We start from the raw sequence: 126,163 nt of genomic DNA on the forward strand, positions 1-126,163 counted from the left end.
GTACCTCCTACAACGTGACAGCACAGTACCAGATGGGGGTCCAGAGAAAGAGGAAACTAGAGTCATGCAGATGGTTCCTCATATTCCCACTAACTCGACACTGTATATTTTGAATTTAATTTTTCTAATTTAACATGTGCATAAAGTACCTTAAGTGTGGCGATTTTACCTTTTTTAAACTTCCAGAAAGACGGTGAATTTTTCCACTGCTTTGTGTCTTGGATTTCCTTTTGTGTACAACATCTGTTTAAAATCTTTGACCTTTGGAAGATGATGTTGTATATTTAGGGCAGCTCCTCAGATCTGAGGATGAATTGCTGCTGTCAGGACTGGCGGGGCTGGAAACATCCTAAGCCCATATGGACACTGTGTTGGGAACCGTTGAGAGCTTTACAGATCTACTCCACTTTAACTGCCACAAACTCCTGTGCAAGCTGACAGATATTATTCCCTCTGCTGTCTAGAGACTCATCTTTAGCTAAGGTGCCAGGCAGTGTCCGGAGGATTTTACCTGTATTACTGCATTTAAATCTCCCCAGAATGTTCAAGCTTGCCTGCTGTTATCAGCTCCATTTTGCAGATGGGGAAACAAAGGCATAGATTTGTTAAGTCTCTGTCTTGATCCCACTCTAGTTGGCGGTGGTGGACTCAAGCCCAGGTCTCTCTGGTTCCTTACCTCAAGCTCTTTCCCACTCTGCTCACCTGCCTCCAGAAGGGGAAAATGAGGCTCAAAGTGGTGAGGTACAGGGCCAGAGTCCTTCTGGAACATATTGCCTCAGCACTGTTCAGTGTGTGCCTCTTCCTAACGAGAGCTCCTTTTAAGGAGACACCACTTTTTAGTGAAATGGAATATGAATTATTTCCCATAGATAGTTTTAAATAAATGACAGTTTTCTTGAGTTATAAAATTCACGTACAATACCATTCACACACTCCAAGTATACAGTTTAGTGGTTTTCAGTATATTCACAGAGTTGTGTGACTGTCCTTTGGATGAGTTTTAAAATGTAATCATTCCAGTTTCTATGTGTGTTGATGACATCTGTCTGCCCTCTGATCACACCTGTTCTCTTTGCTGCCTTCTGCCTGACTTTCCTTGTTCTCCTCCATGTATTAAGGCCTTAGGATGTGCCAGGCTTCAGGCTGAGACTTTTTAAAAAAAACATTTGGAGGTGACATCAGCAACATGGTGGAGTGAGCTGTTCCCTTAATCGCTCCCCCTTCGAACCATGGCTAAATGGACATTCATTGATCAGTGGAGGATACCTACACAGCACAACAGGATGCCTGAGAGACTCCTGCAGCTATACATCTGAAGGTGGATGGGCTACCCTCAGGGAGGTCATGGAGATGGGTTAGCACTCTTTGGCACCCCAGCAGCCCTGTGTATGCATGCGATGGCTCTTCCTACTGGAGCACCCATAGTACCACTGTGGCCTCAAGGGTGGGAGCATGCTTTGGCATGACTGCAGGAACAGGTGACAGCAATCCTGAGCCCCCGTGTGATCGCCTTCCCATTTGGTGTGAGAGTCCACAGTGCCGCCACAGTCCCAGGGAGTGGCCCAGGCTCAGACTGTGGGGACCTCCCGCCCACCAAGCACGTTGGCCCATGTGACCTAGGAAGAGGCGGTGGCTGGTCTGCATGCCTGGGTGAATGACTTCCTGGATGCCGCAAATGCCCATAGTATGGCTGAGGCCCCAAAGGTGGGAATGCATCTCGGTGGGGCCATGGGAGCAGGAGGCAGGAGCCCTGAGCCCCCATGTGATCACTTTCCCACACAGTGGGAGACCTCACAGTGCCTCTGTGGTCCCAAGGAGTGGCCCACGCTCAGACCGCTAGGGGGAAGCCCCGCCCACCAAGCACAGCAGCTGGAGTCACCTTAAGTAGAGGCAGTGGCAGATCTACACACCCAGGTGAATGATTTCTTGGTTGTCTCGAATGCCCATAGTACTGCTACAACCCCAAAGTTAGGAGCATACTTCAGCGGGACTGTGGGAGCAGGTGGTGGCAGACCTGTGCCCCTGTGTGATTGCTTTCCCATCTGGCGGGGGTGCTCACAATGCCACTGCAATCCCAAGGAGTGGCCCAGGCTCAGATAGGCAGAGCTGCCCAGGATCATGCCAGGCTCAGAATATAAAGCTCCTGCCCCCACCCCCCATTGGTGGTGGGTAGGATCTTCAACCAGATACTACCTTTATGCAAAGACACAAATCCACCCCATCAAATAGTATGAAGAGGTATATTAGTACTTTAGACCAGAATGAAAAAGACAAGCACCCAGGAATCAATCCTGAAGGCACAGAAATTTACAATCTAAATGACAGGGAATTCAAAATAGCTATCATAAAAAGCCTCAATGAGTTACAGGAAAACTCAGAAAGATAGTTCAATGAAAGTAGGAATAAAATTAACAAACAGAGGGAATTCATCATGAAAGAGAGTGAAACTATACAGACAAACTAATCAGAAATGTTGGAGATGAAAAACACAATGAATGAGAAAAAGAATAATCTAGAGTCCTTAAATAACAGAACTGATATTATGGAGGACAGAATTAACAATTTCGAGGACAGAAATATAGAAATGCTTCAGATGGAGGAGGAGAGAGAACTAAGATGAAAAAGAAATGAAAAATTCTCTGAGAAATATCCACTCAATTAGGAAATGCAACATAATGATTATGGTAATCCAGAGGAAGAAAGGAGCAGGGAGCTTGTTCAAAGAAAAAATAGCTGAGAAATTCCCAAACCTGGGGAAGGCTGTAATTATAAATAAATGAAGCCAATAGAACTTCTAATTACATCAATACAAAAAGACATTCTCCAAGGGACACATTAGTAAAACTGGCAAAAGTCAATGACAAAGAAAAATATTAAGGGCACCAAGGCAGAAGAGAATAATCTACAAAGGAACCCTATCAGGCTTTCAGGGAACTTCTCAGCAGAAACCCTACAGGCTAGGAGAGAGTTGAATGATATATTCAAAATACTGAAAGACAAAAATTTTCAGCCAAGAATACCCTATCCAGTGAAACTATCCTTCAGATACAATGAGGAAGTAAAAATTTTCCTAGATAAACAAGAGCTGAGGGAGTTCATTGCCACAAGACCCCCTCCCCACAAGAAATGATCAAGAATGCCCTCACACCTGAAACAAAAAGGAAAAGGTTTAGAAAGCCTTGAGGAAGGAGATAAATAGAGAGACAAAATTAGACACTTGCAGCTGTCTATCAGATCAGGCTAGCAAACATCAGTTGTAACATTAAAGACAAAAAGAAAGAAAGCATCAAAAATAATTTAAAAACTCTTCATTTTAAACACAGGCTCACAACACAAAACAGTATAATTTGTGACGATAGTAACTTAGACAGAGAAGAGGAAATGGAAGGAAGCTGCTTAGGCTAGTGGAGATAAGAAGCTATCAAAAAATGGACTATCTCGTCTATGAGATCATTTATACAAACCTCACAGTAACCACTAAACAAAAAATCAGAACAAAGACACAAATGATAAATAAGAGAAAGCTGAGGAAGCCATCATGGAAAATCACCAAACTGAAATGGCAGTCAGAAAGACACAGGAAGAGACACAAGAGAAATACAGAACAACTGGAAAACAAGAGATAAAATGGCAGTACTAAGCTCTCATATATCAATAATGACTCTGAATGTAAATGGATCGAATTCTCCAATCGAAAGACACAGAGTTACTGGATGGATTAAAAAACAGGACCCAACAATACGCTGCCTACAGGAAACATATCTCAGCTCTAAAGGCAAACATAGGCTCACAGTGAAGGGATGGAAGACAATACTCCAAGCAAATTGCAAGCAAAAAAGGCAGGTGTTGCCATATTTATATCAGACAAAGTAGAATTCAAGATAAAAAAGGCAATGAGAGACAAAGAGGGGCAGTATATAATGACACAAGGGACATTCCACCAAGAGGGCATAACAGTTATGAATACATATGCACTTAACACAGGAACACCAAGGTACGTAAAGCAACTATTAACAAACCTAAAGGAAGAAATTAACAGCAACACAATAATAGTAGGTGAACCTCAAAAAACCTGCTTACGTAAATGCATATGTCATCCAGACAGAAAGTCAACAAGGAAATAGTGGAATTGAGAAAAAACTAGACCAGAAGGACCCGACAGATATATATAGAACATTCCATCCAAAAACAGAAGAATATACATTCTTCTCCAGTGCACACGGAATATCCTCAAAGATAGACCATATGTTGGGAAACAAGGTAAACCTCAATAAAGTTAAGAAGATTGAAATCATGTCAAACATCTTTTCTCAACATAATGCAATGAAACTAGAAATCAACTACAAGAAAGCTCAGAAAGTCACACATGTGGAGACTAAACAATATGCTACTGAACAACGAATGGATCAATGAAGAAATCAAGGAGTAATAAAAAAATATCTGGAGACAAATGAAAATGAAAATACATCATACTAACTCTTATGGAACGCCACAAATGTGGTTCTAAGAGGGAAATTCATAGCAATACAGGTCCACCTCAACAAATAAGAAAAATATCAACTAAGTAATTTTCAACTACACCTCACAGAACTAGAAAAAGAAGAACAAACAAAGCCCAAAGTCAGAAGAAGGAAGGAAATAATAAAAATTAGAGCAGAAATAAATGAAATAGAAACCCAAAAATCAGTACAAAGGATCAATGACACTAAGAGCTGGTTCTTTGTGAAGATAAACAAAATTGACAAACTCTTAGCCAGACTCACTAAGAAAAAAAGAGAGAAGGCTCAAATAAATAAAATGAGAATTGAAAGAGGAGAAACTACAATGGATACTACAGACATACAAAAGGATTATAAGAGAATTTTATGAAAAACTATATGACAACAAATTGGATAATCTAGAAGAAATGGATAAATTCTTAGACTCATACAACCTCCCAAAACTGAACCAAGAAGAAATGGAGAATCTGAATAGACCAATCACAAGTAAAGAGATTGAAACAAATATCAAAAATCTTCCCCAAAATAAAAATCAAGGACCAGGTGTCTTCTCTGGAAGATTCTACCAAACATTCAAATAAGGTTTAATACCTATCCTTCTCACACTATTCCAAAAAACTGAGGAAGATGGAATGCTTCCTAACTCATTCTGTGAGGCTCACATCAACCTGATACCATAACCAGACAAGGACAACAGAAAGAAGAAAAATTACAGGCCAATATCGCTGGTGAATATAGATGCAAAAATCATTATCAAAATATTGGCAAACTGAATACAGCAATATATTAAAAGGATCATACACCATGATCAAGTGGGATTTATACCAGGGATGCAGGGATGGTTCAAAATCTGAGAATCAATCATTGTGATACACCACAATAACAAAATGTGGAATAAAAATTGCATGATAATCACATAGAAGCGGAAAAAGTATTTGACAAGATCCAACATCCATTTATGATAAAAACTCTTAAGAAAATGGGTATAGAAGGAAAGTACTTCAACATAATAAAGGCTATATATGACAAACCCACAGCCAACATCATTCTCAGTGGTGAAAATTGAAAGCCAACCCTCTGAGAACAGGAACAAGACAAGGGTGCCCAGTCTCGCCACTCTTATTCAACATAGTACTGGCGCTTTTGGCCAGAGCAATCAGGCAAGAAAAAGAAATAAAAAGTATGCAAATTGGAAAGGAAGAAGTGAAACTCTTGCTGTTTGCAGAAGACATGATTCTATACATAAAAAAACCCTGAAGAATCCATCAGAAAACTGTTAGAAATAATCAACAACTACAGCAAAGTTTCAGAGTACAAAATCATCTTACAGCAATCAGTTGCATTTCTATGCTATAGTAATGAACTATGAGAAAGAGAACTCAAAAATTCAATCCCATTTACAATCACCACAAAAGAAATAAAATATCTAGGAATAAATTTAACCACTGAGGTGAAAGACACATATACTGAAAACTATAAGACATTATTGAAAGAAATAGAGCTGACATACAGAAATTGAAAGATATTTCCATACACATGGATTGGAACAATAAACATAGTTAACATGCCCATATTGCCAATCTACAGATTCAGTGCAATCCCAATCAGAATCCCAATGACATTCTTCACAGAAATAGAACAAAGAATCCTAAAATTTATATGGAACAACAAAAGACCCTAAATAGCCAAAGCAATCCTGAGGAAAAAAACAAAGCTGGAGGCATCACAATCCCCAACTCCAAATTTACTACAAAGCTGTAGTAATCAAAACAGCATGGTACTGCCACAAAAATCGACACACAGATCAATGGCATGGAATTGACAGCCTGGAAATAAAACCACACATCTATGGACAGCTAATCTTCAACAAAGGAGCCAAGAATATACAAAGGAGAAAGGAAAATCTCTTTTAAAAATGGTGCTGGGAAAACTGGGCAGCCACATGCAAAAGAATGGAAGACCATTATCTTGCACCCTATACAAAAATTAACTCAAAATGGATGAAAGACTTGAATGTAAGACATGAATCCATAAAACTCCTAGAAGAAAATACAGGCAGTACACTCTTTGACATCGGTCTTAGCAACATCATTGCAAATACCATGTCTACTGAGAAATGGGAAGCAAATGGACTACATCAGACTAAAAAGCTTCTGCAAGGCAAAGGAAAACAAGAACAAGACGAAAGGACAACCCATCAACTGGGAGAAAATATTTGCAAGTCATATACCTGACAAGGGGTTAACCTCCAAAATATATAAAGAACTCATACAACTCAACAACAAAAAAACAAACAACTCAATCGAAAAATGAAGAGGATATGAATAGACATTTCTCCAAAGAAGATATACAGATGGCCAATAGGCATGTGAAAAGATGTTCAACATTTCTAATCTTTAGGGAAACACAAATTAAACTACAAAGACATATTACCTTACACCTGTCAGAATGGCTAAAATTACCAAGACATAAAATAACAAATGTTGGAGAGGATGTGGAGAAAAGGGAACTCTCTTGCACTGCTGGTGGGAATGCAAACTGGTGCAGTCACTTATGGAAAACAGTATGGAAATTTCTCAAAAAATTAAGAATAGAAATACCATACAATATAGCTATCCCACTATAGGGTGTTTATCCAAAGAACTTGAAATCAACAATTCAAAGAGACTTATGCACCCCTATGTTCATTGCCGTATTATTCACAATAGCCAAGACGTGGAAGCAACCCAAGTCTCCACCAACTGATGTGGTATATATATATGACGGAATACCCCTCCGCAATAAAAAAAGACAAAATTGTCCCATTTGTAACAACATGGATGGACCTTGAGGGTATTATGTTAAGCGAAATAAGCCAGACAGAGAAAGACAAACTGCACATGATTTCACTCATATGTGGAAGATAAACAAACACATGGACAAAGAGAACAGATTAGTGGTTACCAGAGGAAAAGGGGGTTGTGGGATGGGCGAAAGGGGTAAAGGGGCACATATATATGGTGACGGATGAAATTTAGACTACTGGTGGTGAGTATGATGCAGTCTATACAGAAACTGATGAATAATAATGTACACCTGAAATTTCACAATGTTGTAAACCATTATGACCTCGATAAAATAATTAAAAAGAGAAAAATAGATTTCGTAACTATGTATGGTGACACATGTTAACTAGACTTATTGTGGTGATCGTTTTGCTATATATACAACTACCAAATCATTACATTGTACACCTGAAACTAGGATCATGTTCTATGTCAACTATATCTTAATAAGAAAAAGAACATATGATGTTCTCTGACACATACAGGCCTCAATACATATTCACAATTACTCTTCTGCAAAGTTGATTCAGTTCCTAAATTCTAATTTTCAAAGATGGAAGAAAGCAGAGGAAGAGATTAAGGAAAGAGGTAATGAAGAAGAAGGAACAGCAAACAAACTCGTCGGACCACACATCATGGTGTGGCATGAAGAGCGCTGAGAAGGGTCACCAAGCTCAGGCATGAGTGTGAGCTCGCCGTGTGCTGGCTGTGTGACCACGAGCAACCCACGTTCCCTCTATAAGCCTGCGTTTCCTACACCTCTTTTACGAGTTCTATATTTCTGGGAAAAAGAGCAAAGTGGAAGAAGACGGTGGTGAAACTCCAGGACAAAGAGACTGTCCGAAAGTCTATGAAACCGGCTCGATAACACTTATCATGCTTAATTGCTCGATCTTGGTCTTGCCATAATTGGGTTCTTTAGATTTCATTCCATTGCTTGATTTGCTATGCTCATGGAAATTTTCTGAACACCTGTGCTCTTGGCAGAGGGTGCCCTCCATCAGTGATGAAGTTACCAGTGCCTTTCAAAGCCTGGTGCCAGCCAAGGCTAATGGCAAAATAAATGTTGTTGTCTAATCTTTCTGCCAGGCCAGTAGAGCACCACGAGATTATGTGGCTTCCCTGCTGGCAGCCACGGGTCAGCCCTAGCTGATGATCAGTCCTCATGGAGAACAGGTGTCCCTGGAGTCAATACTCCACTTTCCCTCCCCAGAGGTCCTCTGGGTACAGGTAGAATGGCTTCTCTGAGTCCCCCTGGGATGGAGACTGTGGCCCTCATGAAATGTCCACCTCATACTCTAACCGATGGACAGAAACCAGGTGGACGTGTGTGAGAACAGAGCTTGGCCCAGGACAACAGCCTCCCAAGACCAGAGCCTTCTGTGACCCAGCTTCTAGTCCCTCCCATGTCACTACATAGTGATGTCAACCTTAGCTGATCATTTAACTTTTCTGGGCTGTGTCAATGGGGATAATGGAGGAATAATAATTTTTAAAGAGATCACATATCGCAAAGCACTCAGAAGAGCATGAAGAGACACAGAAATGCAAACCTTGAGTGTGGATGGAGCTTACAGAGAAGCAGAGCAATGATGTCAACTCCCTCCTTCTCCCTCCTTCTCCCAGAGCAAGGATGTGAGGCCATTCCCTGGCCTGAGCAGAAAGCTACCTTGCAAGGCATGGAAATGGCCCTGGAGAAGAGCAGGAGGCATCCAGGTGGGTCTTAGTGGAGTTTTCCAGAAGTTTCTAGCCCTATATTAACATTACTACTGCTAGTGACAAAATAACACAAATGAAGCAACTTAAAACAGCTCGCATGTGTCATCTCAGAGTTTTTGTGGGTCAGGAGTCCAGTCTGGTTGGGTCCTCTGTTTCAGGACCTTTCACAAGGCTGCAGTCAAGGTGTCAGGCAGGGATGTGGTCTCATCTGAGGCTCAATTGGAGAAGGGTCTGCTTCCAAGCTCACACAGTTGTTGTTGGCAGGATTCAGTTCCTTGCAGATTGTCAGAATGGGGGCCTCAGTTCCTTACTGGCTATTGGCTGGAGACCACCCTCTTTCCTTGTCATTTGGGCCTCTCCATGGGGTAGCTTGCTTCATCAGAGCCAGCAAGAGAGAAAGTCTAAACAAAGGGTCTGCTGGCAACACAGAAGAGACAATCTCATGTAATGTAATCACAAAAGTGACATCTCATCTGCTTTGCCATGTCCTCTTGGTTAGAAGCAAATCACCAGTCCTGCACGTGCAAGGGGAGGAGATTACAAGGGGCATAGATATCAGGAGGCATGGATAATTGAGGGCCATCGTAGCGTCCGCCTTAAGCCTGCACTGGGTGCCACCAAGCATGTCAGCCTCCCTCAGTGTGTTAAAATCTCTAACGTGGGAAGACAGTTATCTTCACCAATCCAAGAGCTTCCCATTAGTGTGATCCAAAGACCCATTCAAGTGGCAAGAAAAGAGACCTCCTCATCTGCTCTTTCTTGAGCCGACCGCAAATTGCTTGATGACATGGCCTGTTTCCATCTTGCTCATGGATGTACTCCCAGCAACTAGAACATGCCCACTACCCAACAGATAGCAGGTGCCTAATAAAAACGTGTTGAATGAATATGCACATGGGTCCTGCAGTTACTGCCTGAGGACTGGTCCTTCTGCCTCCCAAATACATTTCTGCTCTGTTCGAAACATCTACCTGGGTCCCACAGGCAAGCTGTAGTCCCCAAATCGATGCCCATCCTTGGGATCCAAGCCCTGCAAGTCAGATCCAGGATGCACTGGGGAGTCTGGACTCTATCTACCCCTCATAGACGGACTCTCCTCACCACACCCTCACCCCCAGAATGACATCAAAGAGCATCTCTGGAGGGCCCAGCACCCAGGGATTCTGAAAAATGTTCACAGTTCTCACTCAGCTCCTTGGCGCTTCACTTCAACCTGCAAACTTCATCACTCCCACCACTCAACATGGAGGAGAAAAAGAGACCAATGACAGATTTTACTCCTGGTTCCAGAGGACCGAAAAGGAAGCAGGGGTGATGAGTGGGTTATTCTTTTTGTTTTCATTTCCTTTAATAGTATCAGAACATTTCATGTGAAATGAATCCAATGTGTCCCATCCAAGGTGCCTCCATAGGCAGAGCATAGAATCTAATTTCCCTTCAACCCCCCGTGTGGCCGTCACTGGCTGAGCCTGTCACCTGCTGTACAGTCAGGGGCATCAGGTCTCTGGTCATAGAGTGAAATTTCCATTCTCAAGTGGACAATCTAGAGATAGAATATTTCAACAACCCCAAAAAGTTCCTCTGAACCCCTTTGTAGTCAGTCTCTCCTGGCCTCAGACCTGTTTACCAATCTCACTATTTTGCCTTTTCCAGAATGCCGTACAATTTTACAACTGTCGCCTTTTGAGTCTGGCCTCCTTCACTCAGCATAACCTGTGAGATTCGTCCACAGCTCATGTGTGTCCACTACTCAGTGCTCCTCCACCCTGTGGCTGCACCACCAGTTGTTTATCCGGGACAAGCTGAAGGACATTCGAGTTGTTTCAAGATGTTGGGCAATTATGAAAAAAGCTGTTATAAACATCCGCGCACAGGTCTTTGTGGGGACACATGATTTCATTTCTTTTCAGTAAACACCCAGGAGGCGGATGGCTGAATCAAACAGTAAGTGCATGTTTACTTTGTAAGAAACTGCTAAATTGTTTTCCAAAGTGGCTGTGCCATCTTGGATTCCCACCTGCAATGTAGGAAAATTCCAGGTGCTCAGGAGCCTTGTCAGCACCTGGTGTTGACAGTTGTTTTCATTTTAGCCGCTCTGAGTGTGTGGCTGGTTAACACTCCATATTTAATCTTCATACAATCCTATGAAATTGGTTGTGCTCTTATCCCCATTTCACAGAAAAGGATACTGAGTCTTAGAGAGGCTGGACCACCAGACCTGAGTCTTACAGCCATTCAGAGGCAGGGCTGGGGTTCAAACCCAGACCCTGGAGCCAGGGTTCTTCATAAGCTTCTTCCACAGCCCCTGGTAAACCTAGTGAGTGAGTAGGGGAGAAGGCACGGGGAGGAACAGAGACCTGGAATCAAGCCTCTGCTCCGCCACTTCTTACCTGAGTCGCCTCAGGCAAGTGGCACAACATCTCTGTGACTCAGTTTCCTCATTCGTAAAAAGGGGACAATAACATTACATACCATGATGAGCTAAGAGGCAGAGGTCAGTAAATCTAAGCTGTCTCCCACAACTGCCAAGAAAGAGAAACACACAAAGGATGTTACCCTGTGTTAGTTACCAGAATGCCTGGCAAATGGCAAAAACAGCTCATTATGGAATCGTGACCCTACTCTGAGCCACATTCCCAAGCTACTCTTAACTAAGCCAGTCTTATGTGGGATTAATTAAAACACTGTGTTGAACACTTCCATGCACCATAAAATTCATTGAGGGAGATGAAAGATGAATAAAACACACGTCATGTTCTTCACTTTCTTTCCCCACATCTCAATCCTTAGGGTTCCCTGACTCACTCTGTACCCCACAACCACACTTTATTTCCAAGTTGAATATTATGCACTAAAGACTTAGTCCTTCTTTATTCCTATGAAAAATTATCATGAATGGTTTCAGATAGACAGAACATATATATAAGATATAAAGAATAATGATGAGCCCCATGGACCCATGCCCAGCCTAAGACACTTATGACATTTGAAGATCCTGATGACCCTCGTGCATATGCCCCTCATTGCCTCCCACCAAGTGGTAGCCTTGAGCCAGGGGTCTCCATCTGGTGCTCCCAGAACTTAAGCAGGCATTTTTAGGACCCTCAGCTCCTCCATGGAAGAGTAGAGATCACCCCGAATGTGAGAGTGTAGATCAAGGAGAAATGCTCAAGGAGGAGGAAAAGAGAGAAGAGAGGAAGCAGGCAACAAAAGATGTGGACGTGGAAAATACAAGGTGAAGATACAGATTTGAGGCACAAAGATGCCTTAATGGGTCAGTTTGAAATACAAATATGCTTTGTACTAACCACCACTGGTCCTGAACTTGATCTGCTCTGTTCAGCCCTCCAGGATGACCCAGTGAACAGGGGGAAATTTGGAGCTTTTATGGAATCTCTGTCTTCTGATGCTGGAAAAACCAGGAGTGGCCCAGAGAATCTGATTCTAGAAGAGGACCCACAGATAGGGCTGACTACCTCTTGGTGACATCCTTCCCACATATCCCCCTCCTCCACAATTCCTCAATCAGTTTTCACTCCCCTTTGTCCACTAAGTAAACCCCGTAAAGTTGAGAATCCAACGGATTTGTAAGCATCTTCTTTTGAGAGGACAACATATCAAAGTCATTCACCAACTAGTATGAGTTTGCCCAGATTGCTTTGCTCTGTTGCTGCTGATTCAGCCAAGTCTTAAGCATGGAGCACCTGGGAGAGTCAGACCCAGGTGGGATCTGAAAGGTGGAGGCTTCCAGCAACCTGAGAGCGTGGGAGAGGAGCAGTAGGAAGAGAAGGGGTACAGAAAGTGAGGGGCACAGATTCCATTGACAAACCGGCCTCTTTCAGGTTGGCTTCCTCCAGGACAGGAAGGCATCATTCTTCCACTAGCTTCACTCCTTCCTCTTCCTCTGTACTGCACGCACCACTGTCCCAAGACTCGGCCCAATTTCCATGAGCACAATATTATTCATGAGCATAATTAGGCCTTTAGGCTAATTAGACACTCTACAACCTCACATAATGACATTTCTGTGGGGAAATGTGTGCTGAGTCCCAAACCACTGACCTTCGAGTGTGCTTTGGGTTAGCCGCTACAGTAACATGGCCCATCGCTAAGTGGGGAGCGGCTCTCCAAGACCCCAGCCATCTGCCCCACCAGGACAAATTGGGATACGCTGAGCTCCTTTGACACCTGTTCAATGTTGAGTTCAATTTTGTCAGAATACTCATCTTGTCAAGTTCTCATACAGGCCCTTTTCATTGTTTGGGAAATAAGCCATCACTCCATGGCTCACTCTCTGCAGGTCCATCCTAACCATGGGATGTGGTTGCAATGGAAGCAGCTCAACTGGAAACTTCTCAGAACATGGCGCAGGGGCGGGGACGATCTTATCGGGAACTCTTCTGTTTGGGGTTAGGATAACAGGTGACGTTTGGAGGCTGATAAGGCCGGTTCCCGAGGACTTGTGCTGTGTATAAGGAGCAGCTCCTGCCTGCTGCTGTTCGCCTTGCACCCATCTTCCCCTCTCTGGAGACTTGGGGCCCAGGAAGAACCATGAAGTGGCTGCTGCTGCTCAGCTTGGTGGCGCTCTCTGAGTGCCTTATCTACAAGTGAGTGTGGGGGACACGGGGCACGGAGAACAGCTTCCGAGGGGCTGCTTCCCTTTACGATGACACTGTCACACTGTCTTTCTTTCCACCCTTGTTTTTCTTCTTCTCTTCTGCCTTCATACAACTCCTCGCTCTCTTCCACCATCTTGAATCTCCTTTCTTCTCTCTCTGTCCTTCTGGGGAGGCATTACTGCAGGCGTGATTCATAGCTCAGGCCCTCAAGTCCAGCCTGGGTTTGGGTGCCAGCACCATCATTGTTTGGGTTAATTTGGGCAACCAGTGAACCTCTTTGCAGTAGTGTAGAAAAAATGGGAGGATCTCCCCTCTTGACTTCCTTCCTTCTTCCTCTCTTGGAGAAGCTTCCTTTACCTCAGGGCCTTCTATAACACCCATGAGCACACTCCTTCCCTAATTACAATTCCTCCTCCAAACCATCCCACTTGCAAATGCTCTGCCACAGGGTTCCACTTGTCAGAAAGAAGTCCTGGAGGAAGAACCTGATCGAGCATGGCCTGCTGGAGAAGACGCATCCCCGCAATCTAGCAAGGAAGTACTTCCCCAAGGAGGCCGCCACCTTGGCACATGTTGAGTCCATGGAGAACTACTATGATGTGAGTGCATGGGCAGAAGAGGTGGGGCGTAGGTGGCACTGAGGACTTTGCCTAGAAGAGAGAGGGGTTCCAGTGTTCTTGGAGGATGGATCAGGGCTCTGAGCCCCCAGGCAGTACCCAGAGGTCTGCTTTCTGGATGTCACAGGCACAGGGAAAGCAGGAAAACTCACATTCAGACATGTTGATTTCATTGATTGATTGACTGATTGATTGATTTACTCATTCATTCATTCAGTGTTTATGTATGCAGAGCACCTCCTTATGTGCCAGGCACTGTTTTGGGCCCCAGGGGAAGCATCAAGGAAGAAAACCAGGCATAGCCCCTGCCCTCACGGGTCTCCCTGTCTAGTAGGGAGAGACAGACAATCATCATTGAGCCTCACCATCCATGAAACGTACAGCCAGGCTGAGGGGTACACAGCAAAGGTGACACTGTGAGGGAGTGGTAGGTGGCGGGCAGGGATGTCTCCCCTGGGCATTGAAGGAGAAGTTGGGGTCCAAGAGGACAGGAGAGAGTCCCAGACAGCAGGAAGACTTGTGCCAGACCCTGGGACAGCAGGGAGCAGAGTGCATTTGAGGAACGGAGGCAAGTGTTCCGGGAGAGCAGAGAGGAGGGAGGGAGGTACAGAAACCTGAGGGATGGGTGGGTGGAGTCAGACCAGAGTCTCTGAGGAGGGTCTGCATCCTCAATGCCACTGAGTCATCTTAACTAGGGGGTTTGACATGACCAGTGTGGAATCTCAGGAAGATCTCTCATTGTTCTATTTGGGACCCAATGGCAATGCCCTGCCCTTCTGTAGATATTGTGTGTCCCTGTGTGAGTGGCACAGGGTCAACGGTAGGAAGCAATGTTGTCTGTCGTTAAGAGCTTAGCCTATGAAATCTAGCAGACCAGTTGTAACTCTGGGCTCTAAACCTTCTGAGCCGTGTGACCTTGGGCAAGTCATTTAAATTCTCTGAGTGAGCCTCAGTTTCCTCGTCTTTCAAACAGAACCACGAATATCTACCACCAGAGGGTTGTTGTGAGTAATTAATGAAGTAAAGTTTTCTTGGGAGGAATAGCACAAGGAGTGGCTCTTGGTAACAGCGTGGTAAATTTTGCTGATTTAATCATGTAAAAAATATTTCTGAAGCATCTACTATGTGCCAGAGGCTCTGTGCCAGGAGCTGAGGAAACAATGTTGAAGAAGGAAATTTCCTGTTGCTTCTATTCTAGAGGACAAGGCAAATGAGTGACAAATAATTAAGTATGGAAGAAAATGTCAGTAATGGCAAGTGATGCAAAGAAAAACTGATTAATTAGAATAACTGGAAGAGGAGGAATGGGGGAAGGGAAAATGCAGATGAAGTTGTCAGGGAGGGCCTCTTGGTGGAGGGGACATTTGAGTAGAGTTCTGAATGATTGCGGAGAGGGAGCCAACCAAGGAAAGGTCCAGAATGAACATTTTCCTACCACAAGGAATAGCAGGCACAATGGCCCCGGGATGGGAATGAGCTTCTTGGCATCAAGGATATCCAGATCAGCATGGCTAGAACAGCAGAAAAGGGAGACAGGGCTGCCACTAAGAATAAAAATCCTGACAATGCCCTTTCTCGAAACCCACTGTACACACCTCGATTTAGGAACAAGATCTCTCCAGAGGGTTCCATCTTTAAATGACTTTTTATCTCCTGATTGATAATTGACTGAACAAGCATTTAAACATTTACTGTGCTGGGTGCTATAAGATTCCACTCTGTCCTGGGAGATGGTGTGTCCTCTACGATGGGAAGACTAAGACATTCAAGACAAGAGCTGAAGAGGGGACAGCAGATTGTCATTAGGTGTTAATGGTGCTTAGAAGAGAACAGTCAGAGACTACCAGGGATGCAATCAGGGAAGACTTCAAGGCAGAGGGGAGGCCAGGCTGGGCCTTGAAGGAAGGATGCGTTGGACAGGGAGACAAAGGCAAGGAGAGCAGTGAGGGCAGGTGAGCTGAGGAGAAGCCCCAGGGGAGGCTGTCCTCCCTGGGGAGCCCCAGGATGGGGAGTGACCTGTGCTGTCCCCGCCCCGCAGGAGGAGTACTTTGGCACCATCAGCATCGGAACCCCCGCTCAGGATTTCACCGTCATCTTTGACACCGGCTCCTCCAACCTGTGGGTGCCCTCCACCTACTGCTCCAGTCTTGCCTGCTGTGAGTGCCTGGGGCTTCCCGGGGCCCCCAGCACCCACTGACCTGGCAGCCCTGAAGGCACAGCGTCTTCCAATAGGTCTGATTTCAAGCTGCTGGAGTCCCTCAGGGATTCTCTCAAGAGGCACTTCCTGAGTACCCACTATGTGCCCAGCACTGGGCTTAGGGGTCCTCGGGATAGAGGGGCTAATCACGCAGGATACCTGCGTCCAACAGGTTCAGTCCAATGGCAGAGAGCAGCTCTCCTGAATAACCAGGTCCAGGGGAGCAGAGGGTGCCCAAAGTGAGCCGGGGGTAAAGGGCTACAGGAGAGCCAGCTGAGACACAAGCCTCACATGAGAAAGTGACTCAAAATCATGACTGAGATGAGTGATCATCGCACTTTTAAAAACAATCAGTCGGTTTGCTAACGACAGATACTTTGTCATTGGGAGTCATGGACAGTGTTTCAATTTCCTTTCTCTTCTAGATTTTTAACCTGACTTTTAATTCGGGGGAGGAGCCCATGGAATCCTCCCCTTCATCACTTCAGCTGTAACATTGTAACACAGTGACTGTGACATTGTAGCTCTAACATGGGCTGTACACAGGGCGCTGTGATGGTTCTCATCTCCATGGGCAGCCGTGGGCCTGCTCTGCTCCGTGCTTGCCTGGTGGGTCCTCAGGAGGACCGTGGGGTTGGCTGGGGACCTTCCACCAGGTAGATGGTCCCAATTGGTCTACACAGACAGGAATGGAACCTGGGAATGCTTGGGCTCCAAAGTCTGGTGCAAAGGTCACATTTCTCCTCTGAAGTCCCACCCAGAACCAAGGCAGCCCACCCCAGAAAGACATCCCCAGCCATGATTCTCCCTCAGCTTTCGGAGGTTGACGATGTTACTTCTTGTTCTTGCAGCTAACCACAACCAGTTCAACCCTGATGACTCCTCCACCTATGAGGCCACCAGTGAGTCTGTCTCCATCGAATATGGGACTGGCAGCATGACAGGCATCCTCGGATATGACACTGTCAAGGTGATCACCTGCTGGCTCACCACCACATCCTGCCCAGCACTAGGGACAGCTTCTGGGGACCGTGGGGGCCATAGTGCACCCCCCAGAATCAGTTCATTCAAGCCATACAGGTCTCAGTGATCCTCAAAGTAACCTGATTGGGGGTGGGGGATGTGGAAGTGGCAGAGATGTGACAGACATTTCTAGGTGGGGCAGTAGTGGGTGAGGGGGTGGGAGGCCTGGAGCCAACAGCCAACCTCAGCCCCACCCGAGCTGAATGCTGTGGAGTCAGGAGAAGGTAGGAAAAGCCTTAGTTTTCTTTTAGCAGCTCCTCCCCTTTCTTCTCCCTCCACCTGCAGGCTCCCCCAGTCATAAAAGCCCCACAGCACCCCCACCCTTCCAGGGCTGGCAGGGGTCAAGGGCTCTGATTTGCCTGGGGTCTGCTTTGCATCTGATCATCAGAAACAAGAACACACTGTGCCCATCTGTTCTGCAGCCAATTCTCACACAAAGTCGCAAACTGTGGCCACCTGGTGATCAGCCACAATGATTACTTTCAGCAGAATAACAAGCATTCCCACAGATGATCCGTCTCCCCTCCTTCCAACCTGACTCCCTGGAAGCCAAGTGGAAGGAGGGGTGGAAATGAACCAGGGACGCTCTTGGTACAGGGCTGGTGCCCCGCAGGGCTCAGTCAACACAAGCTGATGGTGAACATCTCGGTTCCCCCACTCAGGTTGGAGGCATCGACGACACCAACCAGATCTTTGGCCTGAGTGAGACAGAGCCCGGCGACTTCTTCTACTATGCTCCTTTTGATGGCATCCTGGGTCTTGGCTACCCCAGCATCTCCTCCTCCGATGCCACACCTGTCTTTGACAACATATGGGACCAGGGGCTGGTTTCCGAAGACCTCTTCTCTGTCTACCTGAGCTCGTAAGTCGGCTGGGGATGTCACGGTTACCTGGCCCAGCAGAGGACTGTCTGGGGCTGGGTAGGGTAGAGAGTGTCTTGGTCAGCAAGGGATTTGGAAGGTCAATGTCTAAGGCTTGAGAGGTATAGCTTTGGAGAGAACAGTGCCAAGTATCTCTCTGATGAACCATGTTCATGCATCTTATTTTACCAGTGTGAGTCGTTGTCTCCTTGACTTACACAACTCAAATGTCATTAGCCGTTTGCTCTACAGCACCATCCCCTCATTGTTGGCTCCAAAAGACCACCATTTAGAATGAATCTCCTTAAACCAGTGCTGAATATTCCACAGCAATGAAAAGAAGATTTGATCAGAACTTGTATCTTAAGCAATGAAACTTTTCAATGATGAATGCAACTTTCTGTCATTTGTTAACAAAATCTAGGTTCAGTTGTGACTATGAGTCAATTCTAAGAAGGAATAAAGATAAACCAAGTGTTGGTTTTGGATGAGTCGAGGATCATGCAGGAATATTGGAGGGTGTCATCAGTTTTCCCGAGACACTCAACTTTCCTCTGACGCTCTCATCCTTCTCTTTTGAAGGCATTTGTCATTGTTGATGTTTTTCTTCAGTTGTTCACTGTTCTGCTATAATCTCAGTGTGTTGCCTTATACTGTCAAGGTTTACAGGAAAGGTGGTGTATGAACTATTATATCTGCGGCCTGTTCTTTGATGATTAATTTCTTATCATCACCACATTTGCTTCCCTATCTAACCCTAAATGGCACTCATTCAGAAAGTGAATATTCTGGTAACCGAGAGGAAACTTACAACAGGAGTAATTTACAACAGGAGGGCCCTTTTATCCTCTTGGTCACTTAATATTCAGGTAGGCTCCTAAACATCATCTGCCTTTATGGGTACTTAGATATTCCATGGGGGTGTCTTATCTCTCCAATAGCTCAGGGTTTCTCAATCTCAGCAGTAGGGATGTATTGAACAATTGAACAATTCCTTGCTCTTGGGGGAGGTCCTGTGTATCGTATGATGTTTAGCAGCCTCCCTAGCATCTACCTACCATACAGCAATGGCATTCCCTACTACCCAATCATGACAATCAAAACTGTTCCCAGACATTGGCAAATGTCCCCTGGGGGCAAAACTGCCTCTGGCTGAGAACCAGAGAACTATACTGTCAAGTGCTTACGAGCAAACACTGTCAAGCCTTCACTTCTACTGAGGTCTCCACACCATGAGAGAGAAGATGTGATGAAAATAACACACTGGAACCAGAAAGACCTGGGTTCTAATGCTGGTTCTGGCACTCCCTGGCTGTGTGACCTTGGACTAGTCCCTCACTTATCTGGGTCTGAGTTTCCTCAATGTAAAGAAGAAATAATAATCATAGTTATCAGTGTATGGGCCTTGGTGTGAGGATGAAAAGAAAGCGTGTCTGGCAAACACTCTGTGCAGCTCCTGGTGCTGGTAAGAGCCCAACCAAGGGCAGCTCTAGGATGCACACAGCAGGTGTTCAGTTGAATGAGTGAATTCCTGTCGTTTCCCCCCACTTTTCTTAGGGATGACGAGAGTGGCAGTGTGGTGATATTTGGTGGCATCGATTCTTCTTACTACACTGGAAGCCTGCACTGGGTGCCTGTTACTGAGGAGGGTTACTGGCAGATCACCTTGGACAGGTGAGGTCGCCGTGGATGGGCACTGTCCTGGCAAAGGCCCCAGATATCATTTCTTTCTAGACTCAGAGTTAACTAAGTTTTCCAGAATCCCCCTGGAATAGTCAGCACAGGGAAATGGACCACAAGAGGGGAAGCTGGGAGTTGGCCAAGACAGAGAGACCCTGAGAAAGCTACCTCCTGGATGAGGAGGGCTGTTGGGACCTCAGATGGTCTGCAAGGATGAGACAGCCACTTTCCTTCCGGTCCAGGAGACAGGACACCAGCATCCCCAGGGAAAAGGGGATGATCCACCTGTCCAGACGTCTTGACATTTAGTGGACCTGTGAACCGTCATAGGCTCCTCCCACTCTGGGAAACATGCCACTTTCAGTCTAGGGACAGGGCTAAGGGTTGAGAAGTTGTCACAGCCCTTTCCTTCCCACCGTCCCCTTCTGGGCCTGCCCTTCTCCATGCGGCCTCATTCCCCCGCTGTTCCTCTCACGCCCAGTTGCTAGGGTGACTCCCGGTTTGCCCAGGAGTGAGCACTTTCCCGGGACTCAAGACTTTCAGTACCAAAACTAGGACTGTCCTGGGCAAACAAGGACTCTAGGTCCCCTCAGTCTGCCTCAGCCCTGCTAAAACTTCATCAGTTCCTCCCACGCCCGCCTCTGCACCTCTTGTCTCCATTGCTCCTTGCATGCCTTCCCCTCTGCCTGAGATGTCCTCCTCCTGCTCTTCACCTCCTTGGCAACCTCTGACTGTCTGCTTCCCTGTGAAGCTTTCCCTGGTTACTCCCTGCCACCATCAGTCTCACCCTGGATTGTGTTTCCGTTTCCCTGTCCTGTGCCCTGTTCATGCGGCTCATCCTTGATCATAACTTATGTTTCCAGCTAGACTGCATGCTCCCTGCAGCCAGAAACTCTGTGGCTGCCTCGTTTGGCATCACATCTCCCATGCCTAGCACAGAGCAGGCAGTCAGTAAAGACTTGTTGAGTAATGAATGCATGAATGAACGAGTGCGTGAAGGAGAGAAGTATATATTTTATGTATTGGCCAATGGATGAGGAAGAGGGACCCTCCAGGGTCACTTGGCTCCCCCTTGGGGAGATGTACCCACTGGGGACTCAGGGGACGCTTACTTGCATCTCGCCCCCAGCATCACCATCAACGGAGAGACCATCGCTTGCAGCGGGAGCTGCCAGGCCATTGTTGACACTGGCACCTCTCTGCTGGCTGGCCCAACCTCTTCCATTGACAATATCCAGAGCTACATTGGAGCCAGCGCGGACTCCTCCAGCGAGGTGGGTCCAGCCTTGACTGCCCCATCTAGACCCAGGTGGTGGGGCTGCCATGCAGAAGGAATGCAATTCCTCCTAACCCTTGCTCTTTCCAGGAGGTGATCAGCTGCTCATCCATCGACAGCCTGCCCGACATCGTCTTCACCCTCAATGGCGTCGAGTTCCCTCTGCCTGCCAGTGCCTACATCCTAGAGGTAAGGGGGCTCTGGGCCTCCCACCCAGATGTGCCTCCATAGAATGTGGCCACATACTCCCCCTTTGCCCAAGGGAAAGTGCACCTCCACAAGCTGAAGCTGCCATCTGCTCTGGACAGCCACCAGAGAAAAAGAATCCATTCACAGCAAATGCATGAGACAGAACTTGGATGCAGCACCCCCAAGGGACAAGGGAAGCAAATACTGATGGCGTGAAAAGAGGATTACTACCTGGACCCCTGAGCCAAGCTCCGGGTCTCAATTACTAATCCATTGATTCTGAGCCAGCTGCATCCTCTCTCAGCCTCAGTTTCCTCCTCTGAGAGCCACAGCTTTCCCTAGGTTCAGAGTGGGGTTAGGGTAGTCACGTGATATTGACCACATCAAAGCCACAAAGGGTTGCCAGATGGCAATCCTAACTTTTGTAGGGTCAGGGCTTATGATGCTCCCACTGTCTCTACCAAGGAACAATTCTTTAGTCACATGACCCACAGGTAAACTCCTTGCCTTCTATTATAATGCCAGGTGGAAAACTCGTTTTGCCCAGTGGTTGCATGTTATTCAAAGGAAGTAATGATGCCCAGGCTGCTCCCCCAGCAATGCCCATTAATTAGTACCAGATCAGGCCTGAACTACACGTGTAGGGGCAAAACTCATCAAGAGATACTAATGTGCAGCCAAGGTTGTGGGCCAGTGACCCAGTGAATGAAAAGAACTGACAGCTTGCCACTGGAAGGGATCAGAATAATCAGAAAAGCCTGGGTCACCGGGGCTTCCAAAATCCTCCTGGCAGCTGAGTTCCCCTAAACCCCTTAGCTCCATTGCTGACGTCAGGGGTTGTGCGTCTGTGAGAAGCACTGGAGAATGTCTAGTGATCCCTGGAAACCCAGAGTGCAGTGAACAGCTGACACAGGCAGACCTCAGGCTACAAAGAGCCGAGTCCCCGGGCTCCAGCCAGGAAGCGCCTCCTTTCATGTCCCTCACAGTGGGCTGTGGTGCTTGATGCTGATCCCCCAGCACCTGTCACAGCTGAGTCTGTGTCCCATTTCTGGTTTTATCTTCCTTTTCTACAGGAGGACGCGACCTGCATCAGCGGCTTTGAGGGCATGGACCTCGACACCAGCTCTGGAGAACTCTGGATCCTGGGTGACGTCTTCATCCGCCAGTACTACACCGTTTTCGACAGAGCCAACAACCAGGTTGGCCTGGCTTCTGTGGCCTAAGCCTGAGTCTTTCCGGCCACTTCCCAGGAAGATCTGGTCTCAGTCGTGTGCCCTCTCTAGATGTTCATAATTCTCCTGATTGTTCTTCCTCTGGGATCCTGGAGGTGGGATCTTGGCCCCCTTCCCCCTCATATCAATCACGTAGAATAAAAGCATAACCTTCTGCAAAATGTTTTGTGGAGTTGCTTCTCTTTGTCCATATTTATCCTTCACATCACTGGGATCAGAACACCAGGGCCGAGGTGGGGGCAGAAATGACCCCTTGGACAGCACCAAACACGGGGACAGTGGCAGCACTCACTTCCTAATAGAGCCAGGAAGACAAATGGGCCTCAGCAGGTCTGGCTGGGAGCATCACATGAAGACGTGTGGACCACAAATGTCTGGCCCATTGCCCCCTCATAGAACCAGGCCCCTAAGTTCTTGGCTGAGGGAGGCAACTTCTCATTTCCCCCAAAGCCAATAAGAGATCAGGAGAAAAGGAAAGAGATCAGGGGAGGCCTCCTCCGGTGGTCACATTCCTAAGTAGGTCTGGCAGACAGTAACGTCTTTAAGACACAGGCCAGAGAGGTGACAGAAGCTGACACCCCAAAATCTCCCCAGCTGCTCTCCGTGATTAGCTGGTCGGCCCAGACTAACACCTGAGACCCCCTGAACACTCTAGTGCAAGACACTGAACTGACCTGTTTCCCCATCAGTAATTAAAGAGGATGGTTCTCCAGGTCCCTGAGCATTGTGACATTGGGAGAGAAGCAGCTGAGCATGCCCAGTAGCAAACAGGAACTATTTAGAGCAGCGTTTCTCAGAGTGACGTTGGCAGCAAAATGTTTAATGGAAAGTAGAGTTTCAAACTAAGCATGGAACATGCTGCATTCCAGCCCCTTCTTCAAGGTTCACAAGGCACCTTTCCCAATCAAAGGCTCTGACAAGTCTTGTCACAAATGGCTATGTTTCACTTTATGTCAGCTTAGCTGGATCCCAGTTCCTCATGTGCTGGTAAACCTATTACAGTCCTGTGCTCCTGGGCACCCACAGTGGGAAAATTCCCATAGCTCCTGCCTCTGCCCACAGCTGGATTCCAGACAGCCCTCTGGAGACACTGGCCTCAGGGCTGCAGCCGGGACCCCCTGCTGAGAGGGAGTGACTTTGGGGCACTCAGAACAAGATGGCTTTGGAAAGTCTTGTGACATCATCCCCCAATTTGTCATTTATCACTCTCAAATATGAGATGTTGGGCTCTAGGAAGGAGTGTGGTGAGCTCCACCAGCCCATGCCCCAGGCCCCCCAATGTCACTCGTGTTCCCTCTAGCGCATGTTCCCCAGCTGAACAATCTTTTTGAAAGATAATTTGATCACGTCCCTCCTGTGCTTAAAACCTTTCATTAATGCCTTCCAATTGCACTTGGAATAAGACAATAAATCTTTGGTGTGGCTTCCCAGCCCTGCGTGCTTTTTTTCCCTACCTACCTTCCCTGCCTCACCTTGATCCCTCTTAGCCTGAGCTCCCACCATACTGGCCTTCTTCCACCTCCTCAAATACACAATGTTCTCCACCTCCAGACATTTGCACACACTGTTCCCTTTGGGTTGCTGTTCCCTTTGTCTTGACTCACTAGGGCCTAGCATCCTGCAGATCTCAGCTTGTGTTTCTTCCCTGTGAAGCCTTCCCTGACCACCCTCTCACAGAGCCCTCCTTCCTTTCCTTTATGGCACTTGGCACATCGGTAATCATGCATTCATGGGAGCACTTGTTTTGGATCCACTAGGGCCAGGACTGTGATCATTGAACTGTTGAAGCTCCGGCAGCAAGAGCAGAGCCTGGCACGTAGCAGAGGCACAATAAATATTTGTTGACTGAGTGATGAATTCAAGATGACTTATTAAAAGGAAACCACTAGGACAAGATGAGACAGTGGATCTGATTTGATGGAGGTCTTGCTTAAGACCTCGAACCTCCACCGACATTCCGTCCCAGTCTTATTTGGTCCTGGGACAAACAGGTGGACTTCTCAGGGTTCTGGGGAGGAATTTCATGGTGTCCTGACTCCTTTGCTGGGTTTGTGTTTCTGACATGTCCCGAGCGTCTCCCGTGACCCAGGCTGCGTGCGAGGCCCCGGGCATGCAGACATATCTTCAGCAACCCTCCCTGTCCTCCTGGTCCTGGTCACACCCTTCCTCCCTCCCTCTTCTCAGCCCCCGCAGCTGCAGCTCAGCCTCACCCTCCCAGCCCCTCTTCTGCTCCCTCACCCTGGGTTCCTGGATCCAGACAGAATCTAAAATGGCTCCCCACTCAACAGATCATTTGAACTGGAAAACCCTGTGCTGACATATCCAATCTGACACTTCCCGCTTTGCTCCACAAGGTAAGATGGATTCTCGTTCCTCCTCTATGGTCTCACGCCTCCTCTCTGTTCATCTTTCTCCACTTCCTCAGGGCCTCAGGGGTCCAAGCTCAGCTGATCCATCCATTCCATTCACACTTGTCTGGGAGTGTTATTTTCATCTCACAGTTCTCTGCTCCTCTCATGTCTAGAACCCATACCCTTCCAGAATGCAGTTTCTTGCGTATTGCTGGTGGAAGCGTATATTGGTACGACCCCTAAAGAGCACCATTTGGCAATATTCATCAAAATAGGAAATACGTTTTTTACCCAATAACCCACCTCTGGGAATTTCTCTTAAAGATACACTTGCATACGTGTTCAAAATGATGTAAATACGAGGTTATTTTTGTAGCATCTATTATAAGAGCAAGATTTGAAAAGACCCAAATGTCCATCCACAGGGCATAGTCAAACAGCTTACGGCATGTGCATGCGAGGAGTTGCTATGTAGCTCTAAAAGGGAAAAATTGAGTATGCTCACAAGGTGTTTGAGATGGAAAGATCTTGAGAAGAGATTGTTAGGTGAAAAAAACAAAAAAGCAGGTGACAGGATCCACCCCTGATGGCCTAGTGCTTAAAGTTTGGTGCTGTCACCACCTCGGTGCCCAGGTTCACTTACCAGTCAGTGAACCATATCACTTCTCTGTCAGTCACCCTTGGTGTGGTGGGGCCTCACATAGAAGTACTAGAATGAATAACAACCAGGATATATAACTATGTACTGGGGCTTTGAGGAGGAAAACAAAACAAAAACAGATGACAATAAGGCCTATTCTATGCTATCTTCAAATTATAGAAAGCAAATAAGATGTGCTTGCATGTATATAAAGGAGCTGAGGAAGGCTGCACAGGAAACAGAGACTGTAGAAAAGAGAAGCGGCACAGGATAGGTGTGGGGTGGGGGAGATGTCTCACTGAATACAATTTTACATATGTTTAATTCTAATGATGTGGATGGATCTACTACACATTCAAAATAAGTTGATGAAAGGTACTTTAAACCACTGAACGTTTATGCTAATTAGAAGTCTACTGTGGTTTGTCTTCAGGCCTGTTCTTCTAATAACTTCCCAAATCAGGCCTCTTGAACCAGGTCTGCTGGTTAGGCCCTGGGGGAACTTCTCAGGTCCAGTGAAACTGACATGGTGGAACAGTCTTCTGCACACTCTCCCCATCCTCCTCTGCTTCTCAGAACCCTGAATGTGGAACCCTAGGTGAGGTAAATGCAGTGTGTATTCACTCAAGAAAAGACACCCCCCTTCCCTCTTGTTGGAGCCCAGGCTGCTGAGAATCAGACCAGCTCACTTCATTTGTGAAAAGCACTATGCACCCATCTGGGGTCTCAAAGGTGGTCCTCCAGCCTCCAGAAGCCAGCCAGCCCTGGGCAGATGCCATGCACACTGCGGCTTATTGTGGGCAGAACGTGTTCTTTCCAAGTTGGATTCCACAGGGACCTCCCAACCTGACACGAGAACACAGCCTGCCCACAAGGGGAAGGAAGATGCCTCCGAACCCCCCAGGGGTCCTGAGAAGGGGCTGTGTTGACCACAGTGTGAGGCAGGGAGAGCCCTGGTCCAGGCAGGAGGTCCTCTGTAGACGGCACCCACACCTCTTCCCCTGGGCCTTCTTGTGCCAGGGAGCCAGGAGCCAGGACCCAGGCTTGATCCTCGGGTTAGGACCAGCTGGACGTGCTGGAGAGCCAACAACCCAGGAGCAAGAGATGGACAAGGGTGGCATCCTCAGGCCCTTGGAGGGAGAATTCTGAGATGTGTGCTACATAATCTCCCAGAGGGTCCACAGAAGGACTGGGTGCCGATTGCCCCTAGCAGTGACTCGATCTTCAATGCACCTGATTGGTTTTCTTCCCTTCTCTGTCTCACTCCTCCCTCCCTCATCGTGCTCCCAGGGACCACCTCCCAGGTCAGTGACACTCCCCCAGATACTTCCCTCTCGGTCTTCTCCTGGAGGAGCTCAAACTAAGGTAGGGCGGCCGTAGCACCCCACCATAAATTGCCGCCGTCAACTGTCTCTCAGAAACTCCAACAGAAGCACCCTACTACGTGAGATATGAAGGAAAAAAGTCCAAACTGGGAGTCAGAAGAATGAGGCTCACCTCGCACCTCAGCGCTCATAATCTGTGCAGCATTAGGACACTCTCCTAACCTCTCTGGGCCTCTGAGTTCTCAGCAGTGAAGGGGAGGGGCGGGTCCCAGAGAAGCCAGTTTTTATACATGGACCAACTTGGGGAAAATATTTACAGCTGTCCTCCCATCCTCCCCTCCTCGGCTTTCTTTAACGTTCACAATAAATGCCATTTACTTGAGTTGTATGGAGAGCAGGAACTAGTATTAAAACTTGGTTGCATCCTTTACTGCATAGAGGGATAGCGATGAGAAAAACTGGCACTGACTTTTAGCCACTGCTGTGTTGACAGCTGGCTTGTTGAGAAGTTGCAACGTGGAGGCGGCCAGTGTTCCACACGTTCATCCTGAAATTAGGTTGCAGGTGGCATCATGAGGCTGGGCGGGCTGCACAGGGTCACAGGCACAGACCACCGAGACTGATGGAGGCATTACCACATGTCATCGTCACAACTCCATGAGGTAGGACCATCACGATCCCATTATACAGATGAGGGAGTGGAGACCGAAGGTCCCACAGCTCGTCACAGCTGAGTAGGGCTCAAACCTGGGGTTCACGGCACCCCGGACCTCGCACTTCACCACCACTCCCCTTTGTGTCCTACTGGACAAAGTGGTCTCCAAGTCCTTTGCATCTCTATGGTCTTTGGCTTTCATGCTCCTTGCTCAAAATTCATTATGGCTGCCCCTCACTCTGATTAGGACCCCATTACTACACTAACGTCTGGGCCGGATACCCCAGATGGCCTTCGTAGCCGGTAACCACCGCAGCCACTTCACCCTGGGATATGAGGTGAACAGCAGGTCAGAGAAGAGCCAAGTGGAGAGTAGCTTGGGCAAATATGAGTGTGGTCTGTGCAGTGGGGGCTGCAGAATAAACTGGGTTCCAGTGGTAGCAAGTTGCTGACCTGGTGACAGCATAGCTCTCTGTCTCCCATCCCCATCTCAATTCCCCCATTAATGACAGCACTGTCCTCTTTCCACGTATTATGTAAACTGGGCTGCACCACCCAGATCCCCCTTCAGGACTGACAAAATTATTTCCCAGCTGCTGGAATGTTGTTGGCTGACAGCTCTCGGCCACCAGCCCTGTGGGAGATCAAGATTTGACCGTCCTAAAATCTATCTCTTTACCTTGATTGTTTTCTCTGAGGGACATTTGACCTCCCCCACTAACTGCCTAAAGAATTTGACATGGTGGCTCCTTCCTGGAACAGATCTATCATGATGGCTGTAAAGATAATGTAGGATAAATGTTACAATAGGAAAGGCGCCAACAAGCCTATCTTAGCAGAAGTTCTGTCTCTCTGGCCACATTCTCTGGACGGCCCTGCGAGGAGTTGCCAGACAATCATTTACATTTATAAGGGAAATCTCCATTTGTAAAGGTATCTCCCTCTCTGTTTTGGGAAGGCAGGGGATGGCCTCATTTCTAGAGGCTTATCAATGTGGAAGGTGAGGTCTTAAATGTGCATAATAACCTTACTCTTGTTTACTGTGCTTTAGTGATAATCTCCTGTAACTGACACCCCCACCCCCCACATCCTACTTGTCTTTGGTTGGACATAGTATTTAAGAAGAGAATTTCTGCTATTGTGTTGAGAAACGCAGTGTCCCTGCTTTCTCCCATGTATACATGTTATTAAACTTGGTATTATTTTCTCCTGCTAACCTGTCTTGTTAAGTACTTGGCCAGCCATAAGAACCTTAAGGAAAAGGGCAGAGGGAGATTCTCCCTCTTCCCCCGACAGCCCTCAGAAGGAATGGCCTTGGCTGATTGGAGCTGCCTTGCCCAAGGTCATGCCCCTTATCTGGTGCGGCCCAGATAGAATGACTGGTCAACATAGGGGCAGAAAGTCCTGTACCCTTGGCTCAACTCAGGACAACTCTGAGGGGCCATCCCAGCCTTCAGAGGCGGTCGGCTGAAGCCTTGGGACTGCAGGGCAGCCCAAGTTCTCCCTTCTGCTTCCCTCCCTCTGGCCCACAGGTGCCAATGCTGAGCACAGGCCCTAAGAAGCTTCCTGCCTGCTGTTTCATCTCAGTGGTTCCCTCGCCAGGAACTCAACCTGCAAAGCCCTCTCCGTGGGCATTTTCCTTTCTCACTTTGAAGTCCCCCAGTGTCAAAGGCCACCAGCTGCTTACAGAAGACCCCTCCCCACCCAGTCAGTGCAGGCTTTGCTCCCAAGCTGTGGGTTCAGGTGGGGCGCTAGTTTACCCCCTGTGGGCTCAGAGTGAAGTTCTCCTGCCTTTACAAAAACGTGAAGTGAGTGAGCAGGCAGCCTGGGGGACTGAGACAGCCTTTATCCAGGAAACATCAGGGAAGGACACGTGATGGTTGGTGGCACAATCCCGGTGGGATCCCAGGGCATTTCTGCTCTCCTCCTCCAGAGCAGGAGCTCAGCAGCCCAATGTTTCCCAAGAGACAAGCTGGCCGCACACTCCAGGGAGGATGCTGCCCATGGAGACTGCATTTGCTCCATTCTCACAGCACATTCCAAATGTTTCTTGGGAAGAAGGCTATGCCCGGTCCTGGGGATTTTCCAAATCCACCCCATCTATGCCCTCTGGGAGTGAGCCTTGGGCATCAGCAGCCTCACTGTTCCCCAGAGCCTCTCCGCAAGCTCCCAAGGCCACTGGCAGAGTTTCCTCTGTACAACGTCTCTTGGGCACATCCCTGAAGTGGAGGCCTGCTTACCCAGTGGACTCCTCCTCCCTTGAAGTCCGTGTTGTGGGCTGCTGGGATCTGCCAGGGCTGCAGAGAGTCTGGAGGTGGTGGCAGAGAGTCCGTGAGGCCTGAGGAGTGTGATGGGGGCCTCTGAAGGGCTGGAGCCCATCCTAGAAAGGGCTGAAGCTTCAGTCAGAATGGAGAAAGGCAGAGAAGGCTGTGTGGAGGCTGTGTGGGCCCTGAAGGCTGAGGATGTGGGCTGTGGAGTGACAGGCAGTGGCCCAGGAGCCCAGGGAGAAGCTGGAAGTAGAGTGGAGGCTCCTGGAGGGATCGAAGACTCTGGGGAGGGCCGAGGAGTCTGGGAGAACACGCGCTCCCCTGGGAACTTGCCCCTGGGCCCCAAAGGGAGTGAGGGTGATGCTTGGGCTCCCAAGCGGCTCATGGATAAAGTCTCTGTGGTAGGCAGGTTCGTTCTTAAGAGGAGCTGGACGAGATGGAATACTAGCTTCCACGGCAAGGCTGCTGGGGGCCCTGGGCAGGACCTACAGTTGACGGGGGCCTCAGTGTCTCCACTGGGGCTCGGAGCTGCTTTGCTGAACTCCACGTCTCCATGAGGGGAGAGTCCTGCCTTTCTTCCAGGGAATCTAGAGAGAGGTAGGGGAACAAGACGCACGGTGGTTCCCCTGATGGCTCAGGCAGCTCTGAGATGAGTTGCCCTGGGGACGTGGAACTAAGCATGAAGCAGTTTAAAAAGTCTTCCCTGGGCTAGAAGAAGAGAACAAAAGCTTTGAGATAAGCTTTGTTAACTGCAGCTGTGCATATTCAGCATAATCCACTGTTGTTTAAAACAAACCAGTTCTTTCTACCCCTCTTTCATATACGAGCGAGCTGTCTTTCCCAGGAAGTCAGGGTCCAAACGTTAAGATTCAGTCTCACAAGACTAAACACCGGCTGAAGATAAATCCTAACCAGAAAAGTCCAGACAGCCAAGGGAATAGAAATTGTCTCAAGGCCAAACACTGGCTGGTGGGAAGGTGCCAACCAGGGAGGCCATGTGCTCCCCGACCCCTACCTAAAACCCCAGCAGATGTTCCCCCTCCCCTCCCTAAAACCCAAGTACATGCTCTCCCTCCCTAACCTACAACCCCAGGTAAAAACCCCTGTCTTTTACCCTTCAGGGAGGTGGGTCTGCGTTCTAACTCCCATCACCTCATCTGGCCGTCTTTCAATAACAGTAATCCTCTTTTCTGGCCACAAGCCTATGTTTCAAGTTTTTTCTTTATTGGCCCTACTATGCGGTGGGTAAATGAACCTGTATTTGGGATCGGTAACGATTTGGCAAGCCAGTCAGGAGGCCCTCTGCCCGCGGCTCTGTGGCCTCGGGTCAGCTGGAATGTCCTGGGAAGCAGTGCAGCAGCTGCCTAGGTGATTTGCCTTAGGGACTGTCCCCAGTACTTTCCGTCTGACCCTGCACCACTGACCCTAGTCGCACTTTTCTTGCGGCAAGGAAACAGGCTCTAGATTTGTTTATTTGTTTGTTTTGGCTTCTGGTTTGGAATGGACGTCCTTTTGGTGAGTTTCCTTGTAAAAACTGACCAAATCCTATTTTTCCTTTCTTTCTTTGCCTCTGTTTCAGGGGTTTTGTTCCAGGTTGCTGGAGTTTGCTCAGGAGGGCTCTGACTTTGTTGAAAGGACTAGAGATCTCACTCAGAGAGGACTAACTCTGAGCTCCATCTGTCTTGATACGTGTGTGTGTGTGTGTGTGTGTGTGTGTGTATGTGAATGTGTAGTTTACTTGCCTCTGTTTCAGGGGTTTTGTTCTAGGTCACCAGAGTTTTTTTGGGGGAACCCTGACTTGTTGAAAGCTTGGTTCCATCTGTTTTGACACTTGTGCGGATATGTGTGAATGTATACAATGTGTGTGTGTATAAGCAGTGTCATAATGGGAAACTTGATTTTGATTCCCAGTGGCAGCCCTCTGAGTTGTGTATTGCCAAATTGGGATGTTTTCAGTTATAAATCTATGAAAAAGAAAAAGATGTAACAATCAAATTTGGGGTCTCAGCTTCCTCTCATGGTCTTATAGATGCTAATGGAAACAAGTTAACAGAAGAATAAAAAAAGCTATGAAAAAAATAAAGGTACTCTTCTCAACAAGGTGGAAAATTTTAAATGTTTTTTCTTTTTTTAAAAAAATAAGGCAAATAAGACAGTGGAGTAAATAAGACAAATATCAAATTGGGGAAAATAAAGAAGAATTGAAAACTGAAGTGTCACAGGACTCACCCCAGCATGATGGAAATCTTTAGCTAGTTATTAAAAAGAAAAATAGGGTAAATGGAATGGGTATGAATGTGGTTAAATCAAAGGTTTTAATAAAACATTGCCTAAGGTTCGATGGGCTAAAAAGACCCCCTTTTGACTCCCCAACATTAAAGAACCTCAGACATGTGCATTGTATTCACCCCAGTTTAAAAAAATTTTTTTAAGCCAAAAAGTAGAAAACCACAATGAGAAACCTGACCAACAATAGTTTGGGTAACAGTTAGGCTGCTAAAGTTGACGAAATTATAAAGATTAAAATGTTTGAGCTAATATTATGTGAAGAGGTCATGTCAACTTTTCCTGAAGGTTTTTTTGGAAATGGATGTTATCTTTGGCTGGGAATGCTTTCTCTACACAATATTATAAGAGCAAGACTTAACGATGGAGTCCTAATGGAAGCTATGATTAGAGGTATAAAATTTGATAAAATTTTGTAAAAAATTGCTATATTTAAATGGGCTTTATGTAAAATGATTGCATCTCTTTTGTCTGATTGTGTTATAGATTATGTCATGGGATAAACATTGTGTCCCACTGGGAATGTTTCCCCGCCTGATATTGTAAAAGCATATAAATCCACCCTTCAAGCAATGTTAACTAAACATGATAAACGAGAACTCACTTTACAATGGCCAATATGGAACAATTTCAGTTTACCCAAACTGGTGTATTTGCATATGCAATTGGAAAAAGCCAGCTATAAAATTAAACAACCAATGGGAAGCCTATTTGAATCTTTTGAGGCTTCTAAATCAAATCAGGAATACCTTACTGCCTCTTTAAAAGAAAATAACTAAACATACAGCAGCCAAAGCCAATTCTGCTGCTCCTCTCCCCTCTCTTGCTGAGCTTCCCCACTTCAATTCCCCTGAAATTCCTGGTCTAAAATTAAGCAAGTGAAAAAAAAGTAAATTTTCGAGATAATTTGAAATTGCAATGGCCATTCTTGGGAACTTCTGTTTCAAGTCCACCTTAGAGTCACCCTTAAAAGAGAGGACTCAAAACAGCTCATTATGGAATGCAGTCTTTGAGTAATATGCAGAAACTTTTAAAAGACGAAATGATTTCAAAAACAGCTCGAAAAACGATCCTTACAGCAAAAAGAAAGGAATCCTTAATAAAAGTCTTTAGCCATCTGAACAGGTCACAATTTGGATCCAGCATTCTTTTGCATTTTGTGCCTGAGACATGGTTAAACTTTTGAAGATCTCTGTTTGTGTCCCTCTATATGTAAGTCTTTCTCTATATATTTGTCTGCCTCCAGATGATAAATTTTCTAAAGGATCTCTGTTTAATTGGCTTAAAGTCAGTGCTTATAAATTATTTCTAAATGTAACAGAAACTAACCCAGATGTCTTTCAAGTTAACATGATATAAAATGATCTTTGGTAAGTGAAAGCTTGTTTAAGTTTGCTGGTTTGATTAAGATAAATATGTTTTCAGAGTTATCAACATTGGATATGGTACAAGCATGTTATCTCTGTTACAAAATTTGTCAGCAAAAGTTAATAACTTAAAATAATAGCTGATTTTTTCTGACATCTCATGAGGGTTTGGTGGGCAATCAGAATAAAATTATTAGGAACAAGTAAACTAAATAGATGTGAAAAGGAAGAAAGTTTTGTGGGAAATTTTTAACAATAATTATGTGTTATAGTGTATGTACTTAAAACAATTCAAGATGATAGCTAACTGCTTTAAAGTCACATGAAGTTTTTGAAAGTAATCTAAACATAATTGTTGAGAACAAACAATCTGGATAAATGAAAATAGGTAAGAGTTTTGGGGTGCTCCAATTATGTTTTATGGCATATAGGCTTGAAAATTAGCTTCCAAAATCTTTTTGATGACTTAAAACTTTAGAGTTTTGCTAAATTAAATGATAAAAATATTATTGAGTATCTACATCATTTGTGCATAGGATAAAATATTAGCAATTGATTACTAAACATAGATTTGTCTGTCTTTGGTTTCTTATCTCAAAGAAACTGAAAGATGTTTAGGTTTATTAATAAACATGTTTTGTGCATGCTAAGGAATTTTCTCTGAGAAAGCATATATTTCTAGAAATTCTGTATACAAAGAAAGTAAAATGTATGTTTTCAGTAAAGAAGGGATATAAAATAGAGATATTTTTGTTTGTTTTGTTAAGAAAGATAAATTTGTCCTAACGTACTAGCAAAGAAAAAAAGGAAAGGAGGCATGGGACAAATTTGGAATGTAAAAAGTAATTGACAGAAGGTTTGTGGAAGTAAAACCCTGAGGAGTTTTGTGCATTGTCAAGTCGGCTGAGATTAAAATGAATGAGTTTCAATATCAAAAGTAAGCTTGTGCAAAATTAGAATTTGGCTTTTTCTCTTAAAAAGATAATTCTCTTGAACTTTTGGTCTGCTCTTGATAAAGAGGTTATAAAAGGTTTTCCTTTGAGTAATTCTATTTAAAAGACAGAAAATCTATATTTTGTTAAAATAATTTCCTATGTTCAAAACGACTGAAATCTCTCTACTAAGGTGTTTTAGACCATTTTAACTTTCTGATTGCCTTTGACATCTTCTGTTGTCACCTTGCTTGAATGGATAACTAAACATTCTTTCCTATTTGACCAAGTGTTTTAAAACTTTTTGATATTTTTGACAAACGTCTCCCCAAATAAAAGTCTTTCTTTTGACTTAAAAAGAAAACTTTGAAATTTTCAAATTAGCCTTGAGACTTCTCGAAGAATTTGTTCTCTCTTTCTGTAAAGTGGAAGTTATTAAATGAATTAGACTTATTTGGTATGTTAAATTACATGGAAGCATTATCAAATAACTGATAATAAGCCTACCTAGGTTATGTTTTATAGTTAAATATTATTAGTAAAAGTGTTTAAAAAAATATATAACATTCCAAAAATTCTGATCTGTCCTGGTTGTCAGTCATAGTTCTAGTTATTATCTCAAAGTGCTGTATGTTACAGAAATAGCCAAGTGTCTTTGTCAATTACCATTTTTGAATATTTTGTTATTTGCAGACAGTTGTTTTACTCTGCTGTTTTTGCAAAGGTTTCATCTTCAAAGAGATTCCTGGAAAGGACTCTGATGCTTGCTCTAGAGTGCAGGTTTCTGAGAAACTTTCATATTATGAAACTGAGCTGGGTAAAAAATTACAGAACTATAATGAAGAAACTGAGGACCTCACTAAACTGCTATCAGAAGATCAAGAGTTGATATCATGGGACTGAATAAATTAATGAGCATGATTATAATTTTTATGACTTTGTTTCAAATATTGCTGATTTTTTAATGTTTTGTTTTCAAAGATTCAGGGAAACATTTTCCTCTTAAGAAACTATGACTTATAGAAATTTGTAAGCAAAACTGAAGCATTTATCCTTTTCTCCCTATCTGATCCCTCCAGAATTTAAATCTCTTGTTGAGTAAGTGTTCCTACTTTCATGGCAATATAGTTCTTTACACAATTTCAATAAGAATATGTTCTTCTTACAACAGGACACAACTGGAAACATTGGTTATATTACCAAGGCTTTGACTGGAATGTCATATTTGAGAGAAACATAACCTAAACTCAGATATGACCAGACAGCTTTGAGAGGCAAAGATTGGACTTTATGGAATAAAGCCACTTGGAAATATTGGCCTGGTACCTTGCTTACAGGGTTCCCAGCAACCTTACCAGGTGCTTCAAGAAGGTCACTTCCCTGGCAGGTGCAAGAACCCCAGGATATTTTGGGAACCTCAAGTGAAGAGAGGAATTCACCCAAATCAGTAGGTATTGCAGGCAGAGTCTGGTGACAAGTCCTTGGTTTGACTTTCTTGGCCTTGAGAGGCTTTAAAGTTCAATCTGAGATTCCTGATAAGAATTTCTGGCAAAGCAGATTTAGAAGAGCCTATGTGATCAATTACTATTCTTGCAGTACTTATGTAAACAATTGGGCCAAGTTTTTTTTTTTAACACTAGACTTATTTTGCAAAGCAAAGAGTGTTAATTTGGCTATCTTTGGTAAAAATGAGGGAGATTTTAGAGAGAAAAATTATGTTTCAATAGAGACTATGATACACATTTGTGGATGTTGGACTCTGCTTCTGTTAATTGTCTTTGAGGTCTTTGTTTTTTATCTGGAAACTGGACTGGATCCTGGATTCTTGTTTCCTCAAATATCTGGTACCCATGTGCAAATTAACCTTAATTAACCAAATTAATCAATTTTTTTCTGTCCTTTTCATTTGGAATCATTGAGAACTAAAACCATCCTTTTTCCTAAAGCCCTGCAAACTGAAGCTGGACAGCTTGATGTAAACCTAAGTGAGGGCAACATGATAGCCCATGTTTGGACAATCTTCGTGCCTGTTGCTGTGTAAGCCAGTTAAAAGGTTCACCTGAATGCCTGATGACATCATTGGAGACATTTTAAACTGCAACTGATGCTTCAACCCTGATTTCTAGAGATCTTTCTGACTGGCCATTCCCCTGAGCTCAGAAATTGGTTTATAATTTTCTCCAACCACTAACCTTGTTTTTCTTTTTGTTTCTCTAGAAATGCTTCTTAATAAATATCTGGTTACCTGCTTACACAACGTAGGCCTAACTTTGGGAGACCCTTTCTATGTTCTAGAGATGATCCAAAAGCCCTGGAGGGAACTTGAACTAAGGAACTAGGCACTGTCAGATGTTTCTCTGCACCATCTTTGTCATAGAGACTGGGTCCTATTGAAATCCTGGACTTCATCCCTGCTGGATGGGCCCATACAAGAAACGCCATGGGGAATATGAACCATACCATAGAAAAACATCACAACTGGAATCACCCAAACCTTGGGTGACTTCCTACTCTAGACACTCACTTCTCTGAAGGGCCAAGTGAATCCCTGACAGACTGCAAGCTGCTGTTCAGAAAATGGCCTTCTAAATACAAGTAATAAATGACTCCCAGGTTCTTACCTTATTTGTTGGAATATAGAAAACAGGCTACTTGGCTACATCAGATTCACAGGCCTCTTTTCCTAGATTCCCCAAGGATTGAGTTCAAGAATGGAGGGGATACTAAAATTTGGGCTGTCTATTTTGCTAATATGCATAGTCATCTATGTAATTATAAAATGTGAACTTACGTGTTGTTCCAAAGCCATTGATCAGAGTACTAAAATATTAGTCATGCAAAGCATCTCTCTCTCCCCCTACTTGGTACCCCAAAATGTTGTAAAATAGAGGCAAAACAGTTTTATTCCTCTGATCCTGATCTTTGCCCATTTACAGCAGGAAGTAGCTAGAGTGGTCTTTCCCCCCCACTCTCCAAGATTGAGGAATGATCATAAGACAGCGGGGATTGAAACTGAGCATGAAAAGAGGTTAATAAATCTTCCCTGGGCTAGAAGAAGAGAGTAAAAACTTTGAGATGAGCTTTGCTAACTGCAGCTGTGCATATCCACCATAATCAACTGTTGTTTAAAACTAACCAGGTCTTTCTGTCCCTCCTTAGTATATGAGTGAGCTGTCTTTCCCAGGATATCAAGATCCAGACATCAAGATTCAGCCTCAAAGGCCAAATGCAGGCTGAAGATGAAAACTAACCAGAAAAGTCCAGACAGTCAAGGAAAAGAAATTCAGTCTTCAAGGCCAAACACAGGCTGGTGGGAAGGTGCCAGCCAGCATGTCCACATGCTCCCCCTCCCTTACCTAATACCCCAGTACATGCTCTCCCTCACAACCTTTAAAACCCCTTGCATCCCATCTTTCAGGGAGATGGGACAAATTTGAGAGCTCTCATCCCCCGGCTGAGGTCACTTGAAATAAAAACTCTTTCCTTGCCATAAGCCTGATGTTCCAGTTTTTATTTGGCCCCTCTTGTGTGGCTGGTGAAGAACCTGAGTATGTTGGCCCCTCTTGTGGGGCTGGTGAAGAACCTGAGTATGTGTCTGGTAATGTTATGAGAAATAGTTCCAATGTAATGTTAAGAGAAAAGAAGAGAACACGAAACAGCTTGATCCCAGGGTTGCTAAGCCCACGGAAGACGGTACAGCACACTGACCAGAAGTGCACATCCTGGGCTTTTCTACTGGGTTAAAATCCAAGCTCTGACACGCGCCAGTCATGTGACCTTGGGCAAGTTCATCTCTGGATGTCAGTTTTCTATTCTGTTATTTGGGATAAGAATAGTTCCTCTCTCACTAATCATCAAGGAAATGCAAATCAAAACCACAATGAGCTATCACCTCACACCTGTTAAGATGGCCACTATCAAAAACACAAAAGATAACAAGTGTTGGCAAAGACGTGGAGCCCTGTACCATGCTGGTGAGAATGCAAACCGCTGCAGCCACTGTGGAAAACAGTATGGAGGTTTCTTAAAAAATTGAAAATAGGATTACCGTAGGACCCAGCAATCCCACTTCTGGGTATTTATCCAAAAGGATTAAAATTAGGATCTTGAAGAGACATCTGTATGGTCACGTTCATTACAGCAATGCTCATAACAGCCTAAAGGTAGAAGCAACCTAAATGCCCATGAATGGGTGAATGGATAAAGAAAATGTGGCATATCCATGCAAAGAAATGATAGTCACCCTTAAAAATGAAGGAAATTCTGCCCTTTGTGACAACACGGATGAATCTGAGGACATTACCTTAAGTGAATTGTCAGTCACAGAAGAATGAATACTGTATGATTTCACCTATATGAGGCATCTAAATTGTCACACTTATACAAGCAGAGAGTGGAATGGTGCTGGCCGGGGCTAGGAGGAGGGGAAACAGGGAGTTGCTGTTCAACAGGCATGAAATTTCAGTAATGAAAGATGAATAAATTCTAGAGATCTGCTGTACAGCATGGTGCCTATCATTAGCAATACCGTAGTGTGCATTTAAAACTTTGTTAAGAGCGTAGATCTCATGTTAAATGTTCTTACTACAATAAAAAATTAATTAATAAAAAGTAAAAGAATAGTCCCTTCTAGTTGGGGAGAAGGGCAGGAATGGGAATGGGGGTTGACTGTTAATGTGTATGGGGTTTCCTCAGGGGTTATTGAAAATTTTCTAAAATTAAATCATGATGATGACTATATGAATCCATAAATATACAAAAAATACTAAACTATTCACCTTAAATGGTAGAATTTATGATATGTGAAATATATCTCAATCAGGCTGTACAAATAATAACTAAAATAATAACAGGAAAGAACAATCCCTACCTTCTAGGTCTATAGTGAGGATTACGTGAATTAATCTAAAGGAAACTTTTAGGACAGTGCCTGTCACATAGTAGCATGAGCTATGACTATTTCACACATACACCAGGAAAAGACCAGAAGCATCTAACAGTGGTTATGTCCAGGAGGCAGCACGGCGGGCAATTTTTCCTATTATCTTACGCTTTCCTTAGTTTTTTCAGTGGTGGCTCTTACGATGGGGGGAAAGCTAAGCATAATTCTATAAAAGACAGAGGCTTTCAATAGAGAGAGGACCTTATCTTTGCTCAGGTTGCCTGCTGGAGAAAATCCATTCCCATAGAGAAAGCCACCCCTGGCAGAAGGAGAAGGGCTGACACCTAGTGGTCAAGGTGGGTATTACACACACACTCCACAAGGCCTTACTCCTGGTGCTCCTGGTCACTCATTCTATCTATTTAAAAGGTTATTTAGCAGCATGAAACCACTGTCACATCAACTCTACTGTCTTTAGAGTGGCTGACCCCACTTTGATAAATAGACTATATATAGATATGTTTTCGCTATAAATTATTTATTAGCTATAATTATTTTCCTGGGAAATCTATTTATACTAGTGAAAGTTGGAAACCATGCTAGTTTCTAATAGCAAGGAAATTATCACCGAGAAGGAGTATGCTCCTGGCTTTTAAAGTGGTGAGTGTGGACTCTGTCTGTACTAAGAAAAGTGAAGCCTGGTTTGTGGGTGCCAAGCACGCACGCGCCCCCCCCCTCGCCTCCCTCAGGTCTATACTTAAACAAGTCCTCTCCAGGTGAGCCTTCTGTGGCCCCTCTATCTAAATGTCAACCCTCACCGACGCTCCCTGTCCTCTTCCTTGCTTTCACTCCCCTCCAGCATCACATTCACACATTACGTAATTTATTTATTTATCTTGCGATTATCTGTCTCTTTCCCCGGGATGGAAACTCATGAGGGCAGTGATTTGGGTCTGTTCGTGTTCCTTGATGGATTCCCAGTGCTAAAATAGGGCCTGGGAGGACATCATAGATGCTCAATAAAAAATTGGGGGATGTTTGGGGCCGGCCTCGCGGAGTAGCCATTAAGTGCGTGCACTCCGCTGCTAGCTGTCCGGGTTCGGATCCTGGCGTGCACCGACACACCGCTTGTCAGGCCGTGCTGTGGTGGCATCCCACATAAAGTGGAGGAAGATGGGCATGGATGTTATCTCAGGGCCAATCTTCCTCAGCAAAAAGAGGAGGATTGGTATGGATGTTAGCTCAGGGCTGATCTTCCTCACACACGCACAAAAAATTGTGGGATGTTATCTGAAATTAATGTTAAGAAAACACCATGTCATCAGTTCATGCTGAGTACAGCTCTGCAAAATCAAGAAGTGTGAACATTGCTGACTGTCTGAGTCAGCTCGAGCTGCCATAATAAATAACGCAGACTGGGTGGCTTCAACCACAGAAATTTATTTCCTCACAGTTCTGGCGGCTGGAAACCTGAGATCAAGGTGTCAGCAGGGTTGGTTTCTTCTGAGGCCTCTCTCCTTTGCCTGTACATGGCTGCCTTCTCTCTATGTCTTCACATGGTCTCTGCGCATCTGTGCCCCAATCTCTTCTTATAAGAACACTGATCACATTGAATGTAATGTGTAATGATCTCATTTAACTTTAATCATCTCTTTAAGGCTCTATGTCAAAATACAGTCACATTCAGATGTACTTGAGTTAGGAGTTCAAAAGATGAATTTGGGAGGAACACAAATCATCCCATTCCACCAATAAACACCAAGAATGTTGGGATGTGTCAAAAGAATACAGGAGTCACCTTAAAGGGATTCACATGGCCAAAATCCAGGAAAATTTAGGCATGAAAATAATGATAATAATGGATTATCACTCATTGACTAAAACAAGAATCTATGAGTCCAAACTGATCAATAAATACAAACAACTAAATAAATCCATAGAATGAAAAGAAAGCTCTTCTTCACCATAGATGTTAATTAAAAAATATAGAAGAAATGATAGAGTTAGAAAATTAGCACTCTAAAGCCATCGTTTCATTAATAGATTCAGGTACAAATCTTCAATGGATGTTTAAACTTTGAGTGAAAATTTGATAGGGAGCAAGTCATTTAGATAATCTCAAAATATCTTCCCGTAGAATACCTTATAATCACAACACAGTCACTGCCATGGAGAATCTGGCAGCAGACACCACCTTAACCAAGTAATCAAAGACCACATCACCACTAACAGGACAAACCAACACCACGTGCCTCCTGATATGATGCACCGAGAAGGAAATAGCATCACTTCCGTGATGTTCCTGCTGACAAACACACAACCTGAATCTAACCATAAGAAAACATGAAACAAACCCCAATCAAGGGACATTCTGCACAGCTGGCCTGCACACCTCACAGCTGTCAATGTCATGAGCAACAAAGGGACCGGAAGGGACTGGAAGAGACCAGGCGGCCAAAACTAATGTGCCATCCTGGATCGAATCCTGGATGAGAAAAAACATCACTAAAAGGGACAATCTTATGACAACTGGTGAAATTTGGCTATACACCATGTATTAGATAATAGTATTGTGCCAATGTTAACTTTCCTGGATGTGATCTTTGTACTGTGGTCATGGAAGCCAACGTCTTCGTTCTTGCAGACACACATGAAAGATTTAGGAGTAAAGGGTCATGATGTCTGCAACTGACTCAAATTATTCAACCAAAATAATAACTGTGTGTGTGTGTGTGTGAGTGTGTGTGGGGAGAGAGTGAATATGGTAAAATGTCAATAATGGGTGAATCTGAGTGAAGTGTATGTAGGAGTTTGTTGCACTATTCTTGCCATTTTTCTGTAGATTTGAAATACTTTCAAAATAAAAAGTTAAAAAAATTTTAAATGGTTTCATGCCAACAAAAAGATAAAGGGATTATTCCTTGAAGAAAATGCTTACATTAAGAAGGGGAATTTATGAGTGATTTCATTTCTTGTAGTGCTGTCACAGGCCTCTGATGATAAACTAGGTCCCATTTCTTTCCTCCCCACAACAGAAGTGAGGAGAGAAGGACCCTACATTTTGCTGTTGCTTATGAAAGACCTGTTTTATTCTGTCAATGACCCAGTGATGCTGGCCCTGATATCAGTTCCCCTATGTTAAACCCAGCATATATGAGGTTAAAACCAAAATCAAGCATCCCCTTTCCCTGCTTCTCTAAGTTGCATTCACATGTAAATATTGGGGTTTTAAACCTTTATATCTCTGACCTTCACAAGGCAAAAAGAAGTTATAAATTGTTAAAATCCCAGGTGGCCTCACCTGAGTGTACACTGAAGTTTTGCCTAGTGATGGGTCTTTTGAAGTTTTATTACAGGGAATCTGATATCCAGAGAATATCAAGAAGCTGAAGCTTCCCAAACCTCAACTCCTTGGCTTCCTGGTGCCAGAATCCACCATCTACCACAGAGGCAGACAACCAAGGACACCCACCTGCAGATTCCCTTATCTTGCTATCTCCCTCCCTGCAAGCAGCCTCACAAGGCCAAATGCAGGCTGGCGGGAAAGCACCGACCAGCAAGGACCACAGCTTCCCCTCCCTACAAGCAGCCACATTCCTCGCAACATTTAAAACACCTTCCCTACCATCTTTCAGGGAGATTGGATGAATTTGAGGGCTAATTCTCGTCTCCTGGCTGATGTCACCCAAAATAAAAACCCTTTCCTAGCCATAAGCCTGGCATTCCAGTTTTTATTTGGCCCCTCTTGTGTGGCGGGTAAAGAACATGTGTGTGTCCGGTAACAATTTGGCGAGCCAGCCAAGAGGCTCTTTGCCTGTGGCTCTGTGGCCCTGGCCAACTGGGATTTCCTGGGAAACAGTCCAGCAGCTGCCTAGGTGATTTGCCCTAGGGACTGTCCCCAGTACTTTCCATCTGACCCAGCACCACTGACCCCAGGCGCATTTTCTTATGGCAAGGAAACAGGCTCTAGATTTGTTTGTTTTTGCTTCTGGTGAGTCAACGGACTCAATCTGGAGTAGGGTAAGTCACCTAGGGTGCACACCAAAAGCTCCCTTCCCCTCCATCTGGGGTCCTGTCTCTTTGAGAGGCAGGGCCATCTGGTTAATAAAGCACCCTACCAGAATGGGAATAATTGTAGGACTTTTACCCGGAATCTGTTGGGTGCACCCATCTGCTCTGTTTGGGATCCCGTCTGGCTGTCTGTTCTGTATGTTTGTAATTCTGAAAGGTGGGGAACTCCATCTGTCCCCAGGAAAAGCCCTCTGGGCCACATCTTGGCTAAACGGGCTATATTCAGCTATGAGCTCATGCCTAAGAAGAAGATGGTTTTCTTTTGTAACACCACATGGCCACAATAGACTCCTGAGTCTTCAGATTCCAGAGGGAAAAAAATGACCAAACAGTGGATCCTTAAGTTGGAAAAGTTTTAGAGAGCTCTCATCATAAACTGCCGTTTTATTGGTACCTATGAAAATACTGAATTAAAGGAAAATACAATGACTAGTCTTAAAAGCTTAATTAAACTGGGGTTTCAGCTTCCTTTCACAGTCTTACAGATGCTAATAAAGGCATTGAGTTAACAGAGGAGTGAAGGGAAGCTGGGAGAGAGAAAAGAGACTCCTCTCAATGAGGTGGAAATTTTTAGGGGAGTTAAAAAATAATAAGAAGGTAAATAAGACAGTGGATTAAATCAGAAAAATATTAAAGGGACAAAAACAAAGAAAACTCAGAAAGGGAGGAGTCACAGGTCTCATCTCAGCAAGATGGAAATCTTTAACTAGTTATTAAAAAGAAAAATGGGATGAATGGAAAAGATATGAATGAAGTTAAAACAAAGGTTTTAATAAAACACTGCCTAAGATTGGATGGGCTAAAGGCACCCTCTATGGCCCCCCCACATTAAAGGACCTCAGACAGGCCTGTTCTATTCACCCCAGTTTGAAAAATTTAAAAAGTCAGAAGGCAGAAATCACAATAAGAAACCTGACCAACAATTGTTTGGGGCAACAGTTAGGCTGCTCAGGTTGATAAGAGTATAAAGATTAAAGTGTTTAAGCCAATATTATATGAAGAGGTTACGTCAACTTTGCCTGAATGGTTTTTTTGGAAACAGATGTTATGTCTGGCTGGGAATGCTTCCCCTACACAGTATTGTAATAATGAAACTTGTTAATGGAATTCTAAAATAGTTGTAAGTGGAGGTATAAAGTTGATACAATTGAGATAAAGTTTTGTAAAAATTAGTTATTTAAATGGGATTTATGTAAAATCATTACATCTCTTCTGCCTGATTGTGTTATAGATCGTATTGTGGGGATAAACATCTGCATCTCACTGGGGAAAAGGAACGTTTCCCTGCTTGATATTTTAAGAACATATAAATCTACCCTTCAGGCAATGTTAATTGAACATACTAAAGGAGAGCTCACTTTAAAATGGCCAAAACAGGGCAATTTTAGTTTACCCAAACTGGTGTATTTACATATGCAATTGGAAAAAACCAGCTACAAAGTTAACCAACCAATGGGGACCCTATTTTAATTTTTTGAGGCTTCTAAATGAAATCAGGAATACTTTACTGCCTCTTTAAAAGAAAATAATTAAATAATTAAACATGGCAGCAACCGAGGCCAAATCTGCTGCTCCTCTCCCTTCTCCTGCTGAGCTTCCCCCCTTCAACTCCCCCAAATTCCTGATCTAAAATTAAGCAAGTGAAAATAAGTCAACTTTTAAGATAATTTGGAATTGTTATGGCCATTCTGGGAAACCTATGTTTCAGATGAGTCCACCTTGAGGTCAGCATGGAAAGAAAAGATTCAAAACCTCTCATAATGCAGTGCAGTCTTTGATGGATATGCAGAAACTTCTAAAATACAAAGTTATCTAGCATGATGTAAAATGATCATTGGTATATGAGAGCCTGTTTAAGTTTGCTGGTTTGATTTAAAATAAATATGTTTTCAAAGTTATCAACGTTGGATCTGATACAGACATGTTATCTCTGTTACAAAATTTGTCAGCAAAAGTAACAACAGAATAATAACTGTTTCTGTCTGATGTCTCATCAGGGTTTTGTAGACAATCTAAATATAATTATTGGGAACAAGTAAACTAATTAGGTGTGAAAAGGATGAAAGGTTTTGGGGGAACCTTTTAGCAATAATTGTGTGTTATGGTGTATGTAGTTAAAACAACTTAAGATGATGACTAACTGCTTTAATGGCACATGAAATTTTTAATCTAACCATAATTATTAAAAAAATAATTTTGATAAAAATGGATAAGAGTTTTTAGTTTCAATAATTATGTTTTACGGTATATATACTTAAAAAATAGCTTCCAAAATCTTTTTGGTAACTTAAAACGTGAGAGTTTTGCTAAGTTAAGGTAAATGATAAAAATTTATTGAGTATCTGGGTCATTTCCACACATGATAAAATATTAAAAATTGATTACTATGCATAGATTTGTCTGCCATTGGCTTCTTATTACAAAAAAAAAAAAACGCAAGGTGTTTTAGGTCTATTGGTAAACATGTCTTGTGTTTTGTTAAAAGATTGTACTATAAAGTAACATGTTTCTAAAATTTTATAAAGTGTTTATAAATTTGTCAAGCCACAAAATGCTAATGTAAAAGACACTTCATAATTGCTTTCTTACTTAGTTTTTACTTAAAAATTAAGGTTTCTAAGGGTTAAAAATTCTAATAAGTGATTAAAGTTACTAAAAATTAAGGAAAATTCAAGGAAAATAAAATGTATGATTTCAGTAAAAAAGGTATAAGGAATGGAAATATTTTTGTTTGTTTTGTTAAGAAAGATAAATTTGTCCTAAAGTATTAGGGGAAAAGAAGACATGGGACAAATTCTAAATGTAAAAATAAGTTATAAAATGTTTGTGGAAGTAAAATGCTGAGAAAATTTGTACGTGGTCGAGTTGGCTAAAGCAAGCTGGCGGAAAATTAGAATTTGGCTTTTTCTCTCATAAATGTAATCTTCTTAAACTTTTAGTCTACTCTTTATATAGAGGTTAAAAAGGTGTTCCTTTGAGTAAGTCTAACTAAAAGGCAGAAAAATCTATGTATTGTTAAAATAATTTCTTATATTCTAAAGGACTGAAATCTGCCTATTAGGTTTTTATTATTTTTTTTGACTGTTTTAACTCTCTGTTTGCATTTGACTGTTTCTGTTGTCACCTTGATTAAATGGATAACTAGGCATTGTTTCGTATTTGACCAAGCGTTTTGAAACCTTTTGATATTTTTAATGAACTTCTGCCAAAAATAAAGTCTTTCTTTTGACTTAAAAAGGAACTTTAATGTCCAATCAGCCCTGAGACTTCTCAAAAAATTTGTTCTTTTTCTATAAAGAGGAAGATATTGAACTAATTAGACTTATTTGGTATGTTAAATTACATGGGAAATGTTGTCAAATAAAAGATAATAAGCCTTCCTAGGTTATATTATGTGGGTAAATGTTATTAATATAAGTGTTCTGAAAATTATACAACATTCCTGAAATTCTGATCTCTCCTGGTTGTCAGTCATAATACTAGTTATTATCTCAAAGTGTTGTATGTTTCAGAAATAGCCAAATTTCTTTGTCAATTGCCATTTGTAAGTCTTTTACTGTTTGCAGACAGTTGTTTCATTCTGATGTTTTGGCAAATATTTTTAATCCTCAGAGAAATTCATGGAAAGGACAATGACTCTCTAGAATACACTTTTCTGATAAACTCTCAGATCATAAAACTGAACTAGGTAAGAAATTACAGAATTATAACTGAGAAACTGATGACTTCGTGAAACTGCTAACAGAGGATTAAGATCAAGAATCAATTGCATGGGAGTGAATGAATTGATGAGGATAATTATAATTTATATGAATTTTTATTTGAAATGTTGCTGATTTTTTAATGTTTTGTTTTTTTTCAGGTTTAAGGAAAACTTTTCTGCTTCTCTCTCAAGCTACCTATGACTGACAACAATTTGGTAAATTATACCTTTGTAAGCAGAATTGAAACAGTTATCTTTTTCTCTCTACCTGATCCCTCCAGAATTTGGAAACTCTTAGTAAGTAAATACTCTTATTTCATGGCAATATAGTTATTGGCATAAGCTCAATAAGAATCTGTTCTTCTTATAGCAGGACACAGTTGGAAACATTGGTTATATTACCAAAGCTTTGACTGGAATATCATATGTGAGAAAAATACACATAGAGTCAGACATGACCAGACAGCTTTTGAGAGACAAGATTGGACTCTATGGAATAAAGCCACTTGTAAATATTAGCCTGTACCTTATTTATAGCATTCTAAACAGCAACCTTACTGGATAAGTAAGGAAAGTCACTTATCTGGCAGGTGCATGGAACCTCAATATTTTGGGGAACCTCAAAAGAAGAGAGGAACTCACCCAAATCAGTAGGTATTGCAGGCAAAGTTTGATGACAAAATCCTTGGCTTGGCTTTCTTGGCCTTGAGAGGCCTTTAAAGTCCAATCTGAGATGCCTTACAAAAACTTCCAGCAAAGCAGGTTTAAAAGAGCCTATATGATCAGTTGCTATTCTTGCTGTACTTATGTAAATAATTGGGCCAACTTTATTAAAACTAGACTTATTTTGTAAACTGACGGGTCTTAATATGGCTGTCTTTGGTCAAAATGAGGGAGATTTTAGAGAGAAAAATTATGTTTCACTAGAAACTATAACACACATTTGTGGATATTGGATTCTGGTTCTGTTAATTATCTTCGAAGTTTTTGTTTTCTGTCTGTAAACTGGTCTGCATCCTGAATTCTTCTAGTCTCCTGAAATATCTGGCTATAAATCTCCAAACTAATGTTTTCCATTTTTTTCCATCATTTTCATTTGGAATCATTGAAAACTAGTATTACACTTTTTCCTGAAGCCTTGCAAATTGAAGCTGGAATCTTGATATAAACTTAAAAAAGATTCATGCCTCTTGCTGTGTAGGACACTCAGAAAGATACCTGAACACCTGATGGCACCATCAAAGGTGTTTCAAACTGCAAAAGATGCTTTGACCCTGACTTCAAGAAATCTTCTTGATTCGCTACCCGCTGGGCTCAGAAACTGGTTTATAACTTGCTCCAACCATTAACCTTGTTTTTTCTTTTTGTTTCTCTAGAAATCCTTCTTATTAAATACTTGGTGCTTGCTTACACAACATAGGCCTAACTTTGGTAACCCACCTATACCATCACCTTACTAAGAGACTGGTTCAATGAAATGGAACAACCAATGCCTCTTATCAGCAGGTATTCCCCAGAGGTACCAGGCCCAGACTGGTTTTCAGAACTGTTTTCTTGGATTCCCCAAGGGATTAAATCTATTTTTCAGGGACTGTTAAAATTTGGGTTGTCTATACCTCTTATCCTTCTGGTCAGATACTTAATGTGCCTTTAGATGTTGTTCCAAAACTGTTGAACAAGGTACAAAAGATCTAATAATACAAAATGTCAACCTGAAGCTGGGAAAAATAATATTTCCAAATAAGTGCAAAATAATTTCATTCCTCTAACCCAGATCTATGTCCCGATTCAGCAGGAAGGAGCTAGATCAGTCATTGCCCCAAATCCCTAAGATTGATGAATGAACATAAAACAGGGGGGAATTGATGCCAGCCCTGATATCAGTTCCCCTACGTTAAACCCGACATATATAGAATTAAAACCAAAAGCACTCATCCCCTTTCCCCGATTCTGTAAGTTGCATTCATATGTAAATATTGGGTTTTTAAACCTTTGTATCCCTGAACTTCACAAGGCAAATAGAAGTTACAAATTGTTAAAAGCCCAGGTGGCCTCACACTGGGCTTACACTGAAGTTTTGGCTAGTGATAGGTCTTTTGAAATATTATTACAGGGCAACTGATATCCAGAGAATATCAAGCAGCTGAAGCTACCCAAACCTCAACTCCTTGGCTTCCTGGCACTAGAATCCACCCTCTGACATTGAGGCAGACAACCAAGGACACCCACCTGCTGATTCCCTTATCTCGCCATCTCCCTCCCTGCAAGCAGCCTCACAAGGCCAAACGCAGGCTGGCGGGAAAGCACCGACCAGCAAGGCCACAGGCTCTCCCTCCCTACAAGCAGCCACATTCCTCGCAACCTTTAAAACACCTCGTGTTCCACTTTTCAGGGAGATGAAATGAATTTGAGGGCTCATTCTCATCTCCTGGCTGATGTCACCCGAAATAAAAATGTTTTCCTTGCCATAAGCTTGGTGTTCCAGGTTTTATTTGGCCCCTCTTCTGTGGGTGGGTAAAGAACCTGGGTATGTATCCGGTAACACCTACATGTTAGCTATTATTGCTGGGTTTTTGAAATCAGGATATTGAGGCTCACAGAAAGATCACTCAAGGCACTGTCACCTAGGCAGGTGTTGAACCCAGGTCTGACTCCCATTTATCTGCTCTTCTCATCATTTTTACTTACGGAGTTCTCTGTGCTCTGGGCCAGGCTGGGGTAGGTGCTGGAGTGAAAGGATGAGTAAGACTCTGTCCCTGTCCTGGCCTCACTGTCCACCATGGGTAGTCAGGCTCCATCTGCTTGGTGCTAGTGCACAAGACAGCCTCAGGACAGCCGAGGAAGGATGGTGCTGAGACCTGAAGGTAGAAGGAGCTACCAGGGGGCTCCCTACTTCCTTGGCCCTCCAGATTCCTTCTTGGGGATCTGCCTGCTTGGAGCCCAGGCGGCTGACCACAGGCCTCTGCCTGCAAGCTGGGGTGGGTCTATGAAGCCCAAGCAGGGATCAGAAGGTGGGGAGGATCAGAAGGCAGGAGAGCGTGGAGCACTCTCTCCCTGCTCTGCCTGCTCTCAGCTGCAGCATCCCTCTGCCTTAGTCCTTGCCTCTTGCCAGGCTCTGCTAGTGCCGCCCCCTCCCCTGACCCTTCTACTTCCCACTGCTGCTGGCTCCCGTGCCTCAACATCCCGTTCGGGGTTCTTGACCATGCCCACCCCTCTGTACACAGCCCCTCCACTAAGTCTCTCCAATCAAACATCTAGGAGGCCACCTGTTTCCTACAAGAACTCTGATCAATACACCATGTGATGAGGGAGAAGCGTATTCCAAGGGACCAGCGGGTGCCCAGGCTGAGAGGCAAGGGAGGGCCTGGCCCACTGGGAGAATTCAAATGGCCTGGGGTGGCCAGAGGACAGGAAAGCAACCTGTTTGAGCCTGAGTGGCAGCTCTCAACATTGAAATTGGGAACTGGGACACCTCCCTCCCTCTGCCCATCATCACTGGTAAAGGCCTGCCTGCGGCCTTACCTGAGTCAGCCACTGGTACAGACTGGGCCAAAGGGGCAGGCCAGAGCACCATCCCCCATAACACAGGCCCAACTCCTGCTGAAAACAGAAGTTGCCACTGGTGTGGCCTCTCCTCCAGCAGCGTGATTTCAGAGCCTCCAACCATGCTCAGAACCCTCTACCTATCCTAACGACCTAAAGCTCATTCCAGAAGGTCAGCAAGGGGTGCTTAATGTTCAACCATTCGTTCAGCACCCACCCTGTGCCAAATTCAGGTCCCTGTAACAATGCGATTCCCCCTGGGAAGTGGGAACACAGTCCTGGGCTGATTTCAACTTCTAATCCAAATATCATTAAAGCAGCTCAAAGGCCTCCTCCTCCAGGACAGCCTCCCAGATGTCCCCTGGAAGTGAACTCCTTTTTCGAAATGACCCATAGCACTTTGTCTCTTCTCAGTGTCCTGCTCTGGTTAACTATTTGCTATCATTTTCTTCCTTATATTATGTTGATTTTAGTACGGGTCTGATTCCTCAAGCTCAGATGTGGACCCACCGAGGAAAAAATTCACGACTGATGTGTCTCCATTGAGCCTACTGCCTGGCATGTGGAATGAGTGAATGAATGAAGGAATGAGGAGATGAATGAGGCAAAGGCTTCATGAGGGGTCTGGGCACTCAGAAACTCAGCCAAGGTGGGTGATGTAAGGCAGCAAGTCAGGCATGAGAAGATGGCAAGGCTTCCGCTTGGATTTGTGGCCTCGCCCCCACCCCAGGCGTGGAGACCCTGAAGCTGCTGCTGTGGGCCCTCTGGGCAGGGAGGGCTGGGTGCCCCAGCTGCTGCGAGAATGGCTTTGTCCACCTGGAGCAGGGGCTCCAGGACCAGGGTTTAAAGTACCCTCTGGCCACACTCAGAGCTCTCTCCACTCTGACCAAACGTGATAAATTCGTGAGTCAGAAGCCTGGTCCCAGGTCACCGCCAGAAGGCACAGGACCTGGATGAAATCAGATTGGATCAGGAAAGGCATAGAGGATCAGGTCCAGAGTTGAGCTCAGCAGGAAGTAATGTGGTGTTAGAGATACGGAGGACAAAGGAGCTGGGCTCCCGTGGGACTGGACCCATTAGCAGCAGGACCTTGGGCTCTGTCCCCAAGAGGGGTTCACTCCAGGCCACCAGCTCCAGTAGGTTTGTGTTGCAGCCCCAGGCGGGTGCAGCTCAGGGGAGGCGCCGTGAGGAGGAGAAGGGGGCTGTGAGGGGCAGAGGGGGCCTTCTGAGAATCTCCTTGTCCCTGCTATGGGGCTTCAGGCCAATTCCTTGGTTACACTCCAGTTCCCGGGAATTTTCCATACCCTGGTAAATGTCTCCATCCTCCACCAGCCCTCTCCCAGGTTTCAAACACATCCTTGTCTGCTTCCAGTTAACCCCCACTCTGCCCAGTTCTGAATTGCTGCCTCCCCCAAACCCTCCTCTTGCATTTTACCCAAAGCAGGTGTCAGAGCCCTTTCTGAGGCTGACCAACCTGGTCACGGGAGGTAGGAGTTGAGGCTCCCTTCCCAGGCATCCACATGAGCACATTCCTGCCCCAGGAATCTCTCTCTCCTGACTGTCCTCGAGAGCTTGGACGACAGTGCCTAGTGCCCTCCCTGCTCAAGGGCCCACAGGCTTGGGGTTATCAGTGTCCAGGATGGTTCTTACTCCTCATGCTCCTTGCTCCTGAGCTGAGTGGGCTCGTGATCTCCCACGGGCAACTCATTCTTTCATTGATCCACTTACTTAACTTGTATGGAATGTCTGTTCTGCATCAGCTACCAGATAGCATCCCAGGTTCTGTTTACATACCTCCCATGGAACACACCTCACTACACGATGATCCCACTCTCTTTGCTAAAGCAGTGCTTCTTCTCCTGACTGGGCCCCAGGGATGGGCCTTGGGAGCTCTGGAATTGTGTGTGTGTCTGTGTGTGTGTCTTCTTGGGAAGGGGGTCCTCAGCTTTCACCATATTTTAAGAGGCAATAAATGTGTTCAAGCGGGGACTCAGGATCCAGACAGCCTGGGTTTGAACCACAGCCTTTCCCCGTGCCTGCTGTATAAGCCTAAACAAGCTACTGAACCTCTCTGCAGCCCATCAGCGAATCATGAACAAGAGGAGCACCTGCCCCACAGGGTTGTGGAAATGAGATTAATTCACATGCACACTTGCCTTTGTACACGTTAGCCATCATCACGCTCACGGCCATCGACGCCTTCCCGACATTGGCCCCCATCTGCCTCCTTGTGCTAGGGCTGACGTAGTGGGGCTTCCTGCCCTGAGTGGCAGCTGGCCCTGGTGACCTGCCAGTGTGGAAGGAGCTTCATTAAGACTATGCTAGGACAAGCAGTCTCTCTCGCACATGCCACGTGCCAGCCTTCGGAGGTCTGGAAGCCAGACCCCATTAGACATTCACTTTCCTTAGTGGAGAAGGAGGAGCCAGAGCCAGAATGAAGGGACTACATACCCCCCCTTTATTTTTTTGATAATGAATAATAACAAACCTGTAAAAATATGCTTAAAGCATAAACATACTATTTAACACATTATTGTAAAATACACAAGCATCCCCACCCAGGCCAAGAAATAGAACCTCTGGCCCCTAGAAGCCTCTCACACGTCTCCTTTCAAGAGAACTTTCACCTTTGTTTCTCCCAGCAATCTCTCAGGCCCAGCAGGACAGGCTCGGTCAGCTCGTGACCCTCTGAACGGAGGAGGAATTAAGGACGCTGGCTTTGCCTCTCGTTGCAGTGCACTCTAGGCAAGCTGCTAAACCTCTCTGAGCTTCAGTTTGCTGGCTATAAATCTGTAAACTGGTGCCATATAGTCCTGTATCTATCTCATGGAGAAAGACCATGTGGGAACCTGGCATGATACATGTAGGTGCTCAACACCTGCAGGCAATTACTGTTATTAATTTGGGGGGGACAGCTGCAGAGGAGCGATTTTCTAGGGGAGATTTCTAGGTCTCTCACCTATGCTCCTCAAAACTCGAAAACTGCAAAGGAGATGGACACACAGCGGATCAGGGCTAGAAGATCATCCATGTCAGGGGTTTTTAAAACTGTGTTCCTTCAGTTCCCAGGACATCCATAAAATGTCTTGTGGGTCTGGTGGGTCTTCATCCTCTCTGCTGCCTGAGCACCTGAGCCATTCACATTTTTCCATAATGGCTTCGCAAGCAAGTAATATTTTATGCAAAGACATTTTGCTCCTGAAAAAATTAAATTACTGAGGTAAAACTCCTACAAATTGTAAGAAAAGAGAACGTAGTTATTTTTAATGAGCAAAAGACTTGAGCAGGCACTTCCTAAAAGAAGACATACGAATGACCAATAAGCATGTGAAAAGGTGCTCAACGTTATTATTCACCAGGAAATGCAAATGAAAACTCCAAGAGGATATGTTCTTCCACCCCTTAGAATGACTAAAATTATAACAACTGCAATATCAAGTGTTGATGAGGTTGTGGAGCAACTGGAACTCTCATACGCTGCTGGTGGGAGCACAAAATGATACAACGATGTTGGAAAACTCTTTATCAGTCTCTGCTAAAGCTGAACTTATGCCGACCCTATGACCCAGCAATTACACTCTGGGTCAGTACCCAACAGAAATGCACACACATGTTCACCAAATGGCATGAACTGGAATGTTCATCACAGTACTGTTCTTCTGAACTTCACACTGCAAGCTTTGCAAATGCCCATTGACCAGAGAAGAGATAAATAAAATGCATATTTACACAATGGAATAATATACAGCAATGAAAATAACCAATGTGCAACTCCCCACAACACCAAGGTCAATCCCACAAACACAGTTTTGAGCCAAGATGCTAGACACAGAAGTAGGCTTGTTATATGGTGCCGTTTATGTAAAGCACTAAAACAGACCCAACTAATCTTTGCTGTTGGAGCATGGTAGTGGCACAAAAACAGACAGACACATCAATGGAACAGAATCGAGAGCCCAGAAATAAACCCATGCATCTGTGGACAGCTAGTTTTCAACAAGGGAGCCAAGAACATACAATGGAGAAAGGAAAGTCTCTTCAATAAATGATATTGGGAAAACTGGACAGCCATAGACAAAAAAAATTAAAGTAGACCATTATCTTACATCATACACAAAAATTAACTCAAAACGGATTAAAGACTTGAATGTAAGACCTGCAACCATGAAACTTCTAGAAGAAAACATAGGCAGTAATCTCATCGACATCAGTCTTTGCAACATATTTTCAAGTACCATGTCTGACCAGGCAAGGGAAACAGTAGAAAAAATAAGCAAATGCGACTACATCAAAGTAAAAAGCTTCTGCACAGCAAAGGAAACCCTCAGCAAAACGAAAAGACAACCTAACAATAGGGAGGAGCTATTTGAAAACCATACATCTGATAAGGGGTTAATCCCCAAAATATATAAAGAACTCATACTTCTCAACATCATAAAAACTAACAACCTAATGAAAAAATGAGCTAAATACTGGAACAGACATTTCTCCCAAAAAGATATACAGATGGCTACCAGGCACGTGAGAAGATGTTCAACATCATTAAGTATCAGGGAAATGCAAATCAAAACTATGAGATATCACCTCACGCCCGTCAGAATGGCTATAATTAACAAGACAGGAAACAACAAGTGTTGGAGAGGACGTGGAGAGAGAGAACTCTCATACACTGCTGGTGGGAGTGCAAACTGGCACAGCCACTATGGAAAACAGTATGGAGATGCCTCAAAAATGAAGAATAGAACTACCATATGATCCAGCCATTCCACTGCTGGGTATTTATCCAAAGAACATGAAAACACGCATGCATAAAGATACATGCACCCCTATGTTCATTGCAGCATTATTCACAATAGCCAAGACTTGGAAGCATCCCAAGTGCCCATCAAGGGACAAATGGATAATGAAGATGTGGTATGTATACAAAATGGAATACTACTCAGCCATAAGAAACAGTGAAATCCAGCCATTTGTGACAACACGGATGGACCTTGAGGCTATTATGCTAAGCGAAATAAGTCAGAGGGAGAAGGTCAAATACCGTACCATCTCACTCATAAGTAGAAGATAAAAACAACAACAAACAAACATAGAGACAGAGATTGGATTGGTGGTTACCAGAGGGGAAGGGGGAGGGAGGAGGGCGGAACAGATGATTGGCACATGTGTGTGGTGATGGATTGTAATTAGCCTTTGGCTGGTGAACATGATGTAATCTATGCAGAAATAGAAGTATAATGATCTACATCTGAAATTTATACAATGTTATAAACCAACATTACTGCAATAAAAAGAAAACTTTGCTGTTTGAAGTTAGAGCAGTGATTATGCTTTGTTTTAGGGGGCATGGTTCATGACTGGAAGGAAGCCTGAGGGAGTTTGGGGGATCTTGTAATGTTCTATTTTTTGATCTGGGTAGTGGTTACATGGATATGTTCAGTTTGTGAAAATTCATCAGGCTACTCCCTATGACATGCACCTTTCTGTGTGCGTATTATATTTCAAGAAAAGTTTAAAAACTGATGTTGACTTCTAAGAAATAACTTGGAAAATACATGAACACTGAATTTTTCTTCTTAATGTGAGTTGCAAAACAATTTGTACTGTACCGTATGGCCCCATATTGCTAAGTAAATAAATATATTCATTCACAACATTAATGGTAGATTATTCTGGGTAGTAGGTTTGAGGCATTTTAAAATCTTTATTCACCTATAAATAATCTACAATGAACATGCATTATTTGTATGCTTGGGCCAAAAAATGGTTACTATAAATTTAATTTTTAAAAACTGTGTCCATCTCTGGAGAAACTGCAGGTTTGGACCTGGGAGTGGAAACGTGATCTCTGTGTTGTTGGAAGACTGGCCTGGGGTGAGACTTGATTGAATGCTCTTAGGGGACCAGCCGTCCCAAGCGTTATAAGATAACACTTATCGTGTTGAAGTGTTCTATCTTGGTCTTCCCATGATTGGGTTCTTTAGGTATCATTCCATTGCTTGATTTGATATGTTCATGGAACATTTCTGAACACCTGTGCTCTTGGTAGAGGCTGCCCTGCATCAGTGATGCAGTTCCCAGTGCCCCTCAAAGCCTGGTGCCAGGGCTAATGGCAAAGTAAACAGTGTTGTCTAATCTTTTTGCCAGGCTCGTCCAGCACAATGAGATTACATGGCTTCCCTGCTGGCGGCCACAGGTCAGCCCTGGCTGACGATCAGTCCTCATGGAGAACACCTGGCCCTGGAGTCAGGACTCCACTTTCCCTCACAGAGGTCCTCTGGGGACAGGTAGAATGGCTTCTCTGAGTCCCCCTGGGATGGAGACTGCAGCCATCATGAAATGCCCACCTCACACTCTAACCAACGGACAGAAACCAGGTGGACATGTGTGAGAGGAGAGCCTGGACCGGGACAAGAGCCTCCCAAGACCAGGGCCTTCTGTGGCCCAGCTTCTAGTCCCTCCCATGTCACTAGGTTGTCATGTGAACCGGAGCTGATCACTTAACTCTTCTGAACGGTGTCAACGAGACAATGCAGGGATAATACATTTTTAAGAGATCATGTATCTCAAAGCACTCAGAAGAGCATGAAGAGCCATGGAAATTCCTTGTCATGTGGATGGAGTTTGCAGAGAAGCAGAGCAATGATGTCAACTCCACCCTTCTCAGATCACTCACATGGCCTGAGCAGAGAGCCACCGCACAGAGCATGGAAATGGCCCTGGTGAAGAGCAGGAGGCATCCAGGGGGATCTTAGTGCAGTTTTCTAGAAGTTTCTAGCCCTATATTAGTTTACTACTGCAGATGACAAAATAACAGAATTTAGCAACTTAAAACAACTCACATGTGTCATCTCAGAGATTTGTGGGTCAGGAGTCCAGTCTAGCTGGGTCCTCTGTTTCAGGACCTCTCACAAGGCTGCAGTCAAGGAGTCAGGCAGGGATATGGTCTCATCTGAGGGTCAACTGGAGAAGAGTCCGCTTCCAAGCTCACATGATTGTTGCCAGGATTCAGTTCCCTGCAGATTGTCAGACTGGGGGCCTCAGTTCCTCACTGGCTATTGGCCGGAGGCACCCTCTTTCCTTGCCATGTGGGCCTCTCCATGGGGTAGCTTGCTGCATCAGAACCAGCAAGAGAGAAATTTTACACAGAGTGTCTGCTGGCAACACAGAAGTGACAATCTCACGTAATGTAATAACCAAAGTGACATCCCATCTGCTTTGCCATGTCCTCTTGGTTAGAAGCAAGTCACAGGTTCTGCACAGATTCAAGCAGGGGGAGATTACAAGGGGAATGGATATCAGGAGGAAAGAATAATTGGGGGCCATCGTAGAGTCTCCTATAAGCCTGGACTGGGTGCCACCAAGCATGGCAGCCTCCCCCAGTGTGTTAAAATCTCTAATGTGGGAAGTCAATTACCTTCACCAATCCAAGAGATTCCCATTAGTGTGATCTAAAGAAACATCTGAGAGGGAAGGAGAGAGGCCTCCCCCTCTGCCCTCTCTTGAGCTGACCACAAACTCTTTGAAGACATGACCTGTTTCTGTCTTGCTCATGGATGTACTGCCAGCAAGTAGAACATGCCCACTACTGAGCAGATAGCAAGTGCATCATAAAAATGCATTGAATGAGTGTGCAAATGGGTCCTGCAGGTTACTGCTTGAGGAGTCTTCCTTCTGCTTCCCGAACATATTTCTGCTCTGTTCAAAAGTCCTATGTGGGTCCAACAGACAAGCTGTGCCCCCAAAATCAATGCCCATCCTTGGGCTCCAAACCCTGCAAGCCAGCTCCAGGATGCTTGGGGAGCCTGGACACTATCTACTTCTCCTAGATGGACTCTACCTCACCCCACCCTCGCCCCCAGGATGACATCAGAGACCATGTCTGGAGGGTCCAGCAGCCAGGGGTTCTGAGAAATGTTCACAATCCTCACTCTGCTCCTCGGAGCATCACTTCAGCCTGCCTACTTCATCACTCCCAACACTCAGTCAAGGAGAAAAGGAGACCAGTGACAGATTTTACTCCTGGTTCCAGAGGACCAAAATGGAAGCAGGGATGATGAGTGGGTTGTTCTTTTCTTTTTCATTTCCTTTAATGGTATTAGAACATTTCATGTGAAACAAAATGTCCCCTCCAAGGTGCCTCCACGGAGAGAACCTAGAATCCAATTTCCCTTCACCCCCCCGTGTGGCCGTCACTGGCCGAGCCCGTCACCTGCTGCACAGTCAGGGGCTTCAGGTCTCTGGTCATAGAGTGAAATTTCCCTTCTCAAGTGGACAATCTAGAGATAGAATATGGCCATCACCCCGAAAAGTTCCCCTGAATCCCTTTGTTGTCAGTCTCTTCCCCCGGCCTCTGACCTGTTTTCCATTCTCATTGTTTTGCGTTTTCCAGAAAGCCATATAAATAGAATCTTACAAATGTCGCCTTTTGAGTCTGGCCTCCTTCACTCAGCATAACCTGTGAGATTCGTCCACAACTCATGTGTGTCCACTACTCAGAGCTCCTCCATGCTGTGGCTGCACCACCAGTTGTTTATCCGGGACAAGCTGAAGGACATTTGAGTTGTTTCAAGTTTTTGGGTAATTATGAAAAAAAGCTCTCATAAACATTCGTGCACAGGTCGTTGTGGGGACACGTTTTTCATTTCTTTTTTTTTTATTGATGTTTTAATAGTTTTTAACATTGTGAAATTTTGGGTGGTACATTTTTGTTTGCCCATCACCAGATATATGATTCCTCTCACCCCTTGTGCCCACCACCCACCCCCCTTGCCCCTGGTAACCACAATACAGTTTTCTCTGTCCATGTGTTGGTTTATATTCCACATATGAGTGAGATCATACAGTGTTTGTCTTTCTCTTTCTGGCTTATTTCACTTAACATAATATGCTCCAGGCCCATCCATGTTGTTGCAAATGGGACGATTTTGTTTTTTTTATGGCTGAGTAGTATTCCATTGTATATATATACCACATTTTCTTAATCCAGTCATCAGTCGAGGGACACTTAGGTTGCTTCCACTTCTTGGCTATGGTGAATAATGCTGCAATGAACATAGAGGTGCATAAGCCTCTTTGGATTGTTGATTTCAGGTTCACTGGATAGATTTCCAGAAGTGGGATGGCTGGGTCATAGGGCATCTCTATTTTTAATTCTTTGAGGAATCTCCATACCATTTTCCATAGAGGCTGCACCAGTTTGCATTCCCACCAGCTGTGTATGAGGGTTCCTGTTTCTCCACGTCCTCTCCAACACTTGTTGTTTTTTGTCTTGGTGATTATAGCCATTCTAATGGGCGTGAGGTGATATCTTAGTGTTGTTTTGATTTGCATTTCCCTGATGATTAGTGATGTTGAACATCTTTTCATGTGCCTATTGGCCATCTGTATATCTTCTTTGGAGAAGTGTCTGTTCATTTCCTCTTCCCATTTTTTGATCTGGTTGTGTGTTTTTTTGTTGTTCAGTTGTGTGAGTTCTTTATATATTATGGAGATCAACCCCTTGTCAGATGTATGTTTTGCAAATATTCTCTCCCGGCTGGTGGGTTGTCTGTTCATCTTGAGTCTGGTTTTGTTTGTCTTATAGAAGCTCTTTAATCTGATAAAGTCCCACTTGTTTATTTTTTCTTTAGTTTCCCTAGTCTGGGTAGGCATGTCATCCGAAAAGATTCCTTTATGACCAATGTCAAATAGTGTGTTGTCTACATTTTCTTCTATGAGTTTTATAGTTTCAGGTCTCACCTTCAGGTCTTTGATCCATTTTGAGTTACATTTTGTGAATGGCGATAGCACGTGGTCCGCTTTCGTTCTTTTGCATATGGCTGTGCAGTTTTCCCAACACCATTTATTGAAGAGACTTTCCTTTCTCCATTGCATGTTCTTAGCACCTTTGTTGAAAATTAGCTGTCCGTAGATGTGTGGTTTTATTTCTGGTCTTTCAATTCTGTTCCATTGATCTGTGTGTCTGTTTTTGTACCAGTACCATGCTGTTTTGATTACTATTGCTTTGTAGTATGTTTTGAAGCCAGGGATTGTGATGCCTCCTGCTTTGTTCTTTTTTCTTAGGATTGCTTTAGCTATTTGGGGTCTTTTGTTGCCCCATATAAATTTTAGTATTCTTTTTTCTATTTCTGTGAAGAATGTCGTTGGGATTCTGATTGGGATTGCATTGAATCTGTAGATTGCTTTAGGTAATACAGACATTTTAACTATGTTCATTCTTCCAATCCACATGCATGGGATATCTTTCCATTTCTTTATGTCATCATCGATTTCTTTCAATAATGTCTTGTAGTTCTCATTATATAGGTCATTCACTCCCTGGTAAGATTTATTCCTAGGTATTTTATTCTTTTTGATGCAATTGTAAATGGTATTATCTTTTTGAGCTCTCTTTCTGTTTGTTCATTATTAGCATACAGAGATGCAAATGATTTTTGTAGATTGATTTTGTACCCTGCAACTTTGCTGTAGTTGTTGATTATTTCTAATAGTTTTCCAACGGATTCTTTAGGGTTTTCTATATATAAAATCATGTCATCTGCAAATAGTGAGAGTTTCACTTCTTCGTTCCCTATTTGGATTCCTTTTATTCCTTTTTCTTGCCTAATTGCTCTGGCCCAAACCTCCAGTACTATGTTGAACAGGAGTGGTGAGAGTGGGCAGCCCTGCCTCGTTCCTGTTCTCAGAGGAATGGCTTTCAGTCTTTCCTCGTTGAGTATGATGTTGGCTGTGGGTTTGTCATAAATAGCCTTTATTATGTTGAGGTACTTTCCTTCTATTCCCATTTTGTTGAGAGTTTTTATCATAAATGGATGTTGTATCTTGTCAAATGCCTTCTCTGTGTCTATTGAGATGATCATGTGGTTTTTATTCTTTGTTTTGTTGATGTGGTGTATCACATTGATTGATTTATGGATGTTGAACCATCCCTGCCTCCCTGGTATAAATCCCACTTGATCATGGTGTATGATCTTTTTAATGTATTGTTGTATTCGGTTTGCCAATATTTTGTTGAGGATTTTTGCATCAATGTTCATCAGCGATATTGGCCTGTAAATTTCTTTCTTTGTATTGTCTTTGTCTGGCTTTCGTATCAGGGTGATGTTGGCCTCGTAGAATGATTTAGGAAGTGTTCCATCTTCCTTTATTTTTTAGAATAGTTTGAGAAGGATGGGTATTAAATCTTCTTTGAATGTTTGGTAAAATTCACTGGAGAAGCCATCTGGTCCTGTACTTTTTTTGGGGGGAGGTTTTTGATTACTATTTCAATCTCTTGTGATTGGTCTATTCAGATTCTCCATTTCTTCTTGGTTCAGTTTTGGGAGGTTGTATGAGTCTAAGAATTTATCCATTTCTTCTAGATTGTCCAATTTGTTGGCATATAATTTCTCATAGTATTCTCTTATAATCCTCTGTATTTCCATGGTATCCGTTGTAATTTCTCCTCTTTCATTTCTAATTTTATTTACTTGAGCTTTTTCTCTTTTTTTCTTAGTAAGCCTTGCTAAGGGTTTGTCGATTTTGTTTATCTTCTCATAGAACCAACTCTTTTTTTCATTAATCCTTTCTACTGTTTTTTTGGTCTCAATTTCATTTATTTCTGCTCTGATTTTTATTATTTCTCTCCATCTGCTGACTTTGGGCTTTGTTTGTTCTTCTTTTTCTAGTTCTGTTAGGTGTAATTTAAGGTTGCTTACTTGGGCTTTTTCTTGTTTGTTAAGGTGGGCTTGTATCGCTATGAGTTTCCCTCTCAGGACCACTTTTGCTGCATCCCATATGGTTTGGTATGGCATATTTTCATTTTCATTTGTTTCCAGATAGTTTTTGATTTCTCCTTTAATTTCATCAATGATCCATTGGTTGTTCAGTAGCATGTTGTTTAATCTCCACATTTTTGTCACTTTCCCAGTTTTTTTTTCATGAGTCACTTCCAGTTTCACAGCATTATGGTCTGAAAAGATGCTTGTTATGATTTCAATCTTCTTAAATTTATTGAGGCTTGCTTTGTTTCCCAACATATGATCTATCCTTCAGAATGTTCCATGTGCGCTTGAGAAGAATGTGTAGTCAGCTGTTTTTGGATGGAGTGCTCTGTATATGTCTACTAGGTCCATCTTGTCCAGTTTTTCATTTAAGTCTACTATTTCTTTATTGACTTTTTGTCTGGATGATCTATCCATTGCTGTAAGTGGGGTATTAAGATCCCCTACTATTATTGTGTTGTTGTTAATGTCTCCTTTTAGGTTTGTTAATAGTTGCTTTACGTACATTGGTGCTCCTATGTTGGGTGCATATATATTTATAAGTGATATGTCTTCTTGGTTGAGTGTCCCTTTTATCATTATATATTTCCCTCCTTTGTCTTTCTTAACCCGTTTTATCTTGACGTCTACTTTGTCTGATATGAGTATGGCAACACCTGCTTTCTTTTGTTTGCCATTAGCTTGGAGTATTGTCTTCCATCTTTTCACTCTGAGCCTGTGCTTGTCTTTAGTGCTGAGATGTGTTTCCTGGAGGCAGCATATTGTCGGGTCTTGCTTTTTAATCCATGCTGCCACTCTGTATCTTTTGATTGGAGAGTTCAATCCATTTACATTTAGGGTAATTATTGATACACGAGGGCTTAATGTTGCTGTTTTGTCACTTATTTTCTGGTTCTTTTGCGTTTCTGTTGTTTCTTGTCCCATTTGTTTTGGACTGCCAATTCAGTTTGGTTGTTCTGTCTTATGACTCTTCTAGTTTTCTCTTTGTTTATCATATGTGGTTTTGTTTTGATTTTTTGTTTAGTGGTTACCTTGAGGTTTGGGTAATAAATCTTGTGTATGAGATACTCCATTATCTGATGGCCTCCTATTTCCTTATACTAAGTCAATTCAATCACTTTCCTCTTCCCCTTCTAAGTCGTTCTTGTTATACCTTATTCTATCTTGTGTTGTGGCTGTGTGTTTACAGTGATGAGGTTAAATTTATTTTTGGTGAATTCCTTCCTTTGATCTTTGATTTTAGTATTTAAGTGGCTGCGAACCTATTCCGGTAAAGATCTGCTATTTTTCTGAGTCTATCTACCTATTTTTCTCCTTGCTCCAAGCTTTGTATTCCCTTTCTCTTCTTTTTTTCAGACCTGAGGGCCTTCTTGAGTATTTCTTGTAGTGGGGTCTCGTGGCCATGAACTCCCTTAGCTTTTGTTTATCTGGGAGAGTTACTATTTCTCCATCATATTTGAAGGATATTTTTGCTGGATAGAGTATTCTTGGCTGAAAGTTTTTGTCTTTTAGTATTTTGAATATATCATTCCAGTCTCTTGTAGCCTGTAAAGTTTCTGTTGAGAAATCCACTGAGAGCCTGATGGGAGTTCCTTTGTAGATTATTTTTTGTTTTTGTCTAGCTGCCCTTAATATTTTTTCTTTGTTATTGACTCTGGCTAGCCTTACCACTAGGTGTCGTGGTGAGGGCCTTTGCCTGTTGATATATTTAGGTGACCTGTTGGCTTTGCTTACTGGTATTTCCTGCTCCTTCCCCAGATTTGGGAAATTTTCAGCTATTATTTCCTTGAATAGGCTCTCTGTTCCTCTTTCCCTCTCTTTTCCCTCAGAAATACCTATAATTCTTATGCTACATTTCCTAATAGAGTCAGATATTTCTCGGAGACTTTCTTCATTTCTTTTTAGTCTTAGTTCTCTCTCCTCTTCCATCTGGCGCATATCTGTATTCCTATCCTCTAAAATGCTAATTCTTTCCTCCATATTGTCAGCTCTGTTCTTTAAAGATTCTAGATTCTCCTTTATCTCCTCCATTGTGTTCTTCATCTCCATCAGCACTGATTGGTTTTTCTTTATGATTTCAATCTCTTTTGTGAAGAAACTCCTAATCTCATTGAATTGTTTGTCTGTGTTGTCTCGTATTTCGTTGAGTGTTTTTACGATAACTATTTTGAAATCTCTGTCATTTAGATTATGGATTTCTGTGTCTCAGGGTTGGTTTCTGGGTGCTTGTCATTTTCTTTCTGGTCTGGTGATTTCATGTATCTTTGCATTGTGGTTCCTGTGTTGGCTTTGTTTTTCCGCATCCTGGAAATCTCTGGTTGCAATTTCCACCCCCTGCCACTGTGTGGTGGTAAAGGGCTGTGTAATCTAAGCCCTCTGCGCTCAGCCGCAGTTTTTCCGCTGCGATCCACGGGTCAGATCGCTTGGTCTGGTCTAGTTGGCTGAGCTGCAGGGTCCGGTTTGCAGGGAGCGGGGGGCTCTCTCTTTTGCCCTCTGGGTCCCTGGCCTGGGTGGCTTCTTGTTCGCCCCTCGTTACCCGCTCTCTGGTGTGCTCAGATGTTGATGGTAGCCCTGTGGCTCTTCTGAGTTCTCTGTGTGGGAGTTTCCCACTGGCTGAGAGAGCCCGAAGAGCTACAGTTTCCCCACAGAGGGCCGCCCCTCCTCCCTCTCTGGGAGCCACGCAGACCGGGATCACTGATCTGATGGGGAGGGAGAGGAGTTCTCCTTACCTCTCCCCACTTCTTCCGGGGGCGCAGGACGTTCCACTCTCAGATGTGCGGCAGTGTGGATCTCTCCAATCTAGCTTTTCGCTGTCTGGGATTCCATTGTTGGTCTGTGACTGTTCCTTTTGTTGTATCTTATCTGGGCAAGAGTTCACGGGAAAGCTCACTCCGCCATGATGCTGACGTCACTAGTTTTTCATTTCTTTTGAGTAAACACCCAGGAAGGGGATGGCTGAGTCAAACAGTAAGTGCATGTTCACTTTGTAGGAAACTGCTAAACTCTTTTGTTCCCAAGTGGCTGTGCCATCTTGCATTCCCACCTGCAACGTAGGAAAATTACATGTGCTCAGCATCCTCATCAGCATTTGGTGTTGACAGCTGTTTTCATTTTAGCCACTCTGAGTGTGTGGCTGGTTAACACGCTATATTTAATCCTCAAACAATCCTATGAAATTGGTGGTGCTCTTATCCCCATTTCACAGGTAAGGATACTGAGTCTTAGAGAGGCTGGATCACCAGCCCTGGGTCTTACAGCCATTCAGAGGCAGGGCTGGGATTCAAACCCAGACCCTGGAGCCAGGGGTCTTCATAAGCTTCTTCCTCAGCCCCTGTAAACCCCAGTCTGTGAGTAGGGGAGAAGGCACGGGGAGGAACAGAGACCTGGATTCAAGCCTCTGCTCAGCCACTTCTTACCTGAGTCACCACAGACAAGTGGCACAATGTCTCTGTGACTCAGTTTCCTCATTCGTAAAATGGGGATAATAACATTACATACCATGATGAGCTAAGACTCAGAGGTCAGTAAGTCTAAGCTGTGTCCCACAACGTCCAAAGAAGAGAAACAGACAAACGATGTTACTGTAAGTTACCACATTGGTTGGCAAATGGCAAAAACAGCTCATTATGGAATCGTGACCCTCCTCTGAGCCACATTCCCAAGCTGCTGTTAACTAAGCCAGCCCTACATGGGATTAATTAAAACACTCTGTTGAACACTTCCATGCACCATATAATTCCTTGAGGGAGATGAAAGATGAATAAAACACATGTCATGTTCTTCACGGTTCATACCCCACATCTCAATCCTGAGGGTTCCTTGACTCACCCCATACCCCCAACCACACTTCCCTTCATTTCCAAGTTGAAAATTACACACTAAAGACTCGGTCCTTCTTTCTTTACAAGAAAAATTATTATGAATGGTTTCAGATATGCAGAACATATACATACAGTATACAGAATAATGAGCCCCACGAATCAACGCCCAGCATAAGACAGTAATGACCTTTGAAGACCCTGATGACCCACCCCCCAGTATGCCCCTCCTTCCCCCAACCCAGTGGTAGCCTTGAGCCAGGGGTCTCCATCTGGTACTCCCAGGACTTAAGCAGGCATTTTCAGGACCGTCAGCTGCTCCATAGAAGAGCTGAAATCACCCCAAAGGTGAGAGTGTAGATCAAGGAAAAAGGCTCAAGGCAGGGGGGAAAGACAGAGAGGAGAGCAAGAGTCACCAAAAGATGTGAACGTGGAAAATACAGGGCAAGGATCCACGTTTAGGGCATAAAGATGTCTTAACGGGTGAGTTTGAAATGCAAATGTGCTTCATAGTAACCACTACTGGTTCTGAACTTGATCCATTCTGCCGACCCCTCCAGGATGACCCAGAGCACTGGGGGAAATTTGGAGCTTTTATGGAATCTGTGTCTTCCGATGCAGGAAAAACCAGGGGTGGCCCAGGGAATCTGATTTCGGAATAGGACCCACAGACAGGGCCGACTACCTCTTGGTGACATCCCTCCCACATATCCCCCTCCTCCACAATTCCTGAGTCAGTTTTAACTCCACTTTGTCCAATAAATAAACCCTATAAAGTCGAGAATCCAATGGATTGGTAAGCATCTTATTTTAAAGAAGGCAACTGTTCTAAGTCATTCACCCCCTAGTATGAATTTGCCCAGATTGCTTTGCTCCACTGCAGCTGATTCAGGCAAGTCTTAAGCATGGAGCAGCTGGCAGAGTCAGACCCAGGTGAGATATGAAAGGTGGAGGCTTCCAGCAACCTGAGAGCGTGGGAGAGGAGAAGTAGGAAGAGAAGGGGTGCAGAAAGTGAGGGGCATGGACTTCATAGGAAAACCCGGCCTCTTTCAAGTTTGCTTCCTCCAAGAAAGGAAGGCGTCATTCTTCCACTTGCTTCGCCCCCTCCTCTTCCTCTGTACTGTATACACCACTGTCCCAAGACTCGGCCAAGTTTCCCTGATAACAATATTATGCAAGAGCATAATTAGGCCTGGAGGCTAGTTAGACAACCGACAACCTCACATAATGACATTTCTGTGGGGAAATGTGTGCTGAGTCCCAAACCACTGACCTACGAGTGTGCTTTGGGTTAGCCGCTACAGGAACATGGCCCATTGCTAAGTGGGGAGCGGCTCTCCAAGACCCCAGCCACCTGTCCCACAGGGAAAAATTGGGATACACTGAAATCCTTTGACAGCTGTTCAATGTTAAGTTCAATTTTGTCAAAATACTCATCTTGTCAAGTTCTCCCGCAGGCCCCTTTCATTCTTTGGGAAAGAAGCCACCACTCCATGGCTCACTCTCTGCAGGTCCATCCTAACCATGGGATGTGGTTGCAGTGGAAGCTGCTCAACTGGAAACTTCTCAGAACATGGCGCAGGGGCGGGGGCAATCTTATCGGGAACTCTTCTGTTTGGGGTCAGGATAACGGGTGACGTTTGGAGGCTGATAAGGCCGGTTCCCGAGGACTTGTGCTGTATATAAGGAGCAGCTCCTGCCTGCTGCTGTTCGCCTTGCACCCATCTTCCCCTCTCTGGAGACTTGGGGCCCAGGAAGAAGCATGAAGTGGCTGCTGCTGCTCAGCTTGGTGGCGCTCTCTGAGTGCCTTATCTACAAGTGAGTGTGGGGGACACGGGGCACGGAGAACAGCTTCCGAGGGGCTGCGTCCCTTCACTGTCACACTGTCGCACTGTCTTTCTTCCCTTATATTTGCGTCTTCCCTTCTGCCTTCATACAACTCCTTGCTCTCTTCCACTGTGTTGAATCTCCTTTCTTGTCTCTCTCTCTGCCCTTTTGGAGAGGCGGAACTGAGGACATGCTTAACAGCCCAGGACCTCAGGTCCAGCCTGGGTTTGGGTCCAGCTCCATCACTGTTTGGGCGACTTTGGGCAACCACTGAATCTCTTTGCAGTAGTGTAGAAAAATGGGAGCATCTCCCCTCTTGACTTCCTTCCTTCTTCTTCTCTTGGAGAAGCTTCCTTTGCCTCAGGGGCTTCCATAGCACCCCATGCGCAGACTCCTTCCCTAATTACACTTCCTCCTCCAAACCATCCCATTTGCAAATGCTCTGCCACAGGGTTCCGCTTGTCAGAAAGAAGTCCTGGAGGAAGAAGCTGGTTGAGCATGGCCTGCTGGAGGAGTTCCTGAAGACGCATCCCCGCAACCCAGCCAGCAAGTACCTCCCCAAGGAGGATGCCACCTTGGCATACACCCAGTCCCTGGAGAACTACTTGGATGTGAGTGCATGGGCAGGTTGGGGGGAGGCGGCAACGAGGACTCGGCCCAGAGGAGAGAGGGGGTCCAGTGTTCTTGGAGGATGGACCAGGGCTCTGAGCCCCCAGGCAGTAATGCAGGGGTCTGCTCCCTGCATCTCACAGGCACAGGGAAGGCAGGAAAACTCACATTCAGACATGTTGATTTCATTCATTTCTTCATTGATTCATTCATTCATTCCAGTGTTCATGTATGCATAGCACCTCCTTATGTGCCAGGCACGGTGCTGGGCCTGGGGGAAGCAGCTGGGAAGAAAATCAGGCACAGCCCCTGCCCTCATGGGGCTCACTGTCTAGTAGGGAGAGACAGACAATCATCATTGAGCCTCACAATCCATGAAAAGTACAGCCAGGCCAAAGGCTACGCAGTGAAGGCGACACTGTGAGGGGGTGGCAGGTGGCAGGCAGGGACGCCTCCCCAGGGCAATGAAGGAGAGGAGGGGGTCCTGGACAGGAGAGAGTCCCAGAGAACAGGACAGCTTGTGCCAGACCCTGGGACAGCAGGGAGCAGCGTGCATTTGAGGAAAGGAGGACCGTGTTCTGGGAGAGGAGAGATGGAGGGAGGGAGGAGCAGAGAGAGGCCTGAGGTGGGGATGGCTGGAGCCAGAGCAGAGTCTCTGAGGAGGGTCTGCATCCTCATTGCGACTGAGTCATCTTAACCAGGGGGGTTGACATGATCAGTGTGGAGTCTCAGGAAGATCTCTCACTGTTCTATTTGGGACCCAATGGCAACGCCCTGCCCTTCAGTAGATATTGTGTGTCCCTGTGTGAATGGCACAGGGTCAACAGTAGGAAGCAATGTTGTCTGTCGTTAAGAGCTTAGCCTATGAAATTTACCAGACCAGGTGTAAATCTGAGTTCCACTCCTTCCGAGCCATGTGACCTCGGGCAAGTCATTTAAATTCTCTGAGTGAGCCTCAATTTCCTCGTCTTTCAAAGAGAACCACGAATATCTACCACCAGAGGGTTGCTGTGAGTAGTTAATGCAATAAAGTTTTCTTGGGAAGAAGAGCAGAGGGAGCAGCTCTTGGTAAGAGCTTGGTAAAGTTAGCCCATTTATTCACTTAACAAATATTTATGAAGCATCTACTATGTGCCAGACGCTCTGTGCAAGGAGCTGAGGAAGCAATGATGAAGAAGCACAGATCCTGGAGCTTCTATTAGAGAGAAGAAGGCAAATAAGAGACAAATAAACAAGTATGCATGACAATGTCACATAATGAGATGTGAGGCAAAGGAAAATTGATTAATTAGAGTAACGGGAAGAGGAGGAATGGGGGAAGGGCAAATTTAGATGAAGTGGTCAGGGAGGGCCTCTTGGTGGAGGTGATGTTTGACTAGAGCTCCGAATGACTGAGGAGAAGGTGCCAGCCAAGGAAAGATCCAGAATTAACATTTTCCTAGCACAAAGAATAGCAAGTGGAAAGGCCCTGGGATGGGAATGAGCTTGTCGGCATCAAAGAATATCCAGACCAGTGTGGCTAGAACAGCTGAAAAGGGAGACAGGGCTGCCACTAAGAACAAAAATCCTGACAACGTCCTTTCTCAAAACCTTCGGTATACACCTCGCTTTAGGAACAAGTTATCTCCAGAAGTTTCCATCTTTAGGTGACTTCTTTATCTCCAGATCGATAATTTACTGAATGAGCATATAAGCACTACTCTGCTGGGTGCTATAAGTTTCCTTCCAGTCCTCTGAGACGGTGTGTTCTCTAGGATGGCAAGACTGAGACATTCAAGAGGGGACCGTGGATTGTGATTAGGTGTTAATGGTGCTTAGAAGAGAACAGTCAGAGGCTACCAGGGATGCAATCAGGGAGGACTTCAAGTAGGAGAGGAGGCCAGGCTGCACCTTGAAGGACGGAAGCATTGGACAGGGAGAGAAAGACAAGTAGAGCAGTGATGGGAGGTGAGCTGAGGAGAAGCCCCAGGGGAGGCCCTGCTCCCTGGGAGCCCCAGGATGGGGAGTGACCTGTGTCATCCCCATCCCGCAGGAGGAGTACTTTGGCACCATCGGCATCGGAACCCCCGCTCAGGAGTTCACCGTCATCTTTGACACCGGCTCCTCCAACCTGTGGGTGCCCTCCACCTACTGCCACAGTCTTGCCTGCTGTGAGTGCCTGGTGCTGCCCGGGGCCCCCAGCACACACTGACCTGGGAGCCCTGAACGCTCAGGGACTTCAAATAGGTCTGATTTCAAGCTGCTGGAGTCCCTCAGGGATTCTCTCAACAGGCACTTCCTGAGTACCCACTGTGTGCCCAGCACTGGGCTTAGGTGTCCTGGGGATAGAGGGGGAATCACACAGGGTCCCTGCGCCCAACGGGTTCAGTCCAATGGCAGCGAGCAGCTCTCCTGAATAACCACAGCCCAGGGGAGCAAGGTGGGCCCAAAGCGAGCCAGGGCTAAAGGGCTACAGGAGACCCAGCTGGGACACGAGTCTGACATGAGAAAGTGGCTCAAAATCATGACTGAGCTGAGCGATGATCTCACCTTGAAAAACAAAAAAAAAAAGAAAGGACTTTGTCATTGGAAGTCATGGACAGCATTGCAAATTCCTTCCTCTTCCAAGTTTCTTTCCCCAGTTTTTTTCTTCCTCTTTTTTACCTTGAGGAAGATTGACCCTGAGCTGACATCTCTTCTAATCTTCCTCTATTTTGTATGCGGGATGCCACCACAGCATGTGGCAGTGTGTTGTCATGAGTGGTATGTAGGTCCGCGCCCGGGATCTGGGCCTGCAAACCCTGGACCGCTGAAGCAGAGCGCTCAAACCTAACCACTGCACCCCCGGGCTGGCCCCCTCTGCCAGCTTTTTAACCTGACTTTTTATTCAGAGGAGGAGCCCATGGAATCCTCCCCTCCATAACTTGAGCTGTAACATTGTAATGCTGTGACTGTGACATTGCAGCTCTAACGTGGGCTGTACACAGGGTGCTGTGAAGGTGCTTATCCCCATGGGCAGCCCTGGGCTTGCTCTGCTCAGTGGTTGCCTGGGGGCCTTGGGAGGACCATGGTGTAGGCTGGGGACCTTCCATCAGGAAGATGGTCCCAATTGGTCCAACCAGACAGGAATGGAACCTGGGAATGCTTGGGCTCCACAGTCTGGGGAAAAGGTCACATTTCTCCTCCAAAACCCCACCCAGAACCACAGCAGCCCACCCCAGAAAGACATCCCCAGCCAGGATTCTCCCTCGACTTTTGGAGGTTGACGATGTCACTTCTTGCCCTCACAGATGACCACAAGCGCTTTGACCCTGAGAAGTCCTCCACCTACAAGGCCACCAGCGAGACTATCTCCATCACCTATGGCACCGGCAGCATGACAGGCATCCTTGGATACGACACTGTCAAGGTGAGCACCTGCTGGCTCACCACCCATTCTGCCCAGCCCTAGGGCCAGCTTCTGGGGACTGTGGGGGCCACAGTGCACCCCCCAGATCAGCTCATTCTAGCAATACGGGTCTCAGCGATCATGAAAGTAACCTGATTGGGGGAGGGGGATGCAGAAGTGGCCAAGATGTCACAGACATTTCTAGGTGGGGCAGTAGTGGGTAAGGGGGTGGGATGCCTGGAGCCAATAGCCAACCTCAGCGCCACCCAGTTGAATGCTATGGAGTGGGGGGAGAAGGTAGGAAAAGGCTCAGTTCTCTTTTAACACCTCATCCTCATTCTTCTCCCTCAACCTGTAGCCCCCACTGTTGTAAAACTCCACAAGGCCCCCCCTCCTTCAAGGGCCCAGCAGGGGTCAAGTGCTGTGATTTGCCTGGGGTCTTCTTTGCATCCAATCATCAGAAACGTGAACAAACTGTGTCCATCTGTTCTGCAGCCATTTCTTACACTTTGTCGCCAACTGTGGCCATCTGGAGATGAGCCGCAATGTTATTGCCAGCAGAATAACAAACATTCCAACAGACGATCTGTCTCCCCTACTTCCAGCCTGGTGGCCTGGAAGTCGAGTCCTACAGGAAATGAACCAGGGACGCTTTGGGCCCAGGGCTGGTGCCTCGCAGGTCTCAGTGAACACAAGCTGATTTTGAACATTTGGTTCCCCCATCTCAGGTTGGAGGCATCGAGGACACCAACCAGATCTTTGGCCTGAGCGAGAAGGAGCCCAGCTTATCCCTGTTGTTGGCTCCCTTCGATGGCATCTTGGGTCTGGCCTACCCCAGCATCTCTGCCTCTGATGCCACACCTGTCTTTGACAACATATGGGACCAAGGGCTGATTTCTGAAGACCTCTTCTCCGTCTACCTGAGCTCGTAAGTCAGCCTGGGAGGTCATGGTCACCTGGTCCAGCAGAGGGCTGTCCTGGGCTGGGTGGGGTAGAGAGGGTCTTGGTCAGCAAGGGATTTGAACGGGCAATGTCTAAGCCTTGAGAGTTGTAGCTTTGGAGAGAATGGTGCCAAGTCTTTCTCTCATGAACCGTGTTCATCCTTCTTATTTTACCAGCGTGAGTCTTTGTCACCTTGACTTACACAACTCAAATGTCATTAGCCATTTGGTCTCCAGCACCAGTACCCTCATCATTGACTCCCCAAAGAGCACAATTTAAAAGGAATCAGCTTAAAACATGGGTCACAATTCCATAGCAGTGAAATAAGATTTGGTTGGGACATGTATCTTAAGCAATGAAACTTTTGAATGATGAACTCAAGTTTCTGTCATTCATTAACAAAATCTAGGTTCCAGTTGTGACTATGAGTTAATTCTAAGAATGAATAAAGAATAAACCTAATGTTGGTTTTGGATGAGTCGAGGTTTATGCAGGAATATAGGGGGGTGTCATCAGTTTTCCCGAGACACACAACTTTCCTCTTATGCTCTCATCCTCTTTTGAAGCCATTTGTCACTGTTGATGTTTTTCTTCAGTTGTTAACTGATCTTCTATAAAGTCATTGTGTCACATTGTACTGTCAGAGGTTCAGACGTTTACAGGAAAGTTGATCTGGGGACTATTTTATCTGCAGCCAGTTCCTTCGTGATTAATTTCCTTTACTTTTTCTTTCTTTTTTTTTTCTGTGGGGTGCGGATATATCTTCTTTTTTTTTATATTGCAGTAACATTGGCTTATAACACTACATAAATTTCAAGTGTACATCATTATATTTCAGTTTCTCTGTATATTACATCATGTTCACCACCCAAAGGCTAATTACAATCCATCACCATATACATGTGCCTAATCAGACCTGTCGCCCTCCTCCCTCTCCCTTTCCCCTCTGGTAATCACCAATCCAGTCTCTGTCTCTATGTGATTATTTGTTGTTGTTTTTGTCTTCTATTTATGAGTGAGATCACACGGTATTTGGCTTTCTCCCTCTGACTTATTTCACTTAGCCTAATACCCTGGAGGTCCATCCATGTCGTTACAAATGGCCGGATTTCGTTTCTTATGGCTGAGTAGTATTCCATTGTGTACATATACCACATCTTCTTCCTCCATTCTTCGCTTGATGGGCACCTGGGTTGCTTCCAAGTATGGCTATGTGAATAATGCCGCAATGAACATAGGGATGCATGTGTCTTCATGCATTCGTGTTTTTGTGTTCTTTGGATAAATAGCTAGCAGTGGAATAGCTGGATCTTATGGTAGTTCTAGTCTTAATTTTTTGAAGAATCTCCATATTGTTTTCTGTAATGGCTGCATAAGTGTACATTCCCACTAGCAGTGTATGAGAGTTGCCTTTTCTCCATACCCTCTCCAACACTTGTTATTTCCTGTCTTGGTAATTATAGCCATTCTGTTGGAAGCGAGGTGATAATGTCATTGTAGTTTTGATTTGCATTTTCCTGATAGTTAATGATGTTGAACATCTCTTCATGTCCCCATTAGCCATCTGTATATCTTCTTTAGAGAAATGTCTGCTGACATATTTTGCCCATTTTTTAATTGGGTGGTTAGGTTTTTTTTGTTGAGATATAGGTGATTAATTCTTATCATCATCCACATTTGCTTCCCTATCTAACCCGAAACTGCAGAGTTCAGAAAATGAATATTCCAGTAACAAGGAGGAAATTTACAACAGGAGTAATATACCACAGGAGGGCCCATTTATCCTCTTGGTCACTTAATATTCAAGTTGACTCCTAAATATCATCTGCCTTTGTGTACTTAGATATTCCATGGGGGCCGTCTTATGTCTCCAATAGCTCAGGGTTTCTCAATCTCAGCACCAGGGACATTTTGGAGAGATAGCTCCTTGCTGTTGGGGCTGTCCCGTGCATTGTAGGATGTTTAGCAGCCTCCCTGGCCTCTACCTATTAGCCCGCAGCGGCACTGCCTACCCCACCCAATGATGACAATCCAAATTGTCCCCAGAGATTGGCAAATGTCCCCTGGGGGCAAAACTGCCTCTGGCTGAGAACCAGGGAACTATATCATCAAGTCCTTAACAGCAAACACTGTCACGCATTGACTTCTCTTGAGGTCCCCCTCAAGAGAGAGAATGTGATGAAACTTACACACTCTGGAACCAGAAAGACCTGGGTTCTAATCCTGGTTCTGGAACTCCCTGGCTATGTGACCTTGGGCAAGTCTCCTCACTTATGTGGGCCTGAGTTTCCTCACTGTAAAGTGGAAATAATAATCATAGTAACCCCTGTATGAGCCTTGGTGTGAGGGTTAAAAGAAACTGTGTGGCACACACTCCATGCAGCTCCTGGTGCTGGTAAGAGCCCAACCAAGGGCAGCTCTAGGATGCACACAGCAGGTCTTCAGTTGAATGTGTGAATTCCTGTCTTCACCCCTCCCCCCCACTTTCCTTAGTGATGACGAGAGTGGCAGTGTGGTGATATTTGGTGGCATCGATTCTTCTTACTACACTGGAAGCCTGCACTGGGTGCCCGTTTCTGAGGAGGGTTACTGGCAGATCACCGTGGACAGGTGAGGTCACCACAGATGGGCACTGTCCTGGCATTGCCCCCAGATCTCATTTCTTTCTAGACTCAGAGTTAACTAAGCTTTCCAGAATCCCCCTGGAATAGCCAGCACAGGGAAAAGGACCCCAGGAGGGGAAGGTGGGAGTTGGCCAAGCCAGAGAGACCCCAAGAAAGCCACCTGCCTGGCGGAGGGGAGCTGCCAGGGACTCCAGATGCTCTGCAAGGATGAGACAGCCATGTTCCTTCTGGTCCAGGAGACCAGCATCCCCGGGGAGAGTGGGATGATCCACCTGTCCGGAGGACTTGACATTTAGGGGACCTATGAACAGGCACATGCTCCTCCCACTCTAGGGAACATGTCACTTGCAATCTAGGGACAGAGCAAAAAGGATAAGAAGCTGTTTCAGCCCATTCCTTCCCACCTTCCCATTCTGGGCGTACCTCTCCCCTATGTGGCCTCGTTCCGTAGCTGTTCCTCCCCCTCCTGGCTGCTAGGCTGACTCCCGGTTTGCCCAGGAGTGAGCACTTTCCCAGGATTAAAGACTTGCAGTACCAAAACCAGGACAGCCCTGGGTAAACAAGGACACTAGGTCCGCTCACGACTGCCTCAGCCATGCTAAAACTTCATCAGTTCCTCCCACGCCCGCCTCTGCACCTCTTGTCTCCATCCCTCCTTGCATGTCTTCCCCTCTGCCTGGGATGTCCTCCTCCAGATCTTCACCTCCTTGGCAACCTCTGGCTCTCCGCTTCCCTGTGAAGCCTTCCCTGGTTGTTCCCCAGCACCACCAGCCTCACCCTGGATTGTGTTTCTGTTCCCCTGTGCTGTGCCCTGTTCAAGCTGCTCATCCTTCATGATAACTTAACTTTCCAGCTATACTGTGGGCTCCCTGCAGCCAGAAACCATGTGGCTGCCTTGTTTGGCATTTCATCTCCCATGCCTAGCACAGAATAGGCACTCAGTAAAGACTTGTTGAGTAAATGAATGGATGAATGAAGGAGTGCGTGAAGGAGAGAAGTGTATATTTTATGTACTGGTCAATGGATGAGGAGGAGGGACTCTCTGGGGTTGCTTGGTTCCCCCTTTGGGAGATGTACCCCCTGGGAGCTCAGGGAACACTTCCTTGCATCTCGCCCTCAGCATCACCATGAATGGAGAGTCCATCGCTTGCAGCGGGGGCTGCCAGGCCATTGTTGACACTGGCACCTCTCTGCTGGTTGGCCCAACCTCTGCCATTGACAATATCCAGAGCGACATTGGAGCCAAAGAGGACTTACTTGGCGAGGTAAGTCCAGCCTTGACTGTCCCGTTCTAGACCCAGGTGGTGGGTCTGCCATGCAGATGGAATGCAATCCCTCCTAACCGTCTCTCATTCCAGGGGGTGATCAGCTGCTCAGCCATCTACAGCCTGCCTGACATCGTCTTCACCATCAATGGTGTCGAATTCCCTCTGCCTGCCAGTGCCTACATCCTAGAGGTAAGGGAGCTCTGGGCCTCCCACCTAGATGTGCCTCCATAGAATGTGGCCACATACTCTCCCATTGAACAAGGGAAAATGCACTTCCAGAAGCTGAAGCTGACATCTGCTCTGGACAGCTGCCCAAAAAAGAATACATTCACAGCAAATGCATGAACGAGAATTTAGATGCAGCACCCCCAAGTGGAGCAGGGAGGCAAATACTGACGGCATGAAAAGAGGATGTCTAGTTGGACCCCTGAGCCATCTCTGGGTCTCAATTACTAGCCCATTGATTCTGAGCCAGTTGCAACCTCTCTCAGCCTCAGTTGCCTCCTCTGAGAGCCACAGCTTTCCCCAGGCTCAGAGTGGGGTGGCAGTAGTCACATGATATTGAACAGATCAACACTACAAGAGTTGGGCAGATGGTGATCCTAACTTCCATGGGGTTGGAGCTTATGAGGCTCCTACTTTCTCTACAAAGTACAAATCTTTAGTCAAAGGAGCCACAGGCAAACTTCTTGCCTTCTATGATAATACCAGGTGGAAAACTTGTTTTGTCCAGTGGGTCAATGTTATTCTGATGCCCAAGCCCCTCCCTGTGTGATGCAGATTAATTAGTAGGGGATCAGGACTGAACTATGTTGGGGAGGGGTACAAAGCTCCCCAGGTGAGTCTGATTTTCATCCAAGGCTGTGGGCAAGTGACCCAGTGAATGAAAAGAACTGACAGCTTGCCACTGGAAAGGATCAGAATAATCAGAAAAGCCTGGGTCACCGGGGCTTCCGAAATTCTCCCGGCAGCTGAGTTTCCCTTAATCCCTTAGCTCCATTGCTGATGTCAGGGCTTGTGCATCTGCCAGAAGCACTGGATAACGTCTAGCAATCCCTGTAAACCCAGAGTGCAGGGCAGAGCTGAGACAGGCAGACCCCAGGCTAGGAAGAGCCGAGTCCCCAGGCTCGAGCCAGGAAGCGCCTCCTTGCACGTGCCTTGCAGTGGACTGTCATCCTTGATGCTGATCCCCCAGTGCCTGTCACCGCTGAGTCTGTGTCCCATCTCCGGTTTTATCCTCCTTTTCTCCAGGAGGACGAGACATGCATCAGTGGCTTTGAGGGCATGGACCTCGACACCAGCTCTGGAGAGCTCTGGGTCCTGGGCGATGTCTTCATCCGCCAGTACTACACTGTCTTCGACAGAGCCAACAACCAGGTTGGCCTGGCGTCTGTGGCCTAAGCCTGAGTCTTTCCGGCCACTTCCCAGGAAGATCCGGCCTCAGTTCTCTGCCCTCTCTAGATGTTCGTAATTCTCCTGATTGTTCTTCCTATGGGATCCTGGAAGTGGGATCTTGGCCCTGTTCCCTCGCATACCAATCACGTAGAATAAAAGCACAACCTTCTGCAAAATTGTTTGTGCATATTTCTCCTTCACATCACCAGGGTCAAAAATACCAAGGCCAGGGTGGGGGCAGAAATGACCACTTGGACAGCACCAGACACAGGGACAGTGGCAGCACTCACTTCCTAATAGAGCCGGGAAGACAAATGGGCCTCAGCAGGTCTGGCTGGGAGCATCATATGAAGACATGGGGACCACAAATGCCTGGCCCATTGCCTCCTCATAGAATCAGGCCCGTAAGTTCTTGGTTGAGGGAGGCAACTTCTCATTTCTCCCAAAGCCAATAAGAGATCAGGATAGAAGGAAAGAGATTAGGGGAGGGGACCACTGATGGTGACATTCCTAAGTAGGCCTGGCAAATGGTAATGTCTGTAAGACACGGGCCAGAGAGATGACAGAAGCTGACACCCCAAAATCTCCTCGGCTGCTCCTGTGATTAGCTGATTGACCCAGACTAACTCCTGAGACCTCCTGAACACTCTAGTGCAAGACACTGAACTGACCTGTTTCCCCATCAGCAATAAAGAGGATGGTTCTCCAGTTCCCTGAGCATTGTGAAGTGGGAGAGAAGGAGCTAAGCATGCCCAGTCGCAAACAGGAACTATTTAGAGCAGCATGTCTCAGAGTGAGGTTGGTAGCAAAATGTTTAATGGAAAATAGAGTTTCAAAATAAGCATGAAACATGCTGCATTCTAGGTCCTTCTTTAAGATTCACAAGGCACCTTTCCCAATCAAAGGCTCTGAGAAGTCCTGCTGCAGTGTTCTCATGCACTTTAACTCAGCTTAGCTGAATCCCAGTTCCTCGTGTGCTAGTAAACTTATTACAGGCCTGTGCTCCTGGGCATCCACAGTGGGAAAATTCCCATAGCTCCTGCCTCTGCCTACAGCTAGATTAGAGTGTGCCCTCTAGAGACACTGGCCTGAGGGCTGCAGCTGGGCCACCCTGCTGAGATGGAGTGACTTTGGGGTGCACAGAACAAGATGGCTTTGGAAAATCTTGTGACATCATCCCCCAATTTGTCATTTATCACTCTCAAATATTAGACGTCAGGCTCTAGAGAGGAGTGTGGTGAGCTCCACCAGCCCGTGACCCAGGTCTGTCAGTGTCATTCATGTCCCCTCTAGCCCATTTCCCCAGCTGAATAATCTTTTTGAAACATAAATTTGATCACACCTCCTCCCCGCCGTGCTTAAAACCTTTCATTAATGCCTTCTAATTGCACTTTGGAATAAGACAACAAATCTTTGGTGTGGCTGCCCAGCCCTGTGTGCTCTGGTCCCTACCTACCTTCCCTGCCTCACCTTGATCCCTCTTAGCCTGAGCTCACACCACACTGCCCTTCTTCCACCTCCTCAAATACACAGACTTCCTCTCTACCTCCAGACCTTTGCACACACTGTTCCCTTTGGGTTGCTGTTCGCTTTTTCTTGACCCGCTAGGGCCTAGCATCCTGCAGATCTCTGCTTAAAAGTCTCCTCCCTGTCAAGCCTTCCCTGACCACCCTCTCACAGAGCCCTCCCTCCTTTCCTTTATGGCACTTGGCACATCGGTAATCACGCATTCACGGGAGCGATTGTTTCAGATCCACCAGGGCAGAGACTGTGATGATTTAACTGTTGAAGTCCCGGCAGCAAGAGCAGATCCTGGTACAGAGCAGACACACAATAAATATTTGTTGACTCAGTGATGAGTTCGAGATGATTTATTTAAAGGAAACAACTAGGATAAGATGAAAGAGTGGATCTGATTTGATGGAGGTCTTGCTTAAGGCAACAGATTGGTCCCTCCCATACCCACCGACATTCTGTCCCAGTCGTATTTGGTCCTGGGACAAACAGGTAGACTTCTCAGGTTTCTGGAGAAGATTTTCATGGTGTCCTGGCTCCTTTGCTGGGTTTGTGTTTCTGACATTTCCCTAGCTCCTCCCATGACTCAGGCCATGTGCAAGTCCCAGGGGATGCAGACAGGTCTTCCTGGACCCTCCCTGTCCTCCTGGTCCTGGCCGCACCCTTCCTCCTTCCCCCTTCTCAGCTGCTGCAGCTGCAGCTCAGCCTCTCCCTGCCAGCCCCTCTTCTGCTCCCTCACCCTGGGTTCCTGGATCCAGACAGAATCTAAAACAACTCCTCACTCAACAGATCCGTTGGACTGGAAAACCCTGTGCTGACATATCCGATCTGACACTTCCCACTTTGCTCCACAAGGTAAGATGGATTCATGTTCCTCCTATGTGGTCTCAGACCTCCTCTCCATTCATCTTTCCCCATTTCCTCAGGGCTTCAGGGGTCTAAGCTCAACTGATCCATCCATTCCATCACACTTGTCCGGGAGTGTTGTTTTCATCTCACAGTTCTCTGCTCCTCTTATCTATGGAACCCAGACCCCAATGAATGTGGATTCTCACACATTGCTGGTGGGAACATAAACCGGTACAACCCCTAAGGAGCACCATTTGCCAACATCCATCAAAATTAGAAATGCGTACACTTTTTCCCCTATAAATTCACCTCTGGGAATTTCTGTTAAAAATACACTTGCACACACGCAAAATGATGTAAATACAGGGTTATTCTTTGTGGCATCTTTTATAACAGCAAGATTTGAAATGACTCAAATTTCCCCCCGCAGGGAGTAGTTAAACAGCTTATGGCATGTGCATGCGAGGAGCCGCTATGCAGCTGTAAAAGAGAAAAATGAGTATGCGTGCCAGGTGCTTTGGATGGAAAGATCTTGAGAAGAGATTGTTAGGTGAAAAAGAATAAAACAAAAACAGGTGAGAACAGGTCCAATATTATGCTATCTTTGGATTATAAAGAAAGAAGATAAGATGTGCTTGCATATACATAAAGGAGCTGTGGAAGGATGCCCAAAACCCAGCGATTGTAGAAAAGAGAAGCGGCGCTGGATAGGTGTGGGGTGCGGGAGATGTCTCACTGAATACAATTTTACATATGTTTAACTCTAATTATGTGGATGGACCTACTACACATTCAAAATAAATTAATGAAAGGTACTTTAAACCACCGAAAGTTTATCCTAATTAGAAATCTACTGTACTTTGTGTTCAGGCCCCTTCATCTAACAACCTGCAAAAGTCTCGAACCGGGTCTCATGGTTTTGCCCTGGGGGAACTTCCCAGGTAGAGCGAAATTGACATGGTGGAACAGGCTTCTGCACACTCTCCCCAACCTCCACTGCTTCTCGGAACCCCAAATGTGCAATCCTAGGTGAGCGAAAATGTAGGGTGTATTCACTCAAGAAGAAACACCCCTCTGCGTCTAGAGCCCAGGATGCTAAGAATTGGATAAGCTCCTCTCATTGGTTTAAGTGCTACATGCCCATCTGGGGTCTGGAAGGTGGTCCTCCAGCCTCTAGGAGCCAGCCAGCCCTGGGCAGGGGCTGTGCACACTCAGGCTTACTGTGGGCAGAATGTGTTCTTACTAAGTTAGATCCCACAGGGGTGTCGCATCATGTCACAATGAGACAGCCTGCCCATGTGGGGAAAAAGAATGACTCCGAGACCCCCAGGGGTCCTGAGAAGGGGCTGTATGGACCACAGTGTGAGGCAGGTAGACCTCTGGTCTAGTTAAGAGGTCCTCTATAGACAGCACCCACACCTCTTACCCTGGGCCTTCTTGTACCAGGGAGAGAGCAGACAGGACCCAGGCTTGAACCTTGGGTTAAGGCCAGCTGGATGCGCTGGAGAGGCAACAGCCCAGGAACAAGAGAGGAACAAAGGTGGCATCCTCAGGCCCTTGGCAGGGGCAATTCTGAGACGTGTGCAACACAGTCAGCCAGAGGGTCCACGGAAGGACTGGGTGCCAATTGCTTGTAGAAGACTGAATCTGATTGGGTTTCTTTTCTTCTCTGTCTCACTTCCTTCTCCCTCACTGTGCTCCCTGGGACCACCTCCCAGGTCAGCACCTCTCACCCAGATATTGATCTCTGGGTCTTCTCCTGGGAGAGCTCAAACTAAGATGAGGTGGTCATAGCGCCCCACCATAAACTGTGGCTGTCAACTGTCTCTGGGGAACTCCAACAAGAAGAACCCAACCAGGTGGGAAGTGAAGGAAAAAAGTCCAGGTTGGGAGTCAGAAGAATTGGGATCACCTCCCTGTCGGCTCACATAATCTGTGCAAACTTAGGACACTCTCCTAACCTCTCTGGGTCTCTGTGGTCTCAGTAACTGGGGGTGGGTCCTGGATAAGTCTGTTTTTGTACTTGGACCAACTTGGAGAAATTGTTAACAGCTGTCCTTCCCTCCTCCCATCCTCGGCATTTTTTTCACGTTTATAATGCACGCCACTTACTTGAGTTCTGTGGAGAGGGGGGACTAGTATTAAAACTTGGGTCGCATCCCTTACTGCACAAAGGGATAGTGATGAGAAAAACTGGCACTGACTTTTAGCCACTGCTGTTTTGACAGCTGGCTAGTTGAGAAGTTGCAACGTGGAGGCAGCCAGTGTTCCACATGTTCATCCTGAAATTAGGTCCCAGGTGGCATCATGAGGCTGGGCAGGCTGCACAGGGTCACAGGCACAAACCACTGAGACTGATGGAGGCATTACCAAAAGCCATCATCACAACTCCACGAGGTGGGACCATTATGATCCCATTATACAGATGAGGGAGTGGAGACTGAAGGTCCCACAGCTCATCACAGCTGAGTAGGGCTCAAATCTGGGTTCATGACATCCCAGACCAAACACTTGATCACCACCCTTTGTGTCTTACTGGACAAGATGGTCTCTAAGTCCTTTGCCTCTCTAAAGTCTTTCGTTTGTATGCTCCTGACTCCAAATTCATTATTCCTGCCACCACACTTGGATTAGGACTGGTGGGGTCTGCCAGGGCTGCAGAGATTCTGGAGGTGGTGGGAGAGAGTCTGTGAGGCCTGACGAGGGTAACAGGAGTCTCTGAGGGTCTGGGGCCCATCCTGGAAAGGGCTGAAGCTTCAGTCAGGTCAGCAGAAGGCATAAAAGGCCATCTGGAGGCTGTGTGGGCCCCTGAAGCTGAGGACAAGGGCTCTGGAGTAATAGGAGTTGGCCCTGAATCCCGGGAGAGGCTGGAGGTAGAGTGGGGGCTCCTGGAGGGATCAAAGGGCCTTGGGGAGGGCTGAGGGGCCTGTGCAGCCCCAGACTCCCCTGGGAACATGTCCCCGGGCTCCAAAGGGAGTGAAGGTGATGCTTGGGCTCCTTCGGGGCTCACGGGCAAAGTCTCTGTGGTAGACACGTTCTGTCTTAAGAGGAGCTGGAGGAGATGGAGTGCTGTCCTCTGAGGCAATGCTGCTAGGGGCCTGGGCAAGAGCTACAGTTGACGAGGACCCCAGTGTCTCCATGGGGGCTCTGAGCCACTTTGCTGGATTCCACGTCTCCACGAGGGGAGAGCCCCCACCTTTCTTCCAGGGAATCTAGAGAGAGGTAGGGAAACAAGATGCACAGTGGTTCTCCCTGATGGCTGAGGCAGCTCTGGGATGAGTTGCACTGGGGACGCATGCCCTAGTTCATCCTCTGAGTGGACTCACACCCCTGGTGAGGACCAGTCAGGTCCTGGTCCCAAAAGGAAACCTGGGCAGAGGGAGTCAGTTCACCCAAGTGGATCTGCTAGGCACTGGCTCTGTAACCCTGTTTGAGGCACATAACCCCTCTGGGCCTCCACTTCCTCATCTATAAAATGGACATCTTAATATTGACCACACAGGGCAACTCTGAGGATTGAAGGACATGATGCCTGGGAAGTCTCAGCCTAACCCTGAATGTCAACTGTGGGCTTTGGGTGATAATTATGTGTAAGTGTAGGTTCATTGATTGCAACAAATGTTCTCTCCAGTGCGGGTCATTGATCATGGAAGAGGCTGTGTGTATGTGGGGGTTGGAGCTGTTTGGGAGCTCTCTGTACTTTCTACTCAGTTTCCCTGTAAACCCAAAACTGCTCTAAAAAAATAAAGTCTACTGAAAAAAGATTTTTTAAAAGTCTCAGCCTGAAGCCCAGCACATCCTAAGGCCTTATTACATGGAGGAGAACAAGGTAAGGCAGGCAGAAGTTAGCAAAGAGAACAGGTGTGATTGGGGGAGGTGGATGATGTCAACACACGAAAACACTGGAATGATTAGAGTGGGACATCAGCATCATGGCAGAGTGAGCTGTTCCCTTAGTCTCTCCTCCCTAAGTTACAACCAAACAGATGTTCATAAACCAACAGAGGATTCCCTACACAGCACATAGGACATCTGAGAGATCCATGTAGCCATACTTTTGAAGGTGGGGGTACTGGATCCCTGGGAAGCAGCAGAAGGAGGTGAGCTGATCCCCTCCTCCTCCTGAGTGGCAGTGATCTAGGTCACAAGTTCTCATGCAGCAGCCAGTTCCCGACTGTAAGAGGAGGCAGGAGAGCAGGCAGGCCTGCACATGGATGCTTTCACTTTTGGACTTGCAGTCTGGCCCACAGGAACGCTCCACCCTCAGTGGGGCAGGTCAGCCACTATGCAGTGCTCCCCACCCAGTACACCAGCTCAGCCTTCCCTGGCCGAGCCTGCAGACAGACACGAGAGCACCTGTGCATGCATGTGTGACCAGCCAAGTGGCTGCGGCCAGTGGGCAAATGCAAACGAGCCCTATTGGCACAACTTCCAGCAGACATGTGTGTTCAGAAAACAGAGCTCCTGCCGCCCCCTGGTGGTGGCAGGTGCATTCTGTGACCAGATACTACCACTACGCAATGGCAAAGGATAACTTCATCAAACACCAGGAAGTACTATGTTAATACCCCAGAGCAGAAGGAAAATAGCAAGTCTCCAGAAACCAACCCTGAAGGCACAGAAATTTACAATCTGAATGACAGAGAATTCAAAATGGTTGTCATAAAGAAACTCAATGAGTTACAAGAAAGCTCAGAAACACAGTTCAATGAACTCAGGAATAAAATTAACGAGCAGATAGAATTCTTCACCAAAGAGATTGAAACTCTAAAAAAAAAACCAAACAAACAGAAATTCTGGAGATGAAGAACATAATTAATCAGACAAAAAACAGTCTAGAAACATTAAAAAAACAGAGCTGATGTTAGGGAGGACAAAATTAGTAATTTAGAGTACAGAAATACAGAAATGCTTAAGGTGGGGGAGGACAGAATACCAAGACTTAAAATAATGAAGAAATTCTTTGAGAAATATCCCACTCAGTTAGGAAATGCAACATAAAGATTATGGGTATTCCAGGGGGAGAAGAGAAGGAGAAATGAGCAGAGAGCTTGTTTAAAGAAATAGTAGCTGAGAACTTCCCAAACCTGGAGATAGAACTGGACTTACAAGTACATGAAGTCAATAGAACTCCTAATTACATCAATGCAAAGAGAACTTTTTGAAGGCATATAAGAGTAAAACTGCAAAAGTCAATGACAAAGAAAAAATATTAAGGGCAGCAATGCAGAAGAAATAATCTACAAAGGAACCTCTATCAGGCTTTCAGTGGATTTTTCCACAGAAATGTTACAGGCTAGGAGAGAGTAGAATGATATATTCAAAATTTTGAAAGACAAAGACTTACAGCCAAGAACACTCTACCCAGTGAAAATATCCTTCAGATATGATGGAGAAATAAAATCTTTCCCAGATAAACAAAAGCTCAGGCAGTTCATTGCCACAAGACCCCCCTACAAGAAATGATCAAGAAGGTCTTCATACCTGGAGAGTGACGTCAGCATCATGGCAGAGTGAGCTTTCCCGTGAATTCTTCCCCCACAAGATACAACAAAAGCAACAGCCACAGACCAACAACGGAATCCCAGACAGTGAAAACCTAGAGCGGAGGGATCCACACTGCCGCACATCTGAGAGCGGAACGTGCTGCGCCCCCGGAGGAAGTGGGGAGAGGTAAGGAGAACTCCTCTCCCTCCCCATCAGATCAGCGATCCCGGTCTGCGCGGCTTCCAGAGAGGGGGGAGGGGCGGCCCTCGGCGGGAAAACTGTAGCTCTTCGGGCTCTCTCAGCCAGTGGGAAACTCCCGCACAGAGGACTCAGAGGAGCCACAGGGCTACCATCAACATCTGAGTACCCCAGAGAGTGGATAAAGAGGGGCAAACGAGAAGCCTCCCACATCAGGGACCCAGAGGGCAAAAGAGAGAGCTCCCCCCTCCCTGCAACCTGGAGTCTGCAGCTCGACCAGACCTAGCGATCCAAGGCAGACCTGAACAAACTGGACTGGACCCGTGGATCGCAGCGGGAAAAAAAAAAACAAAACAAAATTGCGGATCGCAGCAGAAAAACTGGGGCAGCGCACAGGGGGCTTAGACTACACAGCCCTTTACAACCAGACAGTGGCGGCAGGTGGAAATTGCAACCAGAGACTTCCAGGATGAGGAAAATCAAAACCAACACAGGAACCACGATGCAAAAATATATGAAATCACCAGACCAGAAACAAAATGACAAGCACCCAGAAATCAACCCCGAAGACACAGAAATCCATAAACTAAATGACAGAGATTTCAAAATAGCTATCATAAAAACACTCAACGAAATACGAGACAACACAGACAAACAATTCAATGAGATTAGGAGTTTCTTCACAAAAGAGATTGAAATCATAAAGAAAAACCAATCAGTGCTGATGGAGATGAAGAACACGATGGAGGAGATATAGGAGAATCTGGAATCTTTAAAGAACAGAGCTGACAATATGGAGGAAAGAATTAGTACTTTAGAGGATAGGAATACAGATATACTCCAGATGGAAGAAGAGAGAGAACTAAGACTAAAAAGAAATGAAGAAAGACTCCGAGAAATATCTGACTCTATTAGAAAATGTAACATAAGAATTATACGTATTCCTGAGGGAGAGGAGAGGGAAAGAGGAACAGAGAGCCTATTCAAGGAAATAATAGCTGAAAATTTCCCAAATCTGGGGAAGGAGCAGGAAATACCAGTAAGCAAAGCCAACAGGACACCTATATATATTAACAGACAAAGGCCTTCACCACCACACCTAGTGGTAAGGCTAGCCAGGGTCAACGACAAAGAAACAATATTAAGGGCAGCTAGACAAAAACAAAAAATAACGTACAAAGGAACTCCCATCAGGCTCTCAGCGGATTTCTCAACAGAAACTTTTCAGGCTACAAGAGACTGTAATGATATATTCAAAATACTAAAAGACAAAAACTTTCAGCCAAGAATACTCTATCCAGCAAAAATATCCTTCAAATATGATGGAGAAATAGTAACTCTCCCAGATAAACAAAAGCTAAGGGAGTTCATGGCCACGAGACCCCCACTACAAGAAATACTCAAGAAGGCCCTCAGGCCTGAAAAAAAGAAGAGAAAGGAAACACAAAGCTTGGAGGAAGGAGAAAAGTAGGTAGACAAAATCAGAGAAATAGTAGATCTTTACCGGAATAGGTTAGCAACCACTTAAATACTAAACTCAAAGATCAAAGGAAGAAATTCACCAAAAATAAATTTAACCTCATCACTGTAAACACACAGCCACAACACAAGATAGAATAAGGTATAACAAGAGCAACTTAGAAGGGGAAGAGGAAAGTGACTGAATTGACTTAGTATAAGGAAATAGGAGGCTATCAGATAATGGACTATCTCATACACAAGATTTTTTGCCCAAACCTCAAGGTAACCACTAAACAAATAATCAAAGCAAAACCACATATGATAAACAAAGAGAAAACTAGAAGAGTCATAAGACAAAACAACCAAACTGAATTGGCAGTCCAAAACAAATGGGACAAGAAACAAAGGAAATGCAAAAGAACCAGAAAATAAGTGACAAAACAGCAACATTCAGCCCTCATATTTCAATAATTACCCTAAATGTAAATGGATTGAACTCTCCAATCAAAAGATACAGAGTGGCAGCATGGATTAAAAAGCAAGACCCAACAATATGCTGCCTTCAGGAAACACATCTTAGCACTAAAGACAAGCACAGGCTCAGAGTGAAAGGATGGAAGACAATACTCCAAGCTAATGGCAAACAAAAGAAAGCAGGTGTTGCCATACTCATATCAGACAAAGTAGACTTCAAGATAAAACAGGTTAAGAAAGACAAAGAAGAGAACTATATAATGATAAAAGGGACACTCCATCAAGAAGACATATCACTTATAAATATATATGCACCCAACATAGGAGCACCAATGTACATAAAACAACTATTAACAAACCTAAAAGGAGAAATCAACAACAACACAATAATAGTAGCGGATCTTAACACCCCACTTACAGCAATGGATAGATCATCCAGACAAAAAGTCAATAAAGAAATAGTAGACTTAAATGAAAAACTGGACGAGATGGACCTAGTAGACATATACAGAGCACTCCACCCAAAAACAGCTGACTACACATTCTTCTCAAGCGCGCATGGAACATTCTCTAGGATAGACCATATGTTGGGAAACAAAGCAAGCCTCAATAAATTTAAGAAGATTGAAATCATAACAAGCATCTTTTCAGACCATAAGGCTATGAAACTGGAAATGAACCAGGAAAAAAAAACTGGGAAAGTGACAAAAATGTGGAGATTAAACAACATGCTACTGAACAACCAATGGATCATTGATGAAATTAAAGGAGAAATCAAAAACTATCTGGAAACAAATGAAAATGAAAATATGCCATACCAAACCATATAGGATGCAGCAAAAGCGGTCCTGAGAGGGAAACTCATAGCGATACAAGCCCACCTTAACAAACAAGAAAAGTCCCTAATAGGCAACCTTAAATTACACCTAACAGAACTAGAAAAAGAAGAACAAACAAAGCCCAAAGCCAGCAGAAGGAGAGAAATAATAAAAATCAGAGCAGAAATAAATGATATTGAGACCAAAAAAACAGTAGAAAGGATTAATGAAACAAAGAGTTGGTTCTTCAAGAAGATAAACAAAATCGACAAACCCTTAGCCAGGCTTACTAAGAAAAAAAGAGAAAAGGCTCAAGTAAATAAAATTAGAAATGAAAGAGGAGAAATTACAACGGATACCATGGAAATACAGAGGATTATAAGAGAATACTATGAGAAATTGTATGCCAACAAATTGGACAATCTAGAAGAAATGGATAAATTCTTAGACTTATACAACCTCCCAAAATTGAACCAAGAAGAAATGGAGAATCTGAATAGACCAATAACAAGTAAAGAGATTGAAATAGTAATCAAAAACCTCCCAAAAAATAAAAGTCCAGGACCAGATGGCTTCTCCAGTGAATTTTACCAAACATTCAAAGAAGATTTAATACCCATCCTCCTCAAACTATTCCAAAAAATAGAGGAAGATGGAACACTTCCTGAATCATTCTATGAGGCCAACATCACCCTGATACCAAAACCAGACAAAGACAATACAAAGAAAGAAAATTACAGGCCAATATCGCTGATGAACATTGATGCAAAAATCCTCAACAAAATATTGGCAAACCGAATACAACAATACATTAAAAAGATCATACACCATGATCAAGTGGGATTTATACCAGAGACGCAGGGATGGTTCAACATCCGCAAATCAATCAACATGATACATCACATCAACAAAACAAAGAATAAAAACCACATGATCGTCTCAATAGATGCAGAGAAGGCATTTGACAAGATACAATCTCCATTTATGATAAAAACTCTCAATAAAATGGGAATAGAAGGAAAGTACCTCAACATAATAAAGGCCATATATGACAAACCCACAGCTAACATCATACTCAGCGGGGAAAGACTGAAAGCCATTCCTCTGAGAACAGGAACGAGGCAGGGCTGCCCACTCTCACCACTCCTGTTCAACATAGTACTGGAGGTTTTGGCCAGAGCAATTAGGCAAGAAAAAGGAATAAAAGGAATCCAAATAGGTAACGAAGAAGTGAAACTCTCACTATTTACAGATGACATGATTGTATATATAGAAAACCCTAAAGAATCTGTTGGAAAACTGTTAGAAACAATCAACAACTACAGCAAAGTTGCAGGGTACAAAATCAATCTACAAAAATCAGTTGCATTTCTATATGCTAATAATGAACTAACAGAAAGAGAGCTCAAAAAGATAATACCATTTACAATTGCATCAAAAAGAATAAAATACCTAGGAATAAATCTTACCAAGGAGGTGAAGGACCTATACAATGAGAACTACAAGACATTATTGAGGGAAATCCACGATGACATAAAGAAATGGAAAGATATCCCATGCACGTGGATTGGAAGAATAAACATAGTTAAAATGTCTATATTACCTAAAGCAATCTACAGATTCAATGCAATCCCAATCAGAATCCCAATGACATTCTTCACAGAAATAGAAAAAAGAATACTAAAATTTATATGGGGCAACAAAAGACCCCGAATAGCTAAAGAAATCCTAAAGAAAAAGAACAAAGCAGGAGGCATCACAATTCCTGACTTCAAAACATACTACAAAGCAATAGTAATCAAAACAGCATGGTACTGGTACAAAAACAGACACACAGATCAATAGAACAGAATTGAAAGCCCAGAAATAAAACCACACATATACGGACAGCTAATTTTCAACAAAGATGCTAAGAACATGCAATGGAGAAAGGAAAGTCTCTTCAATAAATGGTGTTGGGAAAACTGCACAGCCATATGCAAAAGAACGAAAGCGGACCACGTGCTATCGCCATTCACAAAAATTAACTCAAAATGGATCAAAGACCTGAAGGTGAGACCTGAAACTATAAAACTCATAGAAGAAAATGTAGGCAACACACTATTTGACATTGGTCATAAAGGAATCTTTTCGGATGACATGCCTACCCAGACTAGGGAAACTAAAGAAAAAATAAACAAGTGGGACTTTATCAGATTAAAGAGCTTTTATAAGACAAATGAAACCAGAATCAAGAGGAACAAACAACCAACCAGCTGGGAGAGAATATTTGCAAAACATACATCTGACAAGGGGTTGATCTCCATAATATATAAAGAACTCACACAACTGAACAACAAAAAAACAAACAACCTGATCAAAAAATGGGCAGAGGAAATGAACAGACACTTCTCCAAGGAAGATATACAGATGGTGAATAGGCACATGAAAAGATGCTCAACATCACTAATCATCAGGGAAATGCAAATCAAAACAACACTAAGATACCACCTCACGCCCGTTAGAATGGCTATAATCACCAAGACAAAAAACAACAAATGTTGGAGAGGATGTGGAGAAACAGGAACCCTCATACACAGCTGGTGGGAATGCAAATTGGTGCAGCCTCTATGGAAAACGGTATGGAGATTCCTCAAAGAATTAAAAATAGAGATGCCCTATGATCCAGCCATCCCACTACTGGGAATCTATCCAACGCACCTGAAATCAACAATCCAAAGAGGCTTATGCACCCCTATGTTCATTGCAGCATTATTCACCATAGCCAAGAAGTGGAAGCAACCTAAGTGTCCCTCGACTGACGATTGGATTAAGAAGATGTGGTATATATATACAATGGAATACTACTCAGCCATAAAAAAAGACAAAATCGTCCCATTTGCAACAACATGGATGGGCCTGGAGCATATTATGTTAAGTGAAATAAGCCAGAAAGAGAAAGACAAACACTGTATGATCTCACTCATATGTGGAATATAAACCAACACATGGACAGAGAAAACTGGACTGTGGTTACCAGGGCAGTGGGGGTGGGGTTGGGCACAAGGGGTGAAGGGAGTCATATATGTGGTGATGGACAAACAAAAATGTACAACCCAAAATTTCACAATGTTAGAAACCATTAAAACATCAATAAAATAAATAAATAAATAAATAAAAAACTCAAAAAAAAAAAAAGAAGGTCTTCATACCTGAAAAAAAATTAAGAGTTTACAACACCTTGAGCAAGGAGATATATAGGCAGCCCAAATCAGAAAACTGCAGTTCTCTCTCAGAACAGGTTAGCAAACACCTAATTATAACACTAAAGGCAAAGGGAAAGAGAACATTAAAAATAACTATAATCACTTCATTTTAACCAGAAACTCACAACAAAAAACAGAATAATTTGTGGCAACAATAACTTAGTTGGGGACGAGGAAAGGGATGGAACATGCTTAGAATAAGGAAATAAGAGGCTATCATAAAATGGACAATCTCATCTATGAGATATTTTATGCAAACCTCACAGTAACTACTAAATAAAAAGTCAGAACAGAGACACTAATGATAAATAAAGAGAAACCTAAGAAAACCATCATAGAGAACCACCAAACTGAATTGGCAGTCTGAAAAACATGGGATGAACAACAAGGGAAATACAGAAAACCCGGAAAACAAGTGATAAAACAGCAGCATTAAGCTCTCATATATCAATAATCACTCTAAATATAAAGGGATTGAATTCTCCAATCAAAAGACACAGAATAGCTGGATGGATTAAAAACAAGATCCAAAAATATGCTGCCTCCAGGAAACACATCTCAGCTCTAAAGACAAACACAGGCTCAGAATGAAGGGATGGAAGAAGATACTCCAGGGTAATGGCAAACAAAAGAAAGTAGGTGTTGCCATACTTATATCAGACGAAGTAGACTTCAAGATAAAAAAGGCAATGAGTGAGAAAGAGGGGCAGTATATAATGATAAAAGTGACACTCCACCAAAAGGACATAACACTTATAAATATATACGCACCTATCACAGGAGCACCAAAGTACATAAAGCAACTATTAACAGACCAAAAGGGAGAAATTAACAGCAACACAATAATAGTAGGAGAACTCAACACCCCACTTACATCAATGGCTTAGATCATCCAGACAGAAAGTCAACAAGGAAATAGTGGGATTAAATGAAAAACTAGACCAGATGGACTTAATAGATGTATATAGAACACATCCAAAACGAGCAGATTACACATTCTTCTCAAGTGCACATGAAACATTCTCAAAGATAGACCATATGTTGGGAAACAAGGCAAGCATCAATAAATTTAAGATGATTGAAGTCATATCAAACATCTTTTCTGACCATAATGCTACAAAACTAGAAATAAACTACAAGAACAAAGCTGGGAAAGTGACAAACGTGTGGAGACTAAACAACATGCTACTGAACAAACAATAGACCAATGAAGAAATTAAAGGAGAAATCCAGAAATATCTAGAGATAAATGAAAATGAAAATACACCATACTAACTCATATGGGATGAAGCAAGTGGTCCTAAGAGGGAAATTCATAGCAATACAGGCCCACCTTAACAAACAAGAAAAATATCAAAGAAGTCATCTTAAACTACACCTAACAGAACTAGAAAAAGAAGAATAAACAAAGCCCAAAGTCAGCAGAAGGATGGAAATAATAAAAATTAGAGCAGAAATAAGTGAAATAGAAACCAAAAAAACAATATAAAGGATCAATGGAACCAAGAGCTGGTTCTTTGAGAAGATAAACAAAATTGATAACTCCCTAGCCAGACTCACTAAGAAAAAAAGAGAGAAGGCTCAAATAAATAAAATTAGAAATGAAAGAGGAGAAATTACAATGGACTCCACAGAAACACAAAGGATGATAAGAGAGTACTATGAAAAACTATATACCAATAAATTAGACAATCTAGAAGAAATGGATAAATTCTTAGACTCATACAATCTCCCAAAACTGAACCAAGAAGAAATAGAGAATCTGAATAGACCAATCACAAGTAAAGTGATTGAAACTATAATCAAAAACCTCCCCCAAAATAGAAGTCCAGAACCAGACTGCTTCTCTGGAGAATTCTACCAAACATTCAAATAAGACTTAATACCTGTCCTTCTATACTGTTCCAAAAATTGAGGAAGATGAAAAACTTCCTAACTCATTTGACAAGACCCACATCACCCTTATCCTAAAGCCAGACAAGGACAACACAAAGATGAAAATTAGAGGCCAACATCACTGATGAACATAGATGCAAAAATCCTCAACAAAATTTTGGCAAACTGAATACAGCAATACATCAGAAAGATCATACACCATGATCAAGTGGGATTTATACCTGGGATGCAGGGATGGTTCAAAATCTGCAAATCAATCAATGTAATACACCACATTAACAAAATGAGCAATAAAAACCATGTGATCATCTCAACAGATGCAGAGAATGCATTTGACATGATCCATATTCCTTTTATGATAAAAACTCTCAAGAAAATTGGTATAGAAGGAAAGTACCTCAACATAATAAGGCCATATATGACAAACCCACAGCCAACATCATACTCAACAGGGAAAAGCTGAGAAGCCATCCCTCTGAGAACGCGAACAAGACAAGGGTGCCCACTCCCTCCACTCTTATTCAACATAGTGCTGGAGGTTTTCGCCAGAGCAATTAGGAAAGAAAAAGAAATAAAATGTATCCAAACTAGAAAGGAAGAAGTGAAACTCTCGCTGTTTGCAGATGACCTCATTTTATATATAGAAAACCCTAAAGAATCCGTTGGAAAACTATGAGAAATAAATAACTACAGCAAAGCTTCAAAATGAACTTACAAAAATCAGTTGCATTTCTCTACTCTAATAGCGAAATAACAGAAAGAGAACTCAAGAATACAATCCCGTTTACAATTGCAGCAAAAAAAATAAAATATCTAGGAATACATTTAACTAAGGAGGTGAAAGACTTATACAGTGAAAACTATAAGATATTATTGAAAGAAATCGATAGTGATATAAAGAAATGGAATGATATTCCATGCATATGGATGGGAAGAATAAACATAGTCAAAATTTGCATAGGACCTAAAGGAATCTACATATTCAATGCAATCCCAACGAGAAAACCCAAAATAAAATTTTGTATGGTGTAAGATATTGGTCTACTTTCATTCTTTTGCATGTGGCTGTCCAGTTTTCCCAACACCATTTATTGAAGAGATTTTCCTTTCTCCATTGTATGTTCTTGGCTCCTTTGTCGAAGATTAGCTGTCCATAGACGTGTGGTTTTATTTCTGGGCTCTCAATTCTGTTCCATTGATCCGTGTGTCTGTTCTTGTGCCAGTACCAGGCTGTTTTGATTACTATAGCTTTGCAGTATATTTTGAAGTCCAGGATTGTGATGCCTCCAGCTTTGTTCTTTTTTCTCAGGATTGCTTTGGCTATTCTGGTTTGTTGCCCCATATGAATTTTAGGATTCTTTGTTCTATTTCCGTGAAGAATGTCATTGGGAGTCTGATTGGGATTGCATTGAATCTGTAGATCGCTTTAGGAAGTATGGACATTTTAACTACATCTATTCCTCTAATCCGTGTGCATGGAACATCTTTCCATTTCTTTACATCATCATCGATATCTTTCAATAATGTCTTATAGTTTTCATTGTAGAAGTCTTTCACCTCCTTGGTTAAATGTATTCCTAGATATTTTATTCTTTCTGCTGAGATTGTAAATTGGACTCTGTACTCTTGAGTTCTCTTTCTGTTAATTCATTATTAGAGAAATGCAACTCATTTTTGTAAGTTGATTTTGTACCCTGCAACTTTGCTGTAGTTGTTGATTATTTCTAATAGTTTTCCAATAGATTCCTTAGGGTTTTCTATATATAAAATCATGTCGTTTGCAAAGAGTGAAAGTTTCACTTCTTCATTGCCTATCTTGACTCCGTTTATTTCTTTTTCTTGTGTAATTGATCTGACCAAAACCTTCAGTACTATGGTGAATAAGACTGGTGAGTGTGCGCACACTTGTCTTGTCCCTGTTCTCAGAGGGTTGGCTTTCAGTTTTTCCCTGTTGAATATGATTTTGCTTGGGGGTTTGCTGTATATGGCCTTTATTATGCTGAGGTAGTTTCTTTCTATATCCATTTTATTGAGAGTTTTTATCATAAATGGATGTTAGATCTTGCCAAATACTTTCTCTGCATCTATTGAGATGATCATGTGATTTTTATTCCTCATTTTGTTAATGTGGTGTAACACATTGATTGATTTGTGGATCTTGAGCCATCCCTGCATCCCTGGTATAAATCCCACTTGATCATGATGTATGATCCTTTTAATGTATTGCTGTATTCGCCCTGCCTATATTTTGTTGAGGATTTTTGTATCTATGTTCATCACCGATATTGGCCTGTAATTTTCCTTCTTTCTGTTGTCGTTGTCTGGTTTTGGGATCAGGGTGATTTGGGCCTCACAGAAGGAGTTAGCAGGCATTCCATCTTCCTCAATTTTTTGGAATAGTCTGAGAAGGATAGGTATTAAGTCCTTTTCGAATATTTGGTAAAATTCTTCAGACAAGCCACCTGCTCCTAGACTTTTGTTTTTTGGGAGTTTTTTGATTACTGTTTCAATCTCTTTACTTATGATTGGTCTATTCAGATTCTCTATTTCTTTTTGATTCAGTTTTGGGAGGTTGTATGAGTCTAAGAATTTATCCATTTCTTCTAGGTTATCCTACTTGTTGGCATATATCTTTTCATAGGACTCTCTTATCATCCTTTGTATTTCTGTGGTGTCCATTGTAATTTCTCCTCTTTCTTTCCAATTTTATTTATTTGAGCCTTCTTTCTTTTTTCTTAGTGAGTCTGACTAAGGGTTTGCCAATTTTGTTTATCTTCTCAAAGAACCATCTCTTGGTTCCATTCTACTTTTTTGTTTGTTCGTTTCTATTTCATTTATTTATGCTCTAATTTTTATTAGTTCCCTCCTTCTGCTGACTTTGGATTTTGTTTTTTCTTCTTTTTCTAGTTCTGTTAGTTGTAGTTTAAGATGACTTATTTGAGGTTTTTCTTGTTTGTTAAGGTGGGGCTGTATTGCCATGAATTAACCTCTTAGACCGCTTTTGCTGCATCCCATAGGAGTTGGTATGATGTAGTTTCATTTTCATTTCTTTCCAGATATTTTTTGATTTCTCCTTTGATTTCTTCATTGATCCAATGGTTGTTACGTAGCATGTTGTTTAGTCTCCATATATTTGTGACTTTCCCAGATTTTTTCTTGCAGTCGATTTCTAGTTTCAAACCACTATGGTCTGAAAAGATGCTTGATATGATTTCAGTCTTCTTAAATTTATTGAGGCTTGCCTTGTTTCCCAACATATGGTCTATCTTTGAGAATGTGCCATGTGTACCTGAGAAGAATGTGTACACTGCTGTTTTTGGATGAAGTGTTCTATATATACCTATTAAGTCCATCTAGTCTAGATAATATCTTATTACGATTTTGATTTGCATTTCCTTGATGGTTAATGATGTTGAGTACCTTTTCATGTACCTATTGGCCATCTGTATATCTTTATAGGTCTTACATCATTCCCTTCTTATAGCAACTCTTTGAGATAGGTGCTATCATCACCCCCATTTTCCATATGAGGAAACTGAAGCACAGAGAGGCAAAGAGATGTGCTCAGGGTCACACAGCTGATTGGCAGTAGAGCCAGGATTTGAGCTCAGAGTCCATGCTTTTAGCTTTTATGCTGCATTGATTCCTGAAAAGTAGTCTCATCTGTTTGTCTTTCTGTGTCATGTTTATCCATATGGACCTCTTTGCAAAGGTATAAACAGGACACAGACAACTTACTGTAACACCTGGTTTCAGAATGTTGAAGTGGCCCACTGCTGGCCATTTAAAAAAGTTCCTAAATATTCTGGTTTTCTTATTCCCTGTCTTTTGGGTGATATTTAAGAGGTTTCCTTCTTTCTTTTTATTCTATCCAGAATGGACCTACTGTGAAAAATCTTTGGTAAGACAATTTTTTTTCAAATTTTGTGCCTTGTGATTGGACCCTGTGGTCAGTAGGCGGGGTAACTGGGTGATTTGGTACATTCTACAACATGACAGCGCATTGCCAGACAGGGCTCCAGAAAAAGAGGAAACTAGAGTCATGCAGATGGTTCCTCATATTCCCACCAACTCGACACTATATGTTTTGAATTTAATTTTTCTAATCTAATATGTGCATAAAGTACCTTAAGTGTGGCTATTTTACCTTTTTTAAACTTCCAAAAAAACGGTGAACTTTTCCACTGATTTGTGGCCTGGATTTCCTCTTGTGTACAATATCCCTTAACTCCTTTGACCTTTTGAAGATGATGTTGTATATTTAGGGCAGCTCCTCAGATCTGTGGATGAATCACTGCTGTCAGGACTGGTGGGGCTGGAAACATCCTGAGCCCACGTGGACACTGTGTTGGGAGCTGTTGAGAGCTTTACAGATCTACTCCACTTTAACTGCCACAAACTCCTGTGCAAGCTGACAGATATTATTCCCTCTGCTGTCTAGAGACTTATGGTCAGCTAAGGTGCCAGGCAGAAAATGGAGTGTTTTACTTGTATTACTGCATCTGAATGCTCCCTGGAATGTTCAAGTGTGGTTGCTATTAGCAGCTCCACTTTGCAAGTGGGGAAACAGAGGCTCAGAGAAGTTAAATCTCTGTCTTGAGGCTGTGCTCCACTTGGTGGTGGTGGACTCAAGCCCAGGTATCTCTGGTTTCGTACCTCATGCTCTTTCCCACTCTGCTCTCCTGCCTCCCAATGGGGAAACTTAGGCCCAAAGAGGTGAAGTACAGAGCTCAGCTCCTTCTGGAACACACTGCCTTAGCTATGTTCGCCGTGTGCCTCTTCCTAAGGAGAGTTCCTTTTAAGGTGAAACCACGTTTTATTAAATAGAATATGAACTATTTTCTTTGGAAAATTTAAAAAAACATAACAGCTTTCCTGAGATATAAAATTCACATACCATATGATTCACACACTCCAAGTGTACAATTCAGTGGTTTTAGTATATTCACAGAGATGTGTGACTTTTCTTTTGAGAGTTTTAAAATGTAATCATTCCAGTTTCTTTGTGTGTTGACGACATCTGTCTCCCCTTGATCACACTTGTTCTCTTTGCTGCCTTCTTCCTGCCTTTCCTTGTTTTCCTCCATGTATTAAGGCCTTAGGATATCCCAGGATTCAGGCTGAAACTGTTTAAAAAAATCTTTTTTCAGCAGACTTTATTTTTTTAGAGCAGTTTTGGGTTCACAACGAAATTGAGTGGAAGTTACAGAGATTTCCCACACACCTCTTGCCCCCCCCGCCACAGTATTCCCCACTATGAACGTCCCGCACTGGAGGGAACATTTGTTACAATCAATGAGCCTGCACTGACACATGATTATCACCCAAATTCCACAATTTACATTTGGGTTTAGGCTGAGACTTCCCATGCATGGTCTCATTCAGTCCTCAGAGTAGCCCTGTGCGATCATTACCAATATGCCCATTTTACAGGTGAGCAAGTGGAGGACCAGGGGAGTTATGTGCCTCGCACAAGGTCACACAGCCAATGCCTAGCAGATCCACTTCGGCGAACTACCTCCCTCTGCTCATGGTTCCTTTTGGGTCTTCTCTCCCTGGAGGCAAGAAACTGGCTGGTCCTCACCAGGTGTGTGAGGCCCCTCAGAGGATGAGCTTGGGCATGTGTCCCCAGTGCAACTCATCCCAGAGCTGCCTCAGCCATAGGGAGAACCACTGTGCATCTTGTTTTCCCACCTCTCTCTAGATTCCCTGGAAGAAAGGCGGCTGATCTCCCCTCATGGAGATGTAGAATTCAGCAAAGTGGCTCAGAGGCCCCGTGGAGACACTGAGGCCCCCATCAGCTGTAGCTCCTGCCCGGGGCCTCCAGCAGTGTTGCCTTGGGGGACAGCACTCCATCTCATCCAGCTCCTCGTAGGAACAAACCTGTCTACCACACAGACTTTACCCATGAGCCCGTTGGGAGCCCAGGCCTCATCCTCACTCCCTTTGAGGCCAGGGGGCATGTTTCCAGGGGACCCAGGGGCCTCCCAGCCCCCTCAGCCCTCCCCAGGACCTCCAATCCCCCCAGCAGCCTCCACTCTACCTCCACCCTCTCCCGGGTCTCCTAGGCCACCTCCTGTCACTCCTGAGCGCTCGTCCACAGCCTCTGGGGCCCCCACACCTGCCTGAAGCCCGTCTCTTCCTTCTGTCGTCCTGACTGAAGCTTCAGCCCTTTCCACGACAGGGCCCAGCCCCTCAGAGACCCCTGTCACCCTCCTCGGGCCTCACAGACACTCTCCCATTACCTCCAGACTCTCTGCAGCCCTGGTGGCCACCACCAGCCCCTAATCTGAGTAGGTGGCAGGAATAATGAATTTGGAGCGAGGAGCATGAAAGCCAAAGACTGTAGAGATGCAAAGGACTTGGAGACCATTTTGTCCAGTAAGACACAAAAGGTGGTGGTGAAGTGTGAGGTCTGGGGTGCCCGTGAACCCAGGTTTGAGCCCTACTCAGCTGTGATGAGCTGTGAGAACTTCGGTCTCCACTCCTTCGTCTGTATAATGGGATCGTGACGGTCCTAGCTCATGGAGTTGTGATGATGGCCTGTGGTAATGCCTCCATCAGTCTCGGTGGTTTCTGCCTGTGACCTCTTGCAGCCCACCCAGCCTCATGATGCCACCTGGGATCTAACTTCAGGATGAAAGTGTGGAACACTGGTGGCCTCCACGTTGCAACTTCTCAACCAGCCAGCTGTCAACACGGTAGTGGCTACAAGTCAGTGCCAATTTTCTCATCGCCATCCCTCTGTGCAGTAAAAGAGGTAAACACGTTTTAATACTGGTCCCCGCTCTCCATATAACTCAAGTAAATGGCATTCATTTTGAATGTTAAAAAACAGCCAGGGAGGGGAGGATGGGAGGACAGCTGTGAACATTTTCCCCAAGTTCGTCCAAGTATAAAAACAAGCTTATCCGGGATCCACTCCCCCTCCCCCATTTATAGCTGAGACCACAGATGCCCAGAGAGGTTAGGAGAGTGTCCTAAGTTGGCACAGATTATGAGGGCTGAGCTAGGAGGTAAGCCCCATTCTTCTGACTCCCAGTCTGAACTTTGCTCCTTTACATCCCACCTGGTTGGGTTCTTCTGTTGCAGTTTCAGAGAGACAGTTGAGGCCCACAGTTTATGGTGGGGCACTATGACCATTCTATCTTAGTTTGGGCTCCCCCAGAAGAAGACTCAGAGATCAATATCTGGGGGAGAGGCACTGACCTGGGAAGTGGTCCCAGAGAGCATGTGAGGGAGGGGTAGGTGAGACAGAGAAGGAAGAAAACCAATCAGGTGCATTGAAGAGCAGGTCACTGATACAGACAATTGGCACCCAGTCCTTCTGTGGAGCCTCTGGGAGACTGTGTACCACACACCTCAGAATTGTCCCCCTGAGGCCCTGAGGATGCCACCCTTGTCCCTTTCCTGCTCCTGGGCTGTTGGGTCTCCAGCGCATCCAGCTGGCCGTAACCCAAAGTTCAAGCCTGGGTCCTGTCTGCTCGCTCCCAGGCACAGGAAGGCCCAGGGGAGGAGGTGTGGATGCTGTCTACAGAGGACCTCCTGGCTGGACCAGGGCTCTTGCTGCCTCACATTGTGGTCAACACAGCCCCTTCTCAGGATGCCTGGGGGGCTCGGCGGCATCCTCCTTCCCCCCGTGGGCAGGCAGTGTCCTCGTGACATGTTGGAAGGCCCCCGTGGGATTCGACTTGGAAAGAACATGTTCTGCCCACAATAAGCCTCAGTGTGCACGGCCCCTGCCCAGGGCTGGCTGGCTTGTGGAGGCTGGAGGACCACCTTCAAGACCCATGATTGGTGCGTAGCGCTTTTCATGAATGGGGTGAGCTGGTCTGATTCTCAGGAGCCTGAGGTCCAACAGGCAGGGGGTGGGTTTCTTTCCTTGAGTGAATTCACCCCACATTTTCGTTCACCTAGGGTTCCACATTTAGGATTTGAGAAGCAGTCGAGGATGGGGAGAGTATGTAGAAGACTGTTCCACCATGTCTGTTTTACTGGACCTGGGAAGATCCCCCAGGACCAAACCAGCAGACCCAGTTCAAGAGGCCTGGTTTTGGAGGTTATTAGATGAATGGGTCTGAAGACAAACCACAGTAGATTTCTAATTAGGATAAACTTTCAGTGGTTTAAAGTTCCTTTCATTAACTTATTTTGAATGTGTAGTCGATCCATCCACATCATTAGAATTAAACATATGTAAAATTGTATTCAGTGAGACACCTCCTCCACCCCACACCTATCCTGTGCCCCTTATCTTTTCTACGATCTCTGGTTTTGGGGCATCCTTCCTCAGCTCCTCTATGTATATGTAAGCACCTTTTATTTTCTTTCTTTACAATCCAAAGATAGCAAAATATAGGCCCTATTGTCACCTGTTTTTGTTTTCCTCCCCAAAGCCCCAGTACATAGTTATATATCCTGGTTGTTATTCATTCTAGTTCTTCTGTGTGAGCCACCACCACAGCATGGCAACTGACAGACAAGTCTTGCGGTTCGGCGACTGGGAAGCAAACCTGGCCACCAAAGTGGTGACAGCACAAAATTTTAACCACTAGGCCATCAGGGCTGACTCTTGTCACCTGTTTTTGTTTTTTTATTTTCAACTAACAATCTCTTCTCAAGATCTTTCCATCCCAAGCAGCTGGCGAGCATACTCATTTTTTCTCTTTTAGAGCTGCATAGCGGCTCCTCGCATGCACACGCCAGAAGCTGTTTAAATATCTCCTGTGGGTGGACATTTGGGTCATTTCAAATATTGTTCTTTTAAAAGATGTTACAAAGAATAACCTCTTACTTACATCATTCTGGAAGTGTGCAAGTGTATCTTTAACAGAAATTCCCAGAGGTTAAGTTATTGGGCAAAAAAGTGTATGTATTTCTAATTTTGATGGATATTGCCAAATGGTGCTCCTTAAGGGTTGTACCAATTTACGTTCCCACCAGCAATGTTTGAGAATCCACATTTTGGGAGGGTCTGGTTTCCATAGATGAGAGGATCAGAGAACTGTGAGATGAAAATAACACTCCCAGACAAGTGTTAATGGACAGGATGGATTAGCTGAGTTTAGACTCATGAGGCCCCAAGGAAATGGAGAAAGATGAACAGAGGAGGAATGTGAATCCATCTTGTCTTGTGGAGCAAAGCAAGAAGTGTCAGATCAGATATGTCAGCACAGGCTTTTCCAGTCCAAATGATCTGTTCAGTGGGGAGCTGTTTTAGATTCTGTCTGGATCCAGGAACCCAGGGTGAGGGAGCAGAAGAGGGGCTGGCAGGGAGAGGCTGAGCTGCAGCTGCAGCAGCTGAGAAGGGGGAAGGAGGAAGGGTGTGGCCAGGACCAGGAGGACAGGGAGGGTCCAGGAAGACCTATCTGCATCCCCAGGACCTCCCACGTGGCCTGGGTCACTGGAGGCGCTCGGGAAATGTCAGAAACACAAACCCAGCAAAGGAGCCAGGACGCCATCAAATTCCTCCCCAGAAACCTGAGAAGTCCACTTCTTTGTCCCAGGACCAAATACGACTGGGACAGAATGTCAGTGGAGGCGGGAGGGACCCATCTGTTGTCTTAAGCAAGACCTCCATCAAATAAGATCCACTGTCTCATCTTATCCTAGTTGTTTCCTTTTAATAAGTAATCTCAAATTCATCACTCAGTCAACAAGTATTTATTGTGCGTCTGCTCTGTGCCAGGCTCTCCTCTTGCTGCTGGGGCTTCAACAGTTAAATGATCCCAGTCCCTCTCCTGGTGGATCTGAAACAAGCGCTCCCGTGAATGCATAATTACTGATGTGCCAAGTGCCATAAAGGAAAGGAGGGCTGTGCTCTGTGAGAAGGAATCAGGGAAAGATTCACAGGGAGGAGACATTTAAGCTGAGACCTGCAGGATGCTAGGCCCTAGCGGGTCAAGAAAAAGGGAACAGCAACCCAAAGGGAACAATGTGTGCAAAGGTCTGGGGGTGGAGAGGAGGTTTGTGTATTTGAGGAGGTGGAAGAAGGCCAGTGTGGTGTGAGCTCAGGCTAAGAGGGATCAAGGTGAGGCAGGGAAGGTAGGTAGGCACCAGAGCACACAGGGCTGGGCAACCACACCAAAGATTTGTTGTCTTATGCCAAGTGCAATTGGAAGGCATTAATGAAAGGTTTTAAGCACAGGAGGGATGTGATAAATTTATCTTTCAAAAAGATTGTTCAGCTGGGGAACATGGGCTAGAGGGGACATGAGTGACATTGGGAGACTCGGGGGGGGGGCTGGTGGAGCTCACCACACCCCTCTCTAGAGCCCAGCATCTTAAATATGTCTGAGTGATAAATGACAAATTGGGGAGTGATGTCACAAGACTTTCCAAAGCCATCTTGTTCTGAGCTCCCCAGAGTCACTCCCTCTCAGCAGGGGGCCAGCTGCAGCCCTGAGGCCAGTGTCTCCAGAGGGCTGTCTGGAATCCAGCTGTGGGCAGAGGCAGGAGCTATGGGAATTTTCCCACTGTGGGTGCCCAGGAGCACAGGACTATAACAGGTTTACTAGCAAACGAGGAACTGGGATCCAGCTCAGCTGACTTAAAGTGAAACAGATCCATTTGTGGCAAGACTTGTCAGAGCCTTTGATTGGGAAAGGTGCCTTGTGAACCTTGAGGAAGGGCCTGGAATGCAGCATGTTCCACGCTTATTTTGAAAATATATTTTCCATTGAACATCTTGCTACCAACCTCACTCTGATAAGCGCTGCTCTAAATAGTTCCTGTTTGCTACATGCTCAGCTGCTTCCCTCCCAACCTCACAATGTTCAGGGAACTGGAAAACCATCCTCTTTACTACTGATGGGGAAACAGGTCAGTTCAGTGTCTTGCAGCAGAGTGTTGAGGGGGTCTCAGGTGTTAGTCTTGGTCAACCAGCTAATCACAGAGAGCAGCTGGGGAGATTTTGGGGTGTCAGCTTCTGTCACCTCTCTGGCCCGTGTCTTACAGACATTACCGTCTGCCAGGCCTACTAGGAATGTCACCATCAGTGGTCACCTCCTCTGATCTCTTTCCTTCTATCCTGATCTTATTGGCTTTGGGAGAAATGAGAGGTTGCCTCCCTCAACCAAGAACTTAGGGGCCTGATTCTATGAGGAGGCAACGGGCCAGGCATTTGTGGTCCCCACGTCTTCATATGATGCTCCCAGCCAGACTTGCTAAGGACCATTTGTCTTCCCGGCTCTATTAGGAAGTGAGTGCTGCCACTGTCCCTGTGTCTGGTGCTGTCCAAGTGGTCATTTCTGCCCCCACCCTGGCCCTGGTGGTTTTGACCCGGGTTATGTGAAGGAGAAATATGGACAAAGAGAAGCAACTCCACAAAACATTTTGCAGAAGGTTGTGCTTTTATTCTACGTGATTGGCATGCGAGGGAACAGGGCCAAGATCCCACCTCCAGGATCCCATAGGAAGAGCAATCAGGAGAACTACAACATCTGGAGAGGGCAGAGAACTGAGGCCAGATCTTCCTGGGAAGTGGCCGGAAAGACTCAGGCTTAGGCCACAGACGCCAGGCCAACCTGGTTGTTGGCTCTGTCGAAGACGGTGTAATACCGGCGGATGAAGACGTCACCCAGGATCCAGAGATCTCCAGAGCTGGTGTCGAGGTCCATGCCCTCAAAGCCGCTGATGCAGGTCTCGTCCTCCTGGAGAAAAGGTGGATAAAACCAGAGATGGGACACAGTCTCAGCGGTGACAGGCACTGGGGGATCAGCATCAAGGACTACAGTCCCCTGTGAGGGACATGAGGAGGCGCTTCCTGGCTGGAGCCCGGGAACTTGGCTCTTCGTAGCCTGAGGTCTGCCCGTGTCAGCTGTTACTGCACTCTGGCTTTCCAGGGATCACTAGACATTATCCAGTGTTTCTGGCAAATGCACAACCCCTGACATCAGCAATGGAGCTAAGGGGTTTAGGGGAACTCAGCTGCTGGGAAGATTTTGGAAGCCCCGGTGACACAGGCTTTTCTGATCATTCTGATCCCTTCCAGTGGCAAGCTGTCAGTTCTTTTCATTCACTGGGTCACTGGCCCACAATCTTGGCTGCACATTAGAATCACTTGGAGAGCTTTGCCCCCGCACATAGTTCAGGCCTAATCCGCTACTAACTAATGAGCATCGCTGGGGGAGGGTCCTGGGTGTCAGTACTTCTTGCTGAAGAACACTGAACCACTGGCCAAAATGAGTTTTCCACCTGGCATTATAATAGAAGGCAAGGAGTTTGCCTGTGTCTCATTGACTGAAGGTTTGTTCCCTGGTAGAGACGATAGGAGCATCATAAGCCCTGACACTGTGGAAGTTAGGATCACTATCTGCTGAACCTTTTGTAGCTTTGATGTGGTCAATATCACATGACTACTCTAACCACACTCTGTGCCTGGGGAAAGATGTAGCTCTCAGAGGAGGAAACTGAGGCTCAGAGAGGCTACAGCTGGCTCAGAATCAATGGGCTAGTAATTGAGACCCAGAGCTTGGTTCAGGGGTCCCACTAGAAATCCCCTTTTCATGCTGTCAGTATTTGCCTCCCTTCTCCCCTTGGGAGTATATCGAAACTCTCTTTCATGCATTTACTGTGAATGGATTCTTTTTCTCGGGCGGCTTTCCAGAGCAGATGTCAGTTTCAGCTTGTGGCAGTGCACTTTCCCTTGTGCAAAGCGGGAGTATGTGGCCACATTCTATGGAGGCACATCTGGGTGGGAGGCCCAGAGCCCCCTTACCTCTAGGATGTAGGCACTGGCAGGCAGAGGGAACTCGACGCCATTGAGGGTGAAGACGATGTCGGGCAGGCTGTCGATGGATGAGCAGCTGATCACCTCCTGGAAAGAGCGAGGGTTAGGAGGGATTGCATTCCTTCCGCATGGCAGACCCACCACCTGGGTCTAGAATGGAGCAGTCAAGGCTGGACCTACCTCGCTGGAGGAGTCTGCGCTGGCTCCAATGTAGCTCTGGATATTGTCAATGGCAGAGGTTGGGCCAGCCAGCAGAGAGGTGCCTGTGTCAATAATGGCCTGGCAGCTCCCGCTGCAAGCAATGGTCTCTCCGTTGATGGTGATGCTGAGGGCGAGACGCAAGGAAGGGTCACCTGAGTCCCCAGGGGGTACATCTCCCCAAGGGGGAGCCAAGTGACCCTGGAGGGTCCTTCTTCCTCATCCATTGGCCAATACATAAAATATACACTTCTCTCCTTCATGCACTCTTTCATTCATGCATTCATTACTCAACAAGTCTTTACTGACTGCCCGCTCTGTGGTAGGCATGGGAGATGAAATGCCAAATGAGGCAGCCACAAAGTTTCTGGCTGCAGGGAGCTCTCAGTCTAGATGAAAACATAAGTTATGATCAAGGATGAGCCACATGAACAGGGCACAGGGCAGGGGAACAGAAACACAATCCAGGGTGAGGCTGATGGTGGCGGGGAGCAACCAGGGAAGGCTTCACAAGGAAGCAGAGAGCCAGAGGTTGCCAAGGAGGTGAAGAGCTGGAGGAGGACATCCCAGGCAGAGGGGAAGGCATGCAAGGAGGGATGGAGACAAGAGGTGCAGAGGCAGGCGTGGGAGGAACTGATGAAGTTTTAGCATGGCTGAGGCATACGTGAGCGGACCTAGTGTCCCTTTTTTCCCAGGACAGTCCTGGTTTTGCTACTGAAAGTCTGAGTCTCGGGAAAGTGCTCACTCCTGGGCAAACCTGGAGTCACCCTAGCAGCCAGGCGGGATAGGAACAGCTGGGGAATGAGGCCACATGGAGAGGGGCAGGCCCAGAAGGGGAAGGTGGGAAGGAATGGGCTGAAACAACTTCTCCCCTAAATGTCAAGACATCTGGACAGGTGGATCATCCCACAATCCCTGGGGATGCTGGTGTCCTGTGTCCTGGACCAGAAGGAAAGTGGCTGTCTCATCCTTGCAGACCATCTGGGGTCCCAACAGCCCTCCTCATCCAGGAGGTAGCTTTCTTATGGTCTCGCTGTCTTGGCCAACTCCCAGCTTCCCCTCTTGGGGCCCATTTCCCTCTGCTGGCCATTCCAGGGGGATTCTGGAAAGCTTAGTTAACTCTGCGTCTAGAAAGAAATGAGATCTGGGGCCTTTGCCAGGACAGTGCCCAACCACAGTGACCTCACCTGTCCAAGGTGATCTGCCAGTAACCCTCCTCAGTAACAGGCACCCAGTGCAGGCTTCCAGTGTAGTAAGAAGAATCGATGCCACCAAATATTACCACGCTGCCACTCTCGTCATCGCTAAGAAAAGTAGGGGGAAACAACAGGAATTCACTCATTCAACTGAACACCTGCTGTGTGCATCCTAGAGCTGCCCTTGGTTGGGCTCTTGTCAGCGCCAGGAGCTGCACAGAGTGTGTGCCAGACATGGTTTCTTTTCATCCTCACACCAAGGCCCAAACAGTGGTCACTATGATTATTATTTCCACTTTACATTGAGGAAACTCAGGCCCAGAGAAGTGAGGAGACTTGCCCAAGGTCACACAGCCAGGGAGTGCCAGAACCAGGATTAGAACCCAGGTCTTTCTGGTTCCAGAGTGTGTGGTTACCACCACCTCCTCACTCTCGTTGCCATAGGGACCTCAAGAGAAGCGAATGTGTGACAGTGTTTGCTCTTAAGGACTTGAAGATATAGTTCCCTGGTTCAGCCAGGGGCAGGTTTGCCCCCAGGGGACATTTGCCAATGTCCGGGGACACTTTTGATTGTCATGATTGAGTGGTAGGGAATGCCATTGGTGTGTAGTATGTAGAGGCCAAAGAGGTTGCCAAACATCCTACGATGTACAGGACAGCCCCCAACAGCAAGGAATTATCTGTTCAAAATGTCCCTAGTCCTGAGATCGAGAAACCCTGAGCTATTGGAAAGATGAGACTGCCCCCATGGAATATCTAAATACCCATAAAGGCAGATGATGTTTAGGAGCTGACTTGAATATTAAGTGACCAAGAGGATAAAAGGGTCCTCCTGTGGCAAATTACACCTGTTGTAAATTTCCTCCTTCTTACCGGAATATTCATTTTCTGAATTTCTGCAGTTTGGAGTTAGTTAGATAGGGAAGCAAATGTGGTTGATGATAAGAAATTAATCACTAAACAACTGGCTGCAATTAAAATAGTCCCCACATAACCTTTCCTGTAAACCTCTGCCAGTACAAGGCAACATACTGAGATGATAGCAGCACAGTGAACAGACGAAGAAAAATATCAACAATGACAAATGGCTTCAAAAGAGAGGATGAGAGCGTCAGAGGAAAGTTGAGTGTCTCGGGAAAACTGATGACACCCTCCGATATTCCTGCATAATCCTCGACTCATCCAAAACCAACACTTGGTTTATTCTTTCTTCCTTCTTAGAATTAACTCATAGTCACAACTGGAACCTAGATTTTGTTAATGAAAGACAGAAAGCTGTGTTTATCTTTTCAAAGTTTCATTGTTTAAGATATAAGTCCCAGTCAAATCTTTTCATTGCTATGGAATTTTGACCCCAGTTTTAAGAGGATTCATCCTAAATGGTGGTTTTCTGGGGCCCACAATGAGGGGATGGTGCTGGAGAGCAAATGACTAGTGACATTTGAGTTGTGTAAGTCAAGGTGACAAAGACTCACGCTGGTGAAATAACATGAATGAACGTGGTCCATGAGAGAGAGACTTGGCACCGTTCTCTCCAAAGCTACACCTCTCAAGCCTTAGACATTGACCTTTCAAATCCCTTGCTGACCAAGACCCTCTCTACCCCACCCAGCCCCAGCAAACCCTCTGCTGGGCCACGTGACCATGACCTCTCCGGCCGACTTACGAGCTCAGGTAGACGGAGAAGAGGTCTTCGGAAACCAGCCCCTGGTCCCATATGTTGTCAAAGACAGGTGTGGCGTCGGAGGAGGAGATGCTGGGGTAGCCCAGACCCAGGATGCCGTCGAAGGGAGCGTAGTAAAATGTGGAACCCGGCTCTGTCTCGCTCAGGCCAAAGATCTGGTTGGTGTCGTCGATGCCTCCAACCTGAGTTGGGGAACCGAGACTTTCACCCTTAGCTTGTGTTGACTGAGCCCTGGTGGACACCAGCCCTGGGCCCAGAGCGTCCCTGGTTTATTTCCTCTATGACTCAGCTTCCAGGGTGTCAGGTTGGAAGGAGGGGAGATGGATCATCTGTGGGAATGTTTGTTATTCTGCTGGAAGCAACCATTGTGGCTGATCACCAGATGGCCGCAGTCTGCAACTTGGTGTGAGAATTGGCTGCAGAACAGATGGGCACAGTGTGTTCATGTTTCTGATGATCAGATGCAAAGCAGACCCCAGACAAATCAGATCCCTTGACCCCTGCCCAGCCCTGGAAGTGTGGGGGTGCTGTGGGGTTTTTATGACTGGGGGGAGCCTGCAGGTGGAGGGAGAAGACAGGGGAGGAGCTGCTAAAAGAGAACTGAGCCTTTTCCTACCTTCTCCCTGACTCCACAGCATTCAGCTCGGGTGGGGCTGAGGTTGGCTGTTGGCTTCAGGACTCCCACCCCCTCACCCACTATTGCCCCACCTAGAAATGTCTGTGACATCTCGGCCACTTCCGCATCCCCTTCCCCAATCAGGTTACTTTGATGATCTCTGAGCCCCATATTGCTTGAATGAGCTGATTCTGGGGGGTATACTGTGGCCCCCACAGTCCTCAGAGGCTGGCCCTAGGGCTGGGAAGGATGTGGTGGTGAGCCAGCAGGTGCTCACCTTGACAGTGTCATATCCGAGGATGCCTGTCATGCTGCCGGTGCCATATTCGATGGAGAGAGACTCGCTGGTGGCCTCATAGGTGGAGGAGTCATCAGGGTTGAAACGGTTGTGGTTAGCTGTGAGGACAAGAAGTGATATCATCAACCTCCAAAAGCTGAGAGAGAATCATGGGTGGGGATGTCTTTCTGGGGTGGGCTGCCTTGGTTCTGGGTGGGGCTTTGGAGGAGAAAGGTGACTTTTGCCCCACACTTTGGAGCCCAAGCATTTCCAGGTTCCATTCCTGTCTGGTTGGACCAGTTGGGACCATCTTCCAGATGGAAGGTCTCCAGCTAACCCCACAGTCCTCCCAAGGCCCCCCAGGCAAACAGTGAGCAGAACAGGCCCAGGGCTGCCCATGGAGATGAGCACCTTTACAGCGCCCTGTGTACAGCCCATGTTAGAGCTACAATGTCACAGTCGCAGCTTTACAATGTTACAGCTCAAGTGATGTAGGGGAGGATTCCATGGGCAGCTCCTCTGAATTAAAAGTCAGGTTAAAAAGCTGGAAGAGGAAGGAACTTGAATACCCTCCAGAACTCCCAATGACAAAGTCTCTGTCAGTAGCAAACCAATTGATTGTTTTTAAAATGAGATCATCGCTCATCTCAGTCATGATTTTGAGCCACTTTCTCCTGTGAAGCTCGTGTCCCAGCTGGCTCTCCTGTAGCCCTTTAGCCCTGGCTCACTTTCGGCCCCTCTTACTCCCCTGGGCCTGGTTATTCAGCAGAGCTGCTTGCTGCCATTGGACTGAACTTGTGCGCAGGGCCCTGTGTGATTCCCCCTGGATCCCCAGGACACCTAAGCCCAGTGCTGGGCACATAGTGGGTACTCAGGAAGGGCCTGTTGAGAGAATCCCTGAGGGACTCCAGCAGCTTGAAATCAGACCTATTTGAAGCCCCTGTGCCTTCAGGGCTCCCAGGTCAGTGGGTGCTGGGGGCCCCGGGCAGCGTCAGGCACTCACTGCAGGCGAGACTGGAGCAGTAGGTGGAGGGCACCCACAGGTTGGAGGAGCCGGTGTCAAAGATGACGGTGAAATCCTGAGCGGGGGTTCCGATGCTGATGGTGCCAAAGTACTCCTCCTGCGGGACGGGGACAGCACAGGTCACTCCCCATCCTGGAGCTCCCCAGGGAGGAGAGCCTCCCCTGGGGCTTCTCCTCAGCTCACTTCCCCTCACTGCTCTCCTTGCCTTTGTCTCCCTGTCCAACGCATCCTTCCTTCAAGGCCCAGCCTGGCCTCCCCTCTGCCTTGAAGGCTTCCCTGATTGCATCCCTGTTAGCCTCTGACTGTTCTCTTCTAAGCACCATTAACACCTAATCACAATCTGCTGTCCCCTCTTCAGCTCTCGTCTTGGATGTCTTAGTTTTGCCATCCTAGAGAACACACCATCTCAGAGGATAGGGTGGAACCTTATAGCACCCAGCAGAGTAAATGCTTAAATGCTTGTTTAGGAAATTATTGAATGGGCGATAAAAAGTCACTTAAAGATGGAAACCTCTGGAGATATCTTGTTCCTAAACTGAGGTGTGTATAGCAGGTTTTGAGAATGGGCGTTGTCAGGATTTTTATTTTTAGTGGCAGCCCTGTCTCCCTTGCCATCTGTTCAAGCCACCCTGGTCTGGCTATTCTGTGATGATGAAAAGCTCATTCCCATCCCAGGACCTTGGCACTTACTATTCTTTGTGCTAGAAAAATGTTAATTCTGGATCTTTCCTTGGCTGGCACCTTCTCCTCAATCATTCCAAGCTCTAGTCAAACCTCATCTCCACCAAGAGGCCCTCCATGACCACTTCATCTAAATTTTCCCTTCCCTCATTCCTCCTCTTCCTGTTACTCTAATTAATCAATTTTTCTTTGGGTCACTAGTCGTTACGTGACATTATCTTGAGTACTTGTTTATTTGTCTCTTATTTGCCTTTTCCTCTAGAATAAAAGCTCCAGGAAGTTTGCCTATTCATCATTGTTTCTTCAACTCCTTGCACAGAGCCTCTGGCACATAATAGATGCTTTATAAATATTTGTTAAATGAATAAATGGGCTAACTTTACCAAGCTTTTACCAAGACCAGGCCCTGTGCTAAGCCCTCCAGAAAAAATTATTGCAGTACTTACTTGCAACAAGCCTCTGATGCTAGATATTTGTGGTTCTGTTTGAAAGACGAGGAAACTAAGGCTCACTCAGCGAGTTTAAATGACTTGCCCAAGGTCACACGGCTTGGAAGGATTAGAGCCCAGAGTTGCACTGGGTCTGGCAGATTTCATAGGCTAAGCTCTTAACCACAGTCAACATGCTTCCTTCCGTTGGCCCTGTACCATTCACACAGGGAACCACAATATCTAACGAAGGGACAGGGTATTGCCACTGGGTCCCAAATAGAACAGTGAGAGATTTTCCTGAGACTCCATGCTGATCATGTCAACCCCCCTGGTTAAGATGACTCAGTGGCAATGAGGATGCAGACCCTCCTCAGAGACTCTGGTCTGGCTCCAACCATCCTCGCCTTGGGCCTCCCTCTGCTCCTCCCTTCCTCCCTCTCTGCTCTCCCTGAATAGTGGCCTCCTTTCCTCAAATGCGCTGCTTCTCCTTCATTGCCCCGGGGAGGAGTCCCTGCCCACCACCTGCCACCCTCTGACAATGTCAACTTCACTGCGTACCCCTCAGCCTGGTTGTACTTTTCACAGATGGTGAGGCTCAATGATGATTGTCTGTCTCTCCCTACTAGACAGTGAGACCCATGAGGGCAGAGGCTGTGCATGGTTTTTTCCCTGCTGCTTCCCCGTGGCCCAGGATAGTGCCTGTCACATAAGAAGCTGCTCTGCATACGTAAACACTGAATAAATGAATGAAGAAATGAATGAAAGCAACATGTCTGAATGTGAATTTTCCTGCCTTCCCTGTGCCTGTGAGATCCAGGGAACAGACCTCTGGGTTACTGCCTGGGGGTCAGAGCCCTGATCCATCCTGCAAGAAACCTGGACCCACTCTTTTCTAGGCCAAGTCCTTGGTGCCACTCCTGCCCTCCTGCCCCTGCCACCCCTGCCTGCCCATGCACTCACATCATAGTAGTTCTCCATGGACTCGACATGTGCCAAGGTGGCGGCCTCCTTGGGGAAGTACTTCCTTGCTAGGTTGCGGGGATGCGTCTTCTCCAGCAGGCCATGCTCGATCAGGTTCTTCCTCCAGGACTTCTTTCTGACAAGCGGAACCCTGTGGCAGAGCATTTGCAAACAAGATAGTTTGGAGGAGGAACTGTAATTAGGGAAGGAGTCTGCTCATGGGGTGCCGTGGAAGCCCGTGAGGCAAAGGAAGCTTCTCCAAGAGAGGAAGAAAGAAGGAAGGCAAGAGGGGAGATCCTCCCATTTTTCTACACTACCACAAAGAGGTTCATAGGTTGCCCAAAGTCGCCCAGCTAATGACGATGCTGACACCCAAACCCAGGCCGGACTTGAGCTTCTGAGCTGTTAACTACGTCTGCAGTAATGCCTCCCCAGAAGGACAGAGAGAGAAGAAAGGAGACTCAAGACGGTGGAAGAGAGCGAGGAGTTGTATGAAGGCAGAAGAGAAGAAGAAAAACAAGGGTGGAAAGAAAGACAGTGTGACAGTGTCATCGTAAAGGGACGCAGCCCCTCGGAAGCTGTTCTCCGTGCCCCGTGTCCCCCACACTCACTTGTAGATAAGGCACTCAGAGAGCGCCACCAAGCTGAGCAGCAGCAGCCACTTCATGCTTCTTCCTGGGCCCCAAGTCTCCAGAGAGGGGAAGATGGGTGCAAGGCGAACAGCAGCAGGCAGGAGCTGCTCCTTATACACAGCACAAGTCCTCGGGAACCAGCCTTATCAGCCTCCAAACGTCACCTGTTATCCTGACCCCAAACAGAAGAGTTCCCGATAAGATTGTCCCCGCCCCTGCGCCATGTTCTGAGAAGTTTCTATTTGAGCAGCTTCCATTGCAACCACATCCCATGGTTAGGATGGACCTGCAGAGAGTGAGCCATGGAGTGGTGGCTTATTTCCCCAAGAATGAAAAGGGCCTGCGTGAGAACTTGACAAGATGGGTATTTTGACAAAATTGAACTTAACATTGAACAGCTGTCAAAGGAGCTCAGTGTTCCTCGATTTGTCCCAGTGGAACAGATTGCTGGGGTCTTGGAAAGCCGTTCCCCATTTAGCGATGGGGGCCACGTTCCTGTAGCGGCTAACCCAAAGCACACTCGTAGGTCAGTGGTTTGGGACTCAGGACACATTTCCCCACAGAAATGTCATTATGTGAGGTTGTTGGGTGTCTAACTAGCCTCCAGGACTACTTATGCTCTTGCATAATATTGCGGTCATGGCAATTGGGCCGTGTCTTGGGACAATGGTACGTATAGTATAGAGGAAGAGGAGGGAGCGAAGCAAGTGGAAGAATGACGCCTTCCTTTCCTGGAGGAAGCTAACTTGAAAGAGGCTGGGTTTATATATGGAATCTGTTCCCCTCACTTTCTCCACCCCTTCTTTTCCTACTGCTCCTCTCCCACGCTCTCAGGTTGCTAGAAGCCTCCACCTTTCAGATCCCACTTGGGTCTGACTTTCCCAGGTGCTCCATGCTTAAGACATGGCTGACGCAGCTACAATGGAGCAAAACAATCTGGGCAAATTCATACTAGCGGGTAAATGACTTAGAAAGGTTGTCTTCTTAAAAGAAGATGCTTACCAACCCATTGGATGTTCTACTTTATGGGGTTTATTTAGTGGACAAAGTGGAGTGAAAACTGATTCAGGAATTGCAGAGGAGGGGCATATGTGGGAGAGAGGTCACCAGTAGGTAGTCAGCCCTATCTGTGGGTCTTGTTCTGAAATCAGATTCCCTGGGTCACCCCTCATTTTTCCCACATCAGGCTGTATAACAGATCTACATTTCCCCCAGTGCTCTGGGTGAGCATGGAGGGGTGGGCAGAGCGGATCAAGTTCAGCACCAGTGGTGGTTAGTGCAAAGCACATTGGTATTTCAAACTCACCCGTTAAGACATCTTTGTGCCCTAAATGTGGATCCTTGACTCATATTTTCCACATTCACATCTTTAGGTGCTTCCTCTCCTTTCTCTTTTCCTCCCTCATGAGCCTTTCTCCTTGATCTACACTCTCACCTTTGGGGTGATCTCAGCTCTTCTATGGAGGAGCTGACAGTCCTGAAAATGCCTGCTTAAGTCCTGGAAGCAACAGATGGAGACCCCTGGCTCAGACCACTGGGTGGGAGGGAAGGAGGGGCATATACAGGGGGTCATCAGGGTCTTCAAACGTCATTAGTGTCTTATGTTGGGTGGTGGTATGTGGGGGCTCATCATTATTCTGTATATTGTATGTATATGTTCTGCATATCTGAAACCATTCATAATAAGTTTTCATAGAAAGAAAGAAGGACCCAGTCTTTTGTGCCTAGTTTTCAACTTGAAAATGAAGTGAAGTGTGGTTGGGGGTACAGGGTGAGCCAGGGAACCCTCAGGATTGAGATGTGGGGAAGGAACCGAGAAGAACATGACACGTGTTTTATTCAACTTTCACCTCCCTCAATGAATTATATGGTGCGTGGAAGTGTTCAACACAGTGTTTTAATTAATCCCATGTAAGCCTGGCTTAGTTAGGAGCAGCTTGGGAATGTGGCTCAGAGTAGGGTCACAATTCCATAATCAGCTGTTTTTGCCATTTGCCAACCATTCTGGTAACTGACACAGGGTAACATCGTTTGTGTGTTTCTCTTCCTTGGCAGTTGCGGGAGACAGCTTAGATTTAATGACCTCTGACTCTTAGCTCATTATGGTAAGTGATGTTATTATCCCCATTTTATGGATGAGGAAACTGAGTCACAGAGACATTATGCCACTTGCCTGAGGTGACTCAGGTAAGAAGTGGCTGAGCAGAGGCTTGAATCCAGGTCTCTGTTCCTCCCCGTGCCTTCTCCCCTACTCACCGACTGGGGTTTACAAGGGGCTGAGGAAGAAGCTTATGAAGACCCCTGGCTTCAGGGTCTGGGTTTGAATCCCAGCCCTGCCTCTGAATGGCTGTAAGACCCAGGGCTGGTGATCCAGCCTCTCTAAGACTCAGTTTCTTTATCTGTGAAATGGGGATAAGAGCACCACCAACTTCATAGGATTGTTTGAGGATTAAATATAGCGTGTTAACCAGCCACACGCTCAGAGTGGCTAAAATGAAAACAGCTGTCAACATCAAGTGCTGATGAGGATGCTGAGCACGTGGAACTTTCCTACATTGCAGGTGGGAATGCGAGATGGCACAGCCACTTTGGAAAACAGTTTGGCAGTTTTTACAAAGTGAACATGCACTTACCGTGTGACTCAGCCATCCCCCTCCTGGGTGTCTACTGAAAAGAAATGAAATCATGTGTCCCCACAACGACCTGTGCACAAATGGTTATAAGAGCTTTTTTCATAATTTCCCCAAAACTTGCAACAACTCGAATGTCCTTCAGCTTGTCCAGGATAAACAACTGGTGGTGCAGCCACAGGGTGGAGGAACACTGAGTAGTGGACACACAGGAGCTGTGGACGAATCTCACAGGTTATGCTGAGTGAAGGAGGCCAGACTCAAAAGGCGACAATTGAAAAATTATATTTGTATGGCATTCTGGAAAAGGCAAAATAATGAGAACAGGAACAGGTCAGAGGCCGGGGAAGAGACTGACTACAAAGGGGTTGAGGGGACGTTTTTGGGGTGATGGCCATATTCTATCTCTAGATTGTCCACTTGAGAAGGAAAATTTCACTCTATGACCAGAGACCTGATGCCCCTGACTGTACAGCAGGTGACGGGCTCAGCCAGTGATGGCCACACGGGGGGGTGAAGGGAAATTAGATACTAGGCTCCGCCTGTGGAGGCGTCTTGGAGGGGACATTTCATTTCACGTGAAATGTTGTGATACCATTAAAGGAAATGGAAAAGAAAAGAATAACCCACTCATCTCCCCTGCTTCCATTTTGGTCCTCTGGAACCAGGAGTAAAATCTGTCCTTGGTCTCCTTTTCTCCTCCACGTTGAGTGGTGGGAGTCTTGAAGTTTGCTGGTTGAAGTGAAGCTCCAAAGAGCTGAGTGAGGACTGTGAACAGTTCTTAGACACCCTGGGTGCTGGACCCTCCAGAGAAGCTCTTTGATGTCATCCTGGGGGTGAGGGTGGGGTGACGACAGTCCATCTAGGAGGAGTAGATAGAGTCCAGGCTCCCCAGTACATCCTAGAGCTGGCTTGCAGTGCTTGGAGCCCAAGGATGGACATCGATTTTGGGGGCACAGCTTGTCTGTGGGACCCATGTAGAAATTTTGAACAGAGGGGAAATGTATTTGGGAGGCTGAAGGGAGACCCTGTGGGTAGTAATCTGCAGGACCCATGTGCACATTCATTCAACACGTTTTCTTCATGCCCTTGCTACCTGCTGGGTAGTAGGCATGTTCTAGTTGTGGGAATACATCCATGAACAAGACGGAAACAGACCATGTCTTCAAGGAGTTTGTGGTCAGCTCAAGAGATGGCAGAGCGGGGTGGTCTCTTTCCTTGCCTCTCGGATGTTTTCTCAGATCACACTAATGGGAAGCTCTTGGATTGGGTAAGGTAATCATCTTACCACATGAGAGATTTTAACACACTGGGGGAGGCTGCCATGCTTGGTGGAACCCATTTCAGGCTTATGGGAGACACTACGATGGCCCTCAATTATCCTTTTCTGCCCATATCCATGCCCCTTGTAATCTCCTCCCCTTGCACGTGCAGGGCTTGTGACTTGCTTCTAACCAAGAGGACATGGCAAAGCAGATGGGATGTCACTTTGGTTATTTACATTATGTGAGATTGTCACTTCTGTGTTGCCAGCAGACTCTTTGTGTAGACTTTCTCTCTGGCTGGCTCTGATGAAGCAAGCCACCCCACGGAGAGGCCCACATGGCAAGGAAAGAGGGTGGCCTCCAGCCAATAGCCAGTGAGGAACTGAGGTCCCCAGTCTGACAATCTGCAAGGAATTGAATCGTGCCAACAACCACGTGAGCTTGGAAGTAGATCCTTCTCCAATCAAGCCTCAGATGAGACCACATCCCTGCCTGACACCTTGACTGCAGCCTTGTGAGAGGTCCTGAAACAGAGGACCCAGCCAGACTGGACTCCTGACCCACAAATCTCTGAGATGACACCCGTGAGTTAAGTTGTTAAATCGTGTTATTTTGTCACCAGCAGTAGGATATTAATACATGGCTAGGAACTTCAAGAAAACTCCACTGAGACCCACCTGGATACCTCCCGCTCTTCTCCATTTGGGGGCCATCTCTATGCCCTGCAAGGTGGCTTTCTGCTCAGGCCATGTGTGTGATCTGAGAAGGAGGGAGTTGACATCATTGCTCTGTTTCTCTGCAAACTCCATCCACACGACAAGACATTTCCATGACTCTTTGTGCTCTTCTGAGTGCTTTGAGATACACGATCTCTTAAAAAAGCATTATTTCTGCATTAGCCCCACTGACACAGTTCAGAAGAGTTAAGTGATCACCTCAGGTTCACATAACAACCTAGTGACACGGGAGGGACTAGAAGCTGGGTCACAGAAGGCTCTGGTCTTGGGAGGCTCTTGTCCTGGGTCAGTCTCTGTTCTTACGCACGTCCACCTGGTTTCTGTCCATTGGTTAGACTGTGAGGTGGGCATTTCATGATGGCTGCAGTCTCCATCCCACGGGGACTCAGAGAAGCCATTCTACCCTGTCCCCACAGGACCTCTGGGGAGGGAAAGTGTCCTGATGCCAGGGACACGTGTTCTCCATGAGGACTGATCGTTCGCCAGGGCCAACCTGTGGCTGCTAGTCGGGAAGCCACGTAATCTCATTGTGCTGGACGGGCCCGGCAAAAAGATTAGATAACATCGTTTACTTTGCCATTAGCCCTGCCTGGGACCAGGGATAGAGGGGCACTGGGAACTGCATCGCTGATGGAGAGCAGCCCCGGCCAAGAGCACAGGTGTTCAGAAATGTTCCATGAACATATCCAATCAAGCAATGGAATGAATTATAAAGAACCCGTTCATGGCAAGACCAAGATGGAACACTTAAACGTGATAAGTGTTATCTTATAACTCTTGGGACGGCCGGTTCTCTAAGAGCATTCAATCAAGATCTCACCCCAGGCCAGTCTTCCAACAACACAGAGATCATGTTTCCACTCCTAGGTCCAGACCCTCAGAGTTTCTCCAGAGATGGACGCAGGTTTTAAAAATTAAATTTCTAGTAAGATTTTTTTGGCCCAATTATACAAATAATGCGTGTTCGTTGTAGATTATTTATGGGTCAATAAAGATTTAAAAATATCTCAAACCTTCTACCCAGAATGATCTACCATTTATATTGTGAATGAATGTATTTATTTACTTACAAAAATGGGGCCATACAGTACAGTACAAATTGTTTTGCAGCTCATTTTAAGAAGAAAAACTCAGTGTTCATGTATTTTCCAACGATTTCTTATAAGTCAACATCATCATTTTTTAATCTTTCTTGAAATATAATTCGCACACAGAAAGGCACATGTCTTAGGGACTAGCCTGATGAATTTTTACAAACTGAACATATCCAGGTAACCACTACCCAGATCAAAAAGTAGAACATTACAAGTACCCCCCAAACTCCCTCCAGCTCCCTTCCAGTCATGAACCATCCCCCCAAAACAAAGCATAATCACTGCTCTAACCTCAAACAGCAAAGATTAGTTGGGTCTGTTTTTGTGCTTTAGATAAACGGCACCATGTAACAAGCGTGCTCCTATGTCTAATGTCTTTGCTCAAAACTGTGTTTGTGGGATTCACCCTGGTGTTGGGTGGAGTTGCAAATGGGTTATTTTCCTTGCTATATATTATTCCATTGTGTAAATATGCATTTTATGTATCTCTTCTCTGGTCGATGGACATTTGCAAAACTTCCAGTGTGGGGTTCAGAGGAACAGTGCTGCGATGAACATTCTAGTGCATGCCTTTTGGTGAACAGGTGTGTACACTTCTGTTGGGTACAGACTCAGAGTGGAACCGCCGGATCATAGGGTCGGCATATGTTCAGCTTTAGTAGAGACTGATAAACAGTTTTCCAAGATTGTTGTATCATTTTGTGCTCCCACTAGCAGTGTACGCAGTTCTGGTTTGCTCCAGGTCCTCATCAACACTTGGTATGTCAGTTGTTTTAATTTTAGTCATTCTAGGGGGTGGAAGGAGGCATCCTCTAGGAGTTTTCACTTGCATTTCCTGATGAATAATAACCTTGAGCAATTTTTCACGTGCTTATGGTCATTTGTGTGTCTTCTTTTAGGAAGTGCGCACTCAAGTCTTTGGCTCCTTAAAAATAACTATGTTCTCTTTTATTACAATTTGTGGGAGTTTTACCTCAGTAATTTAATTTTTTCAGGAGCAAAATATCTTTGCATAAAACTTTACTTGCATGTGAAGCCATTATAGGAAAGTGTGAACGGCTCAAGTGCTCAGGCGGCAGAGGGGATGAAGACCCACCAGCCCCACAAGTCATTTTATGGAACCCCTAGGAACTGAAGGTACACAGTTTGAAAACCCCTGACAGATGCTGTCCAAACCCTGATGCCCTGTGTGTCCATCTCCTTTGCAGTTTTGGAGTTTTGAGGAGCAGAGATGGGAGACCTCCTGGAAATCTCCCCTAGAAAATCTCTCCTCTGTAGCCGTCCCACCAAATTAATAATAGTAATTGCCTGCAGGTGTTGAGCACCTACGTGTGTCATCCCAGGTACCCACATGGTCTTTCTCCATGAGATAGATACTATATGGCACCATTTTACAGATTTATAGCTGGCAAACTGAGGCTCAGAGAGGTTTAGCAGCTTGCCTAGAGTGCAGAGCAGCGAGAGGCAAAGCGAGCAAGAGGCGGCAAGAGACTCCTCCTCCTCCGCTCAGAGGGTCATGATGCTGACCGAACCTGTCCTGCCAGGCCTGAGAGAATCTTGGGAGAAAAGGGGCTGAAAGTTCTCTTGAAAGGAGACATGTGAGAGGCTTCTGGGGGCTGGCATCTTCTATTTCTTGGCCTGGCTGGGAATGCTTGCGTATTTTCTGATAATGTGTTAAATTGTATATTTATGCTTTAAGCATATTTTTATGTGTTTGTTATGCTTCGTAATTGAAAAAGTAAAAGGGTATGTAGTCCCTTCATTCTGGCTCTGGCTCCTCCTTCTCCACTAAGGAAAGTGAATGTCTAATGGGGTCTGGCTTTCCAACCTCCGAGGGCTGGCACGTGGCATGTGCGAGAGAGACTGCTTGTCCTAGCATAGTCCTAACGAAGCTCCTTCCACACTGGCAGGTCACCAGGGCCAGCTGCCACCCAGGGCAGGAACCTCCTCCATGTCAGCCCTAGCACAAGGAGGCAGATGGGGGCCAATGTCGGGAAGGTGTTGATGGCCGTGAGCGTGATAACGGCTAACGTGTACAAAGGCAAGTGTGCATGTGAGTTAATCTCATTTCCACAACCCTGTGGGGCAGATGCCTCTTGTTCGTGATTCACTGATGGGCTGCAGAGAGGTTCAGTAGCTTCTTCAGTCTTATCAGCAGGCACGGGCCGGGGCCGGGGTTCAAACCCAGGCTGTCTGGATCCTGAGCCCACACTTGGATGCATTTATTGCCTCTTAAAATATGGTGAAAGCTGAGGGCCTCCTTCTCAGGAAGACACACATACAATTCCAGAGCTCCCAAAGCTCATCCCGGGGGCCCAGCCAAGCAAATAGAGCTGTGACCTACAGGTAGCGCGCTGTGCTCCATGGGAGCTATGTAAGCAGAAGCTGGGATGCTATCTGGTAGCTGGTGCAGAATAGATATTCAGTACAAGTTAATTAAGTGGATGAATGAATGAATGCATGAGTGAGGTGCCCTGGTGACAGCAGGAGCCCACTCACCTTCAGGGGCCAGGAGCATGAGGAGTAAGAACCATCCTGGACCCGGATAACCCCAACCCTGTGGGCCCACTAGCAGAGAGGACACTGGGCTTTGTGGTCTAAGCTCTCGAGGACAGTCAGGAGGAAGAGGTTCCTGGGGCAGGAATGTGCTCCTGTGGATGCCCAGGAAGGAAGCCTCAACTCCTAACTCCCATGACCAGGCTGGTTGGCCCTCAGAAAGGGCTCTTACACCTGCTTTGGGTAAAATGCAAAAGTAGGGCTTGAGGGGAGCAGCAATTCAGAACTGGGCAGAGCGGGGGTTAACTGGAAGCAGACAAGGATGTGTTTGAAACCTGGGAGAGGGCTGGCGGAGGACAGAGATGTTAACCAGGGTATGGAAAATTCCTGGGAATTGGGGTGTAACCAAGGAATTGGCCTGAAGCCCCACAGCAGGGACAAGGAGATTCTCAGAAGGCCCCCTCTGCCCCTCACAGCCCCCTTCTCCTCCTCACGGCGCCTCCCCTGAGCTGCACCCACCTGGGGCTGCAGCACAAACCTACTGGAGCTGGTGGCCTGGGGTGAACCCCTCTTGAGGACAGAGCTCAAGGTCCTGCTGCTAATGGGTCCAGTCCCACGGGAGCCCAGCTCCTTTGTCCTCCGTATCTCTAACACCACATTACTCCCTGCTGAGCTCAACTCTGGACCCGATCCTCTAAGCTTTTTTCTGATGCAATCTGATTTGATCTAGTTCCTGTTTCTTCTGGCTGTGACCTAGGTCCTGGCTTCTGACTTGCGACTTTATCACGTTTGGTCACAGGGGAGAGAGATGGGGGTGTGGCGAGAGGGTACTTTAAACCCTGGTCCTGGAGCCCCTGCTCCAGGTGGACAAAGCCATTCTCGCAGCAGCTGGGGCACCCGCCCTCCCTGCCCAGAGGACCCTCAGTAGCAGCAGCTTCAGGGTCTCCATGCCTGGGGTGGGGGCGAGGCCACAAATCCAAGCGGAAGCCTGTGCCATCTTCTCATGCCAAGTTATGCCTGACTTCCTGCCTTACATCACTTGCATTACAGATACCTCAGCTGGGTTCTTGACTGCCCAGACCCCTCACGAGGCCTTTGCCTCATTCATCTCCTCATTCATTCATTCATTCCACGTGCGAGGCAGTGGGCTCAATGCAGATGCATCAGCCATGAGTTTGGCCTCAGTGGGTCCACATCTGAGCTTGACGAATAAGACCCATAGTTAAATCATTATAATATAAGGCAGAAAATGATAGTAAATAGTTAACCAGAGCAGGACACTGAGAAGAGACAAAGTGTTATGGGTCATTTAGAAAAAGGAGCCTTTGAGCTGTTTTAATGGTATTTGGATTGGACGTTGAAATCAGCCCAGGACGGTGTTCCCACTTCCCAGGGGGAATCACATTGTTACAGGGACCTGAACCTGGCACAGCGTGGGTGTTGAGCGAATGGTTGAACATTAAGCACCCCTTGCTGACCTGGAATGAGCTTTTGGTCATTAGGGTAGGGGGTTCCGAGCCTGGCTGGAGGCTCTGAAATCACGCTGCTGGAGGAGGGGCCACACCAGAGGCAAGTTCTCTTCTCAGCAGGAGGTGTGCCTGTGTTATGGGGGATAGAGCCCCAGCCCACCCGTCTGCCCTAGTCTGTGCCCCGTGGCTGGCTCAGGTAAGGCTGCAGGCAGGCCTTTACCGGTGATGGTGGATGTAGGGACAGAAGTGTCACGGTTCCCAATTTCAATGCTGAGAGCTGCCACTCAGGTTGAAGCAGCTTGCCTTCCTGTCCTCTGGCCACCCCGGGCCATTTGAATTCTCCCAGTGGGCTATGCCATCCCTTGCCTCTGGGCCTGGGCAGATGCCAGTCCCTTGGAATATGCTTCTCTCTCATCCCCTGGTGTATTGGTCAGAGTTCTTGCAGGAAATAGGTGGCCCCCCAGAATTTTGACTGAAGAGACTTAATGGAGCGCCTATGTACAGAGGGGTGGGCAGGGGAAAGGACCCCGAATGGGATGCTGAGGCACAGGAGCCAGCAGCAGTGGGAAGTGGGAGGCTCAGGGGAGGGGGCAGCACTACCAGCACCTGGCAAGAGCCAAGGTTGAAAGCAGAGGGAGTCTGCAGCTGGGAACAAGCAGAGCAGGGAGTGAGTGCCCCATGGCCTCCTGCCTTCTGATCCTCCCCACCTCCTGATCCCTGCTTGGGCTTCATAGACCCACCCCAGCTTGCAGGCAGAGGCCTGTGGTCAGCCCCCTGGGCTCCAAGCAGGCACATCCCCAAGAAGGAATCTGGAGGGCCGAGGAAGAAGGGAACCTCCTGGTAGGTCCGGTCCTCCTTCAGGTCTCAGCACCAGCCTGCCTCTGCCGTCTTGAGGCTGTCTCATCCACCAGCACCAAGCAGATGGAGGCTGACCACATGTAGTGGACTGTGAGCCCAGGATAGGGACAGAGTCTTACTCATCCTTTCACTCCAGCACCTACCCCAACCTGGCCCAGAGCACAAAGAACTCAGTAAGTACAAATCATGAGAAGAGCACATAGGTAGGAGTCAGGCCTGGGTTCAATACCTGTGTCTGTGACAGTGACCTTGAGTGACCTTTCTGTGAGCCTCAATATCTTCATTTCAAAAACCCGGCAATGATACCTAACCTGTTGGTGTTACCGGACACAGACACGGTTTCTTTTCCTGCCCCACACAGGGGCCAAATAAAAACTAGAATGCGAGGCTTATGGCTAGGAAAGGGTTTTTACTTCAAGTGACATCAGCCAGGAGGTGAGAATGAGCCCTCAAATTGATCTCATCTCCCCCTCAGATGGGAGGCAAGTGGTTTTAAAGGCTGTGAGGAATGTGGCTGCTCATAGGGAGGGAGAGCCTGTGGCCTTGCTGGTCGGTGCTTTCCCGCCAGCCTGCGTTTGGCCTTGTGAGGCTGCTTGCAGGGAGGGGGATGGCAAGATAAGGGAATCTGCAGGTGGGTGTCCTTGGTTGCCTGCCTCCATGTCAGAAGGTGGATTCTAGTGCCAGGAAGCCAAGGAGTTGAGGTTTGGAAAGCTTCAGCTTCTTGATGTTCTCTGGATATCAGTTTCCCTGTAATAAAACTTCAAAAGACCTATAACTAGGCAAAACTTCAGTGTAAGCCCAGTGTGAGGGCACTTGGGCTTTTAACAATTTGTAACTTCTATTTGCCTTGTGAAGTGCAGGGATACAAA

General features: G+C 45.5%; 3 protein-coding genes across 3 annotated transcripts; 2 read left to right on the plus strand and 1 right to left on the minus strand.

Moving 5' to 3' along the window:
* The first annotated feature begins 13,594 nt into the window (after nt 1–13,594).
* Nucleotides 13,595–22,727, plus strand: LOC131395525 (pepsin-3-like). The gene is made up of 9 exons (XM_058527391.1): nt 13,595–13,650; nt 14,111–14,261; nt 16,318–16,435; nt 17,328–17,446; nt 18,162–18,361; nt 19,917–20,033; nt 21,169–21,313; nt 21,406–21,504; nt 22,578–22,727. The coding sequence occupies exons 1-9, from the start codon at nt 13,595–13,597 to the stop codon at nt 22,725–22,727; spliced, it is 1,155 nt and encodes a 384-aa protein (XP_058383374.1).
* A 45,376-nt stretch (nt 22,728–68,103) lies between these two features.
* Nucleotides 68,104–78,379, plus strand: LOC131395526 (pepsin II-2/3-like). Its single transcript, XM_058527392.1, has 9 exons — nt 68,104–68,159; nt 68,620–68,779; nt 70,810–70,927; nt 72,047–72,165; nt 72,873–73,072; nt 75,580–75,696; nt 76,831–76,975; nt 77,069–77,167; nt 78,230–78,379. The coding sequence occupies exons 1-9, from the start codon at nt 68,104–68,106 to the stop codon at nt 78,377–78,379; spliced, it is 1,164 nt and encodes a 387-aa protein (XP_058383375.1).
* A 27,438-nt stretch (nt 78,380–105,817) lies between these two features.
* LOC131395527 (pepsin-3-like) lies at nt 105,818–114,780 on the minus strand. Its single transcript, XM_058527393.1, has 9 exons — nt 114,725–114,780; nt 114,114–114,264; nt 112,021–112,138; nt 111,018–111,136; nt 110,107–110,306; nt 108,432–108,548; nt 107,227–107,371; nt 107,035–107,133; nt 105,818–105,967 (listed from the first exon to the last, which is right to left on the minus strand). The coding sequence occupies exons 1-9, from the start codon at nt 114,778–114,780 to the stop codon at nt 105,818–105,820; spliced, it is 1,155 nt and encodes a 384-aa protein (XP_058383376.1).
* Between the last annotated feature and the right edge of the window lie 11,383 nt (nt 114,781–126,163).

This window comes from Diceros bicornis, chromosome 31 (assembly GCF_020826845.1).
Source record: "Diceros bicornis minor isolate mBicDic1 chromosome 31, mDicBic1.mat.cur, whole genome shotgun sequence".
NCBI lineage: Eukaryota > Metazoa > Chordata > Mammalia > Perissodactyla > Rhinocerotidae > Diceros > Diceros bicornis.

Coding starts and splice junctions, on each gene's coding strand:
- LOC131395525 (XM_058527391.1), top strand. CDS start 13,595: ATGAAGTGGCTGCTGCTGCTCAGCTTGGTGGCGCTCTCTGAGTGCCTT. Junction 17,447..18,161: donor TCGGATATGACACTGTCAAG/GTGATCACCTGC, acceptor TCCCCCACTCAG/GTTGGAGGCATCGACGACAC. Junction 20,034..21,168: donor TGGCAGATCACCTTGGACAG/GTGAGGTCGCCG, acceptor TCTCGCCCCCAG/CATCACCATCAACGGAGAGA.
- LOC131395526 (XM_058527392.1), top strand. CDS start 68,104: ATGAAGTGGCTGCTGCTGCTCAGCTTGGTGGCGCTCTCTGAGTGCCTT. Junction 68,160..68,619: donor TCTGAGTGCCTTATCTACAA/GTGAGTGTGGGG, acceptor GCTCTGCCACAG/GGTTCCGCTTGTCAGAAAGA. Junction 75,697..76,830: donor TGGCAGATCACCGTGGACAG/GTGAGGTCACCA, acceptor TCTCGCCCTCAG/CATCACCATGAATGGAGAGT.
- LOC131395527 (XM_058527393.1), bottom strand. CDS start 114,780: ATGAAGTGGCTGCTGCTGCTCAGCTTGGTGGCGCTCTCTGAGTGCCTT. Junction 114,265..114,724: donor TCTGAGTGCCTTATCTACAA/GTGAGTGTGGGG, acceptor GCTCTGCCACAG/GGTTCCGCTTGTCAGAAAGA. Junction 112,139..114,113: donor CCATGGAGAACTACTATGAT/GTGAGTGCATGG, acceptor CCCGTCCCGCAG/GAGGAGTACTTTGGCACCAT.